At 50.7% G+C, this 138,129-nt stretch overlaps 7 protein-coding genes across 16 annotated transcripts; 4 read left to right on the forward strand and 3 right to left on the reverse strand.

The window, feature by feature from the left end:
• Window positions 1–727: 727 nt before the first annotated feature.
• Window positions 728–29,488, reverse strand: SHC2 (SHC adaptor protein 2). Of its 4 annotated transcripts, none has more exons than XM_073324153.1 (13): window positions 29,228–29,488; window positions 18,733–18,903; window positions 12,872–12,942; window positions 11,119–11,179; window positions 10,628–10,747; window positions 9,352–9,405; window positions 7,669–7,720; window positions 6,985–7,111; window positions 6,111–6,291; window positions 5,095–5,161; window positions 3,865–4,005; window positions 3,328–3,629; window positions 728–3,176 (listed from the first exon to the last, which is right to left on the reverse strand). In XM_073324153.1, the coding sequence occupies exons 2-13, from the start codon at window positions 18,898–18,900 to the stop codon at window positions 3,048–3,050; spliced, it is 1,473 nt and encodes a 490-aa protein (XP_073180254.1). In that variant the 5' UTR covers window positions 18,901–18,903; window positions 29,228–29,488; the 3' UTR covers window positions 728–3,047. The 4 variants fall into 4 exon arrangements, with proteins under 4 accessions (XP_073180254.1, XP_073180253.1, XP_073180252.1 ...); XM_073324152.1 differs by lacking the exon at window positions 29,228–29,488 and having other exon boundaries at window positions 728–1,419; window positions 3,041–3,176; window positions 18,733–19,290; XM_073324151.1 differs by lacking the exon at window positions 29,228–29,488 and having other exon boundaries at window positions 728–2,293; window positions 3,041–3,176; window positions 18,733–19,290.
• Window positions 29,489–33,253: 3,765 nt separating this feature from the next.
• On the reverse strand, window positions 33,254–39,317 carry CIMAP1D (CIMAP1 family member D). The gene is made up of 4 exons (XM_073324691.1): window positions 39,266–39,317; window positions 36,174–36,284; window positions 34,061–34,174; window positions 33,254–33,735 (listed from the first exon to the last, which is right to left on the reverse strand). The coding sequence occupies exons 1-4, from the start codon at window positions 39,315–39,317 to the stop codon at window positions 33,254–33,256; spliced, it is 759 nt and encodes a 252-aa protein (XP_073180792.1).
• A 15,428-nt stretch (window positions 39,318–54,745) lies between these two features.
• On the forward strand, window positions 54,746–72,153 carry LOC140903304 (hippocampus abundant transcript 1 protein-like). 2 transcript variants are annotated; one of them, XR_012156212.1, is made up of 13 exons: window positions 54,746–55,093; window positions 58,824–58,919; window positions 60,420–60,482; window positions 62,025–62,152; window positions 62,683–62,797; window positions 63,395–63,613; window positions 64,338–64,451; window positions 65,067–65,138; window positions 65,409–65,521; window positions 65,892–65,989; window positions 66,749–66,912; window positions 66,997–67,273; window positions 71,661–72,153. XR_012156212.1 is itself a non-coding variant. In XM_073324395.1 (12 exons), exons 1-12 carry the CDS (start codon window positions 55,010–55,012, stop codon window positions 67,204–67,206), a joined length of 1,476 nt encoding a protein of 491 aa, XP_073180496.1. In that variant the 5' UTR covers window positions 54,746–55,009; the 3' UTR covers window positions 67,207–71,656. The 2 variants fall into 2 exon arrangements, 1 of the variants encoding a protein (XP_073180496.1); XM_073324395.1 differs by lacking the exon at window positions 71,661–72,153 and having other exon boundaries at window positions 66,997–71,656.
• Window positions 72,154–86,818: 14,665 nt separating this feature from the next.
• LOC140903420 (uncharacterized) lies at window positions 86,819–102,445 on the reverse strand. Of its 3 annotated transcripts, none has more exons than XR_012156242.1 (2): window positions 102,167–102,445; window positions 86,819–89,794 (listed from the first exon to the last, which is right to left on the reverse strand). XR_012156242.1 is itself a non-coding variant. In XM_073324712.1 (2 exons), exon 2 carries the CDS (start codon window positions 101,378–101,380, stop codon window positions 100,703–100,705), a length of 678 nt encoding a protein of 225 aa, XP_073180813.1. In that variant the 5' UTR covers window positions 101,381–101,397; window positions 102,167–102,443; the 3' UTR covers window positions 98,295–100,702. The 3 variants fall into 3 exon arrangements, 1 of the variants encoding a protein (XP_073180813.1); XR_012156243.1 differs by lacking the exon at window positions 102,167–102,445 and adding an exon at window positions 92,192–92,521; XM_073324712.1 differs by lacking the exon at window positions 86,819–89,794 and adding an exon at window positions 98,295–101,397 and having other exon boundaries at window positions 102,167–102,443.
• Window positions 86,823–96,436, forward strand: MADCAM1 (mucosal vascular addressin cell adhesion molecule 1). Of its 3 annotated transcripts, XM_073324710.1 has the most exons (5): window positions 86,825–87,916; window positions 90,821–91,075; window positions 92,210–92,527; window positions 93,773–94,465; window positions 95,134–96,436. In XM_073324710.1, the coding sequence occupies exons 1-5, from the start codon at window positions 87,865–87,867 to the stop codon at window positions 95,274–95,276; spliced, it is 1,461 nt and encodes a 486-aa protein (XP_073180811.1). In that variant the 5' UTR covers window positions 86,825–87,864; the 3' UTR covers window positions 95,277–96,436. The 3 variants fall into 3 exon arrangements, with proteins under 3 accessions (XP_073180810.1, XP_073180811.1, XP_073180812.1); XM_073324709.1 differs by having other exon boundaries at window positions 86,823–87,916; window positions 93,773–95,188; XM_073324711.1 differs by lacking the exon at window positions 86,825–87,916 and having other exon boundaries at window positions 90,997–91,531; window positions 93,773–95,188.
• A 204-nt stretch (window positions 102,446–102,649) lies between the features above and the next one.
• Window positions 102,650–105,374, forward strand: TPGS1 (tubulin polyglutamylase complex subunit 1). Of its 2 annotated transcripts, none has more exons than XM_073323727.1 (2): window positions 102,650–103,015; window positions 103,786–105,374. In XM_073323727.1, exons 1-2 carry the CDS (start codon window positions 102,720–102,722, stop codon window positions 104,315–104,317), a joined length of 828 nt encoding a protein of 275 aa, XP_073179828.1. In that variant the 5' UTR covers window positions 102,650–102,719; the 3' UTR covers window positions 104,318–105,374. The 2 variants fall into 2 exon arrangements, with proteins under 2 accessions (XP_073179828.1, XP_073179827.1); XM_073323726.1 differs by having other exon boundaries at window positions 102,655–103,045.
• A 1,534-nt stretch (window positions 105,375–106,908) lies between these two features.
• Window positions 106,909–119,396, forward strand: CDC34 (cell division cycle 34, ubiquitin conjugating enzyme). The gene is made up of 5 exons (XM_073323993.1): window positions 106,909–107,216; window positions 113,178–113,264; window positions 114,631–114,728; window positions 115,254–115,388; window positions 118,419–119,396. Exons 1-5 carry the CDS (start codon window positions 107,040–107,042, stop codon window positions 118,627–118,629), a joined length of 708 nt encoding a protein of 235 aa, XP_073180094.1. The 5' UTR covers window positions 106,909–107,039; the 3' UTR covers window positions 118,630–119,396.
• Window positions 119,397–138,129: the final 18,733 nt, after the last annotated feature.

Here is a 138,129-nt window from a genome sequence, read left to right on the forward strand (position 1 = left end):
ATTCCAATTTGAGGGGAGGGTTGGGGGGCTCCCTCTTAATGTCAGCGATGCCCAGTGTGGATCGCAGGATGCAGTTGGGACACATCAAGCAAGCGAGGACAGGTGCTGGGCTCAATCTGCCGGAAGCCCCTTTTGGAAATCAGGTGTTTGGGAGCATGTAGGGGGATGCGGTGGGGGAGCAGAATTCTGGGGGGAGTTAGAAATGGAGTGTCTGCTTGGCTAGGTTGTCTGGAGGACATAGCACGTGAAACCCGTGTGTTGTGTGTACCCCTCGGTGCCTGATCTGCAGTGGATATGAGTCTCTTACAGCCCCCGCTGGGGCAGCTTGGCTCGTTAGTTCAAGCTGTAGCTACTCATGCCTTTAGTTCTGGAGGACCCCAGTTCAATCCCTGGTACGGCAGCCTTCAGGGATGCGCCTCGCAACCCCGTGTTGGCAAGGAGGCCAAGGACAGAATGGGCCAAAGGGACCAACCACTCAGGAGCTTACGCTGCCAATAGGTAACTTCAGTGTCTGGACCAGATGGAGGCTCATGGGACAGTATGTGAAAGCTGCCCCACGGGAGCCAGGGGTGGACCTGTCATGGCCTGCTTTCACCTGAGTGGCTCTTTGCAAGGAGCAGCAGCTGTCCTACACCAGAGCAGAGGCAGATAGCTCTGTTCATCTCTTCCCCCAGGGCACAGGCTGCACTGGGGTCTGCCAAGTGGAGTCAAGAACACGTTCAGGCCGTTTGATCATTTCCACATTTAATTAGAAACGTATTCAAACCAGCGAACCCCTCGCTGCGTGTCAGACGGTTCCCCGAACGCCGGCGCGTTGGCAAGGCAATCGCTGGATGGCGTTTAAAAGGCTGCCACCGTTCAGTGGAATTCTCACCGTGGGTCCCAGCTGATGGATGCTCAGCGCCGGGTAGCCTGTAAAATCCTGCTACAACGTGACACGGACCCGGGTGCCTGAGAGGAGCAAGCCCCACCTTGCTGGACAAGGTACCTTTCCATTGTCCTCTCTTGTAATGCCGGCTGGGGTGGGACTGGAGGAGGTGGGAGCTTCCAAAGAGCAGGAACCCCTGCTGGAAGATGACACCTCTTGGGAGCAGCTGGGCTTGGAGGAGCTGTGGGCATTGCATAGCAGGTGCTTGGTGAGTCTCCAAAGCTTAGGCTCTGGGGAAGGTCCCATCTTCCACCATCCAAAGGAAGCAGGCACCTGGGCTACCCCACCCAGAGTGGAAGGGCAATGCCGCGACCCAGGCTAGGTACTAGAAGCCTGGCTGAGGCTCTGAAGCGGGGCAGAAGCCGAGTGGACACCAAGTCACCTCCTGGCAGCTGTGCAGGAGAGATGTGTCCCAGCGGTGGGTTGGCCACACCCTCGCTTGTGTCGCTCTTTGTCCTCTCTCCCAAGGTCCAAAAGCCTGTCCTCAGGTCCTGATTCAATAAGCAGAGTGCTGATAAGATCTGAAGTCGTTTTCCTAATGATGGGCCATCTCGGCCAGATAACGTAATTACAAGATTGTCCCCTCACGGCTGCAAAGTGGAGTCTAAGCAGCTGTTACGGTAATGGGTTGGCTTGGGAGGTTTCGGGAGATGGGGAAGAGGCTCCTATTCCCTTTGCAGATGGGAATGGGGCCTTGTGCTTCTGACACCTCCCGCCGCATCCAATTATACCTCCAAAGGGAGTTCCCTACCCCTCTGATGGTCTCTAGCAGCGACTAAACCTAACAGCTGCGCTGGATGCTATTTAGCCCTCAGAAGGCCATACCAGCTTTAGCTAACTCCTCTCCACAGCACCCCCTGCGAGGTAGGTAGGTCAATATCATCCTCCCCATTTTACAGATGGGGGAAACTGAGGCACAGAGCGGCAAAGCAACTTGCCCAAGGTCACCCAGCAAGTCAGCAGCAGAGGTGGAGGCAAAGAACGCTGGTGTCCTGGCGCCCAGCGCTGCGCTTAGGCCACTAGACCACAGTCCGCACCCAGCCATGGCTACAAGCGGCTCTCCGAGCAAGGCTCCCTGCTCGCAATTCGTTTGTTTTAATTAACTATTAGTCTAAGAAGCCGGGGCAGGTTAGATCTGTTGTGTGTGTGTGTGCTCCTGATGGGACGTATGCAGCACAGAGCTGAGCTCCATTTGTGTCCTCTGGGCTCCGCGGCGGGTGTGGGGGGGAGAGCCATGCTAACGCTCCAGGTGGAGTTTCGTCGGCACAAGTAGAATAAATACGTCCCAGGATAGGAGGAAGAATGGAAAAAGTCGGCGTGGATTGTGGCAGCAGCTAGGAGGGAAAGAAGGGATGGAGCAATAGTCTGTAGGGGAGAGAGAGAAGGAAGATGGCACAAGGCTGGAGGAGTGGGGGGGAACGTGACAACAGTCCGCTGGCAGAGGTGGGAGAGAGAACACGAATGGGCAGGGGTCCACCGAAGAGACACCAATGGCCGCCTGTAGGCATGGGGACAGCAGCAGCAACCTGTAGGCGAGTGACAGCCATCCATAGGCAAGAGGGAAGGTGGCGCGAGCCCAGAGGAGGGGGAAAGAAGGGGGGAGCGTGGCCGCAAGTGGAGGGGAGAGGGAAAGAGGCAGCTGTTTGGGGAGGGGAGGGAAAACAGTCCCCTGGGGAAAGAGAAAGGGTGACTGTGGGCACTGGGGGGAGGAGGAGCAGAAGGGGATGTGGGTGCTGCTTAGGGAAGCGGGGAGGGGGGTTTCTGTCTGTGGCATCCCCTTCTCTTTTTTACCTGGCTCCCCTCTCCTCTGTGGGCAGGTTCTCCGAGCACAGAGCCAGCTCCCCGGAGGGCTCTGGGCCAGAGAGAAAGGAGATTGCTTTCAGGGGTCAGAGAGGCAGGGACCCAGCATGCTCAGGGGGTGTCTCACTCCCAGCGACCCCCGTTAGCCCAGCCCAAGAGGCAGTGGGTACGGGCTTGACCCCGCTGGGGCGCCTGCACAGAGGAGAGAGGGTGCGGGCCAATTCCCCACTGCCCCGCTGCTCTGACTGGGGCGAATGCAGGAGAGAATCAGGCCCCCTGGTCTCCTGCCTGCCCCCTGCCGAGGGGACGCACCCAGCCATCACTGCTTCCTCTTCACCACCTGCCTCAGGTGCAGCTCGCTCTCCGCCGCCACAATGGGCTGCTCGTTCTGCAGGTGGTAGTTGATCAGGTGGCTGATGCTCTCGAACCGGATGTCCTTGGTCCTCACCTGGAGCAACAGAACGGGGAGGGGGGTGGGCGTGAGGCGGGGAGCGGGCAGGTCACGCTCCACCCAGAGAGGAGGCTGATGGGGCTAAGCGGGGCGGGGTGCCAGTCAAGGACATGCGGGCTGAGTTCGGGGAGCCCGGCCCGCTCCTTACCACACCCTCAGGATCCACCAGCAGCAGATGCTTGGGCTGCCCGCCGTTCATGCCCGTCAGGACGTACTGCCCGGGGTTGGTGATGCTGTCCCTCACCAGGAAGTCCCCGTCCATCTGCAGCAGCTTCTCCGCCTCTCGCCGGCTCATCTTCCCGTGGTACCAGGGCTCCCGCTTCAGCTGCTCTTCCGTGGGGGCGATGGGAGCCTTCCGGGTGGGCGGGCTGGGCCACTGGTCCTCTAGGGGCGGGCTGGCCCCGCCAGCCACCGTGGATTCATGCAGCTTTAGGGCGTCTTCGAAAGGCCCTGCAAGAAGCCAAGACTATAGAGCAAGGAGGGGACAGGCCCCGGCAGCTACCCTAGCCAGGATCACACCACAGGGCTCCCAGTCCCCAGGCCTCCTGCCAGCCGGGTTTGGGAAGAATTCTCCCGTTGCTGGACCTTGGGCTGGCTCTTTTAAAGGCCTTGAGCCAAAGACCAAAAGCAACTCCCACTATTCTGTTCTAGTGAGGTTCCTTCACTCCAAGAGCCGCTGTCTTACTCATGTCAAAGAGATCCTTGGGGGGGCTCTCCTCGTGCTCCCAGCTGTCCAGGCACTGCGTGTTGACGTACATGTGCTCTTCGTAGTCGCGGCATCCCAGGGGCTGGCTGTCTGCCTGGAGGTAGCCGTCGCAGGACTGGCCTGGAAGACACAGTGAGGGCCAGTGAGCGCCGGCAGGCTGTGCGCAAAGGAACCACAGGAGCCGGGCCTGCCACACTGGGATCCATGGGTGGTGCGAGAACTGCCGGCTGAAGGAGGCTAGCCCCCCACCCCTTCTGCCTGAGGCCCTGCCTCTTCTGTGACCCCCTGCTGGAGCCCAAAGCCACCGTCACTGCGGCCACTGGCCTCCACCCCAGGCTAGCCCCCCGGAGCACCGGGAAGGTGGGCGGCACGGCCCCAGCCTCACCCGGGGCCAGCACTGGGGGACTGGAGCCACACGCAGAATGGAAAGTAGGAGGGGAGAGCTGGGGGCGAAGCATGAGTGGGGCCATGCCTGGATGTTTTGGGGAGGCATAGCCTCCCCCAGCCTATGATACCCGCCGCCCATGCTAGGATTGCTCCCTATGATCTACCCTCTGGGGTTTTGTCCAGTTCAGTTGTACCAATGGGGGCCCCCACCGCTTCCCTGGGGAGGTGATTTCCACCTACCCTCCTCCCTGCAAGAAGTTCTCCTGCTCCATGCAGTCTGAACTTCCCTCTGCTGAGTTTCACCCCATTGCTCCTCCCTTTAGGATTGTCCTCTCCTTGGCCACACACTCCTACACTGATCTCATCTTCCCTTGGGTCCTTTCCCCTCCCCCTATTTGGCCCTTTCACCCTGACTCACTAGGGGAGGAGCAGGAGACCAAGCTTCTTAAATTCGTCTCTGATGGGAGCAGCTGCTGTAACATCCAGGGGAGACTCGGGGACAAGCTCATTGGTGGCCAGGAACACCCCCACCCCTGACAGTTCCCCCTGGAGTCCATGTGGTGACGGTGCGGAAGGATCAGCTGACGTGCCAGGCTGTGTGACTCATGCCAAAGAATTTGGTTTGCAAAAGGGGCATCACTCCAAGCAGCTGCCCTATGCATTGTTCTCAGCTAGTTTTCTCGTAACCGGGCAGCTAGGGACAGTAATGCCCATCTCCGAGGGTCCTACCACAGGCATTTGCGAGTCCTGGGCCATGCATTCCCGTGCCCACAGGGACATGAGTCCCTGGGTTAAATGAAGCCTTCGAGCTGCAGCACGTACCAGGAGCATCGCCGTCCCCGTGGGAGCCCGGGTGGCTGTTCTGGTCTCTTCTGGCAGGAAATCCAACCTGTGAAGCAGAAGAATCAGACCTCGGTCCATGCAGCCAGCACACATGATGCAGGAGGTTTGTTTCCCCTCCACACGTGGCGAAGGGGTGGACATGTGATATGGAGACCCAGGCAGTGGACAGGGAGATGCGTTAGGTGGAGGCGTGAGGACAGCTGAATACCCTGGCTTTGCTCGCTGCCTCCTCAGGGCCTCCACCCCTTTCTGGGCCTAGCACCGGTTTCCATTTGCCGGAAACACAGCCTGGAGGTCACAGCTCATGGTCACATGGAAGTGTGAAGCAGGTCCCCCCCCCCCATGACCTCCTTCACCCCTGCACGCTTCAGCTCCCTCCTCTGTATAATCGGGTGATGCGGCCCATGCGGGGTGACACAGCCTGTGAGAGATTGAGGGGGTTAGTGACTGCCAGTGCAGGGACCGTGGGATTGGCGCGCCTCCGTCCCTCCTGATCTTTGCCTGTTGCACATCATTGCTTCGTCTCCTGACGGCTGTAACACGTTCATCTGGGGTTTAGTGGCCTGCGATGTGCAGAGGATCAAACGCTCCCTTCTGGTCTTAAACGCGATGAACCGATGACTCAAGGGCTAGAGCTTTTGGTAGAATCCCACGCAGCCTTCAGAGGCTGTGACAGTCTTTACTGCTGGACAACAGACCCCTCAAGCCACAGAGGAGGCCATAGAGCTGTATGGGGCTCTCCCTGATGGACCCACCTCCATCCCTGACCCCAGAAGCTATTCCAGAGACACTCCAGGCCTGACCCTGCACCAGGCACTCACTGGGGGCGTCCTCGATGGGGACAAGAGCCAGGTTTGGTTTCCAGCTTTCAGCATCAGGGGAAAAGGCTCAGTTCAACACAGGAGGTTCTGGGTGCAACCGTGGGGTGGGGAGGTTGTGAGGTGGGGGAGAATTGGGGAAGCTGCACAGCCAAGCGTGCTGACTGCAGGATTCACCTGGCTGAAGTGACCGGCACAGGAGGGCTGGGAGTGTGCGTGGCCCAGCAATGTTCCATGCCTGAGCCGAGAGTCGACGAGTCCCCCCAGGGGAGGCTCCTTCCCCGGGATGCTGTTGTAGTAATCGTGTTCGGCCATGTCCTCTTCGTCGCCCCACGCGGATTCCTCGGTCTCCATTACCCTGCGCAACAGAGAACACGGGAGTTAGGGAATGTGGTTAGACTCCAGAGCTGGAGCATCAGAGCACCCAGAGATTGGCAACCCAGCACCCAGGCCCAGAGCATCCCCAGATCTAACACGCAGGGCATCTCATGATCTAGCACCCAGGGCATGGTAGCACCTAGTACTGAGAGCACCCTGGACCTAGCACCCCTAGCTGTGACAAAACCCACAGACAGGGTCACCGTCGTATGGAGCATGCTGCAGGGCCCTGTATCTTGTGATGCAGAGAATGGTAACACCCCAATGCACCGGGCAGAGGACGGTCCCGTTCTTCTACCAACAGCCCTGCTGGGGGCTTGAAGTAGCTCAGGTCCTGCTCAGGTGGTGACTGCAAAGCAGTTCCATGAAGGCTTGGCAGTGTGAACGCCACCTTGTCCCTGAGTCTGGAGAGCACCTGGTGGGGCCAGTAGGAAGTGGCTGGGATGCCAGGTCACTTGCCAGCGTAAGGGATGGATGAACGTGGGGGTAGAAGGCTGCAAGGCCTCATTCACCTGGACCAGCTTGGGGAATAGGCCTCGGAATTGCTGCCCAGGGTAAGGTGAGAAGGTGCAGACCTGCATAAAAGCAGGCCCAGTCTGGCCAGGGCGACCCCAGAGCAGGGATTTGGGTTCCCAGCAGCACCAACAGGCCCCATGTCTCTCATCCCCCCTACCTGTCCGGCGGCACCACCACCTTGGGGGGGCTGTGTAGATACTGCTTGAAGCGCAGCTCGAAGGCCTGCCCCACCGTGTTGATGATGCTCTGAGCCAGCCCGTCACAGCACTCCAGGATGTGGCATGCTGCCCGGCAGGGAGGGAGACACAGACACATCAGGTGGCGCATCTGGGACCTTTATCCCACGGCAGGACTGGGCACGAGGCCCCCCGGGTGACATATGGCATGGGACACCCATCGCTTTAAGGTGAAATGGGGCTAGTCTTGCCTGGGTCATAATTAACTGCCCCCTTGCCTGAGGAGGTGGGACTAATGGGGTCAGGTGTCTGCATGGCGAACACCTGGGCCTCATCAAAAGGCTTGAGAGAGAAGGGGTGGGGAAGGAAGCTGTAGACCAGGCTGCTGTTGGAAGCAGGGATGTCCCTGAGAGAAGCGGTGGCAGATCCAGGGGAAAGGAGCCTCCAGAGTGGAAGAATGCCCTCAAGGCCACGTGCTGGCAGGAGGGGCGCTCCGGTGGTGAGTTCCCCAGTTACACTCCGCACAATAAATGCACAAGAGGTTGTGGGGGGAGCCCTTCTCCATACTTTTGGCCAACATGGGTCTCCTGGTTAGCCTTGATCCTTCCTTGCTTATCACCCCTCTTTGTTACCTCCCTGTGTCCTCTCACCCCTGCCCTGCTCACCTCTTTGGTTAATGGGATCCTTTGCCACATAGGCCACATAGTCTGTCATGTCCTGGAGAGAAAGGGAAAGTCAGGGAAGGAAGGGTTTTGTGGCTATCGTTCCTGGAATCTGGCCTGCAGGCTAAGGGTCGGAGGGGCTTGAGGCAGGGCTATGAATCTGGGTGTGAAGGGGAATGAGCCACAATCCTCCGGCTGGCAGATCCCCCTTCCCCAGGCAACGTGGGTGTAGGTCCCTGCTCTGATACACTCCCTCCTTGGCTGGTGAGGGCCAGGGAGTGCTGCAGAGACAGCAAGGGTTACCCGGTGCTGGGCCTCACCCCATTGCCCCAGGGCAATCTGCCCTCCGTAGTGCCCACCGGGCGGCCTGTGCTGTAATTAACCAGCTCCCTGGGGCTGACTGAGGGAGGACTGCCCTCTCGTGGCTGCAGCCCAAAGAGGAGATAAAGGACATATTACCCCTGGTAGCGGCAGGAGCTTATGTAGGGGGTGGCTAGGCTTTGGGGGTGAAAGAAGCAGGGGTCCAGGCCCCAATCCTTGAAGGAGGGAGAGAGGGACGGGGGAGCAAATTGCTTGTTGCCTGCAGGGATGGAATCTCATTGCACTGTCAGGCTCTGCAAAGGCGGTTTGCTCTGGCGGACAAGTGCGCTCGGGGCATGGGGGCCAGGAAGCGGCATGTGTCCCTCTGCAGCGCCCCCCTCTGGTCAGTGCAGGTATGGCATGGCAGGTCACTGCTTTGTGGATAGGGGTAGACACTCCTCCTGAGGGAGAGCCCTGGACCAAGCAACTGGCCAGAGAGGCGTTTCTCTGGCTATTCTGGCCTTTCCCTGCTTCTTTGTTGTCTCCTCAGGGTTTAGGAGCTGTTACAAGGCCCAGCTGGAGAGGGAGAGAGGCCCAGCAGGACCCCTGAGTTCTCAGAGTAGGAAACAAGTGGAGGGGGAGGGGACTTGCTTTCCCCCCATCCCGGGTTACCACCATTGAAATGCAAAATACTGGCAACCCCCCATCCACAAAGCAGGACTGTCACAACCCCAGCCACAAGGCAACTCCATAGCGCCCCCCCGACCCCCAACAGCCACTTATAGTATCTAGAGAGAGGACACCTGTAGACAAGACCGATAATCATCGCGGGTCTCCTCACTGTCCCATCACTCAAAGCCTACCTCACACACCCATGCGTGGGGCGGATGGCTGCTGTATTTGCAATGGTTTTGCTCTGTTGTCACTTACACCATGGAAGTGGGAACACGGCAGCATCTTTCGCTGGACACGGACACTTTGAACATGAGCTGTCCCAGCGTCGTGCGAGAATGCTGCAAAGCTTTAGACCCATGTTTTAAAAAAAAAAAAACACAAAAAATCTGGCCGTTTAAATTATTTTTCTGGCAAAACCATAAAAAAACCCAGAGAGGCCAGTCAAATACCAGCCAGTTGGGAGCCCTCCCGTACCCAGCCGTCGGTGCCCAGGACTGAGGCTGCAACAGGCAGAAGCTGGTCCACTGGCAGTGTGATTGTTGCTGCTCATTGATCACCGCCAGAGGCAAAAGAAACTGAGGCAGGGGGGAGAGAAGAGAGGGATGCAAAGGGGGCGAGGAAGAAGGAGGGGGAGGAAGAGATGCAGAAGAGAGCGGGGCCGTGAGGAGCTGACGACTCCTCTAATCTCCACGCACCGAGGGCGGCCCTTACCGTGTCTCCTCCCGAGGCGAAGGAGATGGACTGCATGTGGTGGTTGGCAATGATCTGCAGGGAACAGAGGCAGGCGTTAAAGATCTTTGCGAAAGGTCTCTGGGAGGCTCTGGAATCGCTCAGAGCAGCGGCTCGGTAGAGCGGGGGGAGGGTAGGGATGGACCCGCCGCCAGCCCATGCCGAAAGTCGGTGCTCTGGGAACCGTCCTGGCTTTCCTCTGCCGCTGGGGGGAGGCGGAAGCTAGGCCGGCTGTATCCACCCCACCCGGCCTAGGGCATGTAGGCTGTGGCTTGTCGAATGGACATGCCTGCCTTCTGCTGGCGAGCGTGGTTGGTTCTGAAACACCAGCTTCCCCTCCCTGCTCGGATCGCAGCCGGGAATCCCCCTCTCCCATCATATCGCCACCCTGTGGAGCCTCACCGGCTTGCTTGACTGTTTAAAGGGGATAAAACAACATGGGGGCTTGCAAGAGCAAAGGGTGGCCTAGTGGTTGGAGCACAGGACTGGCAGCTGGGCCCACCTGAGTTCTAATCCCTGCCCTGACACTAGCTCCCGATCCTGTGTAACCCTGAGTTGTTCTATCCTTGTGCTCTGAGGATAAGCAAGGTGTTGCTCACCTGCCCTCTAGAGCTAGATACGCTGATCCCCAAATTGGGTGGGGCCCAGCTCCAGGGGTTGGGCTCACCCCATATGGGGACAGGTGTTCGGGTGCCTCTCTGTCAGCCCAGAGTGGATCCTTTGCATTGGGCAAATGATGCTGGATTTACAGCGGTGAAGCTGAGAGCAGAATTTAGCCCCAGATCTGAATGTTGGAGCCGGCCTCTCACTTTCCCAGTGTCTGGGGGTTGACCATGGAGTGGGCGGAGTTGCAGAGGACGCTTGGAGGGGGAATACCCAGGAACGACGAGATGAAATTGAGCAAAAGGAGATGTAAATGGAGGCTGAATGGCCAAAGGATGTGCCTAGCAGTCGGCGAGGAATCATCTTTGCAAGGGGGCACCCCATCGCTTGGGATACAGAAAGCTCGACTGGCCAGAGCACTAGAGAAGGACCCTATATGGAGTGGGGTGGACTTGGCAATTCTGTGCCTGTGCAAAGCCCCAGAAGCAGTGGCACAACTTAGAGCAGCCTCAAGGCTGCTCTAACCTGCGCTAGGGGCTGCACAAGTCCCACTGGATAGGGGAGGTGCAAGCAGCCTCCCCTCTGTCCCTGCCCCAACTGGTCCTAGATCTCCATGCCCCAGGAGAGCGATCGGAGCACTTGGGTGGGCACTAACCTGCCGGGTGGTGGGGATCATGAGGTTGAGCCCGTCGATGGAGATGTTGACAGTGATGCTCATCCCAGCGAAGTGCAGATTGTTCTTGCCCAGGATGGAGAAGAGGGCTTTGTTAGGCGCCTGGGGAGGGAGAAAAGGGCTGGAGGGTCATCGCCTCATCTAGGGTAACACTGCGTGCTGCGCTCAGCTAATGAGACAGGGAGATGGCAGGGGGACAGTGCAGGAAGCTTCTGCAACTCTGCTGAGCTGAACCAGCCCCGGCACAGTCAGCGAAGTGTCCAGCTTCCTGCCTGCAGACAACCGCTCTGCGCAGGTCAACAGTGCTGGGAAGGGGATCCCAAGGGAGAGTGCTCCGAGGATGCTGGGGGAGAGATCCCAGAACCTGAACCTGCCTTAATAACCTTTAGCCACATCCGCCCAGGGTCTGCAAAGCCAAGTCGGCATCATCAGCCCTGTTTTACAGACGGGGAAACTGAGGCACGGTTACCCACCTTCTTCTTCCAGGCCCCTTTGACCCCGGGCACCGCCTCGTACAGTCTGTTGATGGCTTCCCTGCAAGCAAAGAATCAAGCAGTCTGGGGTTAATCCTCCAGCCCCCGTGGCGAGACTAGGTCAGTGGGACCTGACCTACCCCACCCCACCCCTGCTGCTAAAATGCTACCACCTGCATTGCCTGGAGGGGTGCACCGGGGACCCTTGCAATGACTGTTGGGGCGGGGACAGCTGGTCCACGTCACCTGTGGCTGGGGGCACTTCCCCAGACGTCCTTTGTTAGCGAGCTGGGTGAGAGCCCTCCCCCCTCCCCCCGCCTCAGGCTGGGATCCTTCCCTCCAGGATCCCAGCCCCCGGACCACAGGGATGCTGCCCTCGGGCAGCTTTCAAGGGGCCCAGTTCAGCCTCGGTCAGCACCTGCAGCGTTTGTCCTGCTTGCCGGTCACCCGGCCCCGATGTGGGGTAAATATGGAGGTCTCCCCACACGCAGAAGCTACATGGAGCCGGCGGGTCCCTGAGTCCCAGCTAGCAGCTCGGCCTGCTCCCCAAGCCCACGGAGTCCACGCGCCTGAGAGAGACGTCTCCCAGGGACCTCGTCCCCATCCCCAGGACTTGGATGGAGGCTGCGGAACTCAAGTCCCACTGGGGGACACCTTCACCCTCCGCCTGCTCCGTGCTCCTGCTGCTCCCACGGCGCTGTGGGGACAGGACCATCAATATGCCGTGGCTGGCAATCTGCTCTGGAGGCTCCTTCCTTCTCCCCCGCTCCTGTCGATCCGCCTGGGGCGGCCCAACGCTGCATCAGCAGGCAGGAGACTCTGCCGTTCTGCGCCCCCCTCTCCACCCCCAGCTTCTCTTGCTACTTGTCTGGTTTGCAGACGGAGCTGCTGCAGCAGAACCCGCCCCCCACGTCCCTTCCCTGCGCCCTCTGGGCTGGTGGCTTTATTTGAAATGCACGTGGGGATTTCTCAGCTGGGCTGTTTGGGGTGGAGCTGAGGGGTGGAGAAGGGGAGCCAGCCCTGAAGACTGGAGGCCTGCGATCTCCCCCAGACCAGGACAACAGAGTCAGCTTCCACGCCCGCCCCACCTTCCATGGTGTCTGGCACCCATAACCCACCCCTGCCTGCGCTGTGTGCCATGGCATGGTGTGGGTGCCAGGGGTCAGCCAGGGGGTCCCTTAGGGCCCGCGCTGTGTGCCATGGCATGGTGTGGGTGCCAGGGGTCAGCCAGGGGGTCCCTTAGGGCCCGCGCTGTGTGCCATGGCATGGTGTGGGTGCCAGGGGTCAGCCAGGGGGTCCCTTAGGGCCCGCGCTGTGTGCCATGGCATGGTGTGGGTGCCAGGGGTCAGCCAGGGGGTCCCTTAGGGCTCGCGCTGTGTGCCATGGCATGGTGTGGGTGCCAGGGGTCAGCCAGGGGGTCCCTTAGGGCTCGCGCTGTGTGCCATGGCATGGTGTGGGTGCCAGGGGTCAGCCAGGGGGTCCCTTAGGGCCCGCGCTGTGTGCCATGGCATGGTGTGGGTGCCAGGGGTCAGCCAGGGGGTCCCTTAGGGCTCGCGCTGTGTGCCATGGCATGGTGTGGGTGCCAGGGGTCAGCCAGGCAGGTTGGCCGGACTGCAAGCCCTGTGGAGCACCTGCAGTGCCAGGTGGAGACGAACCCGTCCCACAGGCTTTCTCAGCCCTGAATCTCTGGAAAGCTGGTGCATTCATTTGGAAGTAGGGGAAAGCCCAGGGCAGGGGGCCCGGAGGGGCTTACCTGGTAACCTGCGTCCGGGTGTTAAAGTCAAGAGATCTCATGGAGCGCAGCACTTCAATGCAGCCCATGTACTGGAAAAGAAAGGGGTTGAAATCAGCCAGGCTGCAGTGACCTGCTCAGATCCCCAGCTCACGGGAGGGCAACAGGAGACCCAGCCAGGCGGGAGCAACAGGTTAGGTGGGAGTGGGAGCTAGTGCACCCCAAAGAGCTTACGGAATTCACACACCCAGTTCAATGGACTCGGGCTGACAGGCTAAAAATAGCAGGGCAGACAGTCGGGCTTGGGCTGGAGCCCGGGCTCTGGAATCCAGCGATGGGTGCAAAGAGAGGGCCTCCCTGAGGCTTTGTCTGTGAGCACATTTCATGTACTGACTCCCACCCTTTTGCCCTGGTGGGGGGCACATCAGAACTCTCTGTGGGAGGCCAGAAAAGCAGCCCCTGGCTGGCATCAAGCGGAGCAAGGGTAAGCCACACCCACTCAGTGCCCCGTGCTGTCCCCCACTAGCGGTGGCTGGGCACCGTTCTAGAGGTCCAAGAGCTTCCTGCAGCCTTGGCTAACAGAGCTGGGGTGTAACCGGGCAGGTGACCTGCCCCTTTGAAGGCCAGGAGGCCGGGGCCGCTCACCCCTATCCTGCTACCCATGTGCAGGTGTCGTCCTTCAGGGCAGGAAAGCCCAGCAGTTGACAGCTGGCTGGGGAGTAGAAGCTGCTCCTACGTGGGACCAAAGAGCCTGACTGGGGACCGGGGGTTGGCAAAGGACTGTGGCTGGCTGGGCCAGAGGGTTGGGTTGGCCATAGCCCGGTACCCGCCGGCGGGCATCAGGAGAGGCTGTTGCAACTGGGGCCAGCCTAGGAGGAAGGAGGTGGGATGCTGAGCCTGGCTGGTGCAAAGGTCTCTTTGTTTTGTGCTTTCCTGGACTTTGTCTACAGGACTCCATTCCCCTGGGCAGGGATGACCAGTCTAGTGACGTGGCTGGGAGGGGCAGGTCATACCGGCGACTGGACTAGGCCGAAGAGTGCGGCGGGGGGAAGCTGAGCCAGAACATGTGAGAGGCCACGCTACCCTGAGTCTGGCCTGGTATGCTGCTAATCCTGCCCTGCCTCGGGAGGCCGCGCTCATAACTCATGCTCCTGATCGAGTGGGCCTGATCGAATGGTTTGAGGATGTCAGTGCCAGGGAGAAGGGGGCCAGGCTGACAGCTCTGCAGCCTGGAGCCTTCTGTCTGCACCGAGCAGGGACAAAGCAGACAGCGTGTGGGCAAACTGCCCACGCACCACCCACTTGGCAGGCCTCAGCCCCGAGCTGGAAGGGAGCCTGTCTCCAAGAGCAAGCTCCGTCCCCGTTGCTGTCAGGCCTTGGCTTCTCCGCTGAAGCGGCTAGCAAGGGGGCCAATTAGTGCCAGTTGCCATGGGGCTTTGTGCAGCATCAACACCTTCCCTCTGGGCACCGGACTGATATCCACGAAATTCGTCTCTCACCAGCTGCTAAACAGCCACCGTGTAGCCATGATTTCCAGCTCCATCTGTCTGCATGCGGGGCCAACCTCCTAGCTGGGAACGTCACTGTGCCCCCCTCCCAGCCCCTACCCCTCTTCAGTGGTGCATTAGCTGCCTTTCCAGCAGGCACTGCCAACGAGGTCAGTTTAATGGGTTTGGCAGGGCTCCAGGAGAAAAGGCTGGAGGCGAAACGTATGGCGGCTGATTAGGGCCACAGCAAACTTAGGGCTGGAAAGAAATTCACTTGGATCATCCCGCCAGGTGCTCGCCTCCTGCAGCGCTCGCCTGCTTATCCCTTGCTAGCGGTGATTAAAATGTACAACCTCTCTTGAGGGGGAAAAGGAGGAGGGTGAGCCTAAGAGGTTCTGACCAACCCCAGCGCTCCTTGGTCTCAGGATCAGGACCTTTATCCTGGCCTCTCTCTGAGGGGTGGATACCTGGGGCCAGCTCCTCAGCTGGCGTAAACTGGGAGAGCTGCCTTGACCTGTGCTGATGTGCCCCTTAGACCGGGGGCGGTCTTTGCCGACTCTAGTTACTTTCATTTCAAGGCCCAAGCAGCAGCTTGCTCCCCATCAAAGTCCTGCCTTATGGGGAGGCTGGGGAAGGGGGAGACAGGATAGTGCCCTACTGATGGTCCTGCCTTCCGCTGTGCAGCTACTCTAAGCTCTGGGGGGTGGGACCGATGCAGGAGGATACACCAGTGTTTTTGTGCTGGGGATAATGGGACTTTGCCCTTGGATGGCTCCCTCCAGCACAGGACCCCCCCCCCCTCCGCAAAGCCTTTTCAAATAAGTCTGAGTCTCCCAAGGCCCCTGTAAATAAGTGTCTTTATCCCCATTTTGCAGAAGAGGGAAGCTGATGGAAAGAGACAGTGTCATAAGTGACTTGCCCTAGGTTGCCCAGCAAGGCAGTGGCAGAGCTATCACTTCCAGCTGAATTATGGTCCAGGGGGAGGTGTTCCGGCCTGTGTTAGACAGGAGTCAGGCACGATTATCCTGATTCCAAGGCCAGTGCTTTACCCACTGGACCATGCCCCCTTCTTTCCTCCCCTGAGCTTTGACTCCTGCCCTGTGCTCTCCCCGACCGGCATTCCAGCTGCTGCGGAGATGGAAATCTGCTGCCAGTCTACAGCCTCCCGTGCAGCCTCAAGCCTTCACTTTACTGGGAGTTCGGGGTATCCCCTTTCGACTTCTTTGCTCCCTGTTCTACACTGCACTGTTGTGGCTAAATTCCACCCCAGCAATGGCTGCATTTCAGTGCTGGGCAAAGAGAGTTGTACAGCAAGTTGCTTTGGGATCCTTTGGTAAGGAAAGACACTGTTATCAATGCATCTCTTCTCTCTCTGTCCCCAACACCATGCCCCTCTCTCTGCCTTCTGCCAGCCTCCTCCTATGGCTCCTGTAGAAACTGCCTGCACTGAAGGAGTTAACCTCTGCGCATTTCCTTTTAAATCAGGTCAGCTCTCAACCACTGTCCCACAGTCAAACATCTGATGATCTATGATGGGGCAGGGGGAGGAGAGAGACAGAGGCTAACCGGAGACATGCTGCCCTGCTCCTCCATCTCGCCTGCAGTTGTAAATTACCACAAGTTAATTGAGAGTAAGACAAGGAGCCAAATGCCATCAGCAAATTCAATTACAAGTGTCTCACCCTTTCAGTCCCAAAAGCAGCAACCCTGGAGCTCATAGCACTGTGGTTGAGACTGACCTCCATAGCACCTTGCACCCCCAGAATCTCAGAGGGCTTTCACCAGTGAACCCTCACAACTCCTTTGGGAAGCAGGTGCTTGTTATTACTATCCCCATTTTGCAGATGGGGAAACTGAGGCACGTGGATGTGATTTTTTTCCCCCCAACATCAGGCAGCAAATCAGTGGTAGAGATCTGAATTGAACCCCAGAGTCCTGGCTCCACGTCTTGTGCTGTAACCACTAGACCCCACTCCCCTCCCAGAACTGGGGCTAGAGCCCAGGAGTCCTACCTCCCATCTTCATGCGCTAACCCCTGGACCATCTGGAGAGGTGGGCCACACTAAACCCACTCCACAAAATGACCCACTAGGCTAGGGGGTGTGTGTAACCCTGGAGATAGGCCTAAACCAAAGCCCTAGATCCAAACTTCACAGCTGGCCCTATTTCTACGATGGGCCCAGATTCATCCCCTGTGAAGCCTGGGGGATTTGAACTCAGATCCTAATCTCAGTGCTGGAGCAGAGGCCCCATTGTGAAGGAGTTTGTTAAACTTCCCCCTCCTTTATTGTCTCTTGCTATTCAGCTACCTCTGGGGTAAGGGGCGAGACTGCACTGGTGGGTCCAGGCCAGCTGCAGGGCCAGTCAGTATCCCCAGAGGCACTGGGAAACAGGAGGATCTTCTGAACCTTCCCCATCCTGTTTAGGACCCTCATCTGCCACAAGGCCTTTTCAGGAAGACCCCTCCAGTGCCGTGGCAGCAGACTCTCCCCTCCTAGAAACCAGCCTTTCCAGGCCCCGGCTTTCTGGTGTATCGATGCGTCTACACGGTCTAGCTATTCCAGCCCCGATCCTGCATGCTTAGCTGTGTGGACAGACCAGAGATCAGGACCTCGGGCCCAGGTTCTCAGAGGTATTTAGGCACCTAACTCCCATGGGGTTTGTGTGCACTTCAGCTGGGCACGAGCGGACAGAAGCACATGAGTTTTGCTTGACCTAGCGCGCCCAGCATAGCAGTGTGGAAGCTGTGGCTCAGGCGGAGACTTGGGCTGGCCACGGGAGCTCAGGTGAGGGGGGCTCAAGAGCCCGAGCTGCTTAAATACCTTTGAGAGTCTGGGCCGGGGTTTGTAAACCCCTGGGTCGAGGAGCACGAGCCTGCTTCGAAGCTGCGTCTTTCTGGGAGTGCTGCGGGCCCGGGGCTGTGGGAGGCCTTTGGGGAATAGACACTCCGAGGGAGGGAGGCAAGCAAGGCTAGACGGAGAGTGAATGGGGCCCAGCCAGAATGTGCCACGGCCATCTCACACCCTGCTGGGGAGGCTGGCTCATGCTTTTCTGGGAGCGGGGAGGTAAATCTCTCTCCTTTCTCAACTAACCCCTAGGGGCTGATTCTCCCTGACCTTGTGTCAGCAGTTACACCCGTGCAAAGCAGCGGGGAGAGCTGGCTATCCCCCCAGCCAGCACAGGTAGGCCTCCTATGGCCTGCAGGCCGGGTAGGTTTCCTCTGGTGGCTCTCAGAGCCCAGGGGCAACGAAATCAGTGGAGCTGTGTTGGGTCCAGACCACAGAAGCAGGCCCAGCGGCATTTGCATGGGAGACCAAGACTGGGACACACGCACCCCCAGCAAAGCCATTTCCATGGTCAAGCGTAAGCCCCAGCTTTAAGAATTGGAGTCAAGGGGTGGGGTGGGGATCTTGCTGTTGTGTCCACCCCACGGTGGCTTCCTCTGGGGGGAGCGGGGAGGGGGTTGTATGTTAGAGTGCAGGGAAAATTAACCCAATTTTCCCAAGTCCTAGCCTAGCACCCTAACCACTGGGCCCTCCTTCCTCAGCCCAGCTGTACACAGAAACTTAGGGGATGTTTAAGGGGTGGCTAAAGCAGGGCTGAGTCTGCCCTCACTGACATTGGCACAAGTCAGGAGTAACTCCACCAAAGTCAATGACAGTGGTGTCAAACGGGGGTAAAGGAGAGCAGTAGGCCATGGGTCCTTGGTGGTGCTCTTAGGGTTGACACACTGGGCTGGGAGTCAGGAGAGCTGGATTCTGCTCCTCGCTTCACCACAGAGTCACCGTGTGACTGTCCCCACTTTGTGCCTCGGTTTCCCCATTTCTGGTGTGGGGGAGGAGTAACACTACCTCCCGCCACCCCAGGGCTCAGGTCATCAACAAGTGGCTTGCCCAGTGAAGGACGAGGTCTCAGTGCAGCTGGCAGCTGAGTACGGGTTTCACGCTGGCTAAGCAGCAGTGGGCTCGTTTTAAACCATGTGCAATTGCCCGGGCAAGGCCAGGTTGCCCCAAAGGGCCCAAGTCATAATTAAGTCCCAGCTACCGTGGTGTGATGGTGACAGCCTTTGGCGATGCAACACCAACCCCTCCCAGGGCAGGGTGACACCTGGGCTTTGAGGCCTTGAACAGAGGGAACTTGAATGAGGAAGCCTTGAAAACTGGGGAATTGGGTGGTGTGGGGGGAGAATCATCCCAAACTTCCCTCTACCCATGGCTGGGGGCTCCCCTTCCCAGCTGCCAGCCCCGAATGACAGAGGAGCCCAGGGATCCAAGTGCCAAAGCAGCGGACTCCCAATTCAATCCCAGCTGCGGAGATGCAGTCAGCATGGGAGTTCGTTCAGCCCTGGACAGGGGTGGGCAGCGAGGGGAGGGGAGGCCAGAGAAACGGGCTTACCCTGACAATGTAGGAGACCCCTGGTCCCAGGACCCGTTCGTCCGGATGGAGCCAGCCCTGCGCCGGTTTATTGATGAAGCTACCTTTCCGGTTCCATTCCTCGCCGGCCAGTTTGACTCCCTCGACCCGAGCCGCCTTCCTCCCTCCCACTCCTCGGAACCGGTTCATCACCTGCAGGGAACAAGGAGAGTGGCAGACAGGCTCGCAGGCGCTCAGGACAGCAGCCAGGCTGGAGGAGGAACCTCCTGCCTCTCCGGGGCCCCCGGGCTTGGCCGGGGATGACAGGTCCTTGCTGGCGCTGGAAGGGCTGCGGCTCAGGAAGCCAGAGGGGCTGGAGAACTTCCACTGGGGAATCTTGGGGATCAGCATGCAGAAGGTGGTCACGGCCTCCTGCTCCTCTGGCAAGCGGGCTTCGCCCAGCGCAGGGCACGGGTGGGCAAGGGAGGCGGGCGGCGAGGGGGCCGGGGTGGCTGCCGCGACCTTGCTGCTCATGGCTGGGTCCTCCGAGGGCGTCACTGAGCCATTGCGAAAGCGACCATACTTGGGTTCTGTTAGCATGCCCTGCCACTGCGTGTCTGGCTAAGTGCTTTTAGAGTGCTCGCCGGGCACGCTCTGCGCTCCTCTCTCCCGCTCGCCGGCCCCCCACCCCCCGCTCCTCTCTGGGGAGGCTCAGCTCACACAATGATGTCATGGTGTTATTGCTCATCCGCCAGGAGCCTGGCTGCCGCAGACCTGGCCTGCACAGCTCCACTGCCACAAAAACAGCCATCTGCCAGCACTGGACAGAGGCAGAGAGATGAGCCCGGCCGTGGGCCCGCTCACCCCAGTGCAAGGGGCAAGGGAGGCCCTGGTCCACACAGCACCTCTTGGGGTGGGTTTGCCTAGCACAGCAAGCCCCAGGGTGAAAGGCCAGCGGGGGGAGTTGGCTGATTTTCTACCTTCCTGCTTTCCGCCCGCACAAAGCCAGCTGGGGCTGGGCCTGAAGGGCCATGGGCACTAGGAAAGTAGCCTGATCGCTTTCACATGCACTCGCTACTGCTCTCCTGGTCCTTGTCTCTGCCAAGCAATGGTGCCAGACTCCCTGAGATTGGGGGGGGGGGGGGGAGAATATGGGACCCTTACATGGGGATTATAGATCCATGGATTATAAAATCCATTTTGGGACCATTATGATCATCGACTCTGATCTGACCCCCTGCAGATCACTGGGCAGAGGAGTTCACCTGGTGATTCGTGCGTCAAGCCCAACAGCTTGTGGGTGAGCTAGAGAGCACATCACCAACCAGTGGGGACTTGGACCGGGGCTGGCTCACCAACCATCCCGGGCTTGGTTATGGAATGGATCACCAACCAGCCAGGGACTTGGATAGAAACCGGATCACCAGCCAACCTAAGACTTGATTAGGGACTGGTTCACCAACAATCCGGAGCTTGGATAGGGACTGGAACATCTAGCAATCCGGGGCTTGTTTAGGGACTGGAAAACCAATTAGACAGAGACTTGGATAGGGACCACCAACCAGTCCAGACCTGAATGGGGACTGGTTCACCAATCAAGGAGAGAACTGAATAGAGATTGCATCATCCTGAAGCACCCTGTCATGTTCCTGATGCTTCCTTTCCACTGATGTCATTTTGTAGCAATTGACTATATAATGGGTGGGCCAGATTCTGCCCTCGGTTACATCCTATGCAACCGAAACACAGTGGCTGCAAGAGTCACATCACCTTATAGAAGCTAGTCCACATAGAGGATAAGAGTCCACGCTCCTGCCAGCTAATGGATTAATCCTTTGGCTCAAGTGGCAGAGGCCTGGATTCTGGCCTTACAGACGACCTGTAGCTGGAGATCATGATACAGGTCCCTCCTGCCAGGGCCTTTGTGCACCACGCAGCATTGTCAGTGGGGCATCCCTGGAGAATTCAGCCCTGCACATCTCCCTTTAAAACGACTCTTCCCCACGGGAGCCTTAAACCCTCTGGGTTGATTCACACTAGAACGAAGACGGCCACCTCATCTGTGTGGCATCATGTAGACGTGCCCTTTGCGCACTGCTCCAGTCCAGCCATGGCAGGGTTAATGGGCTGTAAGTGGCAGGCAAACAGGCGAAGGTGGAGCCAGGGTAGGCTACCGCCTTCCTACTGGGAGCCACTAAAAGTGAGGCAGGAGTCTTCACTTGCACTAGTCTGCAGCTTAGGCTGCATAATTGGCTTGAGTGGAGACAGGGCCACTTCTGGAGCCCGGCTGCTTGGCTCACTAAGCTCCTTGGAATTTGTTCTCTCTCTGCATTTACATCGAAGTCAGGGTTTGTTTTGGGGTTTGGTGTGAGAGCTCCGGGATGCCCTGCTGCACAACATGGGCTGCCTTCTTTCTTTGCTTCGGAAATCAGGGCTCTTGTTTGCTCTGCTTTATCCTGCACCTGGAGAAAAGCCCAGCGCCTGATTGTTCATTTGTTTCGAGGGTTTGTGCAGTAAGGAGCGGAGTAACTCCCCCACCTCTTTGCCAGAATCTACAGCGAAGGGGAAACCCTTAAAGGGAATCTCGCCGCTCAAAATAATACATGCCCCCAACCCCCAATCAAACTTGCGCCCGATGCTCAGAGGTCAGAGAACCCAAAACTCCAGTCAAAGTCCAGTTCTCAGCACTTCTGAAAACCAGCCCAAACTGTCCTACCTGTGTTTTTAGCATCATCTGAGACTTAAAACCCTAAGGGCCTTACCCTCAGCTTGTGTCTTTGAACATAGCTCCACTGATCCCACCCTACGGGGTTCTGTCTATGATTTTAACGGCTTCCCACCGCTGGAGTCTTTGCGCATCTTAAATATACTGATGAATTTAGCTTCACCCCACCCCTGCGACGTGGGAAAGTGATATCCCCATGGTACAGATGGGGAGCCAAGATACAGAGAGATTCAGTGACTTGCCCAAGGTCATGCAGGACTTCTGTGGCAGAGCTGGGACTTGAACCTAGAGTTCCCAAGCATCTTCATCACAAGTCCATCCTGCTAAATGTTATTTTCAGTCTTTGCACTTTGCAGGGGTTGGGAAGGAAAAACAGACTAGTTAGTTTCATTCCTAGTGGCTTTCACCCTGCAGCCATGGTGCACTGATGCCCCGTGCTGCCCTGTTTGCCTTGCAGGGGGGTGTTTACCTCTTTATCAAAGCTGTTTCCAGCTGGATCTCTTCTCTTTAAAGTCACGCACACATTCCCATGGCTCTGGGGCTTTGTGAAGTGGTAGGTGTCACAGAACAGATTTTTGGTTCCAATTTGACCATATGGTGCCACCCCTTGAACGAATTGAAATGTAATTACCTTCCTGATCCACATAGGATCTTCCTCTGCAGATGATGATGAAAGGAAGGTAGGTAACCTGATATCTTAGCTAACTCCCCATCAAGAAAGAACCCGCATAAGGCATGGGGGGTTCGTACAGATGATAGCTACTAATGACATATGAATTAAAAATCAAAGCCTTCCCCACAGGGCTCTTGTTTTCAAACTCCAGAATGCATGTGTGACCGACTCTTTGTTTTCTCCTTACTGTCTCTTCCTCTCTCTCTTTTACTGGCAGGTGACTGGGCGAAAGCCAGTAATTGCTCTGAGTGCGATCAATAAAGCAAGGTAATAGAATTACATGCGCTGTTGCCATATTAAGATGTGCTTCTCTCTCTTTTGGTCTAGTTGTTTTCTTTTCTTAAACAGCCTTAAGAACCTGGAAGGGAGAAGGGGCTCTGATGTTCTTTAAAGCTGCTCCAGAAGTTGTTCAGACCCTGGGTTCCAATGTGCTTTGAAGGATAGACCTTGGTTGCAGGGGAGGTTGTCATGTGCTCCCTGCTAGATGCAATTTCAGATCTGTTCAGGCATTTGCTATCAAGTTGTCTGTATGCATCTGACCAGGCTTTCCTCATCATCTATTAGCTAAGCAAGATTTAGGTCTGGCCAGGACTTGGATGGAAGACCTCCACTTAAAGCCCAGGGTTATTGGGGAGGCATTGCCTCATTTGGAGCTGGTTCTTCTATTTAACTTCCTCTCTCAAACTGTTGGGCAGTGCTGCCATGCTCCCATTCAACAGCTGCCGATTCCACCCCAGAGGCCGCTGCATTGCAGGGCTGCGTGAAGCAATTCTCAGACAGTTTGTTATAGGCATTGGGCAGAGGCAGCGGTGCCGAGAGGCGGGTGTCTGGCGAGGCCTAGAGATCTGTGATTAGCGAGGACAGGGCACGCAGGGGCCTTTGCCAAATAGGGGCCTGATTCTCCACTTTCCTACAGCCCTCGATCCCAGTTCGTGGTGGGAACGAAATGCTCCCGATCAGAATGGTAGCATGGGAAGTCGGCTTTGCACATGATTGTCCGGGAGTCTCCAGGAATTACAGATGAATCTCGAATGAAAGATGATGTCATGTAATGAAACCTTCAGGAATACGTCCAACCAAAATTGGCAACTCTATGCACAGGGGTAAATGACAACGCGAGGGGCAAGGCAATGGGGCACCTGCCCAAGGTGTCCAGAGGTGCCTGTATGCAGCGGGCCAGGCAGCATGGGGCCCAGTTCCGTGTGCTTTCTTTATCACCCGTAGGTTGGATGAATGATCTGACCACTCCTCCAGCAGAGATCCATCAGCCCTGCAGGATAATTCATGGCTCTCCCTGAGCCAGTGCTCTCTGCCTTCGCCACGCTGGCAGCTCCTGGGCCAGGAAGAGACTAGAATAGAAGCTCCTTTTCCTGGAGTAATCCCTGGAGATGCGGGCTGCTCTCCTCAGCAGAACTCCCTGGCGGCTGGGAGATTATTTCCATCTCATCTGCCATCAGCCTTGGGCCCTGGAGAGGTATCAATCAAGCAGCTGGGGCTTTCCCAGCCTCCTCTGCAGCCCCAGCTTCTTTAGCGGAGCTTTGAAGAATAAGGTCTGATTTCAGCCTCCCGCTGTCTCCTAGAGCAAAGCAGCCCAGCAGAGTCCATGCAGTACCCCTCTCCTCCTGGAACCCCAAACCTATGGCTCTGATCCCCCGGATCCATCCCTGCACCAGCTCTGGGACAGGTGGAAGCTGCTTGTCCCTCCCCTATTCTGCCACTGCTGGGGGCCGAGGTGCTGGCTACAGCAGCTCTGGAGATGCTCTAACTTGTGCCTTCTGCTGCCAGCGTCTCTCTGGAGCTTGCGGTGGTTGCAGGCTGACACTGCCTTTGTCTCTTGCTGGCTGACCCGCGGCCTGGGCCAGAATGTCCTTGAGCAAGGGGTTGTTCTGCACTGCTGGGAATTGACTGCGGGGTGAGATGCAGTCCCTTTGCACCAGCAGCAAAGGGATTAATTCCTCCTTTCCCCTCTCTCCTCCCCGCTTAGCCTCTATCATTCCACCCTTGCTCTGTCCTCCATTGGGATCTGATGCCTTGCCCTCCAGCCTGGGCCCCAGGTCACTGTGCCAGTCCCCTTCCCCTGGGGTGGAGCTGGGACCTCAGTCCAGCCCTGCTTTGGAAGGGAGCTCCAATCCTTGATGTAGAACTCCAGCCTTTGGCTTGAAGGCCCGATCCCAGGTCCGCAGTGCAGAACTCCGCTCTCCATCCCTGGCTGTTGCGGAGACAATCCAAAGACCAAGGGGAAGGTGAGATGGGATGGGGAGGGGACCTTCAGAGGAGGCTATTGTTAGAAGCCGAACATGAAAACAAAAGTCTGGCTGTCTCACCGCTGGCGGCGAACAATTCATCCATCAAAGAGCCATCCAAAGAGGAACACCAGGTCCCTCTGATCTGGCTGCACGTCATGGCAGCTGGGTTCTGTCTGCAGGGGGCTCCCAGAATGAAAGCTAAATCACCCTGCCCGCTGGGCAGAAGGGAGCAATTTGCTGGCGGCGGCGTTTCAAAGGGAAGCCAGGAGGCAGCGCCAGCCAATCCAAGGGAAATGCCATTTACATTTTCTTACATGCTCAGATGCAAGGAGGAGAGAAGAAAAATCGCAGCCGAATGGCTTCATGCACAGCCCTGGCTTTGCCGGAAATTGTTGGGCAGAGAAGCCCTGGGGACCGGAACGGCCACCTCCATGGGACAGATGATGGAGAGCAGCCATTGTAGCAATGTGGCTCTGCCCGGGTCTGCAATCCCAAGGGCAGTGTGCCCACTCAGCCGCCCCAGGGATCCGGCAGGTGCCGATTCTCACCAAGCCTGACTGAGGAGGAAGGATGGTCTAGTGGGCAGGGGCACGGCAGTGGTACTCTGGAGAGCTGGGTTTAATTCCTGGCTTATGAACGACTCGAGTCTCACCTTGGGTGACTCACTTAACCCTGATCTGGGTGCAGGTTTTGTACCAGTATTAATGTGTCAGTTCAGGGTGTGACATTTCACTGATAGTCTTAGATAGCTACAGCCCCTAGCATGGGCACAGGGATAAGGTATAAAGGTGCCTTACACCACTAGAGCTTATTCCCCTTCCCACAGAGGAATAACTATACTGGTGTGAAACACTTTTATCCCGGGATCAGTGCGTCCACACTAGCTGGGTTGGCATCCCTTTAATTACCCCCGCAGCGTTAAAGCTGTAAAACTTTTGTGTGCAGACGAGGCCTTAATCTGCTCTCTGCCTCGGTCCGTCTCTATCCGTCAGGGCACTTCTGGGGCCCTGGTCACCGGAGTGCTGGAGCTGCCTGCGAGCTTTGTCCTTGCAGTGCCCCGGAAGGCAGGGAATTGTTATCGCCATGGTACAGCCAGGGAAATGCTAGGCTGACTGCCTCTAAGCTGAGCTGTGCTTCAGGGATGCTGTCAGAATGTGTACCGCCCGGGGCTGACAGGAGCGCCGACAAATCGGCAGGGGTCGTGCCATTCTCTTCTCTTAGCTTCTTATCCCTGGCTCCCTCCTGGCCTGGGAGCACCAGGGTCAGGTATTCACCCGGATTGTACCAAGTTAAGGATGCTGTGTAATGGACGTGTCTGCTGCAAGGGACAGCCCTGGGCCAGAGCAGGGGAACTGGACAATCTCGTTTCCTTGTGTCCAGCTTTGCTGAGTTGCACCCCAGAAGCCCCCAAGGGAGTTCGTAGCATTGTCTGAGTGTGGCTGAGAGCAGGACTTAGCCTAGGAGTCTGATCTTGACAATAGCCCCTTTGTCCTGCCCACTGTTGCTTGGCTTCATCTGTGCACCAAGCCCTGAATCAGCTGCTCCCACCTGGGGGCTTTGTCTTTGATTCTTCCTCCATTGGCAGTGGCTTTGTCCTTGCACAGCTGGTTGCTGGGCCTGTCGTGGGGCAGTGTGAACACACGGAGCCATGTCCACGCATACGCTCACCCGTACGTGCATTGCACACGACCGTTCTGGGGGCCGATGGGGTCTGACGTGAGGCGAATTGACGCAGGGCCTGGCAGCACCGACAGCCACCTACACTCCCCCATGCACTATACCCAGATGCACACAAGTCCGTGTGTTACACACGCACAAGCCCATGCACGACGTGCACAAACATGTTTGCCACCCGTGTTTTGGCACGCAATGGTGCACTGTCCTTGACACCCCCCAAAAAGGTATTTTACACACATACCTTACACACCGCAACACACACACTAGGTTAGGATGAGGTTTACAAACCCCACACCAGAAGTGCCCCTCCCTGACCCCCCTATGTACCCCCAGAAGTGCCCCTCCCTGACCCCCCTATGTACCCCCAGAAGTGCCCCTCCCTGACCCCCCCTGGGTACCCCCAGAAGTTCCCCTCTCTGACCCTTCTGAATGCCCCTCCCTGAGTGCCTCTTAATGCTTCTCCCTGACCTTCTCTGCCTTCCTAGACATGCCCTCGGGGAGGTACCAGGCTGCATGCTCCAAGGAGGGAATGTGACAGAAAGGGGAGAAGATGAGATGGTATCAGGCAGCAACTGAGGGAGCTGGGAACTGCCAGGGGCTCAGGGATGGAGAGTGAGAAATCTCTGCCCAAACCGGAACTCCTCAGACAAACGTAGGGTCTGGAGCGGCTCTGCAGGCCCGGTCTGAAGTTGGCCCAGTTGGCTGAGGTGCATGGCCCCTGTAGGAACCCCAGGAGACGGAAGAGCATGATCTGACCATCCCCTATGATGGCTTCATGGCTGTCGGTGCTGCCAGGCCCCGCTTCAATTCGCCTCACGTCAGACCCTGTTGGTAGGGTTGCCAGGCGTCTGGATTTTTACTGGAACGCTTGGTCGAAAAGGGACCCCGGTGGCTCCGGTCGGCACGGCCATTAAAAGTTTGGTCGGCGGCGCAGTGGGGACCCGGGGCTAAGGCAGGCTCCCTCCGTGCCCTGGCTCTGCACCGCTCCTGGAAGCGGCTGCCAGATCCCTGCGGCCCCTAGGCGCTGGGATGGCCAGGGACTGGGAGGCTCCGCGCGCTGCCTCCGCCCCGAGCACAGGCTCCACAGCTCCCATTGGTCGGGAACAGCGACCAATGGGAGCAGCGGGGGGCGGTGCCTGCGGGCACGGAGGCAGCGCGCACCGCACAGAGCCGCCGGGCCGCCTATGCGCCTAGAGGCCACAGGGACCTGGTGGCTGCTTCCTTGCGGCTGCAGTAAGAGCCACCGGGATCCCGCAACCCCCCCCCCGCCCAACTCCCTGGCCCAGCCCAGAGCCCCCACCCTCACCCCCTCCCCCAGCACCTCAACCCCCTGGCCCAGCCTGGAGTCCCCACCTGCACCCCAAACCCCTCATCCCTGGCCCCACCCCCAGCCGGAACCCTTACCCCCCCCAGGCCTCAATCCCCTGGGCCAGCTCAGAGTCCCCTCCCACACCCCAAACCCCTCATCCCCGGCCCCACCCCCAGCCAGAGCCTTCACCCCCCCCACATACCCCATACCCCTGCCCCAGCCTGGAGTCCCATCTTTCACCCCAAACCCCTTACACCCAGCCCCACCCCAGAGTCCACAGCCCCAGTCCACAGCCCTCACCCCTCTGCACCCCAACCCCATGGCCCAGCTCAGAGTCCCCTCCCGCACTCCAAACCCCTCATCCCTGGCCCCACCCCAGAGCCCGCACCCCCAGCTGGAGCCCTCACCCCCTGCCCCCTAACCCCTTGCCCCAGCCCGGTAAAAGTGAGTGACAGTGGGGAAGAGTGAGCAACGGGGGGGGGGGGGGGAATGGAGCAAGCGAGGGGCGGGGCCTCAGAGAAGGGGCGGGGCATGGGCAGGGCCTCAAGAAGGAACGGGGCAGGGGTGTTCGGTTTGGTGTGATTAGAAAGTTGGCAACCCTACTTCGCCCCTGGGAACCACTGTCTCCCCTTTGCTGCTTTGTGGCTCAGCTCTGCACATGAAAGGGCCTCTCTGTCCTGCCATCTCCCGTCCTTAATGCAATCACTGCTCCCACCGGCCTGGGGCCCTGGGCCCTGCTCTCTTTCCAGGAAAGAAAGTGAGGTGGGGCGAGAGGCCTAGCAGAGGATGTGGCCAGGTGGGTTTGTTTTACACCTACGGAGACCCAGCATTGTCGTTTTCACTTGGACAAGGCTGGTCGAGGTCAAACCCAGATGTGGACCGGATTGACCTGGACTAGCTACAGTGAGGTGAAAACTACCTGCATGGAAAGAGCTGCCTCAGTGTAAACGCCCACCTCTTTCTGCAGTGCAGATAAAGCCGCAGAAAGGAAGGGGGGAGCCTGGTGTGCTGTCAGGGGGGCCAGACAGCTCATGGGGAAAGGTCACAGGCATCGCCTGTGTTCTCAAAGGGGCTCAACCGTTTCCCTCATTTTGGTCTCTGTGCGGGTCGGGGAGGAGTATGGGGCCTGTGTAGCGATGAGGGCGTGTGTGCATGGCTGTGTCATTGGGAGTGTATGGTGGGCATGTCCAGTATTGTGTCAGAGAGGCTGTGTGTGTGTGTGTGTGTATGGATGTTGTGTCATGTCAGTTCGGGTAGCTGTGTGAATGGATAAGGGGCCAGAGAGACGCACATTCTGGTGTATTAATACGTTCTTGCATCTCTGTAGGCTCTTTGAGCCACTTCACGCGCTACCAAAATGCACCCAGCTCTGGGGTGGAACACAGCTGGCGCTCAACAGCGTGCATTGCTCCAGAACAGTCTAGCTAATCTTTGGTCTTTCTAGAGAACCAACCACCGTAGGATCTGGTTGTTAAAATACAATAGAAGAATAGCAGAAGTGGCTAGTCCTAGTGGCTGAGCATTTATATACAGGTTTGTTGTTTGTTCTGCCTCCCTTCCTTTTAGCATTTAGACCTGGGGGTGGAGAGTCCCAAACGCCTCAGTGGGTGGGCGGGGTGTCAGATGGGCACAGTGCAATTCTCCCCGAACTCGAACTGGGCCAAGACACCAAGGCTAAGCACAGCTCTCTCTACGGCCTTGCTGAAGCTGGGGGTCACTGCCTAGCTACATGGCAGAACCCCGCTCTCCGTTATGAAATCAACACAACCCACTTCGTAGCAGAGTCCTCCCGTGTGAGGAGTGACTGGACCTGACTCTGCTTCACTTGTGAACAGGACCGCAGCTTGAAGTGGAGAGCCTCCAACCCCGATAACTACACACACACACACAATTCATAGAGGACTTACCTGTTGCCAGCAACTGGTCTCCCTCTTACCCACTGCGCTCTGGGAGGAAGGGCGGCTGAAAGCCCGTGCTGGTACGTTCTCCGTCAGCCCACTGCCTTGAGTTCAGCTGCAGTTTGTCCGCTGCTCTCACCACTTCCTCTGGGCTCTCCGTTCAGAGAGTGGCTCCCCTGCCTGCTGCCTGCTTGTTGTTTCCCTCTGTGGGCCAGCAGATGCAGGGGGGAGGTTAATGTTTATTGATCAAGGGGAAAATAAACAAGCGAGAGGGCCGAGTGAGGCGGTATCTATTTATTTATTTATTTCAAGTCACCCAGGGTGAAACCGGGGGCCGCCCTCGCCAGACAGAGGCCCAGCAGAAACTCAGCAGATGTAACTTATTAGAAAGAAATCAGCAAATGATTAATTAGCCAGGGCTGGTAGTAAAATCCAGGCCACGGAAAGCGTGACTGTGTCAGGCTCCCATCATCTTCAGCCACCCTAGGGAAAAAGTAGGGGATACAGTGGGGGAAGGCCGAAGGTCTCGCTACAGCCACTCTCTCTGGAGAGGTTTTGGAGCTGAAGGAAAAAGAAGGAGCCACCCACTCCATCCCCATCCTCAGGATGCTGGCTTCTCAGGAGCCCAGTTTCAGCTGTCATTAGTGTGCGGAAGTGCCATTCCCAGCTTGTTCTTGGAGTACAACCGCTCCCCTTCCTCGGTTTGGGCTTTATTGATACAGCTACCATAAAGTTCAGCTCAGATCTTCTCCCCAGACCAGGCTGCTCCTCCCTCTGCACAGCTCAGCCCACACCCTAGATCCTTTCTCCCCAGAGCGCCACTCCCACCTCCCCTCTTTCCAGGTGGGGTAACAAACCGCCTGCCTCGGCCAATCAGCATAGCCCACTTAACTCTTTCCCAGCAGCATCAACACTGGCTATGGGATAGGGCATTTTCAGGCAAAGCCTGCCTGCCTCTTACATTCATAGATCTGAAACCTGGGCTAGGTTCACTGAGGTTGGTAGACCTGGGGCTAGTCCACACCTGGTTGTACACAGGTGACACATGGTCCAAAGCAGGGGAGAACCAGACCCAGGCTTTGGGTTTGACTCTTCACGCAGAGAATGGCATCTCTAGAATGTGGCATCATTATTGTTATTAATCTGACAGTAACACCTCCCGGCCCTGATGTGCTAAGCCTTGCACGTACAAATAAGTAACCCTGAATACCCCCTTAGTGTACGGCACTTGGGCACCGAGCACTTTTACAGCATTTAATAGGGGTGAGACCAACCAGATTCTAGAGCGGTCACTTGGAATATCAAGAGAATGAAACAAAGGGTGAGGTCCCGGCTGTTGCATCCCACAGGTCATTTTATAGGAAGATTATCCCTCCCAGATCAGTTCTCTAGGACTTTCCCATAAAGAAGACTCCACGCATAGGGCTAGCTCCTGAGCTGATACCAGTTGGCACAGCTCCGTTGATGTGTTAGCAGGTCCACCAGACCTTGGCAGTCTCCTCGGAACTATGTCGATTGATCCCAGCTGGGGATCTGGGCCCCCGCCTCCTATTATTTATTAATGGCGTGGGGCACCATAGGTGCACATGGGCCATTCTAGAGAGAAGAAGGGTTTGAGCTCTGTCCCCAGCAGCTCACAATAATGGAAGCTTTCCCGCCTTCGGTCTCCCCATTTGTGAGCAGTGGGACATGAAGAGGCTCTGGGTACTCGTGCCCAGGAGACACTCACCCTTGGTCTCACGGCGCAAAGGCAGACATAGGTGGGAGGATAGATGGTGTATCCCCTGCAGCAACCAACAGGGTGTAAGAAGATGTCTCTGCTGTGTTGCATGGGGGTTAAAATGGTGAGGTGCATCAGTCGTGTCATGGCATAACCCAGTGCAAGGCAGCCTGATCACTCAGACCTTGAGGAGAAAGGCGACTCTTTTCCCCTTGGGGTGCTGCTTCACACCACAGATACCCAGCCTGTCTCTGAAGGTAGGTGGAAGATCTTTCACACACGTGGAGGGAGTCCATCCATTCCCTCCTCATTGCTGCACAGAAGGAACTGGAGCAGTTTGCCACATGGGATCTGTCGGTAAGTTATAACCCACATTAGACCTGCCTTCCAAATTCATACAGGCCCGCCTCCTAGCACAGGACAGAACCGGTGTCTGGGGCCAGTGACCAAGTTCTCTAGGACGCTATCAAGATGGCTAGTCATGTTGTCGTCCCCTCCTCCCCTTCCCATCCAGCGAGGTGGATCCTCTACTGATTTAAATCCGTATAACTCAGGCTATAAAACAAATAAAAGGAAGTATTCCTTCACGCAATGCACAGTCAACCTGTGGAACTACTTGCCAGAGGATGTTGTGAAGGCCAAGACCATAACAGGGTTCAAAAAAGAACTAGATAGATTCTCTGAGACAGGGACTGTTTTTTTCTGTATCTGTGCAGCGCCTAGCACCGTGGGGGTCCTGGTCCATGATGGGCGCTCCTACGCGCTACAATAATTGATGGAGGATAGGTCCATCAATGGCTATGAGCCAGGATGGGCAGAGATGATGTCCCTAGCCTCTGTGTGCCAGAAGCTGGGAATGAGCAACAGGGGATGGGTCACTTGATGATTCCCTGTTCTGTTCATTCCCTCTGGGGCACCTGGCACTGGCCACTGTTGGAAGACAGGACACTGGGCTCGATGGACTCTTGGTCTGACCCCTTAGGGCCGTTCTTATGTTCTGTACCCCTTGACACCAGTGAGGGGTCTGTGCTGCATGCGGGCGTCAGTCGCTGAGCAGGAAGGAACAGGGAAGGAGGTTACAAGGAGGTGCCTTCGCCAGGGGTGTCGACACTTGACAGCTCTGTGTGAGGGCTAGCAGGGTGGTGTGGTTTAGTGCAGAAAGGTCAAGAAACGTGGGGGTGGAGAGCTGTGATGCAGCGGGGAGGCAGCATTTCAACACAGTGTCTTTCGTTGGTTAGTAAATTTATTCTGAACCAGAAGAACATCTGTCACCCTTGGAAACTTTTTTGTATGTTACAAATGATGCTAGTGAATAGCTCAGGCCCAAACGTTGTTCAAAATACACAGGGGAAAGGTGGGGTTTAAAACCTATTACAACAGAAATAATTTCATTCCTCAGGGCCAAGGGGGGGGATTGCTATGGTCTCCCTTGCAGGGCTGTACACCCAAACGCAAAGGCCTGGTACTGCTTAGAACCTGAAAGGGAACTGACTAGATACAGCAAGTGAAACTCACCAGCCTAGTTTCACTGCCTGAGGCAGGAAAAGAGCAAAAAGAAGCAGCAGTAATAAATGGTGGGAAAGTAAATATGACAATCGAACTCGGAGGAATGCCAGGGAGGGGGCTAGAAAGCAGCACCTCTTCCCTTTCCCCCTCTCCCTATCCCCTGCCTGCCCTGAAAATATCTTTAGAGAGACAAGGTGGGGGAGGTAATATCGTTTATTGGACCAACTTCTGTGGTTGAGAGAGACAAGCTTGCGAGCCACACAGAGCTCTGCGTCAAGTCCACACTGCATACAAACACTGTCTTTGAAATTCTTCTTTGTTGACCTATTTATTAAAGAAACTTTGGGTCTCCAAGTGGGAAGATCAGCACCCAGTTTGTGGAGGTTGTTAGAGAATCAAAGCGTCACAGAGGCCAGAGGTGGAAAACTTAGGGTTGCCAAATTTGGTTGTGTTCCTGGAGATTTCATCACATGAGGACATAATATTTAATTAAAAATTAATCTTTAATTCCTGGAGACTCCAGGCCAATCCTGGAGGGTTGGCAACCCTAGGAAAACTCCTCCCACTGCAGAGAAGTGCAGGATCGTTCCCTACAGTGCCACAGGGTTTGGACTGGCCCGGTTTTAAATGTCTCAGGTGTTGGTGCATCCGCTGCTTGGAAGCTCTCCCAGGACTGCTTGGCATGAATGGGCTGGGGGCAAAGCGAAGAGCTTCCAGTCTGAGTCCCTGGAGATCCAGTAGATCAAGGCAGGGAAGGTAAATCAAGGCCAGTTGGCCTGATGCCAAGGAATTGCTGCCCCACTGCTCTGTCACTGGGAAACATCCACAATGAGAGGAGTGACAAATTCGGAGTGCCGGACACCCAGGGAGTAGGCCGGGGCTCTTGTCCTGTGGGCGGTCACATTTTCTGGGCTGTGTGTTCCAGGTCCTGGTGTCCGGAAGGCAGCCCTGGGCGCACTGCATCGTCCCCGAATGGAGGAGGCAGGTGGTCGGGGCAAGTAGGTGTTGGGATCCATCCTGTTGTAACGGCCTGGGCCAGGCGTTTGGGACAAGGCCTCAGAAAACCCACCGTGTTTGTTCCACCCTGAGCTGGTGACACTAGGGCTGGACGGTTTGCTGGGGACCCGGGAGCCCAGCAGCAAGGGGAGAGTGTAGCTGTTCGGGGCAGGGACGGGATCCGCCCGCCGGTACTTGGTACAAGATCCCATGGAGAAAGACGGCGGCCTGCGCTGGGTGACAGGTGGGGCTTTCTCTGGACTGTACCTGCCTGGCCCGGGGGTCTGTGGCTGCACTGAAGGAGACACAGCGGTAAACGCTAAAGCAGGACGCACCAAAGCTGACCCCTGTGTTGGCTCTGACTCACCCCTGGAAGTGGCCTCAGCCCAGGGCTGAATGGGCCACTCTCACCCTAGGGGGCCCACCAGGCTTGAGCGAGGAACAATGGCGGAGGAGTAGCTTGCCCTGAGGATAAAGAGAGGCCCAAGGGCTGCTAAACCAGCCCCTTTCCACACGCACTGCATTCAATTTAAAAGCAACCCAAAATGAGCTGCTGACGCGACCAAACCAGGCACACCAACTCCTAGCCCGATGGAGGCTTTTGATGTTCTTCCACTCACCCACGGTCTTTGATCTCGCCAGCATGGAATAGGACGGGCCTCCGCTCCTGCCAAAGCGAGTGAGCTGCGGGTCCACGTAATAGCAGGGACCTGGGCTTGAATCTTTAAAGTACACTGACAACAAAAGGGAAAAGCATAGAGCAATGGGGCGGCTGGGAAGATAGGACCGCGCTTTCTCCTATGGAGTGGGCCAAATTCATGCCTGATATAACTTCAGTGGGATTTTACGAGGGATGAATTTGGACACGGGCCTGTCGGTCACATCTCAGTTTGATTGTGCATCCACACCGGGCCATACTCTGATCTGTTACGCTGTTATAATCCTGCTGATTTCCATGGAGTCATTCTGGATTTACACTGCCCTGAGATCAGACTCCGGCCCATCCTAGGGAATGAATCTGGAGTAAATAAAGGACTTTGATTTCCACTCACGTACACTGGTGTAAATCAAGCCCTCCACTCCAGTCAATGGAATCACATCTAATGGAATGATCACATCAATGGAATCACATGTAAAAGCCACAGCTATGAGATCAGATCTAGGCCTTTGATCATTTGTAAGCAACATCAAGAGCTTGACAGGGCTGCAGGGGAGGGCAGGTCTCTAGCCCTAGTTCTTCTGCTGCTGATCTTAGGAAAATCCGTTTCCTCAGCTGTGCAATGGGGATAACAGGTTTCAGAGTAGCAGCCGTGTTAGTCTGTATTCGCAAAAAGGAGGACTTATGGCACTTTAGATGAAGTGAGCTGTAGCTCACGAAAGCTTATGCTCAAATAAATTGGTTAGTCTCTAAGGTGCCACAAGTCCTCCTGTTCTTAATGGGGATAACTTTACTCCCCTGTTCGTTGAGATCGACAGCTGAAGAGTGCCTGTTACAACTCGCGGCCACAACACTCCTGGGCACGTACAGGCATAACCTCCACTAATCAGGCACGCTTCTGTCATGTTTAGTCGCGACAGGTTTTCAAAATGACAGGCCATTGGAAGGGGCCAGCGGGGCTCGCTGCTTTGAGGCTAAGGTCTGGACAGCGTGAGGGCTGCATTCAGAGATGAGTGGCAGCAGCCCCTGATGGTCGTGGGCCTGCATTTCAATGACCCCCCTGAAGCGGAAGTGGGGAGGGGATGCAGTTTGGCCAGGAGGGGTATGGCGCAGGGAGGAAAGGTGTATTGGTTTTCATTACAAATCCTATTGAGCTTGAGAATAATGCACTTTTGGCCTCTCACCTCTGGCTCCCTGCTTCACCCTGTGCATTCTTGTTTTGGAAATAAACAGCGGTCAGGTGTCCTACGGTGTCTGTGCTCTCAGCCTGCTCAGATGAGATAATGCAGTTTCAAAGTTACCCTGTTCCAGCAAGCTCGTGGTTACAGCAACACTGTACACAATGGCAAAGCACAAAAGATCCGTGTGCAAGAAGTTCTCCTAGACACACACACACAGAGAACACCAACCCACGCATGGGCGATACACACACAGGACACAAACCTACATATGGGCAACACACACACAGAAAGCACACACACCCACACACGGGTGATACACACACACAGAACACACACACATAGGTGATACACACACACACATGGGCAATACACACACACACAGGTCACAAACCCATATATGGGCCACACACACACACAGAACATACACCCACGCACGGGTGATACATACACACGTGAGTGATACACCCACCCACACATGGGTGATGCACACACACACAGAACACACACACACACGGGTGATACACACACAGAAAGAAAACACACATACACAGATGGGTGATAAACACACATAGACAGGACACAAACCCACACATGGGTGATACAAACACACACAGATAGTGACAGGATACAAACCCACACTGGGGTACACACACAGAGACAGGACCCAAACGCATGTGGGCCATATGGAGGGGAGGTATACACACACGGGTGCAGTATACACACATTTGGACTCAGTGCCTGAGAAGATGCTCTGAGGAAGGGCCGGGAGGTGGGTGAAGTGACACTGGATACGGAGTGGAGGGAATTTTGTGTGAGGGGGGCACTGGGAAGAATATGACACTGACGTTGTTCGGCCCCAGGCTGTTTCAGAGAGAGTGGTTCACAAAGACTTACTGACATTGTTGAGCCTCCTGTGAAAGGAATAAGCTGGGCTGGTTAACTTGGTGCAGTCGTGGTTGACAAATCCGACAGTCGGAGGGAGACGGTATTGTCCCGGCCCGGGACCTGGCACAAACCAACAAAATGCACATGAGTTAATAATATGTCAGAAAACCAGGCTGCCAGCAGCAATGTAGCTTAGTGGTTAGAGCAGAAGAAGCCAGGACTGCTGCGTTCTGTCCCTCGCTCTGGAAAGGAGTGTTAGCTACTGATCTGAACCCAGGACTGAGTGCTAGGATGCCTGGGTTCTGTGCCCAACTCTTGGAAAAAGTCCGAGCTGGTGATTAGAAAAAAAAAGCTAGGAATTCCTGTGTACTACCCCAGACTCGGCCACTGACGCCAAGGATGACCTTGGGCAAGTTGCTCAATCGCTCCATGCCTCAGTTTCCCCACCTCTAATGCAGACACAGTGAGCGTTCTCTATCCTCCAAGGGGGACTTGACAATGAAACTATTTCGTATTTGCAAAGCTCTCTGAGATGCTCAGATTCAAAGGCACCAGAGAAACATTATTATGTTGCTTCAGCCCAGTGGAGTTTCCATATAGGAAGCTGCTGATTGATGCCCGCACAGAATCCCTGGTGCTGTCACATCAGAAGAGAGACTGACGACACAGTTCTCTGAGACAGGGACTGTCTTTTCCTGTATCTGTACAGCGCCCTGCACCATGGGGGTCCTGGTCCATGATGGGCACTCCTACGCGCTACAGTAATACAAATAATTCATACGAATCTATTAATTTGCATATGTTGTTAGAGCAATCACCTTCGATTTGAAGCTGTTGCAGCATCAGGGTTTGGGGGGGTCTGTATTTTAAGTGCAGGGCTCACAGTTGAAGTTCCTATTTGGTGCACTTTGAGCAGGGGATGTACTGCCACAAAGGGCATGTCTAGCCTCCAATCACAGGGTGTAACTGCAGCTCACACAGATGTACCTGAGCTCGCTTTGATCTAGCTGGCTCAAGCACTGGAACAGTGGTGCCGTATTAGCATGGACGCATACAAGCCCACCTGGAATCCCGGGTAATTACTTGCAGGGCTAGCAAGCTAGCTCAGGGCGACTTGCGCCTCTAAGAGGTAGTGGGCCCGTGTGACTCATTATCTGCTGCCCAAATTGGTCTTACGGAAGGCACCTGGACCTTATAAAGGGGGAAACAGGAAGAGGAAATGGGGTAGTATTAGAAAGGTGTACCATTGCCTGCTGGAAGACCCAGGGCAGAAAGAGAATATAAACCACTAAGTAGTTAGCAATTATAGTTAGTGGTGGATATAGATTATTCAGCCAAGTCTCCTTTGCCATTGAAAGAAAGAAGCTGGGGAAGCAAAGCTATAGAGACTTAGACGATGCCTGCAGGGTTCAGAGAGTGGAAGGCTGCTGGAGAGCCCCTGGTTGCAGGGAACAAAAAGCAGGCAAGAGCCAGGGTGGAGCTGAAAGGCTCGGAGCCTCTCCTGGGAAAAGAGGGAGGGTGGAGTGGAGTGGAGACAGCGGGGGGGTGGAAAGACTCCTGTTGGGGAATGGCCCTGGGAAGAGGAGGGTTCTCTTCTGGGTGAAGAGGGGGAAGCCCTACAGGACTGTATGTTGTTGTGAATTGTAAATTAGACCCAGAAGGGGAATGTTTTAACAACTCTGGACAGGTGGAGGTGATTTAAGGAGCCCCTGAAGAGGGTAAACTGAGGGCAGGGCCTGCGGCACCATGCTTTGCCAGAAGGGGGTGCTACAGGGCAGGCATGCCCAATGATATATGTGCTGAAACTCACTGCTGCCAGCTAAATTAAAGCTAGCTCAGGTACATTGACAGGAGAGGCAGCCATGCCCTAAGAAAATGAGTTTCTCTGCTGTCCAAGGATGCAGTGTTGGGGTACCATTGTGAGAAGGTAGCAGATAGAATTCCAGCAGCGGATACACACGCGCTTACAGAAGTAACGATGGAACAAAAAGAAAAGGAGTACTTGTGGCACCTTAGAGACTAACCAATTTATTTGAGCATGAGCTTTCGTGAGCTACAGCTCACTTCATCAGATGTTTACCGTGGAAACTGCAGCAGACTTTATATACACACAGAAATCATGAAACAATACCTCCTCCCACCCCACTGTCCTGCTGGTAATAGGGAACAAAAGCATCTTTCACAAGCCATTTGTCGAAACGCCTGCAGCTCCGACTTCGAGAGGAGGGAAGTGACAGCACTAAGGAAAGTGCTGCCTGAATCCAGAGCACTGTAATGAACAGAAATGTCACAGAGCTAAGACCAGCTACCTCCCAACAGCTCCTGTTTCCAGCCGTGATTTCTAACGATTTGGCACTTATGGGACACTTGACATCTTGACAGCAGCTCTGAACAGACATTTCAGCTTCACCACATCCCCTCTGTCCCTGCTGTGAGGTAGGTCAATTTTACAATCCCTCCTCACAAATGGGGAAACCGAAGCACCAAGCAGTTCAGGGATTTGCCTCAGGCCAGTTGCACCGTGGTGGGGTTGGGATGGGTAGGGTTTTATTTTGGGCCCATCTCAGAAATAAACATATCCAGACATTTCCAGATCCTTAAAACAGAAACAAAAAAACCCTCTCAAAATCTGATTCTCTAAAGGAGCAATTTTCAGGTAGGTTTCATAAAGTTCCTTTGCTGGGCTGCCCGCTCAGAGTCAAGAGAGTGATTGCTATTGGTCACTATTTTTATTATGTATATTGCAGTCATAACACTAATAATCCCTCACTTTTATACAGGCCTGTTCATCAGCAGATCTCAAAATGCTTAGCAAGGGAAGTCAAAATCATTATCCCTGTTTCATAGATGGGGAAACTGAGGCAGAGTAGCACCTCTAGGTCAGTTAGATCAGCTTCCCATTTTGCTAAGGGCCGTACAAATGTACAGGAAATGACAGTCTCTCGGAGGTTATTTATTTATTTATTTACAGTAGCACCTAAAGATTGAGGCCCCACGGTGCTAGGCACTGTACAGACACCTCATAAAAAGACAGACCTGCCTCCAGTTGCTTACACTCTTGCCTCATGCCAAAGGGAGCTGGGGCTTCACAGCAAGCATACCGGTCTTATGAGCAGCAATGGCAGGTGTCTTTCTCCGCCCCACCTCTGCCATCCCGGACACATCTTGGATGCACAAACGGAACCAATCCTTTATTGGGCCATGCTCTCTTCCCTGCTTCTTGCTCCAGAACTACGGCTGATCCTCAGTGCGAATGCTGACAGGCGGGGATTTCTGTCTGCTCTGATAAAACCGCCCTGCCAGGATGCAAGAGAGAAAAGGCCCTGGCCCTGGTATTCCCAGAGGAGCCCAGCACGAGATGCTTGCTGGATCCCTGCTGCGGTGAAGCATTAGTCGATCAGCACTGGTGACAGCCACTGGGCGCTTGACACAGAGCACTCGCTGAAAGCAGACACCCATGGAGGAGGGACTGGGGGTGACATTGTAAACTTATCCCCCACACACACTCGACCGTGGCCCCAGCAAAGTGATGCAAGATTGATGCCCACTTAGCAACCCTGCAGGCCAATGGCGAGACAGCTGCTTTGCCCTGCTCTCTGGAGCATGACGCCTTCTGTTCTCCAGCTGCTCTCCGAGGGGGTCAGGAGGGCGAATTAGATTCTGATGAGTGCAGCCAGCATGGGGCAGGATTGCCTGGTGTGCTGAGAAATCCAGCAACATGCAGCTGTTGCTGCCTGTCCGCTTGATGCTTCTGGGACTTGCCAGGTGTCCGAGAGGCTGGTGCTTGGGGCAGAGGCTAGTCCTTTTCCTTTGTAAGGTGTGGGGTGGGTGCTGGACCCCTTGCCTGCACAGGATTGCTGAGAATCAGCAGCCAGGGATTCCCTTGGAAATGGCAAGTGGGGAGCCCCAGCTCCTGGCCTGTGTCGTGAAGGCTCAGAGGAGTACAGTGCAAAACCAGTGAAGCAGATGGGGGAGTTCATGCAGGTGCAATAACACTCCATTCTGCCCTCCTGGGCGCTTGTGGATTTTTGGTGTCGCTGTCAGCTGAAACTATGGCAATGAAACACCCTGCCAAGGAAAAGACCTGGGGCCAAGTTCCCCACTGCCCTCTCCTGGGTGTGGTCATTCACACCGGGGAAAAGTGGCTGTAAAATGCTGATTTGGTTTGCACCAATGATGCAGTGATATAAACGACAGCAAAGAGAATCGGCATCTAGGCCTGGAGAAGGGGGGGGGGCTGGCAGGAAGCAAAGCACAATGAAGGGTACATCTATCTACACTGCAATGAAAGACCTGCAGCGAGGCCATGGCTGGCCTGGATCAGCTGCCTCAGGCTCATGGAGCTCGGACTGTGAGGCTATAAAATTACCATGTAGACGTTCAGGCTTGGGCTGGAGCCTGAGCTCTGAGACCCCGCGAGGCGGGAGGGTCCCAGAACCTGGGGTCCAGCTTGAGCCCTGCTAGCCTGAGCCAGATGACCTGGGCTCTGAGACTCAGTGCTGGGGATGTTTTATTGCCACATGGACATATTCAAAAGGTCTGATCCCGCCCTGGGTCTGGGCTCAGTGCTTGACTCCAGCTGTTCGTCATGCCAGGGTGGTTCATTATTTTAGAAGCTCTGAAACATCCCAAAGTTGAGTGTCACGTAGATTGTGAGGTGCTCAGATACTACAGGTAATAAGTAGTTGGGACAGATACAATAGTATCCTGGCCGAACCTTATGGAATCATGTGAAACCTTATGGAATGAAGGTTAAGACTTTGGGGAGTCCGTTCCCATGAAAACGCAAATGTTCATGGACTAGCGTGGGATTGCATGGAACCTCTTTGGGAGAGAGGACATGATTAATGAAATCTCTGGAAGATATTAGGGACTTCAGAGGACTTCGTGGCAGGGGGCAATATGAGCAAAGTGTATTTCCTAGGAAATACTTGCGGGGAAGGAAATGCAAATGACCCCCTCCCCCCTCGAATCCAGCCTTTGGAAGCAGAGACTTATTGTTGCCTCTTCATGGTCAGTTCAAAGACCACCAAAGGGTGGATGAAACGTTTCCGGGCTGTGCTGGTTCTCATCTGAGGGTGTGATGAACTTGCAACCAGAGGAAAATCCCTGGGTGGGATTTGCAAGCACCGCTCCTGCCAGCGCCCATGTTGGAGAGGCAGGATCTCGGACCAGCTTAGTAGCACGAGGGTAGGTTCTTCTCTTGTTTTTAATATGTTTTCTCTGTAGTGCTTTTACCTTGAGAATAAAATATGGCTGTTTATTAAGAACTGTGTGATAGCTGTTAGATACTGTTGGCAATTGGTGGGCTGTTAGTCTCTGAAGAGAAAGCAAGAGAAGCCTGCTTCAGTAGCCTGTCTTTTGCTGAGAAGAACACAGGGAAGGCAGGGAACTGTTCAGGCTGGACATACCCTGCTCAGAAGGGAGAGAGACACACGTGTCTCGGCAGCCATGACAGCCCAAGGCCTGCGAGGGGGAGTCCTTGCTGGACCAAGGAGGAACACAGGAGCAGCTGCCCTGAACTGTGCCAGTGGTACTATAAGTAAGTACCATAGAGAGATGCCATTGCTGGGATGTTCTGACTGGCTTCCTCAGGCCGCGCAGTGACAATGGTGAAGCCCTACACAGCTGTGGAATAATTGCAAATGCTTCCATCTTGGAGCGGGTCTGCGTTCACCGTGGAGAGCTTTGAGACCTGCGGTGGAGGAACAGGACTGTTACAGCAGCTCTCCCTTTACCCTGACTGCAAAAATACCGAATAACCATAGCAACAACATCCCACTTTTAGCAGGCCCATCAAGGGGGCAAGTACCATGGGTTCCCCCAATGAATGGGTTTTCCCATCTGCCGGGGTGGGGGGCAAAGGAGCTGGAGCACTTGCCTGCCTGCACCATTAGCACCCCGCGTTGCCAGGGCTTGGACTCTGGGGTGGGGAGACAAGACGCAGAGCAGCAGGTAAGGTACATCCATCATTATGTATGACTCACCACTTGGAGCAGGTTCCCAGCGGCCGGCTTAATTGTCAGCTGCTAATTTTAATGCAGCACATTTAGTCACTCCAGGCAGACAGCCGGTGGGAATGTAGCTCACATGCTGCTGTGACCCTGTGACCCATCCCCACAAATATAGCCTTCCCGAACAACAGCCAGCAAAACAACCCTGGAGTTTCTGGGCAGAAAGGCAGCTGCAGTTCGGAAGAGCATCGCTGTCCTGCAGGGAATCTGCCCTTTCTCCCCTATTGAAGTAAAGGCTGGGCCCAATCCTCAGCTGATCCTGGGGTGGTCAGCAGCCAAACCTAAGAGCTGTTCTAATTTGGGTCATTTTGTACTGTCCCCTACAGTTTTATACCAGGGAAGGATCCCCCCCACCCTGCTCCAAGGCCTGCAGCTTAACGGCTAATTTTCATTGCTCCAATAGTGCAAAATGACCTACGAATAGGGCAAGATCTGTCGCACCTCCTCTAGAACATGCTTTGTAAGGACCTGGCTGTCTCCACTGCCCTGTGCTAGAACAAAATCACAGCTTCTCCGCTGTGTGCCGCTAAGAGCGAATGAAGAGCCTCCGTTAGCCCTCTGATCCTCCTGCTGCTAGTGCTATCTTCATGGCTGGGTTCTGGGTGATCATGAGGACCCAGACCCAGAGAGGTGAAGTGACTTGCCCAAACAATCGCAGCAAGGTGTTATAACCTCTTTCGCTGCCCAGTGTTGAAACAGTCGTGCAAAGGTGCTGGGGGAGGATGGGTTCTCCAGAGACCTTGGTTTACTCAGGTTTTTGGCAAACACCCAAAAGCCTTCATCCTGCAGTTGGAAGTTTATTGACCAAACACAAGAAATCAAAGCAAGGATTTACGTGGAAACTGCACAATTATGCAAAACAAACTTAATTAAAACCGATTAAAGTCTTTCTCCTTTTGGGTGCAAAATATCAGTCTCTTATTTTCACCAACAGTTTTCCTCTCAGGAAAAGGGAAGGGTTAATTTTGCTCTCAGTCCTGATGTTTGAAGGAGGTTCGATTCTCCTGTTCCAAGGGACGGAGGGACACAAAGTGGAGGAGAGAGAAGCTAGAAAAGTGGGGGGGGGGGGGGAATTCGGCTTTTGTTGATGATCTTGGAGCCATGGGAGGCTGGTCAGTTACGAATGGATGCTTCAGGCTGGCTACGAAACCTGTTGCTTGGACCCTGGCTCACATTCTGGACAGGGATGTCATCTAGTCAGGTCCTTTCTCCTCAGACAAGGCAGGGCAGGATCATCTCACTGTTCTGAGGCCTATGTACAGCTGATTTTAGGATCTGATGAAAAGCTGAGAGAATGAGAGAGGGAATAGGAGGACAAATAGCTGGGCAGAAAGTAACACACAAAGGGAAGGGAAATGGAGCAGGAGCTAACCTGCCTCTGACTGGTACCCCTGTGGTGCTGATAGTTGGGTGTCCTCCCTGATGGGCTGAGGAGTGGTTGGCATGATGTTATAATGACTTTCAGGATTCACAGATGAAAAACAAAGGCCCCTAAACAAGAGCCAAGCCTGGTGGCCTTCCTCTTGGGAAGAAACTCCTTCGGACGGGTCCCCTCCTTCTGTCACGGGGTCAGGGAAGATGATCTGAGCTGGCGCGAGGTGAACTGAGGTGAGATGATTTTAAAAGTCTCCTTTTAAGGCCCCCCAAAAGGGGGGGGGGAGTGGGTGGCCTAGTTCATCTCCTCGTTATTTTGCACAGCAATTAAACCATTTCTATAAGGCCATATTTAACTTCCTATTTGACTTCATTTCCACGTTTTCTTAAGTCCAACGTCAATGCAGTCCTTGAACCATAGCAGTAGGCAGTTTTGTTTGGACTAATTTAGTCTCTCTCTGGTTTCCTTGCACCGTTTATAACATTCATTATTGAAAATAACTTGACCTACTTTTCATGGTTAATTCCTAAGCAGGCAAAAATTATAGACTTAATTGTTACAACAGCACGGGGCACCCGCCCTCCTTTCATTTGATGGCACCTTTTAGGTAAGGATTTGGAGGCTTAATGCTGGTGTCCAGGCCAAATTCCAGCATTGGGTCATTTCATCCTGCCTCCTTACGCATCCCCTGTGGTTTCGACATACAAGTTATTCTTTATTTCCCCTATCTAAAACTGCATCTGTGGGTCTGAACTGCTAGCACAGGAACAGCTCCCCTGGTAGCTTATGCTAACGGGTGGCATCCTTCCGCATGATAAATGGAAAGGGCTGTTAATGTTTTCTGTATTGGAGTGGGGGGCTACCTTATATGGAGAAATGGGTCTAGAACTCGGACACAGAGGGCCACCTTCTGCCCCCTCATTACTTCTATGTAACCCCACTAAAGTCAAGGTGGAAGACAGACCCACGTAACAGAAAGAGCTGAGCAGACCCTGTTTCAGCGCAAGAAACCAAGTCGCGTGTACGCAGTTAAAACAACCAAGGGCCAGATGGTCAAAATGATGATGATGTCTATGACAGTAGCACCAAAAGACCCTCACTGAGATCGGGGCCCCATTGTGCCAGGTGCTGCATAGACACAGAACGAGAGAGCGTTCCTGCTTGGAATAGTCGGCAATTTTAACAGATTTCAGAGTAACAGCCGTGTTAGTCTGTATTCGCAAAAAGAAAAGGAGTACTTGTGGCACCTTAGAGACTAACCAATTTATTTGCCCCTCTGCCATGTACATTGGTCAAACTGAACAGTCTCTACGTAAAAGAATAAATGGACACAAATCAGATGTCAAGAATTATAACATTCATAAACCAGTCGGAGAACACTTCAATCTCTCTGGTCACGCAATCACAGACATGAAGGTCGCTATCTTAAAACAAAAAAACTTCAAATCCAGACTCCAGCGAGAAACTGCTGAATTGGAATTCATTTGCAAATTGGATACTATTAATTTAGGCTTAAATAGAGACTGGGAGTGGCTAAGTCATTATGCAAGGTAGCCTATTTCCTCTTGTTTTTTCCTACCCCCCCCCCCCAGATGTTCTGGTTTAACTTGGATTTAAACTTGGAGAGTGGTCAGTTTGGATGAGCTATTACCAGCAGGAGAGTGAGTTTGTGTGTGTATGGGGGTGGGGAGGATGTGAGAGAACCTGGATTTGTGCTGGAAATGGCCCACCTTAATTATGCACATTGTAGGGAGAATGGTCACTTTGGATGAGCTATTACCAGCAGGATAGTGAGTTTGTGTGTGTGGTTTTTGGGAGGGGGGTGAGAGAACCTGGATTTGTGCAGGAAATGGCCCAACTTGATTATCATGCACATTGTGTAAAGAGTTGTCACTTTGGATGGGCTATCACCAGCAGGAGAGTGAATTTGTGTGGGGGGGTGGAGGGTGAGAAAACCTGGATTTGTGCTGGAAATGGCCCACCTGATGATCACTTTAGATAAGCTATTACCAGCAGGACAGTGGGGTGGGAGGAGGTATTTTTTCATATTCTCTGTGTATAAATAAAGTCTGCTGCAGTTTCCACGGCATGCATCCAATGAAGTGAGCTGTAGCTCACGAAAGCTCATGCTCAAATAAATTGGTTAATTTTAACAGACAAAGGGAAAACAGTTGCAGAGAGGTGGAGTGACTTGTTTGCAGAGCTGGGGAAAGAACCAAGGGTTCCTGATTCTGAGGGCAATGCCCTACCCAGTAGACCGTGCTACCTCGCTACCAAAAGCACAAATGCTCCAGGCCAGATTTTCAAGTGCTCAGTGCCCACAGCCAGAACCGCAAAAGAGCTCAGCTCCCGGTTAGGCACCTAAATAAGAGCTGGGTTTTTGAAACAGCTCAGCCTCCAGCCGGCTTGGGAACATGTGGCCCACTAGTTAGCGTACCGAGATGGGAGCTGAGCCCTGCTGAACATGTGGCCTGCGGTGTTGGGGCTGGCTGAGCGCTTCTGTTTTCTCTACAAATCCAGACCAAAGGGCTCCCCCTAGAGGTAGAAGGCAGGCTCTGTCACCAGCTTTCACATCTGAAAAACAGCAAGCTGCTGGGGGTGAGTGTGAGAAGGAGCTAAGGAATAAATGAGAGTTCCTTAAACACAAGGTTTTCTCCTCAGAATGCCAAGTAGCTTCCATTTTTAAGTCATCAGCTACTTTCTCTTCCTAGCCTTTGTCGGTCTTGTCTATTTAGATGGTAATCTCTCCTGGGCAGGCCCTGTCTCACTCTGTGTCTGTGCAGCGCCTCCCAGAATGGGGCCCAGATCCCAGTTAGGTCTCTAGGTGTCAGTTCCCACCAATTTGCATGCAGACACCAAGCATACAACTTGGTATGTACATAGTGGTATTTGTACTTGGTAATACATACTGGTATTTGAGAGACCCGCAGCAGGACTCCGAAAGGCAGATTTCCTGCTCAAAGCACAGTGCTACCATGAAAACTGACCAGGGTGCATTCTTATGCAACAGACCTGCCTGTTGCGTGTGTTTTCCCCCAGTCCTCTCTGCTGGCCGGTGACAAAAATGCCTTTTTACTGAATGCAGAAGTAGCATCACGCTAGACCAAGAATGACAAATGGACAAATTTCAGAGTAACAGCCGTGTTGGTCTGTATTCGCAAAAAGAAAAGGAGTACTTGTGGCACCTTAGAGAATAACCAATTTATTTGAGCATAAGCTTTGGACAAAGGTGAAACCCCACCCACTGTATAGCTCAATCTCTGGGTGGAGCTTACTTACCTCTAACAGAGACCTGTCGCATTTACACTTTGGCAACACTTGAAGAGTTCGTCATGCCATAAATCCTCATTGAATTGAACCAAATACTGATTTTTGTTCCTTTCTGCCCTGCAGAATCAACACGGCAAAGAGAGAGTGAAAGGGGTTGTACATCTTCAACAGAAGTGTTTACTTAGGCCGTTCTATCTGAGCAAAGGTACTGATGACTGCGGGGTTGCATAGGGTCACTGATTTGGCCTGCAGAACCTTTATTACAGGTGATGATGCAAGAGGAGGAAAAACCCCAGCTGGACCCACAGATCTCAGGTTGAGTTTGCAGTGCTGACAGTAAGAAACACCATCTTGTTCCTTGCAAAACCGAACACATTTGAGACAAGAATCATTGCAAGACACTTGTCAAGGAATCCCAGGATGCACAAAGTTCAGCCTAAGATTGGCTGTTTCCTACTGGAACTTTCTATTCATGCCACTAGTTCCCTTTGTCTTTGATTATTAATTAATTAATTATTTGTATTGGTAGCAACTATGGCCCACAACTGAGATCACGTCCCCGTTGTGCGAAGCACTCTACATACACATAGTAAGAGACAATCCATACCCTGAAGAGCTGACACTGTAAATAAGAAGAAAGATAAAGGGCAGGAGGGGAAACAGACCTGAGAGGTGAAGTGACTTGCCACATATTACCCAGCAGTTTAGAAGCCTAGCCAGTAATTGAACCCAGGTCTCCGCAGTCCACTTTAATGCCCTATCCACTAGCCTTCACTGCCTCAGAGGCGTGCCAGCCCCTTATATTCCTGGGTTGGAACTAATAGGACCCCACCTGTTCTGCCTGCCAAGATGAGTCAGCAGAATTTCTCTGCCTCTTTATCTAGGGTCCTAGATCCTGATGCTCTGTTTACAAAACCCTGCATTTTGAGTATAAAATTGATCTTTAACCTCTGCAAACCCTTCTCAATGGGTAAGACCTTTCACAGGAAGACAGAACCTTTCAGACCCAGTGCTTCAATGCTTATTTCAGTGCACCAGAGAACAAAGTGCCAAAGCTGAAAAGCTGCCCTGCTTGTTGGGTTTCCTTTTCAGCCTTCACTGTTTACAGTATGAGTAGCCTTGGCAGGATTCCCTTTTTATTTCTTATAATATTGATGAACAATATCGATGTTTATTTTTAAACATCTTATTTTTATCAATTTAAATGTTCATAGTTGCAGGAAACTAATGGAGGAGGGGTCAGACAATTATTCAATGACCGCAGATGCTGAGAATCAAAGTTAAAGCCTCAGAACCATTAAAACCCAAATTGTCAACATCACAGGTCAAAATATACAAAGCAAATGTCCTTAAATCAAACTCTAATAAGTTCTCAAGCTGTAGTTTTCTTACCCTGCCACTCTGTACATTTTTATTATCATCAATGGAAATATTTTTTGTCGTTTGCATGTGTATGGTGAAATTGACATTTACCAACACTAACTGATAAGAATCTAATCCTTCCAAGCCTAAGCCTGAGAGAGTGACCTAGGGCCAAATCAGATTTACATCAACTGAGCATCTGGCCCTTAAGATTTGGTTTCTAGTACTGTATCTATCTCACCTTGGCACAGCTGCTTCCACCATAGCCAGATTGGATACTCATTCATTATTGGAGCAAATCACCATCAGTTTCAGTTGGAAGTTGGTGATTTTCACAGAAAGTACAACTACGCTCTGGACTATACAGAGCTGAAGGCCCTGGCTTTTCAGGTAAGTGGTGACCCAGTGTCCACATTCAAACAGCAAGGATAATGTGCTAACAACTGATGTCTGCACCCTGTGCCTGCGTCGCCTTACACTCCTGTGAACGTGGTGGTCTCTCTGATGTTTATCACCCTAAAAGGTGAAAGGATGAACGAATCTGAGGACAGTTTCTTTCCAACTAACAATTCAAACATTGTTAATAATAATATTAAATCATTAACGATTATTTTCTTCTTTTGCTTGGAATGTTAGCCACCCCATTTTAAATGCTGCCAGGTACCGCGGTGATGGGGGCCTTAGCAATGTGAGTATAATAATCATTAATGGTAAAGGGCTAGATTGTGATGCCTTTAACTGATCGCAGTCACAAGCCACCTACACAGGGAACAACTATTTGATAATGGGCTCCTTGGTGTACCAGACAAAGATCCAATGGCTAGAAGTTGAGGCTAGACAAATTCTTGCTAGAGATAAGGTGTAAATTTTTAACAGTGAGGGAAATTAACCATTGGAATAATTTACCAAGGTCATGGTGGGTTCTCCATCACTGGCAATTTTTAGCAAAGAATAGATTTTTGTTTGTTTGTTTTTTAGTATATGCTCTAAGAGTTATTTTGGGAAAGTTCTATGCCTGTGTTATTTATACGGGAGGTCAGACTAAATGATTACAATGGTTCCTTCTGGCCTTGGAATCTCTGACTCTGATGACCACTTTCTCATGAGTCCCACTGAAGTTACACGGAGGTTGAGAAGGTTTCCTTGTGGTGCTTCATTCTAAGTAAACCAGGACTTTGCATGCAGATTTAACTGCTCTCCCTACTTGAAGATCTTAATCCTCCACTATCGCCAGCTTTTCTGCACTACATTCCCTTCTTTTGTGACATGCATATCTCCCTTTTGTCCCGCTGGCTCATTGCCCATTCTCTTAGTATCACGAGGCCTGTTGATGATTTGTTTGTTTGGGCTGAAGGGCAGAGAGGACCTGCTGTTGATTATTACTTGTGATCATTTCTAGCACAGTGTTTGTGCTTTACAAAAGGCAGAGTGCTGCACATTTCCCTGTCCCAAGGAGCTTATGTAACCCACTCTAGGACAGTGGGGGTCTTTGTCCCACTCTACCAGCTGGTGTAGAAGTTAAGAGCCCATTACAGCTGTCAGCTATTACAGTTACTCCTTTCAGAGTAACAGCCGTGTTAGTCTGTATTCGCAAAAAGAAAAGGAGTACTTGTGGCACCTTAGAGACTAACCAATTTATTTGCGCATAAGCTTTCGTGAGCTACAGCTCGCTTATGCTTTTTAGTGCTGAAAATCACAAGTGAAACACCCTGCTGTCAGCTCAAACAGGTCCCTATACTCCCAGGCTGAGGCCAACAGCTTCAGGGAGGGGAAGGCCTGGAGAACCAGTAAGAACTGAGGAAGGATTTGGGGGAGCAAGTTGAGAGAGAGGGGGCTTGGTGGGCAACAACTGGGAGACTTTGGGATGTACAGAACTGGCCTCAAAGCAGGCAAGGGATTTTGTACAGCCCACACATATCGCCTTGCAGAGGCATTCAAGCCATTTCTTGATAGAAAAAAATCACATGGAAGGGGGCTTTATACAGTGACACTGTCGTGCAAAGGGAAGAGAGGAGATCTGAACTAGCCAAAGCCAGGAGGGATCAGGTGGAGCTTTGGTGGCAGAAGGAGGAGGTCGCCGTCTGGAAGAAGCCATCTCAGCTACTCTGAGGGAGCTCTAGAGGAGAAAAGACACAGCTCAGCAGCTCCCTAACTCCTGCTCCAATGGGGGATTCACTGTGGTACCCACCAGAACCCAGATGCTATAACTAAACTGGGGCCAGTGGAGCCAACTACAGCGGAGATGACTGTGCCTGGGATGCAATGCTTCATCTCGACCCACGTGGGCTGGAGGGGCAGCCTACGAGGAGGATGGCCTCCCCAGCATGCACTGCTCCATCATGATCTCCATGCACAACTCCCAGCATGCACTGCTCCATCTTGCTCCTCATGCATGGCCCACGGGGATTAGGGCTCCCAGCATGCACTGCTCCATCATGATGTCCATGCACAGCTCCCAGCATGCACTGCTCCATCTTGCTCCTCATGCATGGTCCATGGGGATTAGGGCTCCCAGCATGCACTGCTCCATCATGATCTCCATGCACAGCTCCCAGCATGCACTGCTCCATCTTGCTCCTAAAGCGTGGCCCATGGGGATTAGGGCTCCCAGCATGCACTGCTCCATCATGATCTCCATGCACAACTCCCAGCATGCACTGCTCCATCTTGCTCCTCATGCATGGCCCACGGGGATTAGGGCTCCCAGCATGCACTGCTCCATCATGATGTCCATGCACAGCTCCCAGCATGCACTGCTCCATCTTGCTCCTCATGCATGGCCCACGGGGATTAGGGCTCCTAGCATGCACCTCTCCCTCAGTCCAGTCCACTTGTGCAGCCCAGGATCAGGTCCTCGTATGCACGCCTCCATTTACCTCACCCTCCCCAATCGGTTCAGTTTTCAGAGTAACAGCCGTGTTAGTCTGTATTCGCAAAAAGAAAAGGAGGACTTGTGGCACCTTAGAGACTAACCAATTTATTAGAGCATAAGCTTTCGTGAGCTACAGCTCACTTCTTCAGATGCATATCGTGGAAACTGCAGCAGGCTTTATATATACACAGAGAATATGAAACAATACCTATTCCCACCCCACTGTCCTGCTGGTAATAGCTTATCTAAAGTGATTTCCAGCACAAATCCAGGTTTTCTCACCCTCCACCCCCCCCCACAAATTCACTCTCCTGCTGGTGATAGCCCATCCAAAGTGATAACTCTTTACACAATGTGCATGACAATTAAGCTGGGCTATTTCCTGCATAAATCCAGGTTCTCACATCCCCCCCACCCCCATACACACACAAACTCACTCTCCTGCTGGTAATAGCTCATCCAAACTGACCACTCTTCAAGTTAAAATCCAAGTTAAACCAGAACATCTGGGGGGGGGGGTAGGAAAAAACAAGAGGAAACAGGCTACCTTGCATAATGACTTAGCCACTCCAAGTCTCTATTTAAGCCTAAATTAATAGTATCCAATTTGCAAATGAATTCCAATTCAGCAGTTTCTCGCTGGAGTCTGGATTTGAAGTTTTTTTGTTTTAAGATAGCGACCTTCATGTCTGTGATCGCGTGACCAGAGAGATTGAAGTGTTCTCCGACTGGTTTATGAATGTTATAATTCTTGACATCTGATTTGTGTCCATTTATTCTTTTACGTAGAGACTGTCCAGTTTGACCAATGTACATGGCAGAGGGGCATTGCTGGCACATGATGGCATATATCACATTGGTGGATGTGCAGGTGAACGAGCCTCTGATAGTGTGGCTGATGTTATTAGGCCCTGTGATGGTGTCCCCTGAATAGATATGTGGGCACAGTTGGCAACGGGCTTTGTTGCAAGGATAAGTTCCTGGGTTAGTGGTTCTGTTGTGTGGTATGTGGTTGTTGGTGAGTATTTGCTTCAGGTTGCGGGGCTGTCTGTAGGCAAGGACTGGCCTGTCTCCCAAGATTTGTGAGAGTGTTGGGTCATCCTTTAGGATAGGTTGTAGATCCTTAATAATGCGTTGGAGGGGTTTTAGTTGGGGGCTGAAGGTGACGGCTAGTGGCGTTCTGTTATTTTCTTTGTTAGGCCTGTCCTGTAGTAGGTAACTTCTGGGAACTCTTCTGGCTCTATCAATCTGTTTCTTTACTTCTGCAGGTGGGTATTGTAGTTGTAAGAAAGCTTGACAGAGATCTTGTAGGTGTTTGTCTCTGTCTGAGGGGTTGGAGCAAATGCGGTTGTATCGCAGAGCTTGGCTGTAGACGATGGATCGTGTGGTGTGGTCAGGGTGAAAGCTGGAGGCATGCAGGTAGGAATAGCGGTCAGTAGGTTTCCGGTATAGGGTGGTGTTTATGTGACCATTGTTTATTAGCACTGTAGTGTCCAGGAAGTGGATCTCTTGTGTGGACTGGACCAGGCTGAGGTTGGTGGTGGGATGGAAATTGTTGAAATTTCAAATTTGAAAACTCAATTTGAAATTTCAACAATTTCCATCCCACCACCAACCTCAGCCTGGTCCAGTCCACACAAGAGATCCACTTCCTGGACACTACAGTGCTAATAAACAATGGTCACATAAACACCACCCTATACCGGAAACCTACTGACCGCTATTCCTACCTGCATGCCTCCAGCTTTCACCCTGACCACACCACACGATCCATCGTCTACAGCCAAGCTCTGCGATACAACCGCATTTGCTCCAACCCCTCAGACAGAGACAAACACCTACAAGATCTCTGTCAAGCTTTCTTACAACTACAATACCCACCTGCAGAAGTAAAGAAACAGATTGATAGAGCCAGAAGAGTTCCCAGAAGTTACCTACTACAGGACAGGCCTAACAAAGAAAATAACAGAACGCCACTAGCCGTCACCTTCAGCCCCCAACTAAAACCCCTCCAACGCATTATTAAGGATCTACAACCTATCCTAAAGGATGACCCAACACTCTCACAAATCTTGGGAGACAGGCCAGTCCTTGCCTACAGACAGCCCCGCAACCTGAAGCAAATACTCACCAACAACCACATACCACACAACAGAACCACTAACCCAGGAACTTATCCTTGCAACAAAGCCCGTTGCCAACTGTGCCCACATATCTATTCAGGGGACACCATCACAGGGCCTAATAACATCAGCCACACTATCAGAGGCTCGTTCACCTGCACATCCACCAATGTGATATATGCCATCATGTGCCAGCAATGCCCCTCTGCCATGTACATTGGTCAAACTGGACAGTCTCTACGTAAAAGAATAAATGGACACAAATCAGATGTCAAGAATTATAACATTCATAAACCAGTCGGAGAACACTTCAATCTCTCTGGTCACGCGATCACAGACATGAAGGTCGCTATCTTAAAACAAAAAAACTTCAAATCCAGACTCCAGCGAGAAACTGCTGAATTGGAATTCATTTGCAAATTGGATACTATTAATTTAGGCTTAAATAGAGACTTGGAGTGGCTAAGTCATTATGCAAGGTAGCCTGTTTCCTCTTGTTTTTTCCTACCCCCCCCCCCAGATGTTCTGGTTTAACTTGGATTTTAACTTGAAGAGTGGTCAGTTTGGATGAGCTATTACCAGCAGGAGAGTGAGTTTGTGTGTGTATGGGGGTGGGGGGGATGTGAGAACCTGGATTTATGCAGGAAATAGCCCAGCTTAATTGTCATGCACATTGTGTAAAGAGTTGTCACTTTGGATGGGCTATCACCAGCAGGAGAGTGAATTTGTGTGGGGGGGTAGAGGGTGAGAAAACCTGGATTTGTGCTGGAAATCACTTTAGATAAGCTATTACCAGCAGGACAGTGGGGTGGGAATAGGTATTGTTTCATATTCTCTGTGTATATATAAAGCCTGCTGCAGTTTCCACGATATGCATCCGATGAAGTGAGCTGTAGCTCACGAAAGCTTATGCTCTAATAAATTGGTTAGTCTCTAAGGTGCCACAAATCGGTTCAGTGGCACCATCACGTCCCCCCACCATCCAGGTCACTGGCACAGCACCATTCCCTCATTTAGGTCAGTGGCACAATTGATCAATGGTACAGCCTGTAACACCCCCCGTTGGTGGTACGGTCTTGCCATTATTGACAGCGGTGTCAGTGGTACAATCCTACACACACACACCCGTAGGTTAGTGGAACAGCCCGATAAAGCTGTACAATCTGAGCGACCGTTTGTGACCGTTATCCAATAGTTCCACCTTTCCCCCGTCAATCTACAGTCTAGTCCAATCGGAGGGCCAGACTCCTTGATGCCCCGGTGCGGATGAGCCAATCCCGAGGAAGGGTAGAGAAAACGAGGCTGTGCTGGGGAGCCCGCCGCAGGCTCTTTTCCTCGACCAGAGCAGAGCGAAAGGAGGCGCGGAGCTCCGCGATAGGGAGTCAGAAATGATTGACGGCCACGGCAGTCAATAGCATGCTTTATTTGTGGTGGTGACGCGAGAACGTGGGCGAGGCTTTGAGTCTAGAGTGGGCGTGGCGCACGGTGGAAGAGCCGGATCCGGAAGGCGGTCGCGGAGATGGGGTGAGGGAAGGGGCGGGCGGAGGCTGTTTCGGCTGCGCGCGCAGCGGGCGGAAGCGGCCTGAGGAGGCGCTGACGGACGGACGGGCGGGTTGCCCTGAGGAGCGGGCCGCGCCGGGGAGGAGGCAGCCGGACGGAGCGGGCCGCCGCTGCCGGGGATGGTGGCGACGCCTCCGGCGTGAGGCGGTCCCGGTGGCCCTGAGTCCTTCCCCCCCTCCCCCCCGGGCTCAGTGTGGCCCGGCCCCCGGGGGGAGGATGGGGCCGCAGCGGAACCCGGGCAGCAGCGGCGGCAGGGCCCCGGCCTCACCATGACCGGCGAGAAGAAGAAAAAGAAGCGGCTCAACCGCAGCGTCCTGCTGGCCAAGAAAATCATCATCCGGGACGGAGCCAGCGTGAGTCCGCCCGGGCGGGGCCCGGGTGGAGGGAATGGGGCAGGAAGCTGGAGGGCTCTGGCGTGAGGGGCGCCGGGGGGGGGGGGGACCTTGCTCCAGCCGATTTTCCCGGCCCATCGCCCATGCGTTAGGCCTTCGCTTTGCTGGCTGGTGCAGTATCTTCCCCCGCCCTGGGTGCCGTTGATGGATCCCTAGGTGGTGGGTGGGCAGCACCGGCCTGGTGTGGGAATCCCGCCTGGCAGGTGGGAGCCAAGAGCACTTGTGCTGTTTGCACCAGGCTGGGGCCACCTTCAAGGTGGGAAAACGCAGCTGTGATCTCCTTTAGAGCCATCCGATGAAGATCTGGAGCTTGGATCTCACCAGTGTGGTGGGTCCAGTGGAATGAAACCCGCTGGACCAAGCTATCACGTGGGTTGTGTGTGTGTATTTGGGGCTTGCATGCCTCACTGTGTAGGCTGACCCTTAGGTTTGGATTTGCAGGTGGTCTGACGTATTTTGGGCCTTCCGTTGAGAAGTGTTTTTGGAGTAGGGAGAGACCAGCACTGCAACATCACCAGATGCTACCAGTATATGCCTATAATGCAGATTATTACACTCTGCTGTAGATACATTTTAGCACTGTGCTTTATATTTTAGACTACTAGTGTACTAGATACACCAGAGTATAAGATACTGAATGGTAAGCGCTTTCCCATCATGCTGGCCCTCATGGAAGCCAAGATATTAAGTTGTGGTCTCCTCCCACCATGCTGGTTCTCATGGGACCCCAGCAGTCATATCTGTAAAGTAAATGCCTGCTTCTGAGGCTAATATAGCACCCATTAAACTTTTCATATGGCAGTTATAGCACTGCCCTGGGGGACAATCTATTTGGGTACAGTGATCTCTCAGGTTTCAGAGTAACAGCCCTGTTAGTCTGTATTCGCAAAAAGAAAAGGAGGACTTGTGGCACCTTGGAGACTAACCAATTTATTTGAGCATAAGCTTTCGTGAGCTACAGCTCACTTCATCGGATGCATAAAGTGGAAAATACAGTGAGGAGATTTATATACACACACAGACCATGAAAAAATGGGTGTTTATCATACACATTGAAAGGAGAGTCATCACTTAAGATGAGCCATCACCAGCAGGCTTATGCTCAAATAAATTGGTTAGTCTCTAAGGTGCCACAAGTCCTCCTTTTCTTTTAGTGATCTCTCAATATACTTTGAAGCTGATTGACCATCTTCCTATTTCATCAAACTTGCTAAACTGGTTTGGATTAGTCAAAATGGAAAATACTTATTTAGGTTGGAAACAATTCAAACCTGAACTTTACCTTTATTCTTTCGTGTGAAGTAAGAGATTACTGTAAACACTGAAACAAGCTTGGAGCCATGGGACTCAAAGGGTTACAAATAGATGGGGTTTTGCTAAATCCCTGCCATTAACAGAACAAATATGAAATGTCTGAACATCTGTTTGATTAGTGGAGTGTTCTCTAGGCAAACTACAAACAGTGGGAACTGAATAGCTTGCAGTAAACAATGAGGGACAAGATGACGGTGGGTGGGGTGGCACTAAGCAACGTTAAAAGCCAGTGAAATGTTAATTATTGTGCTATTTCCAGGAGTGGCTACAAACACAAGCAAAGTGGGTCATTCAGAACAGTAAAACATGCATGTGAGGTCAGCCCTTGAAGTAAATTTCACCTGGTGCTTAGTGACCAATGTCCCTCTACAGTGTAACCTTTAGTTCTTTATTCAGAGTTTGGGATGCTGGTTTAAGCATTGAAAAATGAATCCTATAAATAGGTGGAAGATGCAAAAAGCTGTAAAACAGGAATGAAGGCTTTCTGTTTCTGTAACTGTACTTCAATGCTAACAAGTTATGGAATTGTTCAGATTCCTGACACAGGTCAAATACTGTGACTAACCGTTAGCAGGCATGGTGGGTGAAATCATTTTCCAAATAGTCTTCTGCCTGACATTTCATCCACATGTAGCATAACTGCAAACCATGTTAATGAACCACATTAAATTGGTTTAAAAGGTTATATTTAGGCCATTGTCTGGCCTAATGTAGTACACTGATTTACTACATTTGATCATGTTTCCTTCTATTGACTGGCTCCACTGACTTTTACAGCCTGCTGCTTACAACTAAAGAACTTATGGCTTTAGCCCAGATGTTGGGGTTTGTGCTTTTGGTGCTGAATGTCCCAAGTTCAGTGCCCACTGGCAACTGATTTGGCCCCAATTTGTTCCATTAGTGTGGTTCTAAAATAAAATCTCTATTAATGCTAGACAGGAAAAGGGGGCTTGCAGTAACCAATAGCTAATTGTGGTTAATGCTCATTTTCTCCAACATGGTAATTGCTTGCACAGTCCATACTGTATTATAAACTGGGCCCTCCGCAAGTTCTTGTTGCCAGTTCTACTATGATCCAGGCTGCTTAAATAGTTCTATACTGTCTGAAGGGGCTTACCTGTTTCCCAGAGTTCATAACCTTTGCTGCTCTGTTGAGGTATCTTTGTTTTGTCCGAGTGACAAAAGGATCTAACTGCAGAGTTTTGATTGAAAGGGTGTAATGGAAGGATGTGATGGGGGAAGAAGAGAGAACTTCTTTCTGTGAGGGGAAGTATCTCTCCTTCTACCAAGACCGTGTAATGGGATGAAGGAATTAAATACCCATGCAACTTGCAGTTTTCTCCAGCGTTGCTGGCATAATGCCACCTTCACATTTTGTAGCAACAGAGAAAGGGTTTGTCCAGTTGTTTGTGTAGAATAAAAATAACTTTGTTTAATGACCATATTTCCCTTGGGTTTTCCCTGTTTTGAAGGTGTTTATTTGTCTGTGAATCAGATTTACAACCTGTTTAAAGGAAGCATTTTTAATAGAAACTGTTAATACGACCAGGGTCTCAGAATCTTGTCTTCTCTTGCTCTGTTAACAGTTACTCTAATCTGTAGCTCCCCCAGAATCATTCTGCTAATATTTGAGGTAACTGCAGGCTATAAATTCCAGCATACCTTTTACACTGTGCCACAAATAAACTAAATGGGAAGCTCATTCATCCACTCTAGAAAAAACACACACAAGGGCTGAGGTTTTCCACAGCTGACAGGAGATTCTGACATTCAGTTTCCATTCAAATTCATGGGAGTTGTCTTAATTCCTTAGTTGGCTTTGAAAATTTTAAACAGCTTGGCTGAACAACAGATGTACTTTATAACGTATCAGCACTTGTCTTGGTGCTATCTGGCGTGTTAGTCATGTAGGCCAGTTGCACTAAAATCCCCTCTTGTGAAAGGCACGCTATGCTTCTGAGTGTTCGATCTGTGCAATTCCCTGACACAGCTGAGTTCAACCCTGTTTGCTTTCTACACTGCCTTGTGACTCCTGTTCTCCGTAAGCCTGTGACCTTGCAGGTACACCTACACAGCAATGGAAAACCTGGGCCAGTAGCTGAGATTTAGCACTTGGGGAAATGTGTTTTCTGTAGCTAACACTCTATCAGCATTTGAGGGAAATTCAAGTGCCTCCCTTCGGTTGTCCCCCCAGGAGCTAAGGGGAAGACTTTCAAAGGCACAAAGGGCAATTAGCTGCCCCATTCCCATTGGAAGTCAGTGGGAGTTGAGCACCTACCTGTCCTTTATGCCTTTGAAACTCTCCCCCTGTATGGCTATGAATTGTGCACCAAGCCACTTTTCAGATTTCAGGGCATTAACATGTTTTTTCTTTCAGCGACAGGGGATTGGAGAGCCCAGTGTGTACCATGCAGTGGTGGTTATTTTCCTGGAATTTTTTGCCTGGGGGTTACTCACCACCCCTATGTTAACGGTGAGTAACTGACTCTTGCTGGATGGTAGCATGGTGGCAATGCTGAGGTTGAGGATTTCAGTGAAGATCTGGGTACAGTTTGGGTTTGAAGCATGAGAGGCAAAATCTAGGATACTGTACCTTAGATCTGTAGAACTCATTCTGAAAAGTACTTTACACATGGGAATTGCTGCAGCCATCTTTTGAGTGGAGCATGGCAATTGTTTAAAAGCACATAAGAACACTGGTTAGTAATTTAGGACAGAGAAGGAAGAGTACATTATTTGAAATTGAATGGGGGATTTAGTGAGGCAGAACTTAAGAACCCAAGCTGGAATTTGGCCAGAATTTCTCATTTAAAGCTCGGATACTGATGAAAAGTGCCATGGGAGATCTTTAATGATTGAGCAAGGGTGTGATGTGTTATAACTCATCCAATGACTGCAACTTTCACACAGGTGCTAGGACATTGATTTAGCACTGATGCAGAGATAGGGTTGTCTCTTTCTGAATTACCAGCACCACTCCCTGCACTGTCAAGTTCTGTCCAATTACTGAGCCCACACAACCTTGCCAAGATCTCAGCTGGGGGTGACAGACTGTCATGTCAGACTGCACTGTTTGCAGTGTTGTTGTAGCAATGTTGGTCCCAGGATATTAAAAAGATAAGATGGGTGAGGTAATAAAATGTTTTATTGGACCAACTTCTGTTGGTAAAAGAGACAAGCTTTCAAGCTTACATAATTGCTCTTCACATCTGCGCTAGGTGACCCTGTGATGACCAGTATAGGTAACAAAGGAAATGCTACAATAAAACCAAGAACAAAGGGTTAGCTTTATCAAAAGAACCAGAATTCCCAACTCTGATATTTGTCTTGAATTAGAGTTAAGTGACTAGAAACTTTCAAGTTGGCAGCTTCATGAGGGATTCTCAGCTTTCAGAACTTATTTTTGGCAGCTGGTATGACAAGTCATATTAGAGTTTAATATACCATAAAGATCTGTGAGCTGATTTCTGGGATCTAGATAATTTCTGTACAAAGAAGGTCTTGTTCACAAAGGCCCTTAAAAGTACATTCACTAGTATAAAATGTAAGTCAGGTAGGTAGGGGGTACAAAAACAAGAAGGGTGTAATCAGGAAACACGGAGTTAAATGAAGCAGAAATAGGGATTAGGCAGATGGGGCAGAGATGGGGAAACGTTTGTCTGAAATGGCCTCATAGTGTTAGAGAAACTTGGAAACGAGTTCACCCCTACCCAAATCCAACACAGTCACGCGTCTCCCTGTGACATACCTGGGAGAAGTGGCTGCCTATGGCACTGATGAGGAAACAAAAGGGCTCCATACATTTTGTTAGCAGAGCACGTGTGTACGATGATTGTGGCATGAGAATAGGAATGTCAATGCTGTGGGCAAACATGGACTGCAGGCTTTAGTCTCTTGTTTGATGTGATCCTCCTGGCCTTTAACAGCAGAACTTAGTAGGGGATCTGTAAAATTGTTGACTTGGTCTCCACAGGTGTTACACCGGACTTTTCCTCAGCACACATTCCTGATGAATGGCCTGATCCATGGGGTTAAGGTAAGGAATTCTTTCCTTCCATATTAAAGAACCAGTGTTGTTGAAGCACGATGGGCCAGACTACTTTACAGTCTGGGCTTTGTTCCAATCTGAGAACAGGGTCAGTAGCAATGGAAAGTCCTTATAATCAGAGTGCTGTTTGGTGTGATTAGTCCAATCTATAGTGCGTAAGTCGCCACCTTATTGGCAAGCTCAGCAGAAGGGCAGTTCTGTTTTCATGCCCAGTTGATTCTCTGTGTGCTAACCCATTTAGGTATTTTCTTCCAAAATAGCACTGACAATCTGCTGGATAGTCCAGGAAGCCTGAACCCCGTGCCGTAGGGTCTGACTCCAGTCCTGGAGCACCCATGGAAAAAATTAGTGGATGCTTAGCACCTTTTGGCAGCCAGCTTACCACCCCTGCAGTGCCTTTTGCCTGCCAGTGGCCCCGCTGATCAACTCCTCTCCCTCCCTCCAAGCACCTCCAGCCTGCTGCAATCAGCTGTTCCGCAGCATGCAGGAGACACTGGGAGTGAGGAGCGGGGATAGGGCAGGCTGCGGGGAAGGGGTGGAACTGGGCGGGAAGAGGCAAAGGTGGAAAGTGGCAGGTGAAGCTTGGGAGAAGGGGACGGGGCCTGGGGCAGAGCAGGGGGTTGAGCAACCCTAGGGCCTGGAGGTTGCCAGCCCATGTGTCCCATGCTGTGCTTGCTGCTAAGAACACTCCAAAACAGCATGAGAACAACCAGATTCTAGATAAGAAAACAAAAAACTGGTATTGTCATAGCTCTTGAGTAACGGAATTAAAAACAATGTAACCATGATCTAGAAACTCATCCCACAGTAGATTAGTGATTACAGAGCCACGTAGCAACTGGTGAAATGGTTTTAGAGTAGTCCAACACCTGTGGGAGAGTTACAGAAGCTGGCAAGCACTAAAACAATCATTTTCTAATTTGCTTGGTAACATGGTAGAATTAGTTTTTGGGATGGGCATCAGTATTAGCAGGAGCACCCCAGTGAAAGGAGCATGACTATCCTTGAAGGATGATTTTTCTCAGGCATGGGGCAGCTCAAACAATCTCATGTATATCTTAAAGAGCTTATTCCCCCCATTTTGTCATGGGTCTGAAAGATTTGTAAATATGGGGAACTTTTACAGAGGCTGAATGGACTTGGCCTCCCTTCACATCCAACAGGTCTCAATCTAGAGCCAGAGCTTTCCCTGAACTGCAACAAAATATTGACATTTTGGAGCTTTGCCAGCATCTCCAGGCAGTGTCAACTCCCTGCTGCATAAATAGGCATGGGAAGACCACAGCTGCAGACTGAGTACTTAGGAAAATAATTTCTGAGCATTTAGCAGTTTTTCCAGTATAGAGATTTCAGCTATCTAATGATTTGTCATGTTTTGGTAACCTTGCCTCCTCCTAGAAATCCCAAAGAGTGGATTGCCAGCTCCTGTTGTTTGTATTGGTGACATTACAGCTCTTACTCCCCTATTGCCAGCCAGAGAAAGTGGCTGTGGGATCTGTACCTGGTGTGAACCCCTCTCCCTTCTCCTAGGGCCTGCTGTCCTTTCTAAGTGCCCCACTGATTGGTGCTCTCTCTGATGTCTGGGGCAGGAAGTCCTTCCTTCTCCTCACTGTGTTCTTCACATGTGCACCAATACCTCTCATGAAGATCAGCCCATGGTGAGTCTATGCTTGGAATGGAGATGATGTGAAGGCGCAGTGATATGGGAGGGATCAGTCCAGAAGATGAGTGAGCGTGTCAAAAGAGGAATTTGGAGGTGTAGTCACTTGAGATGGTGGAGTTAGGAGGATCTGGAGGTGCTTGTATGATGAAGAGAAGGAGCCTGAAGAGGCAGCCTTTCCTTGATCCAGAGCTTCCTTCACACGCCATTGGATTCCAACTCCAGTCAGAAAGAAATGCCTTCTCCTAGTGTTTGCTTCCCACTACTAAAAACTGCATTGGAACTGAGTTGCATTAATGTTTCCTTCGTGTGTGGGATACTATCAGAGATGGGTCTGGACTGGATTTTTAAGCCATGAAGTGTTAACCGGAATGGAAGCCCAACGGCATTTCTGAGCACTTCAGTTTGAAGTGAAATCAAATGAATTGAAGCAGGGGTGTGGAGAAGAGACTGTAGTTCAGCAGCATTAGGCTCCTGTGTTTGTCATGTGGTTTCCTCTAACTCTGCCCCTGGGAACATCTCTTTCAGGTGGTATTTTGCTGTCATTTCCATGTCTGGAGTCTTTGCTGTCACCTTCTCTGTGATTTTTGCCTATGTTGCTGATATCACACAGGAACATGAACGGAGTACAGCTTATGGCTTGGTAAGGATTCACATCATTAATTGATTCCCCAAAGAAATACTCCAGCGCTCCAGAATTCAGAGAGGCGCAGTGCGGGACCATTTTAAGAGTGGCCTCCCCGTGGGTATTGCACACAGGACTTCTGCATTCCTCACAATCCACTGTGTCCATTGCTGGTCCATTCCTGACTCCAAGTGGAGCAACGTGTTTAGAAACCAACCCCAGAGCTTGGTGCTGTGAAATCTGGAATCCAGCTGTATTGTCACTTACTGTCCTTTCTCCAGACTGTGACCCTACACCGGGATGGCTTCCATGCAAACACAAATAAAACCGTGGCTGTGCACCTGTGGCTTCTGCTGAACTATTCTCGCATAGTGTTATAATAGGGTTACTGAAAACACCTTAAGTATTGGCTGAGATACCTCTGGTTATCGGTCATGACCTAGCCTGAACTCTATCGGGGGGGAAATGCTACATTTCTGTATTCTACAGTTCTGGAAAACCTGTTCCTATGGTTTGGCTACCCCATAGGTGGGGGAGCTGGTCTTGGATGACTCTGGGAAAGAGGGTAGGCTCTGACCAGAAGATACTACTACTAACATTTGTGTTACACTGCAGGTGTCAGCCACTTTTGCAGCCAGCCTGGTCACAAGTCCAGCAATTGGCGCATACCTGTCCCAAGCCTATGGTGATACACTGGTGGTGGTGCTGGCTTCAGGGGTTGCTCTGCTGGATATTGGCTTCATTCTGCTGGCTGTACCAGAATCTCTGCCGGAGGAGATGCGCCCTGTGTCCTGGGGAGCTCCCATCTCTTGGGAACAGGCAGATCCATTTGCTGTAAGTAGTTTGCTACTGGCAATTGTTCACTGCAGTTTAACTTCTAGATCTGTTTCCCCAAGTTCCATGTTAGTTCTTCGAACAGGAGGTTGAAGATAAAAAGGGACTCATTTTGCAAGAGGCAGAGGATATGAATTTAGACATGATTGAATCAGGTGCAAGGAGGATGATGTCTGGCTGGTTCTTTATTCAGTGATGGGTAATGGGTTGTGAGTGTATATGACTACATAGTGTCTAAAAACAGCTTCCAGTGTCCCTGAAGAAAATCCTTTGGTGGGAATAACTGATGGTGTGAGTGCAACGCCTATTGCTTTGCAGTTTCACTCTGTATAGCCATGCGAAAGACCTAGCATGTTGTTGCTTCTATTAGCCTGGGGGAGTGCTGGTTGGGTCCCTGAAAAAGATTCTTGCTCATTTGCTCCTCACCTTGGTCTCACGTAGGAGTCACTGCCCATATTAATGTTCCAAGGAGAGCCAGAGTTACAAAAATCTAGCTGGATTCTCTGTGATGCTCAGCATTAGCAGGGTGAAGTTTCCCACAGCCGGGAAGCTCTTCAAGGCAGAAACAATTTGGTTCCAGACTGATCTGTCATGCAGATATGTCCCACTGATGTGCAGAAATGCTGTGGCAGAACAAGCTCTTCCAGGGTGCTTAGTGTACTAAGTAACCCTTTGTGTTGGGTTTGTATCAGAGGGAGCCTAATGGTCCTGTTTGTTTCTCCAGTCTCTCCGCAAAGTGGGCCAAGATTCTACTGTGCTGCTTATCTGCATTACTGTCTTTCTCTCCTACCTTCCTGAAGCCGGCCAGTACTCCAGCTTCTTTTTGTACCTACGACAGGTCAGTCATTGGGGTTAGACTAGGATACTGGTTTGGAAATCAAAGGTTTGTAGTGCGTGTTGTAGTCTCATGCGTTTGTTTTATTTCCTTCCTGACTATGCAGTATGGGGCGGCAGCTTCTGCCCAGTGATCCTGAGCTGGGGGAATTAGCAGCTTGGCGGCACAACAGCAGCCCTGGTTTGCCACTGCTGACCAGAAGCTATTTCTTAATGAGGGTGAAACAGTACCAGTAACCTCATTGAAAATGGAGGATCCCCATGAATGCTGGTTAACTGTGCAGCCCTTCTGTGCCTTGCAAATGCAGTCCCCAGGCTAATCACTAGCTACCTGCGTTGGACTCAGTGCTTACCCCACCTTGTCGTCTTCAGGCACTTGGGACAGCGTATCCACTCACTTGGTTACCTCTTTAGCCCATGGAAACATCTTCCATCTTGTCACTGGGGAGCCTTTAATGTCCTCTTTCCCGTGAGGCGGTAGAGGGTGAAGTTGTGTAATGCTCATGCTACTGACACGTAGTATCAGTAAGCACTAAAGATGGCTCTCATGGCGTGGCTTTTCTCGGGTAGAACACGAAGCCCTTTGCCTGAAATCATATCCCTTCTGATGTCTTTGTAGGTCATTGGATTTTCCTCAGAGACTGTGGCAGCCTTTATTGGTGTAGTTGGAATTCTCTCCATATTGGCTCAGGTGAGAACCCATTCTCTGGGTACTACTCTCAAACCCCTCAGTTATGAGAATACACCAAAATTTGTGACAATGAGGATTGGATTGGCAACTGTCAGAATTCTTTTGTGAAGCCTTATCAATGCATGTTACTAGCTGCAGGACAGCCCAGGGCCTGACAAACCTGACAGTGAGGAGAGTTGCCTCCTCTTTCTTCATCACTTTCTTGTCCAGTGTAGTTGCTTCCTTTCTCCCCACTGTAGTTTGATAACATCATCTCATTTCTCTTCTCAGACAGTAGTGTTGGGGATTCTCATGCGTTCAATAGGAAATAAAAATACCATCCTCTTGGGCTTAGGCTTCCAGATTCTACAGCTTGCCTGGTACGGCTTTGGATCGCAGCCTTGGTAAGAGTGGGTCTGCATTATTAAATAAACAATTGACACATTTCTCATCCCTCCCCTCTTTAGCCAGTTGCTTGTGCCCAGTGCAGTTGTGCAATGTTCTCCATTTGGCCACCAGAGGGAGATATTTGTCTGCTCTTCCAGCCTTAGTTTGCAGTACTCTTTTTTTTTTTTTTTTTGTATGGAGAACTCTCCTCCTTTCTGCTTTATGCTGTAGTTTTCAGCCTGTAGTCCACAGGTCCCTGGGGGGGTCTGCAGACTTGTCTAAGATTTCCAAAAGGCATTGCACCTCCATTTGAAATTTTTTAGAGATCCGCAAATGAAAAATGGTTGAAAACTGCATTTAATGGGCTGATTTCTCTTTCTCTTGTAGGATGATGTGGGCAGCAGGAGCTGTGGCTGCCATGTCCAGTATCACTTTCCCAGCCATCAGTGCCATGGTGTCCAGGAACGCAGATCCGGACCAGCAAGGTACGTCTCACTTGATTAAAATTCATCCAGCAGTTATCCTGACAAGTTTTCTACTACTTTTACATGGATAGGGAGAGAGCGCTACTGATACTGTAGGGAGGATAGGTATTTCTTTAACCTTTTGAAATCCAGTGAACATCTGGACACACTGTGCAGCATCTCTGTATGGCTTCAAAGCTGTATGCCAACCACCCTCCATGTTAATTCTCTGTGTACAGCCTGAGTACTCTTAATGGGTACCTGTATGCACAAAAGAATATAGGATTGAGAATCTAGTTTATTAGGTATACTAGTTTCTAGGAACTAATTTACACCATCAGCCTATCAAGATTGGTATCAGCCTTTTTAACAATACCTGATCCTTGAGGAAGGGTCTCATAAAACACTCCATAATGCTTTTGTGCAACATTGAACAACTACTCATTTGAGATAGGGAGGAAGTTCCTACTTGACCATCCACCTACCTTGAGTTTGTTCCCTGAATCCTGAGGTTAGATTGCCTCTAATTCAACTTCCCGTGTTCATCAGTAAGTTGTGGCATGACTTGCCTGTGCCCATGCTCTGGGAAATGGCAAGCTCGCTGTTAATGTGTTTTTAGGGAGGTATAGCTATGTAGGAGCTGAGATCTATCAAGACAGTCATTGGTTTATGTGTGTTCTGGATGTGGACTTAATCCTGTTCTTGTGCAGCACAGATGTCTTGCCTCTCCTTTAGAAAGCTGGAGGCTTATGACTTCTCGGTCTTTACTTTTTCTCTCAGGTGTGGTTCAGGGGATGATCACTGGAATTCGGGGACTCTGTAATGGGCTGGGGCCAGCTCTCTATGGCTTCGTCTTCTACCTGTTCCATGTGGAATTGAATGAAATGGCTGAAGTGGAAACCATGGGAAAGGCCTCAAAGGTCATGGTCAACCCTACTGATGAGGTATCCTATCCAGTTTCATCACTAGCTTTGTCTGTCTGTCTTCCCACTTCACTGCATTAATCATTCCTGTACTTTGCTTTACAGAGTAGCATTATCCCAGGGCCCCCTTTCCTCTTTGGAGCATGCTCGGTCCTGCTGTCGCTCCTAGTGGCCTTGTTCATTCCGGAACACAATCTTGCATTGAGATCGGGCAGCCATAAGAAACACAGCAATGGAGCCCAGACCCACACCCACAGCCCACAGTCTGGAGGATCAGATGGCAAGGAGCCCCTGCTGGAGGACAGTAGTGTATGAGGGGAAAACTTGAATCTCTTGCTTTTCAACTCCAAGCCAAGGATGGACTGTACCAACTGGAGTTGGGGTGAGAGTCAGGGGAGGTAATGGACTGTACCACTAACAGCTAATGAGGGAGGGAAAAACTGTCCTTCAAAGCCAAATACATCCAGCTGGTGCAAAAAATGAGATTGTACCATCTGGTGGTGAAGGAAGAAGTTCGACTGCACCATGTGAAGGGATAGTTCTTAAGGAAAACCTGCTTTTGTATGTGAATGGTGAACTTTCACAGTGTTGCCTGCCATATACTCACCTTGCCGATGAGAGTGAGGAGCCAGAATTCTATCCCTGCTCTTTAATATAAACTAAATGATCTGACAGTGAGAGAAAACTAAGGCTTCAATTACATGTCCCTTCCCCCAATATAATCAGTACTAGCTTCTGGCCCATTCTGCTTGATGGGCTAGCCTACTTCAGGCTGAGGACTGGGGGAGCATAGAAATCACAATCCAAGCCTCTATCCTCAGCTCATGCTGAGAGTACAAGATGGTCTGATACACTAAATACAGAGCGATGTATGTGTAGAATAGACCAGTCAGTCTCCAGCTGAGTAGATCTTTACTTCTTGAGGATCTGATGAATTTGCCAATTCCAGCCCATGTGATAAATTCAGACCAAAAAGAAATTCAGAACATTACTGAAATAGAAAGAGGTGACAAAGGCAGGAAGTAATGGTTCAGCTATCACTGCCCTTAGCTCACTTGGGAGTGAGTGACTGGGGGTGAAAAGGCAGTCGTGAGTTACAGATTTCTTGTTTTGGAACAACTACACAGTTACTTAAATGTAGCGTTTTGTCTGTGCTTCCGTCTTCTGGAAGTGGATTGAGCGGTTCAAAAAATCTTTCATGGAACTGGAACATTAGGAAACACGCTTCTCTGAGAGAGTTCGGAGAAATGGCTTAATCCATGTTACGCACTTTTATAAAGCATATTCCTTCCCCCAAACTGCTGCTATCTGTTATAGGAAACACCTGATGATGGCTCTCTGGGAGTTACAGCTCATATGGGGCTGCAGTCATTCTGCTCAGTCCATCAGTCTGAAAGGCTGCAGCACAAAATTTACATTATAACTGAATATATAGATTTGAATTCCACTTGGCATTTCTGAACCTCCTGCAGGGGACAGCCATCTTGCTGAAAAATGTCTTCGTGACCTCAGCTGTAGAGTTGAGCTCTGCTTAGAATTAGAGCAGCAGAGTAAAGCACAGGCTCAAAACCTGATGTGGGAAAAGTTAGGAGACATGTGCGTGTTTGGTGTGTCAGGGATGCTTAGCTATTTACAAATACGTAAAGGGGCATTCAGAGAGGAGAGAAATTAATTATTTCTTATCAGTGTGCGGAATCAGAATCCGAAGTTATAGGCTTGATCAGTTACAGGGAAAATATAAGTAAAATATTAGGAGAAGCTGTAAGCCAATTGACACACAAGCAGTAGAACTAGTTAAGGGAGCTGTGGATTCATCCACTGGAAATAGTCAAGGCTTGGACTAGAGCAGATGTGATTCAGTAGCGCTCTCTAGTTGTTGGGAAAGTCTTCTGTCCTGTGGTTGTGCTTTGGGTCAGTTTCCTGCTGGCACAGATTTGTGGTAGGTATCTTAACCTCTCAATTCATTGGGAACAGGAAATCACAGCTAACCTGACTAAGCACAGCTGCATAGATCAGCTCCTAGAATGTTGGTGTCACAAATACCCATTTGCAGCAAGGCTCAGGAATGCCATTGACTTCTAAATGAATTTTAGAGCTGGTGAGATGCCAGATGGACAGCCCTAGCGACTGAAGTCCTCTAACCACACAACAGGTACGGTACGGGGACCAGCATTGCAAGCTTCCCCATTCCGCCCTGCTAGTTTACCTCAACCTGTCCTGGAGGGACTGCTTTGGGGGATGTCCGGAGTTCAGGCTCCAGGGCTCATTCAATTTATAGCCTCTTGTGAGGCTACCAATGTGGGACCAGTTAATGTCAATGTTGTCAGCGGTTTTTGTGATGTGGACAGCCGTCCAGTAGGAAGTAGACTGAGATCTACAAAATGAATTTCATGTAGGCTATTGAATAGCTGATGGGTAGTAACAGCTCACTGTTCCCCTAGACAGAGTTTGAACTAGTGACCTAATATCCATTCACCCAGTCCCCTGAGTCAGCCAGTTATAAGAAACGGTAATATTAATTAAAACAAATATAATTCACGATTTAACAATTTAGAAACAATCTTTATCACCCAAGGCCCCAATCCTGTAATTGGATCCATCATCTTATGCTTCTGCAAAGGCCAGGGAACTTCAGGGGAACAGTATGTGAGAGCAAGAGTTTGCCTGCATGGATCCGATTGCAGGGTTAGGGAATAAGTTAGCAGAAAGCTTCACTGAACACAGTAGCTCCAGTTTTCTCAAGGCTTGTCCTTGATCGTTATCAGGAACATCTGGTATTGTACATGCACAGCAAAACCAGATCCTAAAGGAAATCACGTTTAAATTCCTTTTCCCCGTCCAAAAATCCTTGCTCTGTAGAATAGTATAGCTACTACAGGGTTGTTTTTGTGTGTGGTTTTTCTGTTTTGTGGTTTTTTTAAAAGCCATTTTGTGAGTACAACAAAGTAAAACTGCCAATTCTTACTCTTAGGTTTTGTATTAAAATTGGCTGATGTGCTTTTCTCCCTCCCCCCAGCCATGAAAGTAATAAATACAATTACCCTGGTCACACTGAGGCAATCAGAACTGCAAGGTAAAATAGAACTGAAACACCACAAAATAGACTGTAAACTTAATATATAATATATTATAAATTATATATATTTTTTAAAAAAATCCTTCCCTTTATTTAATACCTTAGCTTATTAAAACTGACATGTTCTGAATCTAATTTCCTTTTCACCGTTGATGCTGCCTGTGGCTTTCTGTTGGTCCTTCACTCTGCTTGGATAGGGAAACTAGTCTGGTTAGTTTCACTTCTTTGTCCTTAGTAGCACAATGTTGTGATGTTTTACATTTCCCGCACTGCTGCAAAGCACTTAAATTCCTCCAAAATCTGTTCTGACAAACTCAATACAACAGTTTTTGTAATAGATTATGTAACACCACATAATCCTAAATCTTGGGCCCAAATGACATGTTACTCTAAGTAAAATAACTAAACTATATTTCTTGGCTAAGGCTGTCTGTTTACAGGCAAATCCTTGAAGAAACTAGTTTCTAATGCTTGATCTACACTTGAAAGTCGTACCGGTATAATTATGGTCATGAAGGGTGTGACTTTTTTCACATATGCAGTTATACCAGTAAAAGCCCTAGTGTGGATGCAGCTATACTAGTATAAAAGTGCTGTACAGTTTAATTATTTCCCTTTTTGTACAGGAAAAACTACTTTGGTACAGTTAAATTGGGTCTTGTCTACACTAGAAAATTGTACTAAGTGGCAATACTGCTGAATTATTCACTCTGAAAGCTTGAATGCAACTTAATGGCAGGGATATTTGCATTCCATGGGAGATTCCACTAATTATCAGTAGTGAAGCAGACAGAGGAACTTGTTTGCAAATCCTTGAAATTACACCTACCTTCTCAGGAAACTGGGGAGGGTCTTCCAACCCCACCCACAGACTCATTCCCCCTGTACGTGAAGGGGTATGATCCACCATTCTGCCTTTTGACTGAGAAGTATTTTGGCCAGGCCGTAAAGGAGCTAGAATTACAGGACCTGAATGAAGAATGTCGTTATTCTGAAGGGCCGATAATTCTGTAGCACTCCCCGTAGAAACTGGAAACATCTGTATAGAACATTCAACTACTGTGGTCAATTTTTGTTACTTTATATGAAAAGCTGCATATTTTTTTAAAGTACCTTTTTTTAAAAACCCCTGCAGCATGATGCCAGACACTGGCTGTCCAACATCAATATTATTTCCCCAAGTTTGTCTGCTCAGTGTCATAAAACAGATGAGTAACAAGTGATGAAACTCAATTGTGGCTAAAAGCCTTTCACTTCAGTGCCCCCTGCTGGTTGAGGTGAAGATGGCCTTTCCTCTGCAGCTCCAGTGCTGATGCAGGAGTTCAAGTTTAAAATCTGATCTTGTTGGATTAAAAATGCATTAAAACCCACATTTTCTCACTCTGCTTTAGTTTTGCAAATTAGAAACAATTCAGTGACAAATTCCTGTTTCGTTCTGTCTTTCTCTGCACCTGGGTGGCTGCAAATGTTCTTGGTGGTCTTTGAATGGTGCAGGCATGTGGAAAGGCTGCAAGTTTTAATGAAGAATGGCAGCAATGCCCTCTTTTTAAATTAATGGAGTTTGCTCTTTGTGACGTTGATTTGTGTTCTTAGCTTATGATGAAATGTATTTAGTTTATTTCAATTGTGTTTAGAACTGGCTGATCTTTCCCACTGATGGGTTATTTATTAAACTGCTACTTTCCTGTTGCAGTAAAATCCTCTTTGCAATCTCACTCTTCTCCTAAACCATGTGCAACGAGATGGCCTTTGCAAGTCTGTGCCTGTGATGCTTGAAGTGAATCTTTGCAAGGATCCTAAACGTCTCTCGAGCCGTGGGTGAGGTATGCCCTACAGATTAGTCTCCTGATGTCTGGTCTCCAGATCGTTTTTCTCCCAGCTCTTACCGAAGCCTGGTTGACACACAAACTTGCACCCATTGAACTCTGAGCTTCCTAAAACAGATTATTTCCCAGCGAGTTTGTGTAGATACTTATTTTAGATAAGTGGCTGGTTAGCTTTGATCCTGAAATAAGTGTCCAGACAGACTTGAATCACAATAACTAAAACTGTATTCGTACCTTTTTGCATGTAAATCTGCCCTGAGCTGCCGTCCTCTTGAGTGAATGTGCTCTTCCTTCTACCCATTTCCTACGTCGCCAGGACTGTAAGGAGGCTCCAATAAAAATTGGAAAGTGCTTGTACTATCCTTGGATGAAAGGTGCTACCTTACTCAGTGCAGAAGTACTATTAATCACTAGGATTCACATTACAAGAAACCCCTCTGGGTGTGATACAGCAACAGTAGCCCAGATCCTGTGTGTTGCGTGACCCAGGCATCAGTGCACTAATACTGTGATGGTCAAATGCCCTTCCCTAACTAGCGTGACTTGTGGATTGTCTTGGATTTGTCTGCATTCAATAAGGATTCTCACATACTTACCAGGACTCATTGACAGTCAACTATGATCTATATACAAGCATCCATCATTCCTGCTTTTGCATACACTAGATCCACCTACCACTAGTTTGTTTTTGGGACCAGGTGGTCAACACACATGACATAACCAGCTTTCCAATCTCCCATATTCTGTTCATTTCCAGCCAGGCTTAATTTAGATCCCTTCAGAGAATTTTTTTTTTCCAGAATAGTTGCAGACAATATAATCATGAGAAATAGAAACAGATGTAACAGATGTTCTTACATGGAATCTGTGATTTATGACTGAAGTCGTCTAATGGGCTGGAGAGACAGGTCACCTTTTACAGGATGCACAGCTATTTGCACTTGTTTGGACCAATAGTCTGGAATTACTTTGCAGTACCCACAGAGTGAGAACCAGATGCTTCACGTGAATCTGATTGGACTGGGGAAACCCCCCTTCACACAAATGGCCGTCCGGAGAGTTTGGACTGGGATTTCAAAACATCATGAGGTATTTGGGTACCTAAATCCCTTTGACTTCATGGGAGTTTGGTACCTGACTCCTTATTTTCCTATGAAAATTCTGACCTTAACCAAAAGGCTTCCACCCTTTTACCCTTCTTGTTGAAAATGGCATGTTGCCTTCCCTTGACCCAAAATCTGTTTTCATAGGGGTGGCTCAGTGGTGGGCTGATATGCTGCCAGATGGCCCCCTTTTGTGAGTAGATCCTTGCTCATTCCTGGACAGGAGTGCCTTGTCTTTGCTAGAACACTGCTTTGAGTTAGAGCCCTTCTGTAAGGAGTTGTGTTAATATGACGTCGTGCTCACTGCAAAATCCCAGTCAATAAGATCTGTTAATATAACCCCTCAAGGTAGAGTTCTAACTCCCAAGTAATTCAGTAGTGAAGATGAGACCTAAGGGCTGGTAGTTTGGCAGAGGCAATGTGGTGAGAGACATAGGACCTTAGGTTGTCTAGCCTCTTATTTGGCTGACATAAGAGCTACAGGGATGGATGCTGGAGGGCAGGTTGGTTAGTCTGCCTCTGGGCTTAAGGGAGGCAACGGTTACAGAAGTTAAAAGGGAGTGTGATCAGGCCTGAATGTAATCACATACGATTATTGGGGAGGGTGAACTTTGTTTCCTCAGGAGGAAACACCTTTCCACCCCCAAATCAAACTTTACTAAGAAAAGCTGGGAGTGGTTTCACATCCAGCAGCCTCATTGTTCTGAAGCTGGAACATTAACAATCCTAACGCCCTTACTGCAACTTCAGCCCTTGTCTTTCCTTCCAGAGGGGATTTACGCAGGCCCTGTCTTTTCTTCGAGCAAGTCTTTTCATATCTGTGCTATTCCTCAGTGAGGTAGAATTAAAGGAGAAATCAAACCCTTAAATGACCACCATTACCATGACAACTCTGTGCTGCTTTAGAGAAAGCAGATTCAGTAACATAACAGCTCCTCTTAAAACCCTTTTCTGGCAGAATGTGAGGTGCGGCTGAGTGAGCACTACCAGGCTGTTTTATGGCAGGAACCAGACACATTCTATCCTGGCAGGAAAGCAGGGGGGGTCCAGCTCTGTCTAAGCTGAGAACACAAGTCTGTTGCAAAACCAGCATTGAAGCTGTTTTCTTGCTACCAGTAAATGTGTGTGAAATCCCAGGCTGTCTGGAAGACTTAAACTAAAATAACCATTCATCTCCCCACCTACAGCTGTGCAAATAGTTCCCCGAGCAATTAGAAAACACAGGTTTGGATGCTCAGCCCAGATTGATATGTTGGGATAACCTGGGCTAGCAGGTGGCTTCCACTGAAACCAGATATACCACATGGCCATTTCCACTGTCATATTTTCAAGTCTTAGGTTGCTGGAGGAAATAAAAAGCAAAATGGTGGTGGGCAAGTTGGGGGCAATAAACGCAGTACGACCTGAATCCAAAGAAAGGGATGTGAGAACCCCAACAAAACAAAACTGCAGCCAATGGCAAATGGGCCTGAGTACTGAGCAACCTCAGCCCTGTTTTGGTTTCCAATCAAAGGATCTTGTGATGCTGCTCCCCACAACTTCACTTTTCATCTTGTACCCAGTCTGGCTGTTCCTCATTATTAAGGGGCTGCGTGGGAATCATGAACACCCTTTGCTATTCTGCTGCTAAGCCCTCTTCCATGCAAACCTTCACAAAGAGACTGGCCACAGCTGAGGCAGTAACAGTCCTGCCAGCATTCCAGTCCCTTAGGGACAGTCAACACCCCAGTGTCTTCTGAGCATCACAGACTGCAATCTAACCTCCTCGCTGTGTGGATCTGCCTGTCTTCCCGTCTGGATTGTCTTGAGTTTTGTTTCCCACAAGAGCCCTTGTGCTCTGGACTGTTGGGAAGAAGAGTGTTATCAGTTTCCAAGAAAAGAAGCTTTGAACAGAATTTTTTTTTTTTTTAATCGCCACTCCCTTGGTTCTAACCCAAAGAGTCTCTTGCTCCTTGGAGGCTATATCGGTAGCGCCTGACTCTCTCCTGACCGTCACCCTCCTTGTAAGCTCCCTCTTTCTCCTCTGTGCCCTCTTCTGCTCCCCTGATACCCACATGCTACCCTTTGTGGCATGGAGATCGCTTATCCCCCCGCTCCCCTGGATTACATTGCAAGAGCACAAGCAACTCTGCTTGCTTCTGTGTGATGCTCTACATTTAGCTGAACAACAGCTGTATCACAGGGCCGTAGCAGTGACTCCATAATTGCATAATATCTCGGCATGGGGGAGCTTTGGGAAGGAGCATCGTGCCAAAGGGTGACCCAGGGCTCTTGAACTGGAAGAGAAATGACAAATATGGGGCTCTTGTGCAGCAGACAGGAGGGTAAGTTTAAGACTTTGTCATCTGAGCAAGCAACAAAGAGGCAACGGTCCAACAGCATTGCATAACATCAAGAACTAAGATACCGGCGTGGAGAAAGGGACCAATACAAGCAGCAGGGTTAAATGACCTCTCACCCCATCCCCCATGGGCTAGCATGGAAGAGAGGAAAGGGAGGTCAGGCTATAGCGCACAGATGAATGTCGAGAGGGGGACCTATTAATGGCTCTGCCACTGACCCACAGCTTGGACAAGTCACTTCATCTCTTTGCCGCTGCTCCTTTCTTGTTCTAGAGGCAGTGATTCCAGCCCGTAATTCTGGAGTTAGCAATTCCCTAGTTCCTTCTGGTAATTCCAGCTCCGTCTAACTTCCCCTCCCTGCCCTTTAAGGGAATCCTAGAATGGAGTTTCACATACCAGGTTTCCTGGAGTCAGTTATCCTTCATTTCAACTACAATATAATTCCCAGATCCGAGAGAAGATACCATTAAGCGTTTGAGCTTCTGCATCCCTGAAGTGATGACTGGAAGTTTAAAATACCATCTGTTCAGTGTGTGTTTGTTTGTTTTTTTCATCCTGCTCAAGATGACATTTCAGCTAATTGGAGCTGCAGGTTTAGGTCGCTGTGTTTCTCTGGAGTTTTGGGACTGCACACACGCAGCACAGGCCAGCTGGGGCACTGAGCTGCGCTCTTACAGACTGTGTTCTTTCTCCTGCTCTTGTGGCAGGTAATCAACAAAGAATGCCCTGGAGTGAGTTGCAGCTTGAGCATCCTCCCTTGTGAATTCCATCTGTGCATGAAACCTGAAGCCACGGATCAGGAGAATTGAAAATGCCCAGTGTGCTTCTTGCTGTTAAACTACTCTCTCTAACCAAGACTTGCAGCTGTTCAAACAAGGTGGTACTTTTAGTTTAGTAGCACCAAGCGTGCTCAGTGGGGTTCAGGGCCACATTGTGCTACAAACACAGGAAGAGGTAGCCCATCCCCTGAACCATGTGCAGTTAAGATGACAAACATAGGAAGGACTTGTGGCACCTTAGAGACTAAAAAATTTATTTGAGCATAAGCTTTTGTGGGCTAAAACCCACTTCATCAGATGCATGGTTTTTAGCCCACAGAAGCTTATGCTCAAATTTTAGTCTCTAAGGTGCCACACGTACTCCTCGTTCTTTTTGCTGATACAGAGTAACACAACTACCACTCTGAAACATAGGAAGGGTTGTAGAAAGGAGAGATTGAAATATGTGCCCTTGCTGTGTACGCTGATTGAGATCCCCAGTTGTCCCTCTGTAAGAAATCAGCCAATAATGGGCAGGCAGGTATCCAGTAGAAGTGAGATTTGGGGAGTAGTTTTGAAGATGGCAGTTCAGGAAGAGTTTCTCTCACCCAAGGGGTAGCATGGATGACGTGAGGAAAGCTGACAAACTAGTGAATTATGCTGGTGTCCCCTAAGCAGAGGGGATGAGCTGATGACTGGATGAGCGGAGGTATGAGGGGCCTTGAAAATGAGGGCAAGCAGCTCGGATATGAAGGGGAGCCAGTGGAGGTATTCAAAGCGGGGCAGCAAGGCTGCCCCAGCGCTCTATGGAAGGTGATCTTAGCAGCTGTTTTGCATGGATGGAGAAGGGTGAAGTGGATGTCAGGCTAACGAAGAGGCGCTTACGGTAACAGGAAGGAGACGATATGGGGCTTGGGTGAGTTGTTTTTTGGGGGTTTGACCCTCTAGACTGAGAATTAAAACTGGGTCTCAGGAACGTGAAGGAAGAAAAGGCAGTGACAAAGCTGAGATGTGCTGAGCAAGGGAAAGAGCAGTCGAAAATGACCTTGAGTTTACAGGCCTGAATTTCCTCCTCCATCTCCAGTGCTGTGGAGGATATGCCCTGGGTGAGGGCGACAGGCATTCCAAAAGGCTCCGGGCAGCTTCCTGTGTGAGAGAGGCTGTGGGGGAGGCAGTGGACAAACCGAACCGCTTTGTGGTTAACAAAACAAATAGGAATCTGTCCATGCAAGTCCCAGAAGTAACAGTGGAGAGTCGGGAAATGGATTTGCTAACACAGGACTAAAGGGACGAAAAAACCCCAAAAGCTGTTAATCATTCTGACTGGGGCTGTTCACACACAATCCAATTCCAGGAAGCTTATGTTAAGACTTATCTGATGGCAAAGGAAAAGTAAACTGTCAAAGATCCATTAATCATCCAGTCTTCTGGGGAAAAGAATACGCCATCTACCAGCAGCCCCCTGCATAGAGAGTGCTCTGCTGGGAAGTCACAGGCTCTACTCAGACCTTTCCAGTCTCTGTAAGAATATCCAGGAGCCAAGTCTTCCTCTTCTATAGACCTTTGTCATGGGAAACTGGAGAGGCCTCCATAGAGAGCCAAACCAGCTGGTGCCTGTTGCTTCCTGAAGCTGCTGCAGTTGCCAGATAGCCCAGGTCCCACAGTGGGTGAAGCAGACCCCCCTGAGTGGGATGTTGGCAGCAGTGATACCCCTGTGTCTCATTGGAGAGGCAGATCGTTAAGGTAGAAGCAGGAGCTGCGAATATATAGCAGTCACAAGACCAAGCACCAGCACTGAGGCTAGGAACCATCTCTGTGGCATATGTGTGAGAGGATGTCAGGAGAAATTCTTCATAATGTTACTGACTCCATTGCAAGAGACACCCACCTCTTCACCCATCGCATGTTACTGACCTTCACAGAAACTGCCATCTGCTAACCCCTCCTTTGTCCATGAGCAGCTATTGTCCTGTGTATAAATACTGTTTGCTTACCTAAGGGGACCTGGCATCCTGTTATGGATCACCTTCCCTTCCTGCCTTAACGATGTATCTGTGCAGCCTCAGCACTTCTGGACAGTTGCATCCTCAACTAACAAGACCAGTTCTTCCTCTACATCCCACGGCCGCCACTTAGCCTCTGCAATGGGGAGGTCACCTCCAGGTTCCTTAACTCCTTTCTATAGCCAGATTCTGGGAGGTACAGGAACTGAGCACTCCGGGGAGAAACCCGCATTGGATTGTTTGTGAGATGCATTGACAGACGTTTCAGCTGATACCTCTCACTTTCATTCAGGCCTAGACTCCGCCTTTATTGTTCCACCAAAGCCCCCTCACCCTCGCCAGGGTGGGATGCAGCCACCATCTTTGGCAGGGGTCAGGAGAGTGTCTCCATGTTGGTATGGCTTTCCTCTCACAGCTCCCCAGGAACGTCAGCCCCTAGATCAGTGGTTCTCAATCTATTGACCATTGTGGGTTGCATATGCCGTTCTCTGTGTTGTGTGGGCCGTATCCACACTATATATATACCCTGCCTGTATGGCCCTGAAGATGTCACATAGGCCACAGCTGGGTGCTGATTAGGCCATAAGTAGGCCGCAGGTTGGGAACCACTGCCCTAAATGGAACCACTTCCTAGGCTGGAATGGAGTCTTGTTACCAGATTTGCCTGTTACTGTGGGATATGCTCATGTCTTAGGGTTACTCTTCCTGGGTGTGTAGGGGTGGGGTGGGGGAGTCTGTACTTCTATCAATGTCCTGCTTGTGTCACTTGTGTTCTCATACGGAGCTCTACTTCTCCCTGCTGCAAGTTCCCTCCCAATAGAGCTATCCTGCAGGACCTAGATTCCCCAGGGCTGGGTTCTTCCAGCCCCAGAATCAGACAAACGCACATACACGTTAACTGAGCGTGTCTGAGAGGAGCGGGTTAATCAGCACTTCCAAGCTGCCACCCTCCTATGTCCCAGGTGCAGCGCATCCCTATCCCCACTTTCATGTTACAATTGTTCTGGTGGTAACCCACCTGATGAGCATAACCCACAGGATTTTTGGGTGCTGTAGGGATCTTTAGCTTAGGTACGAGGAGAGTTGCTGCAGAGCGAATGGGGAAGCCAAAAAAACACCAATGGGGGGAGGGGGAGAGACAGAGAAGCAACCAGCTTGACCATGAAAGTTATTTATTGCCAGGTAATAACGATAGGGGAGCCAAACAAAATAGTTATAACATTAAATCTAACTTAAATTTGATTATGTCAGGTTTAGAAAACTCTAACTGCTCACACAAGTCAGGGTCAGAAGGCTACACCTAGAAAGAGAGCTGGGTTCTCACCACTCCGTGAAGCTTGAATCAATGGGGGGTCCCAGGTGGTGGTGGTAACTGAAGGTCCGGAGTGCTGGAGACAGGCAGAGCCCCCAGCACAATCCGTCAGGAGAAGATGACATCCCCATGGAACTGATACAGATGTTGGATACACTTACTTGAGCATGGGTAGGGGTTTTTGTAGGGAAAGAACAATGGTTCAAGGGAGAACACTAGATTTGTTTATAAGTAAACTGATGGCTCAAGGGAGGATACCAAAGTTGTTTTGTTCAGACTAGACCATGGGAACTGATCATTCCTGGCTATGGGGGTGTTCCTTGGAGGGAGCTCACAATGCAGTTAGGGAGCTTCAGTATTTTGGATACCAATAATGGATTTATTAGTAGAATTGGTCTGATAACTTCTGAGCTGGGTGTGTGCAGGCGTGGGTTCATTAACATTGGGAGCAGAGATCCCCATCATGCACTGCTTCCCTGCTTTTCTGGTCCCAGAGTTCCGTGCGGTTTTCGCCTTGGAGTCTCTGTTCTCCATTCTGTGCGCTAATGGTGATCCCTCCCTGTCCCATCTTCAATGCAAATGAGGCTAGGGGAGCTCCCTTCATCCTGTCACTCTTGTCCAGAGGGGTTTACGTGTCTCCCACGGCCTTTTCTTTGCTTTTTGTAAGTCTTTCTTCTGATGGGTTTTGGTTCAAGCAGAGGCTGGGGGAGGAAGGTCTCTTGTGAGTCAGACAGGCTGGGTACTGCGCCCTGTTTCCCCAAGAATACAGAGCTGACAGGTAAGTCTCCCTGTTCATTCTGATCTGTACACAGTGGTGGTCAAGCCGTGTTGGTCCCAGAATATTGGAGACACAAGGTGGGTGAGGTAATACGTTCTGTGGGTGAAAAAGCCAAGTTTTCAAGGGTACACAGATCTCTTTTTCAGTAGCTCGGTGTGAGCTCAAAAGCTTGTCTCTCCAACAGAAGTGGATCCAATAAAAGATATTCCCTCCCCTGCCTTGTCCTTCTGATCTGTGTCAATTAAGGCCAACCCTGGCCTGGAACGTACCCACCTCTGCTTGACATGAGCTGTAGGCTTCCCTTTGCTGTTCCTTTCCTTGGAGAAATTCACTAAAGGATCCTGGTCCTTTCTTTCTGCTAAACAGGTACCAGGAACTTCCCCATCATCCTCTTAATTCTTCAGCATCAGGAAGAGGATCCTTTTTGGGGGTGATAATGGAGATGATCATTATCTTCCTCCTGGGACTGTTGTAAGACTTACAAGACACATAGGTGTACCCTATGAATCCCGCTGTAGTTACTGGCTGTAACTACAATTGTTACCAGGCCAAACAAACTCACTACACCTAACATGCTGTTATAATGTTTATCCAAAGAGTGTCTTGTAAGGTATCATATGAAAGTTGGTGACCTCTGGTCATTGATATTCTTGGGTGATGTATGCATGGTTAGCATCTAAAGAGTTTTATGTAGGTGTGCTGAAAATGTTCCTAAAATATATTTAGACCACGTAATCCATGTAGAGCTAATAACCAGGCTTCTCCTAGACAAAGCCATGTATATTAGGTGGTCTGCAGGGGTCCAGCTTTGTAAACCAGAGACTGGATTATACATGTGGTAAACAGCTTGATCACTCTGACAGACAAAGGGCAAAACAGCATGGATTGATTACAGACAAAAGACAGTGAAAGTACATTTGCATATAAGGTAAACAGAGTGATCAAAGCAGCAGGAAGAGGACCCCAGCATGCTAGAAAACAAACAGCAGGATCAGAGTCTGAGGCCCCAGGGGTCATCCTGACTCTGGGGACAAAACAATGAGTCTGGGGAAATAAAAGGAGAAGCTAAAAGCCATTCTGGCATCCCTCACTAAGGGGACAAAACGGTCAGCACCCTCTGATTCTAAGAACGGGAGAACCTCCTGCCTGCTGGGCTGGAGATGTAAGTGAGAGATGTGTAGGCAAAGATCTTAGCTTGCTAGAGCTAAGCTTTCGCCGCTAGAAATTGCAGTTATACTTGTTTGATTTTTAACCATTTTCTGTTTCTGTTATCTCTGCATAGCATCACTTAAATCTGTTTTTATTAGCGGATTTATTCTTGTTTTATTATAAGTTCCTCTCAGTGCTGCTCTACTAAAGGCAGGTGAGTGTCCTCAGTTGAACCAACAGGCTGGTTTGCGTTCCGTCTCTTTGGAGACCACAGCATTGATAATTTCGGAACGTGTCCAGTGCTAGGGACTGACAGCTGAAGAGGAACGCTCTTCCAGGGGGTTCTGGGACCGGTGCTGACTGAATGTTACCTGCAAGGCAAGGGTTGGACTGGCAGAGTCTCAAGGCATTCACTGGTGAGGCTGACAGATTAGCACGGCAGGGAGCTGACGCACAATTCAAGCTCCAGCAAAGCTCCCTCTTGCTGAGGAGTAAGGCAATGGCTTATGGTTCTGGATGCCCCGAGAGCGTGTCACAACAGCTACCAAGACCTGGAACCTCTTACTCGACTTAGCTTCCTCCTCTGCCTAACTGCGACGGTCGGTTAGGATTTTGGGGTGGGTACTGTGAGCTTTAGGGAATCTCGTAAAATGGTCCAAATCCTGAGTGTGCATGCAGTGGGATAAAAGTGAGCTTTGGTCAGTGTGATTTACACACGCACCCCCCCCCCCCCCAAGCCTTCAGGTCAGATCTGTAAGTTGCTCTGAAGGGGCGATAAACATGAGCACACTGTTGTTGCTGGGAAACACCTCTGGCTCTGTTTTTGATCTCTGGCCCGTCTGCTCTGCACCATTCTTTGTTTCCCAGCTCTCCTTTCTGGAAGCGCTTTGTGATAAAGCTGCATTGTGCCACCGCTAATCAAAGCCAGATCCATGGGCTGCCTCTCCCGGGCAGAGGACGCTCAGGGTGGGGTCCGTTTAAACCCCCACGCGCCATCTAAACAGAACTGGATTTGTCGTGAGATTGAAGGCCATTGTCTAAAGCAGACTATTTTCCCCCAGAGACAATTGCGTCTTTGGTAAAAGCTTCCATAGGCTTCTTTTGAAGTTCCTGTGCTGTAAACGGAGCCAAGTTCCCGTTGGATTATGGAAGGCGGGTAGAATTTCAGTCACGATCCAGGGGTCAGCAAGGAGGCAGGAGCGGGGAATACCGGGTGGCCCCTGAAGGACGGTCTGGACAGCCAGTTAGGATCTTACAGGCGTGATCCTGAAGGCCATGTGGGGAAAGCTCTCTGAGTCCCGCAGTGGCTATTGCTGGGAATTGCACTTTTATCACGCTGAATAACTATTTCTCTCACCTACACAGGGTCCTCATCAGCCTACGTCTGTCATGTATTTATCCTCCCACCACCCCTGTGGGATTGGGGATTTTACAGAGGGGGAATTGAGGCACAGAGAGAGGAGGTAACTCACCCAAGACGACTGTGGCAGACAGGGTCTCCCAAAGCCCGTGCTAATGCCCAAACCTCTGAACACCCTTCCAATGAACGTGAGCTTGGGCAGGGCAAATTGTAGCGCTAAGGGCTTGCTGGTGAGCTGAACCCCCCTGCAGGGCCCTGAGATATCTGCCAGGGAACTAGATTTGAGGAGGTGGTCGTTTAGTGGACCCAGGCCCCATTCAGCCTCATCTCCCCCTGGCCATGAGCAACTCCTTGAAGAAACCTCATGTACCAAGAGTGTTGGAGCAAAGGGTGCTCTCCCTTGACTATCCATTCCACATCTCTGGGTGAAGATCAAAGGGGAAAGAAACAGGGATCTTGTGATAGGGGGGTCTACTACAGACCACCAAATCAGGAGGGCAGAGGTGGATGAGGCATTTCTGGAACAAATAACAGAAATATCCCAAAGCCTGGTAGTAGTGGGGGACATTAACCACTCAGACAGCTCTTGGAAAAGGTAACAGAGCAAAACACAAAATCTCTAACTGCTTCTTTCAGAAGGTGGAGGAAGGAACTGGAGGACAGAAATTTTACACTTGATTCTCACACAGGAGTTTGTTCATCTGAAGGTCAGAAACAGTTTGGGTGAATGCGATCATGAAATGATCGATTACTCAATTCTCAGGAGAGGAAGTTCTCAAGTTGCAGTGTGGGAGGTTTAGGTTACATATTAGGAAAAACTTTTTCACTAGGAGGGTGGTGAAGCACTGGAATGTGTTACCTAGGGAGGTGGTGGAATCTCCTTCCTTAAAAGTTTTTAAGGTCAGGCTTGACAAAGCCCTGGCTGGGATGATTTAATTGGGGATCGGTCCCGCTTTGAGCAGGGGGTTGGACTAGATGACCTCCTGAGGTCCCTTCCAACCCTGATATTCTATGAAGGAGTGAGAGCAGCAGAATAAAAACAATGGACTTCAGAAAAGCAGAATTGGTACATTTTCTTCCCATGGGCCCTACTTAAGGGATAAAGGAGTTCAGGAGAGCTGGCAGTTTCTCGAAGAGACAATATTAAAAGTGCAACAGCAAACTATCCCGCTGCAAAGGAAAGATCAGAATAGTAAAGGACTCATCTGGCTCCATCAGGAGCTCTTTTAAAAACCTGGAAATCAAAAAGGAATCCTACAAAAAGTGGAAACATGGATGAATTGCTAAGGAGGAGTACAAAAGCGTAGCACAAGCATGTAGGAACAAAATCAGAAAGGCTAAGGCACAAAATGAGTTACACCTAGCAAGGGACATAAAAGGTAACAAGAAGAGGGTCTTTAACTACATTGGGGCATAAGAAAGACAAAGGAAAGTGTAGGTCCTCCTCTTATCAAGGAAGATCTAATAATGGACAACATCAAGAAGGCTGAGATGTTTAATGCCTATTTTGCTTCAGTTTTCACTAAAAAGATAAATGGCGACCAGATACTTAACACAATATTAACGACAAGGGAAAAGGAACACAAGCCCATTGTGTCCGGCGCTGTACAAGGAGAACAAAAAGGGAGTCCCTGCCGTTAAGAAGAAAGACAGATGAAAACTGCTGGCTCTTTGGGAAGGCCTGAGCTTCTGGCATGCTGATCTGAGCTATTTCTTCCATAGATCTTCAAATAAAAACACAATTTTTGATCTAAATTAGAATCCTGGTTGGCCTCCGTTCTTCTTCCCGGCAAAGCGGTAAGGAGTCCCACACCAACGGTGCCCACACCACACTTGTGTAGTGCCAATGACCACAAGCAATGAGGACCTTGGTTAAAAGGCAGCACTGGCTCAGGATAAAGAGCACTCTGGAGCATTGCTGTCGTTTCCTGGGTGTAAATGAAAACGTTGTTAATGGGATTACATTATCGTTGGCTGCAAATATTAAAAGTCATGAGTCTGGAACCAAAAAAACCATGAGAGTGGCTTAAAAAATAAATGAGGGTCTTTTTATTTGCCCTCTAGTTTCTGAGCCTTTAGGTCATGCTCAGGTCACGTCTTCAAGCTTTTGTCCGCAACCCTGAGATCTAGAAACTCAACGATTTTATTATGATGGTTCAGACCCTATCATGACTCCAGGAATTGGGGTTTTACGTAAAAAAGCCAAATATTGCAAGACTTGTGATTAAACCCATGAGAGTTGGCAACCCTGGGACAATAGATTGGCTGAAAGTAGCTCCCACTTCAGAAGGTCTGGGGGACCTTTAAGGTGCATCGGAATCTTGTGAGCACCCCTGCTTCCAGTTCTGGGCCCATATAAAACTAGAATGAGCAAAGATGGTGAAAGACAGAAAGTCGGGTTGGCCGGGGAGATGGACTTGATGGGACCTACCAGACCTTTGGACTCTTCTTTTCAGCCTAAGAGGAAGAGATCTTTCTGAATCGGGCCCTGTAGGCCCCTGTCCCCCACAATGCTGCTCTGCAGGAGTGAATCTTCAGGTTCACTTGATGATTTCTGCATCAGTTGGACAGTACAGCCTCCCTACAAATATTAATCCTTCCTCTGTGTTTAGAATTCTTCTGTAGGTCACAAAGACCAGTTATTTGACAGACGGGAACACACAGGCACGGGAAAGGGAACGTGATTGGCCTACGGTCACGCAGCACATCCGTGAAAGAGCTGGGAATGGAACTCGGGTGTCCTTGCTCCTACTCTGGTGCCCTCCACAGGACCAGTCCCCATAAGAACTATTATTTAATTTGACTCTCTCTGCTGTTCTGTGCTAGTAGCTTCTCTGTCAGGATTTAGATGGATGCCAGGAGAGGGAGCAGAAGGCACTGGCTTGCATTGGAGGAGGGTGTGACCGTCTGAAGGTGCCAAGAGCAGCTCCTTAATTTAAGGCTGCATCAAGCAGATTACTTTACTTTCGTGGAACCTTATCTCTGACCCCCAGTTTTCTTTATATATATAAAATTACAGTGTTGCAGGGCCTAGGCAGTCTCAGAACCTGCTCTGTGAAACTGACAAGGAAACATTTGCTGGGAACCGGGACCTTATTTAGAAGACTTTGCAGATCACATTCTTCCCAGGGTCTGGGACAAGCTGGTACAAGTTAACTCTGGAGAACATAGGGAGGGTAGCTGTGTAAACTCCCACTGACTGAACTGCTCTTTGCCTTGCTGCTTTAACCCTTGCTGAGCCACAGGACTCAAACCCCAGCTTGTTACTGGCAGATGCTTTTTGAGTGCCACTTAAAATGCACGCTCTCTTCTTGCAAAGAGTTAACATGTGGCCTTGTGCTTCCTCCTAGGCATATCTGGCTCTCCTTCCCTTCCTGGCCAATACCTGTTCTCTGAAGCCCCCCGATTTACTCCTTTCACCTGGTCCTCCTCACTTGGTGAGAAATTCTATCCTCACTGAAGGCCATGGCAAAACCCCTATTGACTTCAGTGGAGCCAGGCTTCCATCCCTGGGCTCTCCCTTCCATCTCTTTACTGCGGGGATAGGATTGGCTGGGGGAGATTCTGGGTCTCCCTTTCTTATGTTGCTGAGAATTAATTGAAAACCGGAAAAGCAACCAGTCTGTTTCCTGCTGTCCCCTGGCGCTCCTGGAACAACGAGGGCACTTCTGAGTCCTTGGAGGATCTCTTCCCCAGACACATTACCTGGGCTCAGAACTGGGAGCAACCATGAACATGGCTTCCAGATACTGAGACAAAGGGGTTTCATCCCCCAGGGTCTTGGGCTGAATTCCTACATCCTGCCTCCCCAAACACCTCCTGCAGAAGGAGCTTACGGGTGACCTGCTGTCCCTTGTTTTAAGGGCTCACCCCTTATCCCATTGATTTGTAATGAGCTGGACGTGTTCTCTACAGTCTGTCCATAACTGGTTTATGCAGTACTGATGTATTCTTCCCCAGAGGTATCTGTATTTCAGGGCTGGGAAAAGCAATTCCTGGGTGTACCATCTGTAACCCGTTTATGAGCACCCATGGCTCTTTGGGTGGCTGGGTTTCAATAAATGTCTGGTTTCAGAGTAACAGCCGTGTTAGTCTGTATTCGCAAAAAGAAAAGGAGTACTTGTGGCACCTTAGAGACTAACCAATTTATTTGAGCATAAGCTTTCGTGAGTACAGCTCACTTCATCGGATGCTGTAGCTCACGAAAGCTTATGCTCAAATAAATTGGTTAGTCTCTAAGGTGCCACAAGTCCTCCTTTTCTTTTTGCGAATAAATGTCTGGTTATTGATTATAGGTACACCTCAGTGTCACTGAAGTCTTGAGGATCCCAGTGCTCTTGTGAAATTGAGGTAGGTGGGGGAAAGGGGACTGTCTGCTTTTTGGACACACAAGCATTTCAGATCAGAGAATTTATTAATAATTCTGAGGGCTTTTCATCTATAGATCTGAAAGAGCTTTACCATTGTCCCCATTTTACAGATGGAGAAACTGAGGCACAGTGAGGGGATGTGACTCGCCTGCGGTCACTGGCAAAGCAGGGCATAGGGCCTAGGTCTCCTGACTCCCAGCACTGGGCCCAGTCCAGTGCATGACCAGGATTTTCATCCTCTCAGTGTACGCCCATCTCTCTGTATGCAGGGGTGTAAATGTCTGTGGCAGGAGGGGGTGGAAGAGAGCATATAGGACGGTGTGTTAGGGAGTGGGGTGAAACACTGAGTAAATGCATAGACACGTATCTAATGTGGAGGGGAGTAACATAGTTGTGGGAGGAGTGGGTGTCACATAGGGGGTTCAGTGTGTGGACGGGGTTTGTATGGAGATGTTTATAGGGTCTAGGTGCTTATTTGGGAGACACAAGGCATCTTCCCATGTCCTGTAATTCCCCCGTCCAACCCAGGCAGGTTCGCATTTGTTTGCCTTGTAGGAGGCAGTTGTGATTTTGGGGGTGTCTGTGCAGAACAGGATCCTTAGCCTGTGGAGCCAAGTATTTAGGGGTTAAAGCCATTTTTACCATAAGGCTAAAATTCCCCACTGGAAATTCCCAGCTGACCAGCAAGGTCATGATGGATGGTGCTTACTATCAGGGGGCGGTTCCTACCTAAGTCTTTAAGAGATGCGTGAGGATGGGACTTCTAGGCAGAAAGAGACCAGCCCCAGGCAGAGTCCATCCAGCTGGTTGGTGTTTTTTAAGAATCAGCTGCCCCTGCAGATCCCTGTCAGAGAAGAGATTAGCCGGAGTGAAAACACTTCCCTGTAGCCACAGCAATGGAGCCAACTCCTCTCCTCCTGCTCCTCAGCCTGGGTTGGACTTGCAGCGGTAAGTTCCCTGGAGACCACAGCAGACCTGAGGCTCTCTCGGGGCTGGAGGGATTGGGGGTTCCCTGCCTTTGCAAAGGGCTGAGCTATTCTTTTCAGCTATTTCTCCATGCTGGTCCTGGCTGCTGCTTTGAAGTTTTCCCTCTTTGCTGTACGCTACACAACTGCTCTGCCAACAGTATCAGCTCTGCTGCCTGGTGTGTCTGGGTGAGCAGCTGTGGCTCTGTCCAGATGTGATCTGTGTGCGATGCTCTGTGCCCAGTTTGGATTGGCTGTGCTAGCCTTGGGGTGCTCAGGAGGGGACTCTGTTAACAGAGCTGTCTCCATCCTTGGGTACACGTGGGTCTGTGTTTTCTTCTGTGGTTATACAGTGCTGGGCTCAGTGGGCTCCTGGTTCGTTACCGGGGTCCTGGGCACTCTGGTAATACAAATAATAATCCCACTTCCTTTCTGATGCCCCCTCTCCACGAACCTCCATTGCACGTAGATCTGTAAGTCACTGATTCATTTTTTCTCCAAGCTTAAACATTGTTAAAACTAAAGGAGGACTTGTGGCACCTTAGAGACTAACCAATTTATTTGAGCTTGAGCTTTCAGAACAGGAGGGAAAAAACACATCAGTTTGTCCCCCAGACTTTGACTTTGTCTCGAATGAAATGTCGACACATCTGAATCTCAGAGAACGTTTATTTTAGCTCTTAAAACAATACAAATAGCTCAGAGCCTAATTTCTACATCAGCGGACGTATACTGGCCCATAGACAGGTCGACGCAGCATCAGTGACGTGAGCACACAAGGCTGCCAAGCGCTCTTGGAAATTAATACTCTCGTAATGGTGCCAATGGCTACCACAGTCTCGCTGCCACATTCGGGGCCAGTGCTGGTGTACTTTTCGAAAGAGGCAATGAGATGGCTTTATTGCACAGCTTTCCTTTGGAGACAATCCTTCATACAAACCACATCCCAGGCGGCTGTAGAGCAGGGGCGCTCATATTTTCATAAGGTGGACCACGTTGTAATAGACAGTTGGGCTCATGGGCCCTCTTCCTTCCCATGTGCCGTTGCCCACGCCGCCTCTCCCATTCATGATCACCTGCGGTCCTGCCTCCCCCCGTTCTTCATCACTGAGTTAGCATAGGGACACTGCAGCCATTACCTACATTGAAAATGAATGTTAGGGAAGCATTTAGGAGCTGACTTAAGGTGCTGAGTACCCACCCCTTCAACTGAAGTTGTGGCAACTGCTAAATATCAGCACCTCTGACCATCATGCCTTGGGGGTATTTTAGTTGACTTGCAATGCCATCGAGCAGCTGGAAATCAGAGCCATGTAACCAGCAAGTGCGCCACAGACCACCAGTACTGCACGGACAGAAATTTGGGAACTGCCTTTGCAGAGAGTTAAAGCCAGATCCCCAGCTGGTATAAATCACTGTTACTCCATTGGCTTCAAGGAGCTGGGTCAATTTACTCCAGCTGAGGGTCTGGCCGAGATAGTACATGAGCTGACAGCCTGCTGGGGAAAATGGGAAACGATGAGCTTATGCTCAAATAAATTTGTTAGTCTCTAAGGTGCCACAAGTCCTCCTGTTCTTTTTTGGGCCACTCCAGTGAGTCATTAAAAAGCAAGCGGCTGCCCTCTTGGTCTTTGCACAGACACTACAGATCCTTGGGTCGTTTTCAGAACAGTCGCGATTTGTGGTTTGTCAAAATTTCCACGCTGTTTGCTATGCACCCCAGAGGTGGCTGCATTTCAGCAGTGTTGTCGGCAGGGCACGTTGAGATGAAAGTCTCTAGTTTGATGTACAAATTCAATCCAAGTCAGTCACGCAAGCTCCTGTTTCTGTAGGTATCCCTCCTCATTCTCTTCTTTAATATCTGCAGTGGTTTTGTAACAAAAAACATTTTTAAATGCATGTGTCATTTTCTTACTTTGACAAACCAAGGTTAAAATCATCTGGATTGAATTAAAATAAAGTATTTAGTGCTTTGTCTTTAAACACAGTAACCAGAATGTGGGATTCGTATGGCTCACCTCTGATTGGCAGCCTGTTCCTACTTCCTCCTGGCTGCCTGGCTCCCAGGAGAGCAGTGCCAGCAGCAGCAGGGGTTAACCAGTGGAGGATGACCGGCGTTTGGCCTTATTTTTTAAGAACCACTTGTAAAATCTTTGTGGGAAGTAGAGACTCAGATGAAGTTAAACCCAGGCTGTGTTACAGGGAAAATCTCATCCCTTGGAAACGTCTGCAGTTACAGTCCTTCCACTATAGTGGCATCTTTCCTCCCTGAAGGATCCCGTGGATCGGCACTGAAATGCTGCCACCTCTGAATTGGAAGAAACCTGCCACTGCATTGCATGACAGTTGTGGGGAGGGGGAATCTGAGCCAACAACCCAGGAACAAACACTTGCTGTTCTGGAAGGTCTGAGGGGATGTTTGAATGTTTGCGTGCAGTTTTGTTTTTGAGGTCACGACGCAAAGAGGGGAAGTGGAGTGAAAGGGAGACATTCTGCCTCTTTTGAAGATCATGGCAAAATTACCCTTAACTTCACTGGGGCCAGAATTTCACCTCAGATCTGCTACATCTGCAGAATTTTATGGCAAGTCATGTGATATTGGGTGTTTTTGAAAAAGCCCCAGTTCCATGAGTCCTGTGATTATGGGAGCATCTCCGCTTTAAAAGCGGAACAAGAAAAGTTGCCAGCCCTCTTGATTGTGGAGGTGACCTGAGTGCACCCTAGTGGCTCAGAAACCAGAACACTGAACTCAAAATCTCACCATGTCTGTGCTGCCCTTTCCATTGGGAACAGCTGCCTTAGCTAGCGCTGGGTATTTACTGCGCTTCTCTGAATGACCCTTGTTTTCTCCACTTGCTGCTTTCCCCCTTCCCTCCCCTCCACCCAGGCCAACTGACTGTGCTGCCCCAGGAGCCACTGGTCGAGATTGGAGGATCCATTCAGTTGAACTGCTCCTTGGACTGTCCAGATGGGAAGCCCCAGTGGAAAGGGCTGGACACCAACCTGGGGAACATCATCTCCACCCCCACCTATACCCTCCTGCTCATCACCAATGCTGCCACAGCCATGGAGGGCACAAAGTTCTGCATTGGGAACTGCCAAGGGAAGTCCTACCAGGGGTCAACCAACCTGCAAGTGTACTGTAAGTGCCCTAGGTCGATGCAGTTACCCACCAGCTGCATGACAGTCTAGACTCCAAACACCTTGTAGCCCAAAGGGGACACAGTCCAATTGAAACAGAGGTTTTACCGTCACATTGGCCTGGGGTTTTTCTGACCCAGGCAAACAAGAGGAACTGACCGACCGTGCTGGGGAACCAGCCAAACCAACCCTGCACGAAAAGTACTGCCAACTCACAAAGACTTCAGAATGAAAGAAAACCACTTCCCCCTGCATCCCTTTCAGTTCCTGTTGCCTCCAGAGCTATTTGCAACAAACGTCAGATAAGGGGCACGTGAATGGCTGTCGCTTTGCAGATGATATAGGATCAGGCCCCCAATCTCCCACCCTCCCCGCTTCACAGAATCCAGCTAACATTGGGACTGCTACACTAGCAGGCCAATGGTCCATCTCAGCTGGTATCCCGACACTGACCAAGGTAGAATGTTTTGAGGAAGGTACCAAGCCTTCAGAACACATCTCATTATGCCATCCTGTACCTTAGGATTCTTCCTGGCCCAGCTGATGATCAGTTTATGTCCAGAAGCATGAGGATTAATCACTAAAATGCAGCCCCTTCTGGGGTGGAGGACGGCCACAAACCAGGGCAAGAGAGCAGTTAAGATCAGGGTCCCGGTTCTCAGAGGTGAGGGGTACCCACAGCAGCCACTGGAGGCAATGGGAGCTGCTGGTACCCAGCCCCTCTGAAAATCAGGCCCTGGGGTTCAAGGTCTGACTTGAAGGGCCCTCCCCACTGCATGGACGTCCTCTGGCAGATGCGGCCATGGTATAAATGGGCCAGGAACGTAGTTTTGTGGCTCCTAGAGTGGATCAGAAATTGGCCACTGTTCCCAGGACTGATCTCTGTGATGAATCGTTAGGGGAAGAGGGCAGGAATTGATTGCATCCCACTCACTCCCCTCTGCATGGAGTCTCTGCAGATGCCACACCTGACAGTACGTGCACTTCACACCTGACGTCAGTGGGTGGGATCCTCAGAAGGGGCAAGTTTCTTACAAGCATTGGCCACTCCCGGCCCTGATCCCCCTGGGCGCTCTGTTCCATGGTAGGTGATGTAGCTAGGAAGCCCGTTCCTCACCTGCCATTCTTTTCTCAGCTCTTCCAGATACATTGCAGCTGGAAACCCAACCAAAGGAGCTGGTGGCTGGGCAGCCAGCCCATCTCCGCTGCTCTATTAGCAAGGTGTATCCGCCTGGCTCCTTGACTCTGAGCTGGTATCGGGGGGACCAGAGACTGGAGAGCCCAGACCCTGAAGAAGCGGCTGATGACGAGGAGCTGTTCAGTTATGACTCTGAGCTGGAGGTCCCAGGGGAGGTGGTGACCGAGGGCACCGAGTTCAGGTGTGAGGTGGTGCTCCTCTTGCCGTCAGAAAGGCATTTCCACCAGGACACAGCGGTAACTGTCAGCACAAAAGGTAAGTCTTGGAGACCTGAGCTAGGGATCTTAGCATGGTGGGTGTGCAACTTCTGCCACAGCCATTTCCCCATGTCACTTGCAATACTTGTCTGCTGGGGATGAAAAAAGCTCCTGCTTCCATGCTGCTAATATGAACTCTGTGTGGTCTGTGATGCCCTAGGCAGCATGGGAACCAGGGTAGCGCCAAGCTGAATGGGCCTGAATCCACCCATGTGAGGACCTTTTGCTAAATGCTTCCAGCTCTCCAGGAGAGATGCACTGCTTCCTCTCAGATCCTGGCACCTCCCCTTTACCCCACCAGATCTTCTTGATTCATTCTGTTATCCCACCCCATGCATCCTTCCTCCTAGCTCAGGGGTGGGCAACCTTTTTGGCTCAAGGGCCACATCGGAGTGAGAAACTGTATGGAGGGCCAGGTAGGGAAGGCTGTGCCCCCCAAAGAGCCTGGGCCCCAGGACCCCACCCCCATCTAAACCCCCCTGCCCCCTGACAGGCCCCCTGGAACTCCCATGCTCTATCCAACCCCCTTCGTTCCCTTACCGCCCCCCACCCAGAACCTCTGCCCCATCCAACTGCACTCTGTCCCCTGACTGCCCCCCGAGACCCGCTACCCAGCCGTCCCCTTACCATGCCACTCAGAGCAGCAGGAGCTCGCAGCCCTGCTGCCTGCACAGCGGCGTAACTGGAAGGGAGGGGGAACAGCAGGGGCGGGGCCATAGGGCTAGCCTCCCTGGCCAGGAGCTCAAGGGCCGGACAGGACGGCCCCGCGGGCCAGATTTGGTCCCCGGGCCGTAGTTTGCCCACCTCTGTCCTAGCCCCAGATACTCTTCTCCTGAGTCCTCTTTCTAGCCCACACTGTGGAGTTAGGGATCAAGGGAAGGGCCCCATGTGTGCTAGTCCTCTTCCCTGTCTAGGGCCCTAATCCCAAGGATCCCGCCTTAGCCCACACACAGCTGGCATACAAGATGCCTGTGTGGGGTCTGAGGCATATATGAAGGGGAGAGCAAAGCAGGGGATAGGGCTTGAGGTTTCTGACACAGCCATATCTCTGGAGCTGGGCTCAGAGGGGTGGAGGGAGCCAGCAACCACTTCAATCCCCTCCCAGGGGATGGAGGATTATTTGGTGACAGCCGTGGTCAGAGGGCCACCTACCTGGCTTGCACGATCACAGCACCTTAAGGCCAAGGGCACGGTGTATTTGTAGCCGAGCATCAAGAGACTAATCGAAACCTTCTATTTACAGCTGTAGCAGAAAAGCCCACAACTGAGTCAGTCACTGGCCAAGAGAATCCCAGAACTGAGTCTCTGGCTACTACAGAGAAGACCCCTGCTACTGATTGCAGCCCCACAACTGGCCTTTTGGCTACTACAGGGAACTCCGCCACAGAACTGACTTCTGCAGAGAGCCCTACCCCAGAGTTCACTGTCACATCGCATAAGCCCAGTGGCAAAGCCACCTCTGTCCACTGGCTGGCGACCACAGAGACCCTGGCCACCGAGTCCAGGGCGGCTTCACAGAACCCCAGTGCAGGCTCAGCCACAACAGACTGGAGCCCCCGCAGTGGCTTGAGTTCTGCGCCAGAGAGCCCCACCGCAGGGGATGTGGCTAGCACAGAGAGCACCCTGACCAGGAAAGCCACTGGTGGCCGGAGCCCCAGAACAGAGTCTTTCTGCAACCTTCTGATCTGGCCTGTCCCTCCTAAAGGGACCACCGGGGAAGCCCTGAAGATCATATGCGAGGCAGAGTGTGGTGAGAATGTTACCATCAAGTGGGTGAAAACCCCTGTGGCGCTGTCTCAGTACCAGGAGGAGGCATCCGAGGGCAAATCCACCCTGACAGTTGACCGTGTGGGTCTCGAATACCAAGGGATCTATCAATGCGTCATGCTGAGCAGGAGACTCCAGGTGGCAAGCCTGAACGTCGCTGTGTCTACTGGTGAGTGGCTGCCAAGGGCTTTGCAGTCAGGCGTGGTTGGTCGCTGTGGGGAGGTGCAGGCCAGCCCAGGGAGGAGGCGTCGGCGTCCCTGTGATTGTTTGTTTCCTCCCCCGATCTGTACTCCCACAGGAACACCAGAACACAAACTACAGCTTCTGTCAGCATGACCCTCTGACCAAACCCAGTGGTGGGGGGAGAGGCGGCGCGCGTGTGTTCAAGGGCCAAGCATTACACGGGTCTTAGCCACCCGCTCTTCTTGGTTGTTGAACGCTGCAGTGAATAATGGCGGGGGAAAGTTGCTGGGTTGCCCTGAAAGTCCATCCACAGGCACTAGGATAACACGGGCAGAGGCTGTGCAAGTTTCCCTGCCCATGTGCCCTAACCCGGGGCTGGAGGGATCAATCTCTGGGCACGAGCCTGTTAGCCTAGACAGCCCATTAAATCCTCTCTGCTGAGGCTGCTGATCAGTGCCACTGGCCCTGGGGGCCCATGAGATGTGAAGATGCAGCTGTTGTTGGTGGCTGGCTGGAGAACCACCCGCTGGTGCAAAGGAAGCTTAAGACAGCACGACCCATGCTGTGATGTTTATACTTGCTGATTGTTGAGATGGAGCCCCGCTAAAGGCTCAGGCACGGCAACTGACAATTTCTCTTGTCTCTTCTTTGCAGCTATCTTCAGCACTGACTCTGCCATCGCGGTCGGGACGGCAGGCTCTCTCCTGGGCCTGATAGTCACAGCGTTTGCATCATATCGCCTGTGGAGACGACTCCACCCACCGGGCATGAAGAGCCCTAAGGGGAACAGCGTTTAGGTGCCTGTGGCCCCATCGCGACTCGTTTTGAACATTCATCCTCTTTCCACTGACAAGGTTGCCCGTTGTTACAGAAAGCTTGGTATTAGACCCAGTTAGGCCTCTTGGACTGCACCTGTCCAGAGACAGGAGTGGAGGAGCTGTCTGATGCTTGGGCCACTGCTGGGAGAGCTGGGTAAATGGCCAAGTTGAAAGCTGCCCAGCAGAGCTGAGCAGAACTGTAGGTTGACCAGTCTCTTTCCTTTCCTCCACTTCACTCCTTGGCATCGTGGTTCCCTCTAGTTTCAAGTGCAGTGGGAGCATTTTGGTCCAAAATGCAGGTAGTTGCTGAGACTTGGCTCCTACAGACACACCTGTGTGACTAACACATGACTCAGACAAGAGCTTCCCAATGGAGATGAACAGGTCACAGGTATCAGGGTACAGCAGTTTCTAAAACAGACCACTGGATTTCCTCTTCACGGTATATTGAAAACTTTTGCCTTGGTTGAGGCCTCCGGCTGAGGAGATGCCAGTAACATGTCCTGTGGGATTGGTTTGAAATCCCTTTCTGGATCTGCCTCGTTCATTTTGATGTTGGCTTCTTATTTCAAACTCTCTGGGGTCAGTTGCTCCTGTTTTTGTTCCTAAGTATGTTATGTTTTTCCAGTGGGGGTGAGGAAGAGAAGTGTGGGGGGGGGGATTCCAGGTGCATCGAGGGTTGGCTAGGGAGGGACTAGGTGAGAATATGCTCAGCCTTAGCCCCTTGGAACTGAGTGGAGACTTTAAGCAAATGCACAACAGTGACGAACTATCCGCTCTGTACCGCTCCTACAGCTCTAGGCCCTGGGTTTCTTTGCGCTGATACTTTGCAGCCTCAGCCTGTCGCTCTGAGACGGGGTGGCAACTCCTTCTGGAGAGGGCTGTGGGGCAGCTGCCTGGGTTCCTTCCACACCAAGGTCGTACATGCGCCAGCCCCCGTACTGACTTCAGTTTCCATCCCATCCTTATCTGTGTATTTAAAATGTCCTAAAACTCCTCCCAACTGCTGTAATCTATCCAAGCTGGCTGCTTGTAAATAACCTGTATTAAATGTTGATAATGCAGTAGACCTGCTGTGTTCACTGAGTTTCTGTTATATAGTAAGATCTGCTGCTCTAATAAAGATCTATTTTTACATATTCCCTGTAGTGGTTTCCTTGGCAAGTATTGCTTCTCTTTACCCTGGCCCTACTGTTTGCCTGCAGCAGCAGGGCCACGTGTATGCTTGTATTCCCCACAGATGGGGGCAGGGAAGGCACAGAGCTGCTCGCAGAATCGCCCCATGAGTATATTCCTGTGGGCATTTTGACTTCAGCCGGATTTAATGGGTGCCATCAAAATTTGCAAGAGGCACCAAATTGCAGTTAGCTGATTAGCTGCTGCCTTGATGGCTCTAAAACGGCACACCTGGCTCTCCTGGCTGAAGCAGAGGCATGCTTCCCTTGATCCGAGAGAGATGGGAATCCCAGAAACACCTTACCGAGAAAAACCAGCTCTCCCTGAGTCCAACAAACAGAACCACGCCACCTGTGCTCCACACACTCCCGACCTCTCCCATCAGCCCGAGGTCTCAGTTCCTTATGACACAGCAGCACGTCTCTCTCCACTAGTTCACATGTAACCATCTCAGCAAGGAAATCCCCAAGGCTGGGGCCTGGGCTGCCATTGATGGCCCCTGGGGAAACTTCCCAGAGCAAACGCTGCTGTTCTGAACTTAGGTTCCTGCTTGCTGGGCTCAAGCCCTGTCAGGGGGCACGGGAAGCAAGGACAGAGATAAAGGAGCAATCACAGAAACAAGCCCATTTAGTCCTAATCGGTCAATAGGTGCTTTAGTCCTCCTCCTGCCCGGCAGGGTGGAACAGCCCTGGGCCTAGTAGGGTCAGTACTCTCACATTCCTACTCCTGCAGGAGGCCTAGCATTTGTGCTCAGCCAGGGATGACTGTGGCCGAAGCAGCTGCCAAGCGAGGAAGTGAGTGTGGCTTTGTCCATGCAGGGAAAGCTGTGGTGTTGTATGAAGCCCAGTAGGTCACCTTGGGGAAGCACAGAAAGCCCAGCTGGGTCATTGGCCATGGCAGAGCTGGTCCAGTTTCTCCTTGCAGCTGCAGCACTCAGAGCTGTCACTCAGGCTACGGGCCACACATCTGGTGGCTGGGGCCAGGACTTCAGAAAGGGGCCAGAGAGGGCCAGAACAGAGAGCTGCTCCCCTCCCTGGTAAGGTTAGGGGCAGGTTGGGGACACAGGAGAAAGGGACAAGATCCCTTTGCAAAGAACTTGGCTACAGCCCATCTCAAAGTTCTCTGTAGTGCAGGAAAAGTGACAGCTTGGGGCTTGCATGTCTGGAATTAAGCACTCCATTCCTGCCTCTGTTCCTTGTGCCTGAGAGAACGCCTCTCTCCGGGCCCTGCTCTCGGAAAAGTATCACTGCTCTGTGGCAACTTCTCTGTGTGTGTCGGAAGTCCCAGCAAGGGCGGGTGGAGTCTCCTTCTGCTCTCTGACCTCCCAGCTCCACTGAACAAATACCAGACTCAGAACTTGCTCAGGAACCCACCACCTGCAGCAACCACACACCCCCACTTAAAGGAAAGGAGATCTCCCACACATCCAGCTGGAAGGGGATATTAATGCATCAGAATATAGTTTCCCCGGTTGGAATCAAAGCTAGGATACTGGGGTTAACAAAGGCCTCACAGCTTGTGTACTCAGCAACCAGAATGGGTGCAGTTAAAAAAAAAAAATCCCTAGCAATCTGTAGTCCCTCTGATTGTGAGCCGTAGCAGCTGCAGTGGGGTACAGCGGGAAGTGCTCTTCCCTCCTAAAATCAGCACCAGTTCCTGTGTGTTACCTAAAGGTCTCCCCTCCAAACACTGCCCTGGCCCAGCCCTGTGTAGCACAAGAGCAGATGAAGTCCTAGCTAAGGTGGAAAGACTGCAGGCTGCTGCCATGTTCCCAGTTATTAGCAGCCAAGGTTTGTTGCTTTGAGTTCAGAATGTACAAGCAAAAAAACAAACCACCTTTATTTAAAAACGAAACAGAAATCCCTGCACATTCTCAAAGAGCCCCTCCTCCGGCTCCTGCACAAACTGCTGTTTTAAAGCGGCAACCAAGGGTAGCCTCATGTTCGGTAACAGGCTTCTTGTTAAAGCACAGCCAGCCTGCCTGCTGCTGGCACATCTCATGGGCCACTGCCACGGACCCGTTCTGCTGCCACAAAGCAGATTAAAGGGCAACACCATCCAGTTGCCAGCTGCTCCATTTAAGTTTTCTTTCAGTACGAGGAGACTTTTGATCCCTGCCTGCTGGGAGGGAGATTGATCGGAGATGTTTGCTGGGCTGCTGTTTCAAGTGAACAGCGCTGGACAATGAAACCTCTATTCAGAGAGCAGGCGGCCGAAAAGCTTCCCTAGCACCAGCCTCCCAACATACCCCAACTCCACCTCAAGACCCACTTCTCACAGGTAGAGGGCAGCTGACTCAACCCATGGCATGTTGTGGGGCAGTCTCTGTGTGATCCATTTGGAACTGGACTAGGACTATTGCACACTTATGACCGGCACTGTTGCCCTGAACAGCTGAGCTGAAAGGCCAGTGTTTGGCCTATCCTGACTGTGGCTGAAAAGTCCCATGCCTTCTGGGAACCCCCTGCCAGTCTGAAGACTGTTTTACACCAAAATTACAAACTTCAGGGTTTATAGAGGTAACACCCCACTTTTCTGCCATGATTAATGGAGTGATGGTTACACCACTGGAAGGGCAATCCAGTAGTGGCGTACGCCGCTCCCTGACCTCAGTGCTTTTGGTGAAGCCAAGAAGCACCTTTGTCTCTGCACTGATGCAATTTGGTTCAGAGCAGTGCTTTTGGTTCCAGAAGAATGGACCACTTCCCTCCCTGGTAAAGTCCTAACTCTGGCATCCAAATGCCAGAACAGAAAACAGAAACCAGCTGCACGTCTGTGCTTACAAGCCAGGCCCCCGTGCTAGCACAGAGGGGCTGTGTTGTAGCTGTCATCAGACCCCTGCATTGCTCTAGCTTTGGGTAGGAATCAAGCAATCCTTTGTCTTCCTTTGATGCTTTTGTTTAAAACCCCCTTTAGTAGCCCTCACGTCCCTATTTGCAGGCAGAATGAGTTATGCTGGCCCAATTCTGTAGAACTAACTTTATGAGCTTGTTTATTAGTGACCACGAGAAAATACTCAGTTAAACGCTGTCATTGGGCTGGAGCCCGTCCCTCCTTGGGAGGTGGGCGTGTTGGGGGAAAAGAGGGAAAATCTCCAGCGGTGCACATACACTCCTCTCAAGTTTGCTCTCCAGCCCTTCTTCTGTCAGGAAGTAGAGGTCCAACGCCCGCTCCCTGGAGAATAAAGCATTAGATCAAAGATTCTTGGAGGTGGGGACCTTCTTTACTTGCAAGGTCTGGCCATCACTGCAGAACACAGTAAGGTGGATGAGCTTAACTGAACTACAGTGACAGATTACAGCGAAAGCCTCTAAGGGACATGGTACAGAATTCCACCCAGAAGACGCTGCTGCCACATTGAGGTAGGTGCGTGATAAGAAACATGACGTTGACAGGCTCATGATTTAAAGCAGCTGCAGGCAGCATTTACAGTAACTGAGTAGTCCCAAGAACACTCTCCATCAAGCAGACTATGCAGCTGCTTCCTGGAAACCATTCTGTTTGGTATTTGTCTCAAGAGTGCATGGAATCATGATAATGCAGATGCATCCAGTCAGAAACAAGCCCCCCGCCCCCAGAAGGTGGAACACCAGGCCCTATCAGCCCTTTTTCCCTTCACCCAAACCTCAGGTGCACTAGACACATTCCTACAGCATTGAAACCAAGATGAGGGGGATGGGGGGATAAACAGAGGCAGCAGAAGCGAAGAGGCCCGCTGCAGTTTGTAGTGTAGTGTATGAAAGACCAGCTGCATCTGTGGGACAGATGGCAGCATGGCTAAGCAGCGCTCTGCTCAGATCTGAGCTTGGAACACGGAAGACCTCTGTCCTGGATTAAATTAGCAAGTGTCACCGTCCTGGAGGGTGTTTAAGAAGCGGGATCACAAGGGAACCTTTGGTCAGGCTGTGAGCCAGAGTCCAGCCATCTGATAGCAGCTCCTGCACCAGTACAGCTGTACCAATATCATCTGTGCACAGCCACTGCCCGCAGCTTCCCGGTCATCAGGGACCACTATAACCAGCATGGCGCTGGAGCTGCTCCAAACCCCAGGCTCCTTATCACACATACTCAAGGTTCTGCCTCCCTTCCGTAAGGCCCAGCTTTTGTGCTGGGTTTCAGCACATTCGCAGCCTCGCTCAGAGTATGGGCAGACTCCAAGACTGGGGCAGCCTAAGCAAGTTAGACTGATCACAGCTGCACGGAAGCAGGACCCAAGACTGTGCACGCTCCTAGCCATGGACCGTGCGCTGGTGCTTCAGTAGGTTGGACTTGTGGTTAAAGGACTTGGAGCAGCATTTGCAGCTGAACTGCTTCTGGTTCTGGTGAGTTCTCTTGTGCTGCAGGAAGGTGGAGAAGTGGGTGAAGCTCTTGGGGCAGCGCTCGCACTTGAAAGGCCTCTCGCCTGTGTGGATGCGCTGATGCTCCTTGACGGAGGCTTCCCATTTGAACCTCTTGCTGCACTGGGAACACTTGAAAGGCTTCTCCTCGGTGTGGATGCGGAGATGCTTGATGAGGCAGGATGTGCGCTTGAAGCGCTTGGCGCACACGTCGCACTGGAAGGGCGCCTCGTCCGAATGGACCTTGCTGTGCTTGGCCAGGTCCCCAGCCAGCTTGAAGTGCTTGCCACAGGCATCGCAGCAGTGGGGCCGACTGTCTGAGTGGACCAGGCGGTGCTTAATGAGGTCAGCGCAGCGGATAAACTTCTTCTGGCAGGTCTCACAGTGGTAGGGCCGCTCGCCTGTGTGGATGCGCTGGTGCTCCTGGAAGTTGGAGAGGTGCTTGATGTCCTTCTTGCAGATGTTGCAGCGGTAGAACTCCAGGGGAACAGCCGCACGGCTGAGGAGCCGCTGAGATCGCTTCCGCTTTCTCCTGACTGGGGACTTTGGAGAGCTTTTCCCTGCTTCCATGATGTTGGAGATCACACCTGGCAAAGCAAGGATTTATATAACACTGTATGTGCTTGCTCTGCACTTTACGGAGCATGAAAGAAGGCAAGGTCCCCACTTGGAGGGCCTTCCAGTCTAACGCAGGCAATTACGGGGCATCATTTCAGGCTGTTAGAAATTCCAGTGATCAGTGCTAGAGATTTAATGACAGAAGCAGCTCTGAAGGAGGGCACAGGAATAGTGAGTTGGTCCAAAGGCAGGAGGCATCATGAAAGAAGGGGGGAGTGGGAGAATCAAAGGAACAGCTGGGAAAGAGGATGCAGAACATAGGGAGGAGGAGGAAGTGTGAGCACATGCTTTCTCATTAACCACACGCTGCCCTTTCCTTGGTACCCTTCCCTCTCACGACACCGGTTAGCTCAGATTACCCCATTATACACACGGGGCAAGAGAGCTCAAGAAAGGTCAGACAGTGCCCGAGCTGGGACAACAACCCAGGCCTCCTGCTTCCATCGCTTGCTCTACCCGCTAGGCCCAGCCACCTGGTGGACGGGCTTTGTCTGGGCGGGCCACATGGCGGGAAGGAGTAACCCGCATCCTCCCCTCACAGCCCCGCCCCAAGCATGCAACTGTTGGAGGGATTCAGCCCCCCATTAGCCCAGCCCCCTCCCTCCCACAGCTCCCGCCGAAGGGGGCCGAGCCCAGGCCCGTTACACACCCTCCCAAACCGTAGGGGGACCCTAGAACCTGCAGCCCCGCCCAGAGCACGGGGGGGTCCCCCTCCCCGCAATACAGGACCCGCATTACCTGCGCACGCCAGGCCGGGAGCAGGAACCGCGCTAACTCAGGAGATCGTCAGCACACGCCCCCACCCGACTTCCTTCGCGAGGGAAGAGGTCAAAGGGCACCGGATAGAGAAACCCAGGTCAGAGGTCAGCGTCCTTAGATACCCGTTGCTAGGCAAGGGGCATTTGCCCACACTAACTATGGTAGCCGAGGCTGTTCCGGGGTGTGGCCGGATGTAGACCCCGGGGGTGCGGGGCCAAGGTTCACCGCAGTCCCAGGGACATAGGGACGGAAGGTACCAGAACTAAAATGGAGGTGACCACGCTTCATTGCCCACAGTCAAGATGGCCACCCCCAGCGCTTTCTCTGATTGGCTTAGAATTGAGCAAGATGGCGGCCACCGGCTTCCCTCGCCGGTTGATTGGCTGCAGGGGTGCAAGATGGCGACCAACGGTCTTCTTCACCCACTGATTGGCTGAGAGCAAGTAATATGTCGGACAGACGGGTCCTCACCAACTGATTGGTAGCCCGCAGTCAAGATGGCGGTAGAGTAGCCTCACGGCCCACAAGCAAGATGGCGACCTGCGAGAAGCGGCGCTCAGCTCCGGTCCCGGCGACCGGGAGCGGGCTCGTGGAGCCGGTTCGGGCGGGAGTTGGAGGCCGGGAACCAGAGAGCGAGGCCGAGTTCCTGCTCCAAGCCGGGGTGACGTCCATGGTGCGGGAGGCGCTGCTGAAGGTGCTGGAGGCCCGGCCCGAGGAGCCCGTCTCCTTCCTGGCCAGTTACTTCGAAAAGCTGGTGCTGAGCGGCCCCCAGGGCGGTGCCGCCGGGGACCGGCACGGGCAGCAGCAGCGCCTCGCCCGGGCCCTGTGGTACGTGCGCCTGGCCCACCATTCACACAGGTGCGGAGCGTGAGCTGGAGGACGGGGGTGCGGGGCGAGACTACAACTCCCGGCATGCCTCAAGCCAGGCCCGGTATAACTTTCTCTGGGCCGGCGAGTAGAGCATTCTGGGAGTAGTCGTCTTTGTGAGGCTGCTGCTCTGAAGGGTAAGCAATGCATGATGGGACTTGTAGTCTTCATGGCTGTATTAATACTGGGCTTTTCCTGCCCTCTTGTTAGTTAAGGGGGTCCGCACATGCCAGGGGTCGTAGTCTCTACAGTCTGCTGAGAGAGCAGGGCCAATGGGGGTTGGCAGTGCCTTTGGCCTGCTCATCCTTGACTATTCTGTCCTTGGTGCCACAGCCTTGCTCAGCAGGTGCGGGGCAGGGGACTGATGCTCTGCAAATCAGGTGTGAGGGGAAACTATCCCTGGGCCCAGATAAGCTTAAGTGCTATTCATATCATACACTCTGAAGAGTAAGCAAACCTGCTTGCCTTGCTTTGCTGTCCAGAGCACTGGATTAAAGAGGATGGAGCGTTGGCAGACAGTGGGTGTGGGGCTCAATGTTGTTCAGTATAATTCATCTTGCATGGCTGGAAAATGTATCCAGAACTCTGGATGGACTGGGCTGTTGCAAGCTTCGCCCAGTTATATTTTGGTAACTGTTGCTTTAGCTATGGATCTGTAACTTGGAACTTCCCGCTCCGCACCAGACCCAACCTTGCCTGCTAACAAATTATTTGATTGTGTGTCATGGCAGGACTGCCTTTAACAACAACGTCAGCATGGCTTACGAGTGCCTAAGTGCAAGGGGCAGGAGGAAGAAGCCAGGTGTCAATGGCAAAATCTACAGTGAGTTGCTCAAGAAGATCTGCCAAGATGGGGAAGCGCCTGAAGAGGTTGTTTCTTCTTTGCTGAGGAAGATCCAGTGCCGGGACCATGAGGCAGTGCCTTTCGATGTCTTCCGCTATGGGGTGCTCAGCTGCTTCGTGCTTCTTGAGTTTGTGGCCAAGGCTGATACTTTGTACGATGTACTTGATGATGGTTCTGGCGTGGCGGATAAAAGGGTTTGCCAGGCAGTCCTAGGCACTCTGGAAGATGCTCTTGGAGCCAGCGACTTCTCTGTGCCCATCCGTTACTTGGAGGCCGGCTCCAAACTGGGACCAGACTGTTTGGCTTTGGCCATGGACAAAGCATTGCTAGAGAGGAAGATTTGCTCCTCCATGAACAGGGAAGAGTTTCTAATGAAAGCCACAGCCCTATTCATTGCAAAAGTAAAACCCATTGACTGACACTCTCAAGTGGGGACAACACTCCCTGTGTTCTCCTATGCTTCAAACGGAGCAGATTATTGTGGGGAAACACCAAATCCTGGGAATTCAGTAGGCCACAGGAGGAGCAAGGTGGGCCTGCCAGGTCCTGTCCTGGCCTGAAGAGCTCTGGATCTACTTGACTAGAGAATGCTTGTCTTAAATTTCCTATTCACCTCCTAAGTCCATCCTGAACACTTTAAATGTCAGCCACCTGTAGCATTTGATCTGCTGGCTTGTATATCCAGAACTGAGACCCTCCCTTTTTAAAATGCCTGTTTATTTTCAATAACTATTGTAAACCTCTGCTTATAGCTTGGGGAACATCCAGGGAAGCCCAGGAATTACAGGGCAGTGCTAGAAACTAAAAATGAGCCAGTATGGCCTGAGCACAGGACTGGGAGTTAGGGACTTCTGAGCTGTGGTCTTGGCTCTGCCACTGAAATATTTTGTAACGTTGGGCAAGTCACTTAAGTTCTGTTTTTTCTGTCTATAAAATGGGGGTAATACCTTCCTCGGAGGGCTGTGGTGAGGCATAACAAGTAAGTGCAGCACTTGGAGGCTCTAAAGTGCTATTTCAGTGTTAAGTGATGTAATTTTGTTAAATAGGTAAGATGACAAATATCTGTCAAGAAATGAGATTTCATCAAAAGCAGAGGCTAGTTCTATGTTGGCCAGTGGCTGAATTTCAGAACCCTATATTAGCATTAAACTATTCAGAGTATTTCCTCATATTGCAATTTACTAAACTGCATCCTGTAATCTGGACCCTCAAAAACAGAGATCATACCTGACTGGTAATCTATAAAGCAAAACTGCCGTATATTACAGATTTGCTAGTAAGTTTGGAATTTAAACACCAAATAATGAAGCAAAAACAGGATAAGTTCTAATTCCCTTATGGGCTAATACACCTTGCTACGTTTACTTCAACAGGCGATGCTGGTTGGACCACATCTTATTTATTTGTGAGTTTAGATCTATAATTATTCATGCAATTATTTGTTTGTTAGAGGACATTAAACTGTTTAAACTTTTAGTTTGGCTGTAAACATCTTTCTTTACTGCATGGTAGCCTTTACTGTCAGCAACGCTGCATTTTATAGCACCCTTTCTGTGTGGATTTCAAAGCATTGGCAGCCCCTGTGAATTTAAGAAACATCCCCATTTTGTAAAAGGGGCAGCAGGGGGAGAAACAGAGGGGGAGACTTTGAAAGGTGGCCTCTAATTTTGGATGCCCAGTGTTTAACATCTAGGGCTCAGGGGTGCTGGAACAGTTTTTATAGTGGGGGTGCTGAGAGTCATTGAACCGATGAAGTGAGCTGTAGCTCACGAAAGCTCATGCTCAAATAAATTGGTTAGTCTCTAAGGTGCCACAAGTACTCCTTTTCTTTGAACCAAACTGTAAACCTGTATATAATGGAAACCACTTCAAGCCAGGGGGTAAGGAAGCACCCTTAATTCCAGTACCTATGCTAGGGCTTCATTTTGTTCAGAGATGCTAAGCGCCCACAATTCTAAGAGGAGCTCTGCCAGTCAGGTCCCTGAGGTTAGAATTTGATCACCCAAAATTAGAGGCCACCTTTCTTGACTTGCATGGGGTGCCTTAGTGAGTGAGGCAGAGCAGGGAATACAACCCATGGGTCCTGGTTCTGTGCCCTAAGCAGCTAACTCATAGATTCTAAGGTGAGAGAAAGAACCATAGTGATCATCTAGTCTGACCTCCTGTATAACAGATCACACGGCAGCTGAGCTCATTCTCAACTCATTTACAGCAGCAAATGCTGATGTTAGCTTTGTTGCATTCCCTTCCTGAGCAAGGCGGTTGAGGGGTTTCAAGAACACTTCATGTGTAGGCTGTTCAGGACACGGACTCAGTGGCTGTACAGGGCCTCTTTCTTCTGTTCTCTGCTGCCCAGCTGTGGCTGTAACAGGAGTAAACTAGAAGTCTTGTTACGGCGGAGCATGTGATGGATGTAATGCTATCCAGCTAGAAGCCCAGTGCCAAATTACAGTGGGAAATACACCCTGATTCTTTCCTAGAACATGTGCCATACTAAGGGGCTGTGCCAAGCCGCTCAGCCCTGTTGTATTCTCAGCAAAGCCAGTTGCTGCAGCATTTCCTGTTTACGCATCAGCCGTACCCTACTTTCCGGTTGAAACAGAACCCCAGCCCAGTCCCATCTCAGACCCTGCCCCTCTAAATCCCGCACGGTCCCCACTGCTCCTGTCCCCGTCTTCCTCCCCACCCCTATCCTGTTCTTGCTCTGATTCCCCATCCCTTCTCCCCCCCCTTCCCGGGCCCAAATCCCCTTCACACTCTACCCCTCCCCACGCCTCTCTCCCTAGTGTCTGTCTCCCCGCCTCCCCTAGGGGGCGGTATCTCCTCCTCTACCCCCGCCCTCCGTGAAGTCACAAATCCCTACCTCCCTCGCAAAAGCTGCTGGGAGCTGGAGTCCCTCAGCGTCCGGCCCCGCCCCCACGCTTAGGGCCTGAGTCTCCCATAGGTTAGCGCGAGCGCGGTGGGCGGGGTCGCTCCCCCCACCCCACTCAGTGAACTACAGGTCCCGTCGTGCCCCGCGCGCGCGAGAGGCTCAGTCCGGCCGCGGCAGGAGGAAGCGGTTCGCAAGGCGCCATCCCGCTCGCCCGGCCGCCGTGCTCAGGCGAGTCCCCGGCTTCTCCGCGGCCTACCTCGGTTGTCGGCATGGCCCGGCCGCTGGTGCCCAGCTCGCAGAAGGCGCTGCTGCTGGAGCTGAAGGGGCTGCAGGAGGAGCCCGTGGAGGGGTTCCGGGTCACCCTGGTGGACGAGGGCGACCTGTACAACTGGGAGGTGGCGATCTTCGGGCCCCCCAACACCCACTACGAGGGCGGGTACTTCAAGGTGAGGGGGGGGCCTGGCCTGGCCTGGCCTGCGGGGGGGGTCCCGTGGAGGGGGCCTGGCCTGTGGGAGAGGGTCCCGTGGGGATTGCAGGAGGGGGCCGTGGGGGGGCATTGCCCAGAGGGATTGGGGGAGGGGGTGTCGTCCTGTGGGGCTTCGGGGGCCCTGTGGTGGGGCATGGCGGGGGGGGCTTGACCAGAAGGGTTGGGGATGTCGTCCCATGGGGATTCGGGGGTCCTGGCCTGGGGGGAGGTATTGCCCAGGGGTGCTGGGGGGGGTCGTCCCGTAGGGTTTGGGACAGGTCCCGTGAGGCTGGAAGGGGCCCAGTGAGCGGCGACTAAGAGGGTTCCTGTTCTCTGCCCCTTAGTGGGGTGACATCAAAGGATGTTAGCGAAGCTTGAGGGGCTTTTCCAATGAGAGCGATGCGGGGGGTCCTCTGGTTCTTTTGGGTGGGGTACTGGGGTGGCTGCCCTGGGAGCTGGAGGGGGCTGAGGGATCCAGTTGGGGTGGGGATTGCTTTTCCTGGTAATTTCTCCTGGGGCGGGGGGGTTAATTCCCAGTAGTTTTGGGGACCTGCTCCCCACCTGGTCCATGGGTAGAGGAGAGACCACTGGAGGAACCCCTTTTTGCATCCCCTAGGAGCTGCTTCCCCTCTGTCTAGCATTTGGAGGGCTGCTGCTGTCCTGTAGGGGGTGTGAGGGTCTCCTAGCATTGTCACAGCCCCTCATACCCTACTCCAAGATGGAGACAAAGGACTCAGGCCCTGCATATGGAGAAGCGTAGTTCAGGCCTAGTGAGCTGTTCCTCGGTGATACAGTGTCGGTCCTTCTTCTGGGGAAGAAGGGTGGGAGGGTACTGTTTTAACGGAGGCCCCTGGAGATATGGTGGGGGTGTCTGTGTGTGTGTGTGTATGTTGAGTGACATGTAGAGGAGGTGTGTATGTAAATATTGAGTCTGTGCAATCCGGGAAGTTGCACAGTCTCCTTCTTTCCCCTTCTCTCAACCCTGGGGATGGCTGAGTGGAAATGAGCCCAGGGAGTGAGTCAGCCTAAGGTCAGCTGGGCCCAAGAACCTGAGAGGCTCCTCTTCCCTGTGCCTGGGCAGGCAAATCTGCCACTGCGATTCCAGGTTTGCAATCTAAACTGTAGATGAGTCTCCTGCCTGACCCCTCTCAGTGTGAGGCTCTGATGGCTCCCCTAGGAATTGTTGAATTCTTACACATACCCCCTCAACAGCTCTTGCCTTCCCCTTTGTAGCTGTCTTCTAATCCAATACCTTGATCCACAGACAATAGACTAGGCTCCCTGCATGTGGGGGGGAGGGGCGGACTTCTCCTTGAACTTGTGTTAATGTCAGCATGCACAGTTCATAGCAAAGTGCTGCTGTTTTCAAGGATCCCATTCTTGGGAACTCTCTGCCTCTGGAAGGTTTTGTTCTGATCCTCGATAGCAAAACAAAGGGGATTATTCTGAGAATTTCTGCTGTTTCTGACCAGAGCTCACTGCACGGCCTTGTCCATGTGGAGAGGAGGGTACCTGAACAATATGAAGCTATGCAAAAAATCTTGTTTCTAAGTCCCAACTCCTTATTTTCGCCCCTTTCTCTGTGTTCCGGAGAACAGGATAGTCAAACAAAGGACTGTGATTGAATGCAAGATGGTAATGTATTTAAAGAGACAGTAGACCCAGTAATAATCCCCCTTCCTCCTCACAGCTGTGCAGAGTTCTTTGACCCAAGACCTAACTTGTGACTGAGGATTGAGTTTAGCAGGGAAAAGTGATGGGGAGAAGAGGAGGAAGCCATTTGAACTGTGGATCAAATTTAGGCCCATTTTGGGGAGGGTGGGACAACAAAGGCTGTCTGAATCCAGTGTGACAAAGCAGATATCTCTGTGTTTTACGCTAATCTATTAATATCTGTTACCTGATGGCCAAGTAAGGCAGCATCCTGTGTTGTTCAGGTGGTAATTACAGACAAGGTTTAGGACACTTTTGTGATTACCTTCCTGAATGAGGACTATGTTGGGATGATAGGTCTGGGACCACAGAGGTGGGATGAGGTGAGAATATGCTATCCAGTGAAAGATTATTTTACTGAGCCAGAAGCATTTTTAGTTGGCGCTGTTCCTTAACAGGCTTTACCTTTCAACTCTCATGTACAGGACCCTAGGGACTCTGCTGAAAAGCACTTCAGAAAGTTACAACACATTTTATACCTTAATCTTGCCATTTCATCTGTCAGTGATTGTGCTGTCCTTTCTGAGAGCTGCATGCTCTGTTGCTGTGTGCAGCCTACTGTTGGCACTCCTCTACCTGCCTCTGGAAATCCCCACAGAGCTGGCGCATCACCCCTAGGCTACACAGTGACATCGCTGAAGCTGTGTGTCTTTTTTTATGGCTCTAATGTACATGGAAAGTCTGTGTGCCAACAGACTGAAGTCCTGGCTCTACAGGGAAGGTTACGGCACTTGGCAGGGATGTTGCTGGCTTCCCACACACCATCCTGCATGTGATTTCATGCGTGACTCAGAAGGCTGAGTGAAAGTCTGTCTCCATGGCCCACTTTAATCCTTGGATTCCCTGTTGCTACTGCCTGCAAGAGGACCCCATTGTGATGGCTCTGTTTGCTAGAGAGCTGGACTGATGTGCAAAATTCATAGGGATTTATTTTTAGCAACTGAAGTATGCTCCCCTGCCAGTTTTTGCTTGGTCTTTCTCAGTGGGGACCAGCTATTCTTAGGGATTAAATCAACCTGCATTAATCACAAAGCCCCAGTTCTCCACAACAGCTGGGGATCTACAAGTAGCTTACAGACAGCTAAGCCATACTGGAGAAAAGTACTATTCCCATTCTGCAGATCAGGGGACTGAGGCACAGAAGTTGAGCAAGTTTCTTAAAGTCACATAGGAAGTCTGACAGTTAATACTTAACCTCAGCTCTTCTAGCTGCAGCTTTGACCAACAGACCTAACAGATTTCTGGGTCTCTCAACCAGTGGTGGTTTTGTGCAGACATGCTCTAGCTGCTCACTTGGTTTTAATGCTTTGAGCTATTTCTGTCTGAGCACTACCACCATGGGAGTAAGGCTGTTTTCTTTGGTTTCAGAGTAACAGCCATGTTAGTCTGTATTCGCAAAAAGAAAAACTTAGAGACTCTAAGGTGCCACAAGTACTCCTTTTCTTTTTGCTGTTTTCTTTGTTTCATGTTAATAAATTGGACTGGGAGCAAGCGCCTTAATTTCAGAATGTCCTATGAGATTTAGCTGATTGTGCTCAGGTGTAAAGTGGTGTCTGAGACCAGCATCATGTTTCACATATCCACTGTCTCTCTGCAATTCCCTTTTTGGGGAATGGGGGCAGGGCGGAATGGCAAGTGCAAGGAACATGGAATAACAATCTGTAACCACTAGCAAACACCCCCCCAACCCCCAGCTGCTTTTCCCCCTTCATTTCTCCCTATTATTAGAGGGCTGTTAATGGGCCACTTCACTTTGAGTGGTCCCTTGGAATGTGTTAATTTATGCTAAACTATCTGTTCCATCTTTTATTTAGCTGTGACAATCTGTGAAAGTTTCCCAGACCTGAAATAAAGCTCTGTTGAAGCTCAAAGCTTCCCTCTCTTACAACAGAAGTTGGTCCAATAAAAGATACCACCTGGTCTCTCTAATATCTTGGGACTGACCCAGCAACACTGCAGGAACACCAAGTCTGTCCCAGGATGGACCAACATTCATGGGATTGGATAAGATCTTATTTCATGGCAGCTCTTAGCCTGCCTGGCTCCTTGGCTTCTGCATTTATCCTCTAAGGCTGCTGCTGAATAAACTGCTGATACTTTTCAACAAAACTTGTCACCACCATATAACATTGTCAGCTCTTTTCTTTATGTTGTTACTAGCATTTGGGAAGGAATGCTGTTGGAGACCATGACTGGGATCAGGATTCCTCAGTTATACTCCTGACTCTCACAGTCCATTAACGTGGCAGGTTATTTAACCTATCAGTACCTTGACTGTTCCATCTGTAAAATGGTGACATTTACCTGCTGCCTGACGTGAGGCTTAATCTTTGTAAATCGCTTTTAAGGTCCGAACGTGAAACTGCTCAGGAAGAGCAAAGTGCTTGATCTAGGAATGGTTCTTGAAGTTCTGTAAAGGGCAAACAAAACTCTTGTAACTATAGCAGTTGAAAGTTTTAGACAGGGTCTGGGTTTATGGTGTTCCTTTAAATGTTATTCAGTCCTGGCTAGATCTGCCTCCAGGCCCCAGACTGAATTTATCTTTTGAAATAAAACAACTTTTATAACCACCTCTGTATTCCTGTCAACCAAGAAAAAGCCCGGCTTGTTTTCGTTGTGCTGGCTCTGCTGATCTCTTGTTTGTTTGTATGCATGCGTGCTAATCTGGTTTCACTTCAGAGTGTGGAACAAGAAGACCCAGAACAGCAAATTCTCATCCAAACTTCAACAGGGTTTTTGAGGGGCTGCCTTGGTCTAGGATGGTGAAGTCCATCTTTCTAGATACAGGGGAGAGGCTGAACCCATTTTAGCTATTTCCTATTTCTAAAGGAATTAACCCTGAAGAACTTGTTAGGCAGAAAGCCTGAAGTTCTTGCCTTAAGAGCTATTATTATGTCACAGGAACAAAGTTTGTCACTCACTGTCTCTCCGGTAAACATAGTGACTGTCAGCAAATCTGACCTAGTTACCAGGCTGCATGGCTGTCTGAAGATTCCCCTCCATAGATCTGAGGAGAAAATAATTTGATCCATGGGCAGTGCCCTAATGCCTGTATGACAAGAGTACTGTCCGAAGGGTAATTTTCTGGTACCATCGTGGCATTTCCTCCTGTTGCCACAAGAGTCTTGTGGTTTGGTTTGTTTTTTTTCTGCCATACCTGGCTGGCCTCTTGAGCAGTGACTCATCCCTCACCTGGGAGGAAACAATAGGTGTTAGAGGGAATTGTGTGCGCTTGGGAAATGGTAGAAACCTGGTACTCTGCTGGATCTCCTGAAGCGGGAAGGGGAAGCTTGGTGATGGGATGGGGAATACAAGGAAGCAGATATGATAAGGAGGCAAGACTGCCATGATCTCTTGAAAGTCCCCTCCAAAAAGTGCCATAAATCCAGCCTGGGAGGTCTCCCTGTCCTCCACTCTGAATCTTTGCCAAAGTTCAGACCACCAGTGTTCTTGTCAATATCTTCCTGGATGCCTCAACACTATAGGGATGCCTCTTTCATCAGCCAGGATTGCTGAGTAGCAAGGCACTCCCCTTCCTAGGGGATAAGGCTTGGGTATGGGATTACATGGCTTCTGTCCAGCAATGCAAAGCTGTTCCACTAGAGCTGGAGGGATTGACCTCCACTTCTCCAAGGGGAGGGATTTCAGGGGGCCTGTTAACACCCGAGACAGTTGAAAGTGCCTAAAATCCTCTGAGCTGGTTTACATCTGACCTTCCGTACCACTGTCTACTTAAAGATCTGAAAGTGCTTATTATGAGCAGTGGTCATATCCTTCCAATTACACACCCCACCCCCAGGGAAGCTATCATCCTCACTTCCCAGCTAGGGAAAGAGGCACAGGCTTAGTGACTTGCCCCAGGTCCCAGTCTAACTCAGCTGTGGATAGTACTCTAATTTTCTGGGCCTGTGCTCAACCGTGCTTCCTCCCCGACTCAGCTGTAGTAAAGAGAAGCTGGGAGCTTTGGACTTAATAACTGCATGGGAAGTGGTATTGGTGCTCCCGCTGGATGAGGCCTGATGGTCACTTCTTGTTGGAGGTGCAGGGGAAGGGGTCTGTCTCCTCTCTGGGTGCAGAGTGCCAGGGGGGGCGTACGTGGGCTGCATGCCTGCACAACTCATCTGGGTTTCTGTATAGACTTGGCTGGGGCCCCACAGCTCCCCCACAAGCATCAGCATGGCCATGACACCCCACCACTGCCACTAACGAACCTTTTGTTTCTTCACAGGCTCGTCTCAGGTTTCCTATCGATTATCCCTATTCGCCCCCTGCCTTTAGGTTCCTGACCAAAATGTGGCACCCTAACATCTATGAGGTATGTCGCATGGACTATCTTCTCATCTGTCCCCCAGGACAGATTGGGTTTCTAGTCTAGTGCTGAAGTGGCACCAAGCCCTATGGATTGTACTTGAGTATTATCCTCGGTGCTGTGTCGAACATGAGTCTGTGTTGACGTGTCCTGGGGTTTGTAGTGGAGGAGGGTTTTAAGCAAATACATTGGGGTTCTCCTGAAAGTGTCTTGTACCTTTCTCAGTTTGTGTTGGAAACACAGCAGCTAGCCCAGGCTTGTCCTGGTCTCAGACAGTTCATCTCCTTCCTTGGAATCAGTTCCAGAACTAGTCTGTCTATCCAGTCTTGCAGCCTTCCATGTTTACCGTATTTGCCCACAACTCCTGGCTGGAATGTGGTCATGCCCTGTAAGATCCGTGGAGAGATACTGAGCGAGCGACTTGCAGAACTCTCGATGCACACCTGCTGTGGCTGGCTGCAGAAAGTATTTAGGGTACTCAGTGCTCTGTGTGTACTTGTGCCGTATTCAGAACACTGGGGGATACGGCCCATGCAGGCAAGGAGGGCTTCTCTCCAAGTGTCCCAGGACAGAGATCAGTGCTTTGTGCAAATGACTCATGGGGGTTTCATTGCTAAGTCCGTTACCTGTCCTGCAGTAACTGGCAATCTCCAGTACTCTTAAGGGCTGGCAGGTGGGTAGTGGGTGTGATTTAGATCAGTGCTCTAAATCTTCACTGTAGGGGTGATCAGAGTGAACCTCTCCCGAAAGAGCCTTGCCAGGACATCATATCTGTACTGGCTCAGCCCATAGGCACATCTCAGTACGGTTCAGCTTGGGGAGGTTCTTTGCTGGACCTGTCATAGCAAGACACCTCACTCCCTGCTCTGTGAGGTCTTTCAGGCTAACTGAAATCTGCTTGAGCTGCTGGCTTAGGGGAGGCCAGGAGAGCCTTGAGGTCCCACAAGCTGACCTATCTTCAGCCACAAGATGTGGCTGAAGATAGGACAGCTAAACTGATCCTAGCTCTTCTCTGGGCATTGGCAACAGTGGTTGGTTGTCCGTTCCCAGGTACTTGTGAGCCACTGGGTGGTATTTTCCTCAGATCTGCCCTGAAAGCAAAAGGGGAGGTGAGCAAACAGGGCAACAGGCAGAATAAATCAACCACCTTGTAGAGCAGTTTGGAGTGTCGGGGGTTGGGACATCAGTGCCTGTGTAAGCAGAAACAATGAGGAGCATCTGAAGAAGTGGGTTTTTTACCCACGAAAGTTTATGCCCAAATAAATCTGTTGGTCTTTCGGGTGCCACCGGACTCCTCATTGTTTTTGTGGCTACAGACTAACACGGCTACCCCTCTGATACTTGAGTAAGCAGACTCTCTGTGTGCTTTCAGACAGGCGATGTCTGTATTTCAATTCTCCACCCTCCAGTGGATGACCCACAGAGCGGGGAGCTGCCTTCCGAGCGATGGAACCCCACCCAGAATGTACGGTAAGGCCTCGAGGAGGGAGGGAAGGAATGCATTGGATGTGAGATGCTTAGCAGATCTGATGCAGAGGGTGGAGAAGGTGCCCAAAGGAAACAGCTGGGAAAAGCCCTTCTAATCTTAGAGGTTGCAGGAAATACCTGGATTTAATTTCTTTTGAAATTCAAAGGCAAATCAGTTTCTTACAGGCTGGATGTCAGCACTGTTGAAAGGCAGCATAAGCTGGCAAAGGAATTTAGGTCTTTCATGCACTAGAGACCAGCTTGCCTTCTCACTGGCATTCACTTTCTCCTTCAGCTTAAGAAGGTCATGGCGTCTGACCTGCTTATGGGAGTTAGGAAGTGGTCACTGTTGTAACATGCAGTGTAATGTTACACTCTTGCAAGTGGCTGTTCTTGCAAACTGACTGGGTTCTATTAAACTCCTTGCCATGCAGAAGATACTGTGATTTCTGGTCCCTGTCAGATCTGGGTGGTGCAGATTGGCCGAGCTCCTCTCTTGACTCTTACCGCTCGTTAACTGTTTTTCAGGACTATCCTTCTGAGTGTGATCTCGCTGCTCAATGAGCCCAACACCTTCTCACCCGCAAATGTGGATGCCTCTGTGATGTACAGGAAGTGGAAGGACAGCAAAGGGAAGGATCGGGAGTACACAGATATCATCAGGTGCGTGGCAAGCTGAGCTCCAGCTTGTCATAACTTGCATTCAAACAAGAGGGGGGAAGCATCTTGCTTAGACTACCTTGCTTCGGAGTGTTTATCTAAATGGTCCCACATAGACTTTGGGGTTGTCACGGAGTCCCTCGGCAATGCTCTGGAACTGCTCCCCATGAAGCCAGTCAGGACTCTGGGGAAGTCTCCTTTCTGTGAGCAGCCTGGACACACAGCTCACACAACTTCCACCTTCCTGGGTCTGACCTCAGAGCATTCAGCCTCCTCTGCCCCTCCGTGCGGTTCCCACAGCGAGTCCGCCCAGGCGGGGTCCTGGGAAAGCCAGAGGGTCCTGCCCCCCAACTCCGCAGTCAGACGGGACTCTCAGCCAGCCAGTAAAACAGAGGTTTATTAGATGACAGGAACATGGTCTAAACCAGAGCTTGTAGATACAGAGAACAGGACCCCTCAGCCGGGTCCATTTTGGGGGGCAGTGAGCCAGACAACCACGTCTGCACTTCTCTCCATGTCCCCAGCCAGCCGCAATTGAAACTCTCTCCAGCCCCCCCTCCTCTGGGCTTTGTCCCTTTCCCAGGCCAGGTCACCTGATTCCTTTGTTCTCCAACCCTTTAGCTCTCACCTTGCAGGGGGGAAGGGCTCAGGCCATCAGTTGCCAGGAAACAGGGTGTTGGCCATTCTCTGTGTCCAGACCCCTGCACACACCTGCCCTCTAGGGCTCTGCAACGATCATACACCGTTATCCCACCGCCTAGATACTTAAGAACTGCATAGGGGAAACTGAGGCACCCCCACAATATTCAGAGGAAACATTAAGAACAGTCCCGCTTCGTCACAGGGGTGAACACCTGTGAGGTGACTGAATGCAGGCGGGATTCTTGTTCCACTGTTGCTGTAGCCCTGTACGCCCCATTTGGTTAACATTGTGAAAGCTCACTGCTACCAGGAAGGTTGGGGACTACTTAACATAAGATGTGGATTTTTGCAGAGAACAAAGCATACAAAGGTCTCAAAATGCAGATCCTACTCTGCATGCAGCCTAGCGAAGGCATGGCAAAGGGCCTGGGCTGGGTGTGAAGTGGTGGTCTAGAGGGGAAACTCTGCTGTGTTTGTCTGCAAACTTGGGTTCTAGGCCCTGCTCTGCCCTTTTGACTTAGTGTGGGGCCCGGAGCAGGTCTCTTACCCTTCCCTGTACCTCAGGTTAAAATGGGAGAGGCGTTGTGAGGCATAAATGTTTAACGGAATTGACCTCTGAAAGGTGCTAGGGAGGCACCAATACATGGCTCAAGACCTGGAGGGTTTTGGGGGTGGAATAGTAATGGAAAGATTTTCACCTTAGTCACACAACATAGGGTCTGGGCTTGGCTGGTTTTGTTGTGGCATTACATAAAGACGTGGACCAGATCTCAGTGCAGACACCCAGGCCCTGCTCTGGAGAGCTCACACAGTGGATCAGCAACTCTGACTCCAGCAGCCTGCGTGTTACACCACAGTCTCAATCCCCACCAGCCTTGGTTACAACTACTAGCCAAGTGACCCCAAAATACCCAGAGTCCTGAACTTCCCCAAAACCATCTGCCCTGAAATGTCCAGCCCTTTCCTGGACCGCTCAGAAGTAATAAGGTTAGTTTGTTCCTTTAAAGAAACAGTACCCAGCAGCTTGCCACATTAACTGGAGTTAACAATCCCTTCAGTTCAAATTCAGCACTAGGTTGGTTTAGATTAAAATAAAACCAGTTTACTAACAGGACATGGGTTAAATGATGCCAAGTAAAAGAAATGAAGGTAGAGATGGTTACAAGCAAATAAAAAAGAAAAAAGCTTTCTAGTGACTAAGACTTAACAAATCAGTCTCGCTTCAAGGTGGATTTCTTTCCAACAATGGCTGACTCCCAGTCAGGATCTTCCACAGGCGCTGGTTTCCCTTGTCTTCATAGTTGGAAGATCTTTCCCTAAGTAGGTATCTCACTTAGATTCAGTTCCTGGAGACTTCATCCGCCTTTATCAGCTTGCAAGAGCTCTGGGCTGGCCCCTTATGTCTGTCCAGTGATGGATGACAAGATGGCTTCTTCTCTCTTTCTGTTTTCACAAACTCACTGCTTGTTCCCCAGACTCAGGATAACTTCATGTTGGTCTTCCTTGATGGTGGACTACCTATCCCCTTACTGATTCATATGTAAATTGAGCTTCCATTTTTTTGGTCACACCTTGCTTAATTTCATTAGAGACAGGTAAATAGCTGTCTTCTCTTTAAGGCATGATATCATTGAGTATCGATATTTCCTCATTTTGTGTTACTTCATAGATTTCACAATGATCTTAATTGCCAGTGTCATTAGCTTTCATAAAAGATCTTACAGTAATATTGTATACAACATGGATCAAGTATTATAAATCAGTTGATTCAATTACTTACGTGAGGTTTAGACCTCAGGGTCAGCCTCTGGAGCCTATCTCCCTAGGTTGGTGGCTTTACCTTTTATGTAAATATGCCTTTATTGTCTCAACCTGACAACCAGGCTGGTCAGACAAACAAAGACATGTTCCTTTGTCTAAGGCAGATTGAGCTTATAGTATTGCTTGCCAAACATAATTCTAGCACATATTCATGACTCTTCGTATGATCCCTGAACATACACCATGCAATAATATTAATGATCAGTGAGCTACTCATTTTCCAACGATATCTTACCAGAGACAGTTTAGATGCAGACTATGACAATGTGTTTGGCATAGTGAGTATGTCAGACCTGACAAGAGCTGCTGACGCAGAATAGTGAATGACCAGTGGGCCTCTGTCACACCCATCTCATGCCTGAGTAGACCCTGGAGACCAACCTGCCCTTTTTATCCCTAGAGGTGTGGGCATGCATCAGTGCCGATTGGCAGGCCAGAACGAGAGAAGTATGTCCAGCTCTGAGGAAGACTTCAGCCTTCAGGGCTGGCACCTCTCTTGGCCTTCACACCTTGAGTGAATAACTGCTCCATGTCTCTGCCCTATTCTCATCTGCTCCTTGCCCCTTTCAGGAAGCAAGTCCTGGGAACCAAGGTGGATGCTGAACGGGATGGTGTGAAGGTCCCCACCACGTTGGCAGAGTACTGTGTGAAGACCAAGACTCCAGCCCCAGATGAAGGCTCAGACCTTTTCTACGATGACTACTACGAGGATGATGAGATGGAGGAGGAGGCAGACAGTTGCTATGGCGATGAGGATGATTCTGGCAATGAGGAATCCTGACGCCCTTCTGGCAATCGCAAAACTTATCATAAACTATTGAATTTTACCTCAACTAGGACACACAAACTGGCTTGAATTTAGGATCTGTCAGCCCTGAAATTAACTCTCTACCTCACAGGGAGACTGTTCTGCTGTAAAGGAAAAAACACAACTGTCTTTGTAAAAACCCTGTTTTATAAACTTCCATGGCGTGGGGGGGGCCGAATACATGGAGCGTTTAGAAATCCACCTTGAGCTGGGAACCTAGCAAGCCCAGTTACACTAAGGAGACAGTGACAGACAACCTGGCAAATCATGTGTGGCGCTTGGGGATGTGTGTCTTTGTCTTAAATCCTGCACAGGAGAAATAGTTTCCGAGAAGTTGCAGTGTTGGTGAAAGGTTACTTGCAGGAGGTGGAGAGATTGGGGAAATGTGTGTGCTTATGACTAGTTCACTGCAGTCTATGAACCAATCGATATGGGATAGATCATAGCAGTAACTGGTCCCTCCCCTGCACTTCGTTTTTAAAGATTCAGCTTTTTCATCCTGGTGTGGCTCTGCAAAACCAATCCAGGCCATCAGAGGGCAGTATGCTCAAAAGGCTGCCCGGCCAGCATTGGAGTCTTAGGCCCTAGAGAGTAGGTTAGCTGCTTTCTGCCACTGTACATGGGAGCCTCTCTTTTGCAATTGCCTAGCTTTGGGCAGTGGAGCCTAGTGTGACGCTAGCGGGGATGGGGAGAAGTGAAGAGTGTTCCAGGGCAGAACATCAGGGCTGCGCTGACAAGCCTGGGGGGGGGGGGGGGGTGTTAGTTCTTAACTGTGGGGGGGCGTTAATTTTCAATCTTTTGGCTTCTGTTTTTTGCGAAGTATTTAATAAAGTACTTTCAGGGAATAGCCGTGTGGCATGTGAACACTAGGGAATGCTGCCTCAGCATGGTGTGGTGCTCTGCCTCTGAGGTTTAGAGACTTGCCTGTGGGACTTGAATATTTATCTCAAGTCTTCCAAGGCTACAACAGCAATTGGGGGTGGGGTGGGGGAAGAGTGATCTCTGTGGTACACAGTGCAAGCTGCCCTGAGTGAACTGGAAAATGGTCTAGGTAACAGAGCAAGGCCAATACATAAGCATCTGCTCCATGTGTTGGGGGTGACAAGTGGGAGCCGTGGAATAGGTTCCTGCTGTCTGTAACAACTATAAGTTGTTACAGACAGCTATAGACAACTATAAGTGATAAACTGTATCCCCCACCACTGAGGGCTAAGGATTGTTCAGCCAAGGACTTTGTCATCCCCCCAGCAGGATCTGGTCTGTAGGGCACTTAGGCTGCTGCCCAGGCAGGTAGGCTGTCAATCTCTGCTGTTCAGCAGGGGTTGCAGGTGTAGACCAGCATCTGCTGGGATGTTGCAGTCTCTGACTGTCTATGTTACAGAGCCTCTGCCACCATAGCGATGTTGACACAGCTGTGACTGCATAGTCCTGGGTGTAGGTGCAGCTTGTAGGAAAACCACTTCCACAAATGTTAGCCATGCTGACCGAAGCCCTTTTCTGGCAGCATAGCTGCATCGCATGGGGCATCGTCCTCCAGACAACTGGAGGATCGCTAACGCAACATCTGTTTTTTTTCTAAAAGGCTACAGGAGCCATTCTGGCAATTAGTGGCTGGTAAGTCTAACTTCAGTACCAGGCAAATTGGGTGAACAGAATAGTCACACCATGTGAAACCTGTTGTTGGGGAAGAATCAACTCCTCTCTTGGAAAGGGAAATCCTAATCTATCTGAATTCTTTGTGGATGTCAACAAGCATGTGGACAAGGGTGATCGTGTTGATACTGTGCCTGGGCTTTCAGAAAGCCTTTGACAAGGTCCCTCCATAAAGGAACATAGGAACCTCAGAACGCCCACACTGGGTCAAACCAAAGGTCCAGCCAGCCCAGTGTGCTGTCCTCCTACAGTGGCCAGCACCAGATGCCCAGAGAGAATGAACAGAACTGGGAATCATCAAATGATCCATCCCCTGCCCCCCATTCCCAGCTTCTGGCTCTTAAGTACAATCATGGGACGAGGGAAAGTCCTCTCATGGATCAGTAACTTTCCTATTTTTTAACCAAAGTATAGAAATAAATGGACAGTTTTCACAATGGAGAGAGGTGAAGGGAAGGCGTTTGACTGGGACCTCTGCTGTTCAACATATTCCTAAATGACCTGGAAAGGGGGAGCTGAACAGTGAGGTAGCAAAATTTGCAATGCTATAGAATTTGTCAAGGCAGTTAGGATCAAAGCTGCCTGCAAAGAGTTACAAAGGGATCTCACAAACCAGGGTGACTAGGCAGCAACATTCAATATTGATAAGTGCAAAGTAATGCACACTGGAAACCATAATCCCAATTATATATCCAAAATGATGAGTTTTAAATTAGCAGTTACCACGCAAGAAGGAGATCTTGGAGTCGCTGTGGATGGTTCTCTGAAAATAGCAGCAGTCATAATTGCTAACAATGTTAGGAGCCATTAGGAAAGGGATAGATAAGGCACAAAATATTATAATGGCACTTTATACATTCATAGTATTCCCACACCTTGAATACTGCGTCCACTTGTGGTTGCCCTGCCTCCAAAAAGAGCTATTAGAATTGGAAAAGGTACAGAGAAGGGCAGCAAAAACAATGAGGGGGATGGAACAGTTTCCATATGAGGAGAGATTTACAAAGAAGGACTATTCAGCTTAGAAGAAGAGATACCTAAGGGGGGGGCTGTGATCTATAAAATCATGAGTGGTGTTGAGAAAGTGACTAGGAAAGTGTTGTTTATCCCTTCACCTAAAACAAGAGCCAGGGGTCACGCATTTAAATTAACAGTCACCAGGTTTAAAACTAACCTAAGGCAGTACTCCCCACAATGCGTGGTCAACCTGTGGAATTTGTTGCCAGGATATTGTGAAGATCAAAAGTATAAACGGGTTCAAAAAAGAATTTGATGAGTTCATGGTCTATCAATGGCTGTCAGCCAGGATGGTCAGGGTTACAACCAGGGCTTAATTTGTGCCAGGGTTGACCCCTGGCACCTCAACTTGGCAGTTCAGAGCCCCAGCACCTCTGGGCTTGCCATGTCAGTTATGAAAGTGAAAAAATTGCTTGAGCCCCAGCACCTCGTTCATTACAAATTAAATGCTGTCTGCAACCTCATAGTGACTGCAGCATTGTTTCCCCCGCAATACTTGGAGCCAGAGTTTGAGCTGCCCTGCAGGCTTTTGGGGTTGCAGCCTCTATGTTATACCAATAAAATAAAAACCAGCAGGATCTTATTAAAGGAAAAAAGGCAAAATACCACATTTATTGTGAATACAGAAAGAATCATAGTAAGCAGTTAGTTATAGCTATAACATTCCATTCAATCTCATATTTATTCACACATTCATTCATACAAACACACACACACAGGTTCTGCAAGGTTGTTATCATAGTTACCAGCCTTAGAGTTGCTCATGCCAAGCCACTGGCCAGGTGGCCTGGACATGAGGAGGGAGCAGGGCCTTGTCAGATGCTCATCTGATGCTCCTGGAAGTTGGTTTGCAGAATCAGACCCCAAAGTTCTCACTTTTTAGAGTCTATTTTTATAGGAATTTCTTTCTATGCCAGTCTATGGGAATTGCTTCATCATGCTGTTGCTGAATCAATCAGCAGATAGCACATTCCTGACGGCTCTGTGCTGCTAGATGTTATCTTGTTCTTTGGTTCTCCCATTCTTGCTGGTTATTTCCACTTGACGCCTTCTTCAGCCGATGGGCACTGGATTCTTAGGCTGGCACCTCCCTGAGGTTATTATCCGCACCAAGCATCCATCCACATACATCCTCTATCTCTATTTTAATCACAATTGTTAATACAACAAAAAGGCGGGGAGTCTCTGGGTGCTGTTTCTGTTGTTACAGAGTATTGCTTTGAGTCTCTCTCTCTCTGTGAATTGCTTTGAGAACAGACTCTGTCTTAGAATGTATTAACACAATTAGCAGCTTGCAAGTTTCACACATAGAGGGAGAGAAACAGTACCAAAAACCAAGAGACCTCTTAATTAGTAATACCCTGGAATTTAAACTATGAGGAATCAAACTCATTTGTGATTTTAATACAGAACTTCTTTAATATGATCCAACATCTACACCTGACTCTGCTCCCTTCTACCTGCAGCTGGACAGGGAGACCTCGAGTAAAGGGATAGTTCATTTAACTCCCCAGGGGCCTGGGAGCAACTCCTTGGAAACTGTAGCTTGGCTAAAGCTCCTGTACTCTTCATGGAAGTGGCGGCTGGTGGGCTCAGGCTGTGAGAACAATTGAAGGCCATGGTCTGCGTGAAAGGGACTATGGAGGAATCTTGCTTCTGTCAGGTTAGAACGTAACTAATAGTCTGGCCAGGAGAGCAGCTTCTGGACTGATGGACGTCGGTTGAGGGCTTGCTGTATTATGGCGTCTAGGGGCTGAGGCGAGATAATGGGTGTCTCTTGGGCTGATGGGGAACCCTCGGGCACCGAGCATTCCCTGCATTGCACTTTGCTTTTTACTTGTCACCCGCTAACTTTCCGTGGCTGAATCCAACAGTGCGTGGCACTTGTGGAAAATCCAAGGCCACCGGACACAACTGCTGCCCTTGTGAGCAGAAGTGGTAGAGAGCTTCCCCCAGCCTAGAAGTGGTACCCCCAGGTGGGGGGAGGCCAGAAGCCTGCACTGCCACTGCTCAGATCAGGGATCGCCTGTGGGTGGCTAGGGCAATCAGGGGGGCAGGGCTGATTTCACCTTCCCACTAGTGGCGGGGGATGGGGGGGTGTCTGTCAATGTCAAATTTCTACACTAGAGAAGGAGATGGTTCTTGAAATGCAACACCTGCTGATCTGGATTTGGGGGATCCTGGATTATCCCAGGATAAGAACCTTCATTTCTTGGAGCCCCAAACCTGCAGGGCTGTGCCCCGTTGGGCCTGTCCAGTTCCATTCCTGAGCTTCCCTCTGTGTGCCCACCAACGCTTCCAGGAGCTGAGAGGGTAACCAGGGGAACCTCGCCGTGTAGCCTGAGCCTCTAGGGGCAAGGGGGCCTCAAGCTCTAAGTTGGCATGTCATCTCCCCCGCCTCCAGGTGGTCCCGCTGGCGGTGATGGAGCAGAGCGGCTGGCAGGGGGCCCCTCCTATTTGCAGCCTTGGTGTGGGGAGATTCTTGGGGGCCTGCATGTGCTGAGGACGGAGCAGGGGAGACGGGGAAGTGACTGGCCTGATAAAGCTCAATGCATGGGGGACTGTAATGTGCTATCTGATTTGCCCCTAGCTGTTAATCCACAGAGGGGGAGAGGGGGCTTGAGATCTGGCTCAAGGGTTTGGGGAAAGGCTCTGTGTCCCAGTCTTTTTGGCGGTGGTGATGCTAGTTCAGATCCAGCTCATGCCACTGGTGACTAAACGCTGCTGTGCGATAGAAAAGAAAGGGCTTGGGTCTCTGTGCCAGTTGTGGCTAATGGAGCTGGGGTGGGAGTCTGAGCCCAAGGACTGAGTGGGCCCTAGACTGACTTCCCACCGACTGGGGGGGGAGGGCATTGCTGGTGTGACTGGGTAAATAGGAGGCAGTGAGTCTGAAGGACTAAATTCACTTCAGTGTCTCTCTTAGGTACTTACCTGGCCCCCAACATTAGTATCTGAGCACCTCACAATCTTTAACATTTCTCCTCGTAACTTCCCAGTGCGACTGTTCCCATTGTACAGAGGGGGAACTGAGGCCCAGAAGGGCCAAGTGACTCACCCAGGGTCACCAGATGGTGTTGAAGCTGGGTCTCTCAAGTCCTCGTCCAGTGCCCTAACCATTGGACCATCCTTCCTCTTCCCCCTTTCAATCTGTCCTCCATCTCGCTTTCCCACTTTCTCTTCCCCCTTCTGGGACCCCACTTAACACTGATCAGCACAAGCCATGATCTACAATCAGCATGATAGGCTTGAGAGGGGAGCTGCTGATGCTTGCAGCGAGATCTCTGGGTCTTGCCGCTGTCCCTGCCCTGCTGTTCCTCTTTTGACTTCTCTTTTTTGATTTACAGATCTTCACTTTGTAGCTTTGGTGCTTCAACATGACTGTAATGATGGATTCTTGCCACAGGGCTGGGAGCTGAGTCACTAGGGTTCGATTATTGACTGCCAAGTTTCACTGAGAGACTACCCACTGCTTCCCTGTGTGAAAACAGGGGATCAGAGCTGTTCCAGCATGGGTGTGTGAGGTTTATTCGCAAAGCACTGAGTCACTTCTATAGCAGTTTCTCTCAAAATGTGTGGTTGTGTGATGGGCTTATGGTGAATACACACCACTTGCCATGTGGCCAATACATCCTACATCATAACTAAGAACCCAGAAATCTTTCCCTAAGCATAGGTTTTACCACTTCACTCCTGCTATTGATTTTACAATGCAAAGTGCTCTGATGGGCAGCAGGATGAAACCTGAAGGATACAGTGTAGACTCTGTCTACATTGCGGAACTTAAAATGGGGCGTGTTAGGGCTAGGCAGTATATAAATGTTTGTTCCTGCTCAGCCCTGTTTTCTGTATGGCTGGGTCAGATCCGCTGATTGCCGTGACCTAAACAAACTTCACCTCCTGTTATAAAAGGATCATCCTAGTTAGGATTCCTGCACCAACTTGAACTCAGCTGTGCTTTCCTCAACTTCGCTTGGTTCCAATTCCATGAATGTGTCTGCAGCTGAGTAATTCTAGCCAGCAGGACCAGGCATGTTTAGAAGTATTTGCTGAGCAGGGCCTTAAGTTACAAATTCTTCAGTGCTGGGATTGTCTTATGCTGGGTGCTGAAAACGGCTGAGCCCTGAGCTTGATTATGGAGCAAACTGGATTCTGTAGTGCCCCCTGAGTCTGTTCTGAATGCAGCACCTTAATTGCTGGAGACGATAGGCAGAAAGATTTCAACATCTCTCGGCTCCCAGGCTGAGTTTGCAGCATGAGCAGCTGGGGAAGTGTCCGGATATGAAAACATAGGCACTGGAATTGAGAATTAAATGCAAGTCCTGGCTCAGTGTTTGTGTTCAAAGTCACGTCTCTGAGGGCAGATGCACCAGCAATCCCTTCAACATGGGGCAAGAGTTCAGAACTCAAACCACCTTGGGATCCGGTGCTGTCCTGCAGGTGGTAAGCTTTGCCAGTCTCTCTCTAGTATCTGAGCTGCTGAGACTCAAGAGGCTGGAAGTTTCTTCCTCTCAGCCATTATGATCAAGCTTGGTGTGTGGTCCAGAGTGTGTTGGCTGAACAAAAGGGACGCCCCTTGGGATAATGGCAGTGCTTGTTTTAGCAGTGAGCTGGCTCTAGAAATGGATGGGGCCCTATTGCATTCTCCCTTAGTGCAGAACCTGTCTGCTCCTGGTGCTGTTGCTAGGCTAATCCATCCCCCTTAGCTCTGGCTAATGGGTCTACACTGATTTGTTTTCCTTCCAAGCTTGGTCCAACTGATTTTTGTCTCTAGTGCTCAGGTGTCATGGACCTGACCCATGCCTGCCTTGACATGTGTGCCTTGAGCCACTGAACTTGGGCAGGGGGAGGCAATGGGGTTGCTTTAGAAGGCCCAGTACATGCATTAGACAGTCCATCCCCCGAAGAGCTTACACACTAAATAGAGAAGGCAGGTAAATGCTGGGAGGAAGGCAGGATTACCTCCATTGTTCAAATGGAGAAACTGAGGCACAGTGAGTGATTTGCCAAGGTTCACACAGGGAGGCTCTGGCAGAGCTGGGAGTTGGACCAAGGTCTCCTGGCTCTCTGTCCAGTGCCTTCACCACAAAACTCCACCTTTCCTTTGCAAGCTAGATGTCCTAATCGTGTGGTCTGTGTGTGTGAGTGACACAATGGGGTCCCAGCCCTTAACTAGAGGAACAAATAATTTGTTCCCCCTCCCAGGAGTCTCTCGAGTTTCCCTTCTCTGGATAGCCTCACTCTGAAAACTCCCCTCCCTCTGTCCCTGACTCCACCTGATGCTGGAACTAAAATGCCTCCTCCAAGTTAATCATGGAGAGGGAGAGCCAGCAAGCGGTGGATGAGCGATGCTTCCCAGGGAGAACACAAGCAAACGCATCTATGGCCCTGCACAAAGGGGCCTGTTCATTGTCACTTGTTGCTACGTGAGTGGGGACAGTTCTGGCCTCTTGCCCGTTCTGCTAGTTCTGTCCCAACCACGGGGCAGCCCTGCGGGGAGGCCAAAGGGGGGGGGGGTGTGTGGCTAAGAGAGAAATAGGAAAAACAAAGATCCAGGAGATGCTGCCTCTCTGGACTCTTCTGGTGTTTTGAGCCAAGAGGGTTGCTTAGGCTGACTGTTCTGTCAGCTCTGGGGCAGACAGTCTTCCTGGGAACATGGATGAGGTCCAATCTCTGCTGGGTCCGCTCAGCCCCACCTGCCTCCCTAGATAAAATGCCTCTCGAGAAGGTTACTGCTTGCATCTATTATCTTAGTGCCCAGGAGCCGTGGCTCATGGATCACAACCCCACTGTGCTAGGGGCTCCACAGAACAAAAAGACAGTCCTGCTCTTAGTTTTTCAGAGAAGATCCTTTAAAAAATGCAAGGTCCTGTCTGCTCTGAAAGAGCTGATGAAGTGGGTTCTAGCCCACAAAAGCTTATGCCCAAATAAACGTGTTAGTCTCTAAGGTGCCACAAGGACTCCTCGTTGTTTTTGCTCATTCAGACTAACACAGCTACCACTCTGAAACCAGACAGGGCAGGGGGCTTGACTAGGAACTCTACAACCGGTTCCTGCTTGCCACCCCAGAGGTGGCTGCATTTCAGCATTGTGCTGCATGTGTATGGTTCACGAAGCACTTTAGAATCATTCCAGAGGGACAGACGGACAGTGGCATGTCCTGAGAGCCTTTAGGCTGGAGAGAAATGGACAATGCAATTCCTTAATGCTCGAGTGGGATGTTCAGAAAGCCATGCAACAAAAGCATAACGTGCAGCAAATAAAAGGGCTTTGAATAAGCCAACATGCTAAAAATAGCAGCAAAGAAATGGTAAACTGCAGCACTTAAACAGTTTGGGTGTAAAATGCTTGGAGATCTGCCAATGAAATGCTCTAAAATTACTGTATTTTTCTCTTCCTTGGTCAGTCTTTCTTATGGGCTGTGGATCAAAGCTGGGATGCCTTTCTCTTCTGAGCTTTATTTTTACAGACACTATCTTAGGAATTTTTAAAAACTTCTTTCCTGTATCTTTGCTACTATCCAGGTTTCTAGACATATTACTACTTTCCCCCCCTCTCTCACCATATCTTGTTCAGACACAGTTCTGCAGACACTGGGTTGCTCACTCTCATGATTTTACAGTGGGCCTCACTAGATGTGTTGTGGGTTTTTTCTTAAAGCTTCAGCTCCTGGAGTCATGTGACTCAGTGAGAATCTTGGCTTTCCTTTTTTGAAAAGTACGTTTCGAATAGAGCTGGTCAGATTTTTCAGTGGACAATGTTTCTGGTGGCAAAAGCTGATTTGATTAAATCAAAACATGGTGGGAACATACTGGGATTTTTTTTTGGGGGGGTTGAAAGTCCTGATAGGAAATGATCAAAGCATTACTTTTGATGAGTTTGAAATGTTTCATTTAGTCTTCTAATTTAAATATATAAGTCAAAACAAATGTTTTGACCTCAGCTAAATGTTCTAGAATGGTTTGTTTCATGAAGAAGTCAGCACTTCTTCTTTGGACCCATGCTGGGTGAAATTAAATGGCAAAATCTCAGAATTTCACATGGGATGCAACCTTTTAAAAAAGAAAAAAAACAAAAAACAAAAAAAACCAGCTCCAGTTTCTAAGCCTCATGGTAGCAGAGAAAAGCCTGAAAACACGACCTGAGTACACGCCAAAGCCTGAAGGCAAAGTAGAAGAACCCACAAGTACTCCTTTTCTTCTAGCTTCTATTATTTTTTAAAATCTCATGATTTTACTGGGGCTTGACTCATGATAGTCAAACCCGTGGGACTTGGCGATAGGGCAGACCGCTGTAGCTTGCTCCTTTCACATCCAGCGAGTTGAGTCTCAGGAAATGCAACCATGGAACAGACCAACACTTCATGTATCCTACCCCCTACAGGGGCCTGCTTCAGCGGAAAGTCAATGCACCTGGCCATTTGCTTGGTGTGATAACCACGCTGAAAGGGGTGGACACATCCTTCCTGATCCTGCCCTCCGCCTGATAATCATCTTCAGCTTGAGGCACGATCCTAGTGGCTTGAGAAACACTGCAAGCTTCCCAAACTTTCTATAGTGGTGGGTGTGACCTAAACCCAAGGGATATCCTTTGCCTTTGAAGTCAACTTGCCCCTGGCTTTGACTTTGTTATGCTGCCAGTGCATTGTTCTCTTCCATGGCCCCCCCCAGTGCCTCCCCTGCTGTTTAAATATTCTCTTCTGGGCTGACAGATGATGCCAAGACCAAAGCAGCTCTGAGGACCAATGAAAGGGCTGATGGGGGAGGTAGAGGAATGAGAGGCACTATCTGAGAACCAAGCATCCTTCACTGCAGCTGGAAGCCCTTAGATCCTCTGGCTAACGAGCACATCATCACACTGTTATAATTAGCTTATCTGAGCTGTTTCTTCCCTTCCCCTTCCTTCCAATTAAATCTAATGTTGCAAATTGCTTTCTGTAAACAACAATCCACTGTGCGGGGCATTAGGGGAAGGGATAGAGTTCTCAAGAAGGGCTGGCCATCTCTGCTGTCTGACTCCTGTCCTGTGTGGTCACCGTTCATGCTGTGCTCAAGTGCCATTGGAAGGCTTGGTACTGCCGTTTGCTAATGCAATGGCCTCGTGTGGTTAAAGGGCAATGCGCTGATACCTCTAGAAGTGCCTCAGGTGAAAGGACACAGCATTTAGTGTGGGTGAGAAACTTGCTCAGGGCCACACCCATCTCTTAAAACCCTTTACAAGAGGAGGCACCTGCTGACCTAGGTTCCTTCCATAAAAATTAAAGTTTAACACGTGCCTATAAGAGAAATGGTTGGAGGTGGCATATGAAGGAGTCAGGCTTGTTGTTGACCTGGGATACAAAGTCCCCAGGCGTGAGACTTGGGGGAGAAGGGGTGATAATCATTAACGGGAGTCTTTTGCTGCTGGAACAAACCAGCCTTCCCCAGAACTTGTATTCCAACAGTGTTGCCTTTAATCCTGCATGACTGGTCCTTGTCCTGCACGAGCCACTCCCATTGACAACATTCAGGCTTGCAGGATCCACACTTCTATATACAGGAATCTCATCTCTCCCTTCCCCCACTAAAATGCAGCCACTTCTGGGGTGGAACACAGCAGCTATTGAAGCACTCACAGCAAGCCCAAGCTTGTCTTAACAACCGTGTGTTTAAAGACAAGTGTGGCTATTTGGAGGGGCTTACAGACGGACGATGGATGGGACGGGATGAAAAGCAAAGTGCTAGGGCAGCTATGTTCAGGAAACATGCTGTTTCCATAGTTCTTGCTCTGCCTTTTTAGCTGTTCTTTTTCTAATTAATGTTCAGCATCAACATGTGGAGGATGGTTTAAGCTGGCAGTGACGAATGGAAAACCTGGGAGGAGGGGCAAAAAGTTTAGATGGGGAGAATGTAACAATCTGAGCTGGAATTTGGCCAGGATGTTCATCTGTAGGGGGCCCTAGGAAGAGTGTAGTGATCTGCAAATACAGACCTGGTCAAAGTGCTGGGGGGGGGGGAGGAGGGGTAGTTTGTTTTTAAGGCCATTTCTAAAGCAGCCTCTCACCATCCAGCCCTGGTAAGTGAGGGCCCTGGCTGCTGCAGAGAAGACACTGTCACCGTGGAGGTCATATCTCTCTAAGCTTGTTCACAAAGCCCCCAAGAAGCTGTGCGGTTGCCCATGTGACTTCTATGGTAACAGGCACTGCTGAGGCAACCCCCAATAAGAACCCACCCTGGCCTGCGACAAGCAACAGACTAGCCGTGGATCATGGCTTTTTCCTCCAGCAGCCAGCAATTAAAGCGGCCCTGCGTTCCAGACTTCTGTAGCCAGGTCTCTCTGAAAGTTGGTATGTGATCTTTACAAACAGAACAAAGCAGGGTGATAGCGGGATCCCTAGTATATACAGGGTACAGAGGAAATATATCTGCTCCTAGATGTTTGTATCTAACTGGCAAAATGTACAATCTCCGGTGCTACTTTGGGGCATCTGAAATGCTTTGTCACTAAGCTTAAGACGTTTGCAATTTTTGGCACTGAGGCTGCTGGAGTAGATGAGGTTAGTCTCAGCCAGATTCCGTCCCTGGATCTCTCACTGTGTTATCCATCAGTTTACACTTTAAGCTGCCCTACAAATGGACTGTCTCGTCTGTCATGTCTTGTACAGCTCCAAGTACACTGGCAACACTTAATAGTATAAATGCTATAGTGGATGATGTTAGTGCAGCTTAGAAAGTGACATGCATTGGGGTTGGAAATCTTTAACCATACACAAGTCCTTCTGTGTGTCTTTTAATTCAAAGCTGATTTTTTGGGTTGGAACAAACTGAAAATAGCAAGTGCCCCACTTCAGCTGTTCTTGTTCAACCGAAACTAGACTAGGCTGGTCGATTTCACTGTCCTTCTGAGGTGTTTTCACTCTCTGATTATTACCAGTTACATAGCACCAAGAATGTGCTGGGAGCTTGACAGCAAATGGTTTGTCCAGAAGAATGTACAGTCTCAGATCCCGATCCTGCCAGCTGTTAAACTCGTGAGGGAATTTGGGCCTGCATGAGTCATCCCATTAAACATTGTGGGATTCATTCACATGTACAGAGCCTTCCAGGTGCCTAAGTGCTTGTCTACATTTGAAATGACACAGCTGGAGCTGCACTGCTATAGCACTTCAGTGTAGACACTATCTACGCCAACAGCAGGGGTGCTCCTGTAGGCATAGGTCATCCACCTCCCCATGAGGCAGTAGCTAGGTCAACAGAAAAATTCTTTGTCAACTTAGTGCAGTCCACACTGGGGGTTAGACTGTTACAGCTGCGCCTCTCAGGGGTGTGGACTTTTCACACCCTGGTACACAAACGTAGCTACGCTGATGTAAGTTTTCAGGGTAGACCAAGCCTTAAGTGAGTGCAGATTTGGGCCCAATCCTGCAAAGGGATATAGCTGGGTGGATACTTATGCCCATTTGCAATCCCAATTAAACCAATGCAGTTCCACATAAGATGAAATTCAGGCTACGTCTACACTACAGCCTCTGTTGGCAAAACTTACGTTGCTCAGGGGTGTGAATATTCAACCTCCTTGAGCAACATAAGTTACACTGACATCAGCGTTTGCATGCATAGCGTTATGTCGACAGGAGAACTTCTCCCACCAGTGTAGCTTATGTCGCTCACAGAGGTGGGGTTTTTCATGCGAATGGGAGAGCTCTCGCCTGCTGGCATAGAGCATCTTCACCAGACGTGCTGCAGTTGTACTGGGACAGCTGCACCGCTGTACGGATAGACATGGCCTCAATGAAGACAAGTGCAAAGTACTTCACTTCGGAAGTTAAAATCAGATGCGTAACTACAAAATGGGGAATAACTGGCAAAGTGGTAAGACTGCTCTAAAGGATCTGGGAGTTAAAGTGGATCACAAATTGAATATGAGTCAACAATGTGATGCAGCTGCAAAAAAGGCTTATGTTCTGGGCAGCATTAACAGGAGTCTTGGATGTGAGATGGGAAGTAATTGTTCAGCTTTACTCAACAGGGGTGAGTTCTTTTTGCTGATACAGACTAACCCAGCTACCACTCTGAAACCTGTCAACAGTGGTGAGGCCTTTGCTGGAGTATAATGTGCAGCCTTGGCCGCCCCACTTTAGGAAAGACTTGGCCAAATTGGAGGGAGTCCAGAGCAGAGCAACAACAATGATCAAAGGTTTAGAAAACCTGACCTGTGAAGATAGATTAAAAAACTGGGCATGTTTACTCTTGAGAAGAGAAGACTGAGAGGGGATCCGATAACAGTCTGCACATATGTTAAGGACGGTTACAAAGAGGACAGCGATCAATTGTTCTCCATGTCCACAGAAGGTAGGACAAGAAGTAATCAGTTAAAGTTGCAGCAAGGGAACGTTAGGTTAGATATTAGGAAAAACTTTCTAACTATAAGGATAGTTAAGCACTGGAATGGGTTACCAAGAGAGGCTGTGGAATCCCCATCAGTGGAGGTTTTTAAGAACAGCTTAATAAAAATCTGTCAAGGGTTAAATATACCTGGGGGGCTCAACTAGGTGGCCTTTTCCAGCCCCACATTTCTGTGAATCTGTAACAGCACCCGGTACTATTGCCCTAGGTACTACCGTGGTGCAGAGGATGTTCCAGCGGGTAGGACTTTCTGCACTTCCCTTCGGATGAAAGGAGCTAGGTATCAAAGCACCTTATGCAGGCGGGCAATGTTATTGTACCCCCTGTAAAAGGCTAGCAGGCTCTGGCCCTGTATGGGAATGTACAGCTCTTCCATTAAATCAGCCAAGGCTTGTATGGTAAAAGAGGCAGGATAAGTACTGCTGAGCCATAGTGACAAATAGGTCCAATTAGGTGGGACCTGGATATAAAGGCGGGTTAGAGGGTGTTCCTGGAGAGAGCCCCAACCATGCTTCTTCACTTGGCGCTGGTGTCATTGACGAAGCCCAATGGAAGTGAGGGATGGGGAACACACAGGGCGGAGGCGGGGCCTTGCAGAAAGGGGCGGGGCTAGGATGTTTGGTTTTGTGGGATTAGAAGGTTGGCACCCCTAAACCCCTGTCCTGGGGCAAGTGACCAGCCACTTGGCCAGTGATGGAGACAAGCCTGGACACAAGTGTCTGCTCCCTCTGCCCTTCCTCCACCCCCCCCCCCCCGCCTGCCTCCCTCCCTCCCTCCCTCATCCCCCTGCCCCAGGTCCCTGGGCCCTTCCCCCGTCCTACCTCAACCCCCCCCACGCCCTTCCCCATTCCCTTTGCCCTTCCCCCCTTCGACTGCCCCCTTTCCCTTTGCCCTCCCGCCTCAACCGCCGCCCGCCCTTCCCCCACCCTGCCTGCCTCCCTCAACCCCTCCCCCGCAGCAGCCCTTCCTCCCCCCCTCATTTGCACCGCACCCTCTCCCTCGCCCTGCAGGCGCACGTGACTCTCCTCATTCAGCCCCGCCCCGCCCTGCTCCTTGAGGACAGGGCCCGGACGGTCACATGTCCCCTCCCGGATTCCGTCCTTCGCTGTTGTCGAAGGTCAGTGGGCGGAGCGGTGCTCGGCGAGTGGGCGGGGCGTCCCCCCCTCCCCACACTGCTGCGCGCGCGGTGATTGGCCGCCTGGGCGGCGGAGGGGCGGGGCTGGCTGCCGGGGTGTGAGGTGACTTGGCGCGCGCCCGGCGCGGCTTTTGGCGGGGCCGGTGGAGCAGCGAGCGGCGTCGGGGATGGGGGCGGCCGGGGCCACGGGGCTGGTGCTGCTGGGAGCGCTGCTGTGCGCCGCGAGAGGCGCCTCCGGGGCAGGTAGGGGCCGACTGGGACCCCCGCGGGGGGGGAGGACTGTGGGGACCCCCGCGGGAGGGGGGAGGACTGTGGGGACCCCCGCGGGGGGGGAGATGATCTGGGGGGACGACCCTGCGGTGGGAGGGGGGGACGGGGACCCCCGCGGGGGGGGGAGATGATCTGGGGGGGGACGACCCTGCGGTGGGAGGGGGGGACGGGGACCCCCGCGGGGGGGGGAGATGATCTGGGGGGGGACGACCCTGCGGTGGGAGGGGGGGGACGGGGACCCCCGCGGGGGGGGGGAGATGATCTGGGGGGGGGGGACTGGGACACCATGGTTGAAGCCCGTGGCAGACCCTGCGGTGGGAGGGGGGACCACCTGTAAGGGGGAGGGGAGACTGGGACCCCCTGGTGGGCGGCTCATGGGGGACCCTACAGCGGAAGGGGAGGGGGGGAGACTGGGACCCAGAAGGGCAGGAGTGAGATCCAGAGGAAAGGGAGGCTTGTGGGGGGACTTCGCCGGGGTTGGGGGGGAAGCAGACTCGCGGGGTGGTTGTGGGTGAGGAGGAGGCCAGGACTCTGATGAGGGGGACCCCGCTGGTGAGGGGAGACTGGGACACCTCTGGGGGGAGCTCTTGTGGGTGGTGGCAGGTGTTGGAGGGGGAGGCTGGGAACAGAGGGACTGTGGTGAGAAAGTTGGGTATGAGGGGCAGACTAGCTTAAGGCAATTCCCCCACCCTTGCTAAAATAAGGTGGGAACTTCCTCAGTTGGAATACTGAAACCCTGAAGGAGTGGGAGCTTGTCTGGGGCACATGTGAACAGGGGGAGTCCCCCCTGGGGCATGGCACATATGGTCCTTGGGTGAGGGACCTGGCATCCTGGGGGAGGAGACTGGGGGAGCTGCAGCTGGGACTGTTGTGTGTGTCGAGGGCCTATCCCACTCTAGGGTGGGGGCCAGCCAGGAGATGGTATCTGGGACTGTTCCTTACTTTCACCCCAAGATAGGATGTGCCCAAACACAGGGACATCTGGGATGGTTACCCTCTTTCCCTAGGGACATGTACCGCCATTTCCCATGATAAGAGGGTGGGGGTGGGATTAGGGGTGTGGCGGAGACTGCTGTCCCAGGATGGCATCTGAGCTGAGGGAGCGTTGGGAAGCAGGTGTGCATGGTCTCCCCAGGGTGAGCTCTCCCCCTGCGGGTGGTCCGCAGAGTAAGGCTGTCAAGGAAATGGTGGGTGGGATGAGTGGGCTATGTGTAAGACCGTTCCACGCCCCCCCAGAAGTGCTGTGAGCTGCCACTTCTCAGCCCATCATCTCCCCTCGGGAGCATGAGTGTACTTGTTGATGGAAACTCTCCCTTAAAATGTTAATCTATCATTAGCATTTTCTGTTTTTAATGGGAAGCTGGTTTGATGCTCTCTCATTTCTCTGTTTTGTTCATTTTGAAATAAAGCAAAAAATAGAGAGAAAACTAAGGAGGCTCCTTGTTGACAGTCTAGTTACTGTCAGAGCATGAGTTCATCAACTCAAAAGGTTTTTCAATAGTAACTGATCTTCAGACTTTAAAACCCTGTAAATGTGTACATGGGACTTCAGTTGGTAATCTGCTAATGGAGCAATAATTCTGCCATTCTGACATGAATCTGATGAAGTGAGCTGTGGCTCACGAAAGCTGATGCTCAAATAAATTTGTTAGTCTCTAAGGTGCCACAAGTACTCCTTTTCTTTTTGCGGATAGAGACTAACATGGCTGCTACTCTGAAACCTGTAATTCTGCCATATGTATCTCTTAAGTGTTTATAATGTACCAGTAGTACCTAGGAATGCCTGTGTAGTGGCCATGTTAAAGATGTGCACTAGCGTGATGTTGGGCATGGCTAGAAATATGACTGTAAATGAGCCAGGCTTTGGCATTTCCTGCTGCTTTGTGACATTTCAGTTTCCCACCTCTTGTGCTGTTATCAAAGAAGTTTGCTGGATTTATTTACACAGAGCCACGGTTGTGCCTTAGGCCATAGTGGGTTTTAGAGAACAAATAAGACCCAGGACTCTAATTCAAGCCTAACACTGCACAGAGTGATGGGAAATGCTTTGTCCTTCAGGGATTGCTGGGTTGGCTTGCAGTTATGGTGTCTTGCCTATTTCACGCTTGTGTGGCTGTGGGATCTTTGGTCTGTGTGTGGTTTGTCTAAATCATAAATACATTTGGTACCTCATGAAAACTCAGAGGAGGCAAATATATGGGGGAGAGAAATGCATGGATAGCAATATAATGGCTTTGCTCTCACATTGCCCCACAGCAAAACTGCATCTTGTTTACGCAGCAGGATTAAAGGCAGAAAATTGTCTGCGTTTATCTCTCTCGCCCCCTTCCCCCCAAGCCTTCCATCCCCTAAGGCTTGGGACACAGTGTCCAACAAAGTAAACTAGAACAGCTGATGTTCTGGACTACATATGGGTCATTTGCATTCCTCCCTCCCCATGTTGTATGCATCTGTAGTGAGCTTGAATTCTTCTGTAAAGGACTGACACTAACCCTACACTTTAATACCTAGCACTGCTTTTCAAAATTAAGGTAATCTGTGGCTCGCATGTAGTATGTGACCGGCTAATGTTTGTGCTGCTGTATGTAAAGGTCTCATTTCCCATGAGATGCTTCGGAAATCAGAGTTAGGACACTAACACCTCTCCGTTTCGGCCCCTTCTCCTCCTCCTCCTGCCCTAGCAAAGCAGTAAGCTTTGGCTAGCATATATCCTCTCTCCTGCAGATTAATTTGTTCTCTTTCAGGTGCGTCAGAGTACAATGGCCTGGCGAGCAACTGGCGCTTCTAGGCAACCTGTCAGTAGTATCGAACTTTCCTAGCTCGTCTTCTGTAGTCACATGTCTCTCCCTTTGGTCAGTTTACATCTGATTTTTGATGCCAATGTCTTTCTGTGATGTGATTTGTCAAGTATTGGTCTTGCTGTAAACTTGTTCTTTTGCTATTGGGCTTTGTCTGTGCAGCTGTGTTTTTTTGTTTTTTGTTTTTGTTTTTTTGCTTAAATAGAGGTCTCTGTACAGGCAACTTCTTTCCTTCCCTACTCTCCATCAAAACCGCATGCTGTAGCTAACATCTTAACGTCAAGAAGGCTTTGAGGGAGATTCCAATAAACCAGTCCATTCTGCAGAGTGCCCTTAACTATAGTGGGTTTCTGCAATGATATGGATTTTCCTGAGCTTTGTGTTTCCAGCTTCTTCTTTCCCAAGAAATGAGACCATGGGCCACAGTGTCTGATGTCAGCTAGGGTGCCAGCACTAGGCAAAGCCCTGGAAAAAATAGTTTAGTAGGATAATTCAGGCCACTATTTGGGCAGCTCGGTAGCTTGTTGCTCTGAGAACTAACTGTGTGGTGTGTCAGTGTAGTTACATCCTGGCTTCTTTTATTAGAACTTTAAAGGTTACAGAATGAGTCTGGCTCAAAACAGAACCTTTAAATGGAGCTCAGTAACCTTCCATTTATAGCTTGGTTCTGTTAATGGGACTGGGATGAAAAAAATCATTAAAACTTGAAAGCAGCAAATATGGAAATGTCTGACAGGCTGGTTTGCTGGTCTGTAGTGATGAGTGTGTAGATGAGAGAAATGACTCGAAATTCTCAGATCTAACTCATTGATTCGCACAAAAAATTGTAAAAAACTATCGTGACTGCATTGAGAGGACATGGATTTAGCTGCTCTTACAAATTCCAGTAGTACATCTGGGCAAATGCTAACAAGTTTTTTTTCTTTCTATTCAGTTCCTTTATGATTCTGTATGAGGAACTTTCCCTCTTTCTTTATTGAACAAAATTAAGCTCCAAACATTTTATAAGTATGTTAACTTTTTTTAAGAAGTATGGATACTGTACGGAGCCCCCTTGACAATGCCTGGCTGTCCAACCACACTTTATCTTTTCCCTCCTTTGTTGCTGTGAGAGACCCACACAAATAGGAAAATTAAGGGCTATCAATAAACAAAATGAGTGGAAGGGGAAGCAAATATTTTTCCTCTATAATCCCTTAATCATGTGTAATGATAGGTT

The sequence above is a fragment of the Lepidochelys kempii genome, chromosome 25 (genome assembly GCF_965140265.1).
Source record: "Lepidochelys kempii isolate rLepKem1 chromosome 25, rLepKem1.hap2, whole genome shotgun sequence".
Classification (NCBI taxonomy): domain Eukaryota; kingdom Metazoa; phylum Chordata; order Testudines; family Cheloniidae; genus Lepidochelys; species Lepidochelys kempii.

What these genes read in the sequence shown, in the direction of transcription:
- SHC2 (XM_073324152.1), bottom strand. Translation starts at nt 19,290, where the DNA reads ATGCTAACAGAACCCAAGTATGGTCGCTTTCGCAATGGCTCAGTGACG. An exon ending in TCGCCTCGGGAGGAGACACG is followed by an intron (nt 7,721 to 9,351) that starts GTAAGGGCCGCC and finishes CTTTCTCTCCAG; the next exon opens with GACATGACAGACTATGTGGC. An exon ending in CAAGGATCTCTTTGACATGA is followed by an intron (nt 3,630 to 3,864) that starts GTAAGACAGCGG and finishes GGCTTCTTGCAG; the next exon opens with GGCCTTTCGAAGACGCCCTA.
- CIMAP1D (XM_073324691.1), bottom strand. Translation starts at nt 39,317, where the DNA reads ATGGCAGAGGTGGGGCGGAGAAAGACACCTGCCATTGCTGCTCATAAG. An exon ending in CATTGCTGCTCATAAGACCG is followed by an intron (nt 36,285 to 39,265) that starts GTATGCTTGCTG and finishes GGTTTGTGCCAG; the next exon opens with GTCCCGGGCCGGGACAATAC. An exon ending in GGCGAGATCAAAGACCGTGG is followed by an intron (nt 33,736 to 34,060) that starts GTGAGTGGAAGA and finishes TGTCTCCTTCAG; the next exon opens with TGCAGCCACAGACCCCCGGG.
- LOC140903304 (XM_073324395.1), top strand. Translation starts at nt 55,010, where the DNA reads ATGACCGGCGAGAAGAAGAAAAAGAAGCGGCTCAACCGCAGCGTCCTG. An exon ending in GGAGTACAGCTTATGGCTTG is followed by an intron (nt 62,798 to 63,394) that starts GTAAGGATTCAC and finishes GTTACACTGCAG; the next exon opens with GTGTCAGCCACTTTTGCAGC. An exon ending in TCTTTTTGTACCTACGACAG is followed by an intron (nt 64,452 to 65,066) that starts GTCAGTCATTGG and finishes ATGTCTTTGTAG; the next exon opens with GTCATTGGATTTTCCTCAGA.
- MADCAM1 (XM_073324709.1), top strand. Translation starts at nt 87,865, where the DNA reads ATGGAGCCAACTCCTCTCCTCCTGCTCCTCAGCCTGGGTTGGACTTGC. An exon ending in AACCAACCTGCAAGTGTACT is followed by an intron (nt 91,076 to 92,209) that starts GTAAGTGCCCTA and finishes TTCTTTTCTCAG; the next exon opens with CTCTTCCAGATACATTGCAG. An exon ending in GGTAACTGTCAGCACAAAAG is followed by an intron (nt 92,528 to 93,772) that starts GTAAGTCTTGGA and finishes TTCTATTTACAG; the next exon opens with CTGTAGCAGAAAAGCCCACA.
- LOC140903420 (XM_073324712.1), bottom strand. Translation starts at nt 101,380, where the DNA reads ATGGAAGCAGGGAAAAGCTCTCCAAAGTCCCCAGTCAGGAGAAAGCGG.
- TPGS1 (XM_073323726.1), top strand. Translation starts at nt 102,720, where the DNA reads ATGGCGACCTGCGAGAAGCGGCGCTCAGCTCCGGTCCCGGCGACCGGG. An exon ending in CTGGCCCACCATTCACACAG is followed by an intron (nt 103,046 to 103,785) that starts GTGCGGAGCGTG and finishes GTGTCATGGCAG; the next exon opens with GACTGCCTTTAACAACAACG.
- CDC34 (XM_073323993.1), top strand. Translation starts at nt 107,040, where the DNA reads ATGGCCCGGCCGCTGGTGCCCAGCTCGCAGAAGGCGCTGCTGCTGGAG. An exon ending in GGCACCCTAACATCTATGAG is followed by an intron (nt 113,265 to 114,630) that starts GTATGTCGCATG and finishes GTGTGCTTTCAG; the next exon opens with ACAGGCGATGTCTGTATTTC. An exon ending in AACCCCACCCAGAATGTACG is followed by an intron (nt 114,729 to 115,253) that starts GTAAGGCCTCGA and finishes ACTGTTTTTCAG; the next exon opens with GACTATCCTTCTGAGTGTGA.